Genomic DNA, 144,179 nt, shown 5'->3' with positions numbered 1-144,179 from the left:
CCACTGTGTTCTATTTTCAGCCAGCCTCAATCTTAAGATTGTCTTGCTCATTTTGAAATCCCTTCTTTGCTCAAACCTTTCTGCCTGAGTTTATTCTCTGAACATAAGGACGTATGAATAAACAAACTGACATATTAGGAGCAGGAGTAGGACACTCAGCTCTTGAGCTATATTCATCATTCTGTAAGATCATGGTTGATCTGATTCTAACCTCAACTACACACCCACTTACGCTGATAACATTTATGCCATTCCTTACCAAGAACTACCTGCACCTGCCTTGAAAATATTCAAGCTGTGCTTCCATCACATTTCAGATAAGTGAATTACAAAGTTTCATGGCCATCTGACAAGAACAAAAACTATTTTAAATTGATGACCACTGATTTTTAAAGGAAGATCCTACTTTCAGATTTTCCCACAGAAATCATCATCCTTTCCAGATCCACACCGTCCAGACTGCTCAGGATCTGATATGTTTCAATCAAATTGCCTATTAATCATTTAAACAATAGCAAATGCAAACCTTCTCTTCTAAAAGAGTCTTCCCATTCCTGATATTAGTCTACGAAACTTTCTTTCAACTGCTTCCAATGCATTCACATCCTCTTTGAGTAAAGGCATTGGTAGAAAACACTGTACAGTCTCACCAATGCACTGTCTAACTGGAGCAAAACCTCCCTGTTTTTGTATTTAATTCCTCTCATTAAAATGATAACATCCCAATCTCTCTCCTAATTACTTACTGTTCCAGAATAGTAATCCTTTGCAAGTAATGCACTCGGAATCCCAGATCCCTCTGCATCTCAGATGTCTGTAATCGCTCAATAATTGGATCATATGCTTGTTATATTCTTATTTCACTTGCAAAATGGACAATTTCATGTTTTCTTACATTCCATTCCATTCACCCACCCTTTACTTATACATATATTTACCTACTCACCTATCCCTATCTATTTTGTAACCTCCTTATGTACTCTATACAGCATACTTTCCTACATTGATCTGTGTAAATTTAGTAACATTTTTTTCATTCCTACATTACATAAATTGATGCCCCAGCATAGTTTCCCATGGCATACCATCATCACAGCTTGCTCATCAGAAAATGAACTATGTATGCCTATTTTCTGTTTCCTCTTAATACTTAATTTCCAATCTTCTATTCATGTCAATTTGTTTCTGCATAAATCAGAAGCACTCATTTTTTTCAATAACCTTTAATAATGCCTTCTTGAAGTCTCAGTACAATGACGGTGGCACAGTAGTTAGCACTGCTGCCTCACAGCACCAGGGACCCGGGTTCAATTCCTGCCTCAGACGACTGACTGTGTGGAGTTTGCACATTCTCCCTGTGTCTGTGTGGGTTTCCTCCCACAGTCCAAAAATGTGCAGGTTAGGTGAATTGGCCAGGCTAAATTGCTGCAGTGTTAGGTGTAGGGGAATGGGTCTCAGTGGGTTGCAGGTTGGTGTGGACTTGTTGGGCCAAAGGGCCTGTTTCCACACTGTAAGTAATCTAATCAGTTCCTCTTTTCCACAGCATCAGTTATTTCTTCAAAGAACTCTAAGAAATGAGTTACACTTGATAATCCTTTTACAAAACCATGTTGACTCGGTCTGTTAGCCACAATTTTTTATATTCCCTCCTACAAGATATTTAATAACAGCTTCCAACATATTTATTTGACAGAGGTTACCTGGCCTGTAATTTCTTACTCTGTGTCTCTCTTCCTTTTTGAACAAAGGCATTCAGTTCTTTAATTTCTAATCTAATGGAACCTTCCCCAAATCTAGGGAATTTTGGAAAATGAAACCAATACACCAACCATCTCACTGACCACTTTTTTTTGAAGATCTTAAAATAAAGTCCAAGGCGCACGGGGACATTAAAGTGCACAGCTCCGGTTTGATCAGTTCCACTTTTCTGGCAATTGCAAGTTGCTTGAGTTCCTCGATCATTTCCATTTAATGATTCAAAGCTATTTCTGGGATATTATTTCTGTCTTTTCTAGTGAAGACAGATACAAAATAGCTATTCAATTCATTTGTTAGCCCTTATTTTGCACAAGTAGTTCCTCAGACCCACTATTTCTATGGAATCAATACTCACGATGTTAACTACGTTAACTCTTTTTGAAAAAAAGTACTAGGAGAAAATATTAATATTTCTGTCTTAAATGGACAACTGCTTATTTGAAACAATGACCATTACTTCTAGTAGCTCCCACAAGACAAAAGATTCTGAACTTCCTATGGCGAGTCACTTTCACTAAGATATTGTGTAGAACAATCCAACAGGTCTAGAATTACATATTAACCAGGGTGGATAATAGGTTTCCTCCCGTAAATATTACTGTTAAGCCAAATAGGATTTTATATCAGTTGGGTAGTTTCACCAATACTCATACTGTCGTTTTATTCCAATATATTTAATAAATTGAATTTACCACTGCTGGACTGGGACTTGAACTCATGTCTCCAGAACATTAGAACATGCTTTTGATTATGAATCCAGTGAACAGTCTTCATGTTACTATGGTGAGTGACATTTCAAGGGCTCAATAAATTAAAAATTCTCCAACCACAAGGTAACAATGCCATTGAATTTTTTTAAAATGTGAATTTTTTTTCACACTCTCTTTCACCGTTTAGCAGCTGAAGGTTCTGCCATGGATATTTTTTTCACTCATTACTTCAGAATATGGTGAGAGGACCACTCAGCCTTTCTGACATTTACGTAATACAGGATGTGGCCAGTACACTAACAGATATAACTCGAGAAAACTCAACAAGTGCTTTCAAATTCCAACAATATATTGCAGGTTTAGTTTCGGATTTAATTCAGTGACATTTATTCTATCAAATTGTACAGACTAGAAAATTATTGCAAGTTCAAGTTAAAAGTAAAATATTATTAATTAACTCAGATCCTGATTCAAATAATCACATAGCCTTTTTTACTTTCAGCAAATATGTGTAATTTGAACAATACAACGGACCTTCAATTCGTGAAGACCTTTCAGTATGTGGTTTACATACCAACGTTCATCCTCGGGCTGATTATTAATTTGGCTGCATTCTGGATACTCTGCAACAAGTTAAAGAAGTTGATCGAATCTACAATCTACATGTTAAACTTGATTTTTTCTGACTTACTTCTGCTTTTCTCTCTGCCTTTCAAAATCCATGCAGACCAGATGAATGGAATGTGGGAGCTGGGACCAATATTCTGTAAGTTTATGGAGTCTCTGTATTTTGTGAACACCTATGGGACGATCCTATTAATAACGCTGATCTCACTGGATCGCTACATCGCTATCAAGCATCCCTTTCTGGCCCAAGCCCTCAGATCACCAAAGAAAGCCACCATTATCTGCACTGTGATGTGGGTTTGTATCTGGTCTGCAAGCATTCCAAATTACATCCAACCTGACAGAAATCAAAAAAAGGAAATTTGCTTTGTAAACTTTGATGAATTTTGGGAAAGGGGTATCATTCCTGTGAGCATGGAAGTTATCTTTTTAACTTCTGCAGTCACTGTGTCTTTCTGTAGTATTCAGATCATCAGAACATTACGAAGAGTGGATGAAGAGAGAGATGATATGAACATGAGGACATCTTTGAATATTGTCTCTTCAAATCTGGTAACCTTCCTTTTATGTTTTACTCCTTATCACATAGCCATGCTGTTATACTTGTTAGCAAGGAAGTGCTATATATCTGAATATCTAGCACCCCTGCGAGTCTTTCTCAAGATCACTCAATGTTTGGTGACCATTAATTGCTGCCTGGATGGAATGTACTACTATCTGATCATTAAGAATTTCTGGAAATTAGAGATCAGGAGCATAGTGGATACTAATTCAACTCATACAAATTGAATTCTCAACTTCATTTTCCTCTTTTTACCTTGGTTACATGAATTTACAATCATTTACCTTGTTGATTACAGCCTCTGCATGAAGAAAATGGGTAATAAAATAAACCTCTTGGAATAATTCATTAAACATATATTGTTACCTTAGTGCAGCTTAGAATAAAAAGTGATCTGCAAAAACAAATGGGATTTGTTTTCATTGAATCTTGTTCCAAAAAGATGATAACAGTAAGTCTTAGTTCCAAATTATTAGCAATGTTGGTTCTCTCCCAATGAAAATATCACACACATTGGATGTGTAGCTGTGTGATATGTAAAATTAATTGAAAATCAGTTTCAATGGTCTCTAGCTATGTGATAATCTAAATTGAATTTTAAAGTGAATCACATAAATGAAGGGAATAAATAAAGGTTTGGTTAGTTAATGCAGTTGAAATAGTGAATACTGTTTAGTGTAGAATATATAAGAAATTATTAAAAGACCTCTTAGTTCCTGCAAAGGATAAGTTTAAATAACAGCTCTTCAGATAAAGTAGCTCAGTAGGCTGGAGAGCTGGAGTGTAATGCAGACTAATAGCAATGGTATAGATTCAATTCATGTATGAGCTGAGGTTACCATGAAGGTTCTGCTTTTTCATCTTTGCCCCTCACCTGAGGCAAGATGATTTTCAAGTTAAGTTTCACCAGTCAGCTCTCTTTAGTGAGAGAGCAGCCCTATTGTCTTTACCTTTCCCTGCTCCTGTACTTTAAAACCTGTTACATGCCTAGCATTTTTCTTATCATTTTAAAAAAAATCCACAGAGGATGCCTGACCTAGAGTTTATTTCCAAAATTTTCTGATCATGCCTCAGATTTTGCAATATTCTGCTTTTGTTTTATGCCATTGTACTTGTGCTAACTGAGCCCAGCGAATATTGAAATACAATGCTACTTATAAACAAGATGAATGTTGTAGATCCAGTTTTGTCAAACTTGTCTAAATTTCAGTGCAGTACAATGATACTACTTCTATACAGCTGATATGATCAAACAAAATTATCTTAATCACCCTTTGATGATTCTTAGTCTTTGTTACCCCTTGCATTTGAATGAAGGTACATTTTGGCTAGCGATGTATCTTTGTGATACTGGTGATAGAAATGTTCTAGTGAATGTGTTTTAACTTGCAGTTATAAAGCACCACTAATGCAATAAAATACTTCAATGTTCTTCAAAAGAGCAAATTAAATTTGTATGGCAATTCAGAACCGGTTTATTTTAGCATCATATATTAAAACCCACCATAACAGGATTTCTGATTCTTTTTGATACCTATGGATGCAAGATGAAAGACTCTTTAAGAATGGTGGTGAAGAATCAAAGGACATAAGAAATAGGAGCAGGATTTTTGATGCTGCTCCGCCATTCAATAAGATCATGAAAATCTGCATGAATTCCACTTTATTGCCATATCCTCTTGTTCCTTAATGTCTTTCATGCCCTAAAGACTGTCAATCTCAGTATTAAACTGATCATCCACAGCCTCTGAGGCAGAGAACTCCTCTCAGTGAAGATATTTCCCTTCACATCAATTCTGAATTTCTGCCCTTTTTTCATTAGTCTAGTTCTAGATGTTTGAGTGAAATGAAATAGTTTCTAAGCAACAAAGAGACCTTGGAGTGCAGGTTCATAGCTCCTTGAAAGTGGAGTCACAGGTAGATAGGATAGTGAAGAAGGTGTTTGGTATGTTTTTCTTTTATTGGACAGAGCATTAAGTACAGGAGTTGGGAGGTCACATTGAGGCTGTACTGGACATTGGTTAGGTCACTTTGGAATATTGCATGCAATTCAGGTCTCTCTCCTATCGGAAGGATGTTGTGAAACTTGAAAGGGTTCAGAAAAAATTTACAAAGATGTTGCCAGCGTTAGAGGATACGAGCTATAGGGAGAGGCTGGATATGCTGGGGCTGTTTTCCCTGGAGCACCAGATTCTGAGGGGTAACTTTATAGAGGTTTATAAAATCATGAGGGCCATGGATAGGATAAATAGGCAAGGTGTTTTCTTGGGATTGGGGGAGTACAGAACTAGAGGACATAGGTTTAGAGTGAGGGGGAAAGATTTAAAAGGGACTTAAGGGGCAACGTTTTCATACAGAGGGTGGTGCGTGTATGGAATGAGCTGCCAGAGGAAGTGGAAGAGGCTGGTACAATTACAACTTTTAAAAGGCACCTGGAGGGTATATGAATATGAAGGGTTTAGAGGAACATGGGCTAAGTGCTTGCAAATGGGACTAGATTAGGTTAGGATATCTTGTTGGCATGGATGAGTTAGACCAAAGGGTCTGTTTCCGTTCTGTACAACTCTATGACTCTGTGACTCTATCTACCCTGCCAAGCCTCTTAAGAATAGTTACGTCTTTTGTTCCAATGGTTACATATCTCTTTCTTTTAAGCCCTAGAGAATATTGGCCTATGCTACTCAATCTCTAGGAAAACCTTTTCATTCCAGGAGCCAGAATAGTAAACATTTTTTGCATCTTTATTGCTCTAAGGCAAATCTTTCCACCCTTACCTAAGGTGATCAAAACTGAACACTGTGCTTGCTGTATGGTCTCATCAAAACACTTTATAACTACAATAAGATTTCCTAGTCTTAAACTATAATAAAGGATAATATACCTTTTACCCTACTAAGTGTTTGCTGTATCTGCATATTTACTTCCTGCAACCTATGTTAAAATTCTCAATCCCTTTAAAAGTTCAACATTTATTGGATTTCTACCTTTTAAAAACATTCTGCTTTTCCATTCTTGCTACAAGAGGGTTAATTTCATATTTCCCCAAATTATTTTTTGATGACTATTTCTTACCCAGTCATATCCTAAGTATGGTCCCTCAGTGGTTAGATCTGCTATCTCACAGCACCAGAGACCAGGTTCAATTCTAGCATTGGGTGAATGTCTGTGTGGAGTTTATATGTTCTCCCTGTGTCTGCATGAGTTTCCTCCAGCTGCCATGATTTTCTCCCACAGCCCAACGATGCACAGGTAGGGTTGATCGGTCATGGGAAATGCAGGATTATAGGTGAGTATGAAGCTCTTTGGAAGATTGGTGTCAACTTGATTGCTGAATGGCTGGGGCCTCCACAATGTAGGGATTCAACGAAATCCTCTCACAGTCCCTTTATTGAGGTATACTGCTCCGAAACAGACCCTTCAGTCCAACTTCTCTGTGCAAACCAGGGATCCTAAATTGATTTAGACCCATTTGCTAGCATATGGCCCATATTCCTCTAAATGCTTCTTATTCATATACCCACCTAGTTGCCATTTACATGTTATAATTGTACTAGCCTTCATCAACTCCTGTGACAACTCATTTCATAAACACACCACCATCTTTGTGAAGAAGTTGCCCCTCAGGTCCCTTTTAAATCTTTCCCATCTCACCCTAAGCCTATGCCCTCAAGTTTTTGACTCCCCTATCCTGGGAAAAACATCTTGGCTATTCACCCTATCTATGCCCTTCATGATTCGATAAACCTCTATAAGGTCACCCATCGGTATCAGACATTCTTGGGACAAAATCCCCCAAATTATTAAGCCTCTCTCTACAGCTGTGCTCTTCAAAGCATGATTTCCTATCTAGTTTTGTGTTGTCACCAAATGTGGACTCATTTCTTTCATGCCCTTTACTAAATCCTTGATAAATTTTAAATAGCTGAGACAAGTATATGTACTTACTGTACAAGGAAAGCAAAGTGCTTGGACATCTCCAAGCTCTTGGATCCTGTACAAGCCAACTGGTGGAGGTATTCACCAACATCATAGAATCCCTACAGTGTGGAATATTTGGCCCAACAAATCCACACTGACCCTCCAAAGAGTAACCCATCCAGACCCATTCCCCTACCCTGTTCCTCTATATTTACCTGTGACCAATGCATCTAACCTACACATCCCAGAACACTGTGGGCAATTTTAGCATGGTCAATTCACCTAATCTGCACGTTTGGACTGTGGAAGGAAACAGGAGCACCCAGAGGAAACCCAGGCAGATACAGGAAGAACGTGCAAACTCCACACAGCCCATGGCTGGAATCAAACCCAGGTCCTTGGCGCTGTGAGGCAGCAGTGCTCACCACTGTGCCACCGTGCCACTGTGCCACTATCTTCCTGCTCTCCTCCTACAAGCTGAAGACCTCATCTGCTTCAAGAAGGACACCATCATTCCAGTACATAAGAAAGCACATGCATCGTGCCTTAACGATTACTGCCCAGTGACTCTGACCTCCGCTATCATGAAGGGCTTCAAGAGGCTGGTCATGACCCACATCAACTCCAGTCTCCCAGCCTGCCTCCACCCTCGATAATTTTCCTACTGATGTAATAGGTCCACAACAAAATGCCATTTCCGTAGCCCTGCACTCATCCCTGGAACATCTGGACAACAAGGACACCCACATCAGACTCCTGCTCATTGACTACAGTTCTACCCAGACCCAAATCTCGGCTCTGCCCTCTGCAACTGGGTCCTCCATTTTCTGACTCACAGACTGTATTCAGTGAAGATAGACAACTGCACCTCATCCACAATAACACTCAACACTGGAGGCTCCCCCAGGATGTATCCTCAGCCCTCTACTATCATCTCTGTACACCACACTCTGTAGCGAAATTCTGAATGAATGCCATCTACAATTTTGCTGATGACACCACCTTAGTAGGACAGATATCTAATGACGATGAGGCAGAATACAGAAAGGAGATAGAGGGCTTGGTGACATGGTGCAATGAGAACAACCTCTCAATGTTGGCAAAACTAAAGAACTGATCATTGATTTAAGAAAGCAGGAAGGAGAACACACCCCATATACATCAATGGAGCTGAGGTTGAGAGGATGGAAGGCGTCAAGTTCCTCGGAGTGATGATAACTGACAACCTGGCCTGGACTTCCCACATAGATGCAACAGTCAAGAAGGCAGAACAACGTCTCTTCTTCCTCAGGTGGGTCAGGAAATTTGGCATGTCCACAAGATCCCTCACCAACATTTACATATGTACAATTGCAGCTTACTGTCCAGATCATAATGACTTGGTACGGCAATTATTCTGCCCAGGACAGTAAGAAACTACACAGCTCAGTCCAACACAGGGGCCACTTTCCATCTATGTTCTCCATGTACATGGCTCGCTGCCATGGAAAGGCTGCCCACATCATCAAAGATCCATCATATCCCTGGAATGCTCTCCTACAACCTCCTCCACCAGGCAGAAGATATAGAAGCTTGAACACAGGCACCACAAGGTTCAGAAACAGCTTCTTCTCAGCCGTTATTAGACTGATGACTGGACTCCCCAACTTCAAATATTGCTGATCTTGCTAATGTCAACCTTGCCTAGCACACACCCTGTGTGTTGGAATCTGTACACCTCTGTCCAAGTATTTTTTTTCATCCTATGAGCTGTATGCCTTGCTTACTATAATCTGCTGTACTGCTCATAAAAGAAGTTTTTCACTGTACTTAGATACATGTGACAATAAATCAATCAATCAAAATGGCACCTTTATACCCTGCTCTCCTGAAAAGCATATTACCAACAGTCTAAAGTTGAAACTGAGAAATAATTTACTAGGCATCTGACAGCAAGTGGAGCTCAGTGGAGTTGCTTCCTATCTAACATCAAACAGAAGCTTTATTAGAACTACAAAGGTTTTAGAATTGTTAAGAAAATGTTACAGGAGACATCTATGAATATTTAATTTTATGTAAATATGTCAGCAAGATCTTTCCATACATAGATAGAAGTTTTTTGTTGCACTATCCCCTTCCTGTATCTGTGATTCTCTTAATGGTTGGTGTCTCTGTGTCCTGTGAAATTAATCTGTCCAGAAATCTCTTTCTGATACTTTATAAGCTCATGACTTCCACCATCACGGGATGCAGATATGTAGAAACACTGTCCACAGAATTTCTCTCCCAAGTTGTAAGGAGAAATCTGTTTTTGAAATCAATTGCTGTTCATAGTTATTGGGTCAAAATTCCAGGATATGTTTGGCAACAGCATTATGGATGACATACATTGACTTCAACAGTTCAAGAAGGTATGTCACTAATACATTCTCAAGGACAATTAGGGATCAGTAATAAATGCTATGCTTGCAAGCAGTGCACAAATGAAGCATAAAAATCGAATTCTCATCCTTTGTCACATGTTAGGATGTTATCAACTTAACTCCCACTCAAAGATTCTGAGTTAGGGTTATTCAAGGGTTATTCAACATTTCCCGCAGAGTTGCCAATCTAAGAGAGTTGGTCTCTGTCCACAAAAATACACATCTTACATTCCCACAGAGCCAACATTTTAATTTCTAGTTCTCATTTTAAAATTCATTAACAGCCGATTAATTCTAGAAATAATAAAATGTCTTGAAATATAAATTGCAACTGGTGAAGGGATTTAACTTGATTTCAGGTTAATTTCTAATTGGTGAGTTTTCTTTTGTTCATTGTCTCTTACGAGAATTGACCTGCTCTTTTTCAATATGCAGGTAGAGTGCCATACAGCTCGACAGGGCTTCGGGTGAGGATCTCATTGAAAGATGGGATCTCCAAAATGCAGTGTCAACCTCAATTATGAGTAGAACCTAATTCAACAACATTCTGACTGAGGCGAGAGTGTAACCCATGAAGCCAAGGTTCATACCCAAGAGCGTAAATACATCTAAAATTGAATCAAAATCATTGCTAAAATGGAATTTATCTAAAAGTATCAATCAAGGCTTTAATGCTAACTCAAAAGGTCCTTTGGCATGACTTCATCTTTGGGATTACATTGCAAGAAACCTGGAACAGAAATCAAACTAATCAGGAATTCACCTTCTTTCAGCTTTTAATTTTAATTTTTTTTAAGGTAAACAAAGTATAGACAACAAGTCTGTTTAAGGGGAAGAAGTTGGCCATACAATAATTATAATGAGCTTCTACAGTAAATGGATTAATAATCCATCTTCTTTTCACTGGTTGGTTGCAGTTCTCAGACTCAAGATAATCAGCAGCTTAGGTAGAGCGAGAAAGGATCAGTCCCTGAGTTAAATGATTTTATAGCAAAGCTTGCTTTTTTAAAAATGCATTCACAGTATGTGGGCATTGCTGGCTAGGCAAGCAGTTATTGTCTGTCCCTAATTTCCAGAGGGCAGTGAAGAGTCAACCATGTTGCTGTGGGTCTGGAGTCACATGTAGGCAAGACCAGGTATGGATGGCAGTTTCCTTCCCTAAAGGACATTAGTGATCCAAATGGATGTGGATGAAGAAGAGCAGAAGTTATTCTTCCAGGCTCATTAAACCCCTATTCCTGTAGTCATTCTACTTCCCTTCTAGTTCTGACCATCATTGGACACTGCCAACCATTATTGGGTGCCCCACAGTTAAGATCTCCAGACTGCCATCCAACCCTTGCCCATCAAGCAAGATCCCCAGTGGACCATCATGTAATATGACCTAACTCCCATCCATCCAGTGATATATTCTCCTAGGCTCGACATCAAGATCTCATTTAATCCCTCAACACAGTTATTTGCTCTCTTAGGCATCAACTCTATGAAGTAGGCATTATAATCAGGTGACCCATGACCTCCAGGATTGTTATGGGAATATTGACATTCTTTTTCATGAGCATGGTTAAAAACTCAAAATGTGGAAGCGAAGGCCAAACCTAGTTGGAGTCTGCAACTTACAAACCGCAAAGAACAAAGAAAAGACAAAAAAATAGTGCAGCATAAGAACAGACCCTTTGGCCCACCAGGACTTCACTGATGCTTTTGCCTCTATGCGGTCCATATTCCTCTATTCCCTTTCTATTCATATATCTGTCAAGGTGCCTCTTAAACATTGCTATTGTATCTACCTCTACCACCTCCTCTGGCTGCGCATACCAGGCACTTATCTCTTACACCTCATGTAAAAAAAACTCGCTTCACATCTCCTATAAACTTCTCCCTCACCTTAACCTCCTTCCACCTATCATATTCCCAATGCCCCTCCCCTAAGTCCCTCCTCTCTACCTTTTATTTTAGCCTGCTTGGCACACCCTCCTCATTCCTGAAGAAGGGCTTATGCCCAAAACGTCAATTCTCCTGCTCTTTTGATGCTGCCTGATCTGCTGTGCTTTTCCAGCAACACATTTTAAAACACTGATCTCCAGCATCTGCAGTCCTCACTTTCTCCTACTTTACACCTATGTCCATAGTAATTGACAGTAATTTCTACAGGGGAAAAAACACTCTGAATAGCTATTCTATCCACGCCTCTCATAATTTTGTAAACTTCTATCAGGTCACCCCTCATCCTGCAAAGGTCAAGTGAAAACAAATCAAGTTTGTCCATTCTATCCTCATAGCTAATACCCTCTCTCAAAGCCTCCACATCCATCTGGTACTGCGGCAGCCAGAACTGTATACATTATTCTAAATGTGGCCTAACTAAAGTTCTATATGCCTGCAACATTACTTACGAATTTTTGTACTCTATATCCCTACCAAGAAAGGCAAGCATTCCCAATGTCTTCTTGTCCACCTTATCCACTTGTGCTACCACTTTCAGGGAACAGTGGACTTCCATGCCTAGATTTCTCTGCCTCTTGATGTTAATAAGGGTCCTGTCATTTACTGTATAGATCCCTCCCACATTACTTCTCCCAAAATTTATCTCCTCGCCTTTATCTAGATTAAAGTCCAGTTGCCATTTCTCCACTAAGTCTCCAGGCTATCTATATCCTGTGCAACCTCTAACAATCCTCCTCACTATCCACAGCCCTCCTAACTTCATGTCATTCACAAATATACCAATCAGTTTACCTACATTCAGAAGTCCCAGCACTGATCCCTGTGGAACTCCACTGGTCATAGATCTCCAGTCTGGAAACACCCTTCCACTGCTACCCTGTCTTCTATGACTAAGCCAGTTCTGTATCCATCTTACCAGCTCATTGCGATTCACATATGAATCTTGAATCAGATTGCCACCAAAGACCTTTCAAAGGCCTTGGTAAAGTCCATTTACACAGTATCTACCAGCCTGCCTCAACAATTACCTTTTTCACTTCCTCAAAAAACTCAATCAATTTTGTGAGGCACAAACTTCCTGCACAAAGCCATACTGCCTGTTGCTAATAAGTTCATTTTTTGTTGCCAAACGTGACTAAATCCTATCCCTAATAATCTTCTCCAATAATTTCCCCACCACTGAAGTCAAGCTCACCAGCCTGTGATTTCCTGCATTATCCCCGTTGCCCTTCTTAAACACAGGAACTACATTGCCTGTTCTCCAGTCCTCTGGAGCAGAGCTAGAACAGACAGTATTCAGTATTCATGCAGTCAGACATTGGACAACTTATCTTCCACTGAAACTGCCTGCCAGGTGTCAACAGCTACATTGTTTCAGACTGAACCATTGTTTGCATCTCCAGTGAACTACCTGTGTTAGAATAATGCTGCACAGACTTGGTGAAACACAGCTTGGTCGGAGACCAGAAGCAGATGTAACAAGGACAGCTCTTAACAGTTGAACAGTTCAAAACCCTGTTCTGCAACCTTCAAATATGCAAAAAATGTCACCTCACTGGATCTTCCTGTCCTGCACAATGCTATCATAGACACAGGCCACAGGATCTTCGAAGAGGGAGAATAAAAAGGGGAAACATGGAGGTCCAGCTCTCTGTGTTTTGCAACGTTTTCAAAAGCATCGCCACAGACACAATCTCAGTGAGGTCAGCCGAAGTACAGAACCAGCCCTAGAAGAGAGGAGAAGCCAAAATTGATGACTACAGATCCTAAACCATCAGTTCAAGTTCAGTAGTAGAGACCTCTCAGTAGAGTGTACTGGGAAGCTCATATCAAAACTAGGTAGCCACAGTAGATTTGTGACAGTCTACTTGAGATTTACTGTTTACTGTGAAGAGACTTATAGAGTCTGATGGAATCTAATTAAGCTACAACAGTAGAGTCTAATAAATATTGTGTTTCTTTGGTAAATTGTTCAATAAAGTTATTTTGGACCTTTCCTGAATCTTGTCCCCATTGTCTATCTCACTGTATAACGTGCCAGAGTTAAAAAGGATTACTGCAAACTGGTCAGAGTTAGTGATGGTACATTTCCCCACCTTTCACTTTACAACACTAAAGACCCTGCTGTCTATCAATCAGATCACTAGTGGGCTGGAACCACAGAGAACAAAGCAAATTTCATAAATCCTGCAGTTAACTTTACAAGGACATTTGAGAAATTAATTCTTCAAAATTTCTCAACTCTACAGCATCTCCCCAGGTTTCCCCGCACCCTGGTTAAAATATACTTCTAGACTAAAATCCAGTTCAATGTTTCCACATGCCATTCATTCATAGACAAACCTAACCCCCCTCTCTGCTAAAGTACACATTATCTCCAGCAGGAGTCACTGAACAACAAGAGTCAAGATGTAATTCTGACATTTGTCAAGTGCAGCAAGCAGGACTGAAGTTCGATCAATTAATAGGGCACAGATAGGCTTGAACCCTTTCTGGTTGATATAAGTTTGCACCACGTGGTTGCTTATGTTGTGCCTACTAAGGTACGTGAGAGTAACTGGCAATTGGAGAAAGACACTGATTTAAAAAGCAAGGATTTTGGAATTGATAGCTGCACTTTTTAAAAGCATGAATTGTATGTACGGTTTGAACCTTTATTTGCTCAACTAGTGGGGAAAGGTTAGCTGCTGATGAACTGACACTGGGAGGGATGTACAGTGAAATTCATCCGAAACAAGTAGGTGACTGGTCTGTGGACTGATGAAGACCTGCCAGCAACGCGATTGACTTCCCGTGGTCGAATTTCTTATGGATGTGTATAATATAGTCAGAGGTATCTTTTTCCCTGCAGTAAAAGGTGTCTAAAATCTGAAGCAAACCAGTTTATTTTACCTCACCAGGTGTCGTAATCTATTACTTTTAACCAACAAAATCAGAGATTTCATAATTTGTGAACCAGGTGCCTCCTGAAAGCAAGTGAAAGTACGTGGAAAAGTGAGATCAAGGGGCAGCAAGTCCCTGAAAGCCAAATCGATATCTCAGCAGACCCTGTACACAGGGACATTTGAACAGCTTTCCTGAATTTTCCTCCATCCGTAACATCAATGATTCGTTTGTATTTCTCTGAGTATGTTTGCATGTGTTATAACTAGTGGAGTTCGATATCTACAGTTGTTTGCTTGTCACTAGAGTCTATTGTAACAAGCAGCAATTCTTGTTAAGTTCAGAAACTTGCTCATGCTGTGTGTTAACCTGGGTCGAAAATGACACATCATTTGGGGAATTTTGCATACTTTGGAAAATCTTTCACTTTTGTGATGATTCTGGGAAGAGCAGGGTTTGGTTTTAAGTGTTATATCCACATGAGGTGTGACCTATGTCCTTTAAACTTGTTTCATGCTTTAAAATAATAATTTACAGTAAAATGTCATGCAACTAGTGGAAAATAATGAACAGAAAACACTTGTTGTCTACATTCAGTCATTCATCATAAGAAGCAGCGGTATCTGTTCAAGTAAACTTGACTTTCTATTTATGTCACCACTCTGATTCTGACAGGAAGGTTGAGCAGGATTGTGGTGGGTGCCGTCAACCTAACATTCAGAATTAATGTCGAAAACAGCATGGCTGCAAATCTCCTCAGCGAAGAATCGTCGGTACATATTTTTATATACGGTGCAATGTATTGAAGAAACGTTGGCATTCCTGGATTTGTAAGAGAGAAAGAAAATTTCAGGAAGTTTACATACACACCGATTTTGGTAAACTTATTGACTTACCGTATACCAACACGTCCAACCAGTCATGTTAATTTCAGCAAACATGTGCGTAGTGAGCATTCCACCAGAATTTGCATTCGTGGACGTATTTCAGTATGTGATTTACATACCAACATTCATTCTGGGGCTGGTTATTAATTTGGCTGCACTGTGGATATTCTGCACCAAGATAAAGACGTTGAATGAATCTACGATCTACATGATAAACCTGATTTTTTCCGATATATTTCTGCTTTTCTCTCTACCTTTCAAAATCCATGCCTTTCAAGTGGGTTGGAAGTGGCACCTGGGACCAATATTCTGTAAGTTTGTGGAGTCCCTGTATTTTGTGAACACCTATGGGACGATCCTGTTAATAACACTGATGTCACTGGACCGCTACATCGCTATCAAACACCCCTTTCAGGCACAAACCCTCAGATCACCAAAGAAAGCCATCATTGTCTGCAGTGTGATGTGGGTTTGTATCTGGTCTGCAAGTATTCCAAATTACATCAAATCTGATGGAAATCAGACAAGCAAAATTTGCTTTGTAAACTTTGATGAATTTTGGAAAAGGGGTATCATTCCTGTGAGTATGGAAGTTATCTTTTTAATTTCTGCAGTCACTGTGTCTTTCTGCAGTATCCAGATCATCAGAACATTACGAAGAGTGGATGAAGAGAGAGATGATATGAACATGAGGACATCTTTGAATATTGTCTCTTCAAATCTGGTGACCTTCCTTTTCTGCTTTACACCTTATCACATAGCCATGCTGTTGTACTTCTTAGCAAGGCGGTGCTATATATTTGAATATTTGGTACCTCTGCGAGTCTTTCTCCAAATAACCCAATGCCTTGCGAACATTAATTGCTGCCTGGATGGAATGTACTACTATCTGATCATTAAGAATTACTGGAAATCAGGATTCAAGAGCATAGGGAATACCAGTTGAACTCATACAAGTTGACAAGGATAGCTGATGTGTAATGTAGACCAATAGCAACAGTGTGGGTTCAAATGAATGCACCAAATGAGGTTACCATGAAGGGTCTGCTTTATCATTCTCATCCCTCACCTGAGGCATGATAACCTTCAAGTTAAGCTTGCACTGAACAACTCTCCCTAGTGAGAGGGCAGCCCTATTGTCTTTACCTTTCCCTGCTCCTGTATTTTAAGACCCATTACATGTCTAACCTTTCTCTTCTCATTTTAAAAAAAATTTCCCCATCCACAGAGGCAGTCTGATCTACAGTTTATTTCCAACATTTACTGCTCATCCCTCAGATTTCCAAACTTTGTGATATTTTGCTTTTGTTTTATGCCATTGTACTTATGCTAACTGAGCCCAGCGAATATTGAAATACGATGCTACTTATAAACTAAATGCATGTTGTTGATTCAGTTTTGTCAAACTTTACTGCTAATGATACTATTTCTATAAAGTTGATACGATCAAATAAAATTATCTTAGTCACCCTTTGACAATCCTGAGTCTTTGTTATCCCTTGTATTTGAATTAAAATGTGTTTTGGCCAGTGTTATGGCTTCATGTTGTTGGTGATAGAAATGTTACAATGAATCTGTTTTAATAATAACTTGCATTTATAAAAGACTACTAATGCATTAATATATTTCAAAGCTCTGCAGAAAAACAAATTAAGTTTTCAAGCGCAATTCAGAACATATATTAAGCATCATATATTAAAACCACACCATAATATGATTATGGTTCCTTTTTGATATGAAAGAACTGAAGAAATAAGAGCAGGATCTTCAGCCTGCTCTGTCATTCAATGAGATCGTGGCTGAAAATTTCTATCAATTCCATTTCATATCCCTGTCTTTTGGTTCCTAATGTCTTTCCTTCCCTAAAGACTGTCAATCTCAGTATTATACCGATCACCCATGGCCTTCTTTGGCAGAGAATTCCTCTCAGTGAATACATTTCCCTTTACTTCAATTCTAAACATCTCCCCTCTTTTCCTTAGTCTAATTCTAGAGTCTCTAGCATAAGGAAATGGCTTCTCTGCATCTATCCTGTGGGGCTGCTTTAGAATCCCTACATTGTGGAAGCAGGCCATTTGGGTGCACACAACCCTCTGAAGAGTCTTCCATCTATATTCACCCCCTTACCCTATCTCTGTAAACCATCTAGTCTGCACATCCCTGGACACTAGGGGGCGATGTGGCATTGCCAATTCACCTAATGTGCATATCTTTGGACTGTGGGAGGAAACTGTAGCACCTGGAGGAAACCCAAGCAGACACAAGGAGAACATACAAACTCCACACACTCAGTTGAGGGTGGAATTGAACCTAGCACTGTGAGGCAGCAGTGCTAGCTACTGAGCCACTGTACTGCCCCTTTTTGTCATAAATTATTGTGATTAAGTGAGCATTATTTTCAAATACAGCATACCTGACAATTCCTTTGCTCCCATCACCATTCCAATGGTTACATACCACCTTCTTTTAAGCCCTAGAGAACATTGGTCCATTCTACTCAACCTATTCTCACAGGATAGCCTTCTCATTCCAGACGACAGAGTAGTGAACATTTTTGGTCTAAGGCAAGTACATCATTCCTTAGGTAAGGTGATCGAAACTGCAAATTGTGCTCTGTATGTGGTCTCACTAAAGCTCATTATAATATGGTAAGATTTACTACTCATAAACTGCAAACGTTTTTGCAATGATGGATCATATACCATTTACCTTGCTTACTGTTTGCTGAATCTATATGTGAACTCTCTGTGATCTCTACATAAAATAGCTAAATCCTTTAAAAACCCAACCTTTATTGGATTTCTACCTATTAAAAATTATTCTGCTTTTCCATTCTTCCTATGAGAGGGTTAATTTCATATTTCTGCACATTATATTTTGACAACTTTTTCTTAGCCAGTCATATCCTTGAGCACAATGACTCAGTAATTAGCACTGCTGCCTTATAGTGCCACGGGCTGGGATTCATGGGCACCTGAGAGTTTACACACTCCCTCTGTGCCTGAATAGATTTTCTCCAGGCACTCTAGTTTCCTCCCACAGTCCAAAAATGTACAATTTAGGTGAATTGGCTAAATACCCGTAGTTTACAATGAGAAAGTTAGGAGGATTAGCTATGGGAAATGTAGGGTGTGCATGGAGAGCTCTTTGGAGGGTCCGTCTGGACACAATGGACTGAATAGCCTATTTCTACACTGTAGGGAGTCTATGAAATCCTTCCACGGTCCCTTCAATGAATTATACAGCACAGAAACAAGACCTAGTTCAAATTATCTGCACCAACCAGATATCCTAAATTGATTTAGTCCCATTTGGCCCATATCACTCTAAACCTTTCCTATTCATTTACACATCCAAATGGTCTTTTAAATGTTGCCATTGTACCTGGTTCTACCACTTCCTTGGGCAGTTCATTCGATGTATGCACCAGCATCTGCATGAAGAGGTTACCCCTCAGGTCCCTTTTGAATCTTTCCCCTCTCACCTTAAACATATGCCCTCTAGTTTTGGAATCCCCCGTCCTGGGGAAATGACATTGTCTATTTATCCTATCCATGTCCCTCATGCTTTTATAAACCTCTATAAATTCACTCTTCAGCCTTTGACAATCTAAGGAGAAAAAGCCCCAGTCTATTCAGCCTCTCCCTGTAGCTGTCCACTCCACAGCATTATTTATCTTCCTTTTTGCTGTCACCAAATATGTTCACATTCCTTTCATTCCCTTTACTAAGTCACTGATATATTTTAAATAGCTTTCATAGAAGCATAGATTCTTGTGAACTGTACCTTTACACCCTGCTCTCCTGAAAAGCACTTTATCATCAGCCCTATAGGTGAAATCAAGAAATAATCTAATAGGCCTCTGACAGCAAGTGCAGCTCAATGGAGTTGTCTCCCATATAACTGCAAAAGTTTTAGACTTGTTTTAAAAAAAAACATTACTGGAGAAATCTGAGAAGTTTTGTCATTTTATTTAAAAATGTCAGCAAAATTTGTCCATACATATATAGATGTTGTTGTTGCACTTTCCCCTTCCTGTATCTGTGATTCCCTTACTGGTTTCTCTGTATCCTGGGAAAAAAAGTCTATCCAGAACTATCTTTCTGACATTTTCTAAGCTCATGACTGCCTTCACCAGGGTGCAGATATGTCCATCCAAAGAATTTCTCTCCAAGTTGCAAGGAGCAACCTGGTTTAGAAATGAATTGTTGTTCATAGTTATTGGGTCAGAATCTCAGGACGTGTTTGGTTTCTGAATAATTCAACTATTTTTCACTAGTTGGTTGCAGTTCTCAGACTCAAGATACTCAGCAGCTTAAGTAGGGTGAGTAAGGCTCAGTCATAGAGTCATAGAGTCATGGAGTCATTGAGATATACAGCATGGAAACTGATCCTTTAGTCCAACCCATCCATGCCGACCAGATATCCAAACCCAATCTAGTCCCACCTGCCAGCAGCCAGCCCATATCCCGCCAAACCCTTCCTATTCATATACACATCCAAATGCCTCTTAAATGTTGCAATTGTACCAACCTCCACCACTTCCTCCAGCAGCTCATTCCATACACGTACCACCCTCTGCGTGAAAAAGTTGCCCCGTAGGTCTTTTTTATATCTTTCCCCTCACCCTAAACCTATACCCTCTAGTTCTTGACTCCCCGACCCCAGGGAAAATACTTTGTCTATTTATCTTATCCATGCCCCTCATAATTTTGTAAACCTCTATAAGGTCACCACTCAGCCTCTGACGTTCCAGGAGAAAACAGCCCCAGCCTGTTCAGCCTCTCCCTATAGCTCAAATCCTCCAACCCTGGCAACATCCTTGTAAATCTTTTCTGAACGCTTTCAAGTTTCACACATCTTTCCAATAGGAAGGAGACCAGAATTGCACACTATATTCCAACAGTGGGCTAACTAATGTCCTATACAGCTGCAACATGACCTCCCAACTCCTGTACTCAATAATCTGACCAATAAAGGAAAGCATACCAAACGCCTTCTTCACTATCCTATCTATCTGCAATTCTACTTTCAAGGAGCTATGAACCTGCACTCCAAGGTTTCTTTGTTCAGCAACACTCCCTAGGATCTTACCATTAAGTGTATAAGTCCTGCTAAGATTTGCTTTCCTAAAATGTAGTACCTCGCATTTATCTGAATTAAACTCCGTCTGCCACCTCTCAGCACATTGGTCCATCTGGTCCAGATCATGTTGTAATCTGAGGTAACCCTCTTCTCTGTCCACTACACCATCAATTTTGGTATCATCTGCAAACTTACTAACTGCACCTCTTATGTTCGCATCCAAATCATTTATGTAAATGACAAAAAGTAGAGGACCCAGCACCGATCCTTGTGGCACTCCACTGGTCACAGACCTCCAGTCTGAAAAACAACTCTCCACCACCACCCTCTGTCTTCTACCTTTGAGCCAGTTCTGTATCCAAATGGCTAGTTCTCCCTGTATTCCATGAGATCTAAACTTGCTAATCAGTCTCCCATGGGGAATTTTGTCGAACGTCTTACTGAAGTCCATATGGATCACATCTACTGCTCTGCCCTCATCAATCCTCTTTGTTACTTCTTCAAAAAACTCAATCAAGTTTGTGAGACATGATTTCCCATGCACAAAGCCATGTTGTCTCTCCTTAATCAGTCCTTGCCTTTCCAAATACATGTACATCCTGTCCCTCAGGATTCCCTCCAACAACTTGCCAAACACTGAGGTTAGGCTCACCAGTCTATAGTTCACTGGCTTGTCTTTACCGCCCTTCTTAAACAGTGGCATCACATTTGCCAACCTCCAGTCTTCTGGCACCTCACCTGTGACTATCGATGACTCAAATATCTCAGCAAGAAGCCCAGCAATCACTTCTCTGGCTTCCCACAGAGCTCTCGGGTACACCTGATCAGGTCCTGGGGATTTATCCACCTTTACTCGTTTCAAGACATCTAGCACTTCCTCCTCTATAATCTGGACATTTTGCCAGGTGTCACCATCTATTTCCCTACAGTCTATATCTTCCATATCCTTTTTCATAGTAAATACTGATGCAAAATATTCATTTATTATCTTCCCCATTTTCTGTGGGTCCACACAAAGGCCGCCTTGCTTATCTTTGAGGGGCTCTATTCTCTCCCAAGTTACCCTTTTGTCCTTAATATATTTGTAAAAACCCTTTGGATTCTCCTTAATTCTATTTGCTAATGCTATCTCATGTCCCCTTTTTGCCCTCCTGATTTTCCTCTTAAGGATACTCCTACTGCCTTTATACTCTTTCAAGGATTCACTCGATCTATCCTGTCTATACCTGACATATGCTTCCTTCTTTTTCTTAACCAAACCCTCAATTCCTTTAGTCATCCAACATTCCCTATACCTAGCAGCCTTTCCTTTCACCCTAACAGGAATATATTTTCTCTGGTCTCTTGTTATCTCATTTCTGAAATCTTCCCATTTTCCAGCCGTCACTTTATCTGCGAAAATCTGCCTCCAATCAGCTTTCGAAAGTTCTTGCCTAATACCGTCAAAATTGGCCTTTCTCGAATTTGGAACTTCAACTTTTAAATCTGGTCTATCCTTTTCCATCACTATTTTAAATCTAATAGAATTATGGTCGCTGGCCCCAAAGTGCTCCCCCACTGACACCTCAGTCACCTGCCCTGCCTTATTTCCCAAGAATAGGTCAAGTTTTGCACCTTCTCTAGTAGATACATCCACATACTGAATCAGAAAATTGTCTTGTACACACTTAACAAATTCCTCTCCATCTAAACGTTTACACTATAGCAGTCCCAGTCGATGTTTGGAAAGTTAAAATCCCCTACCATAACTATCCTATTATTCTTACAGATAGCTGGGATCTCCTTACAGGTTCCCTTTGACTATTAGGGAGTCTATATTACAATCCAATTAAGGTGATCATCCCTTTCTTATTTCTCAGTTCCACCCAAATAACTTCTCTGGATGTATTTCTGGGAATATCCTCCCTCAGCACAGCTGTAATGCTATCCCTTATCAAAAATGCCCATCCCCCTCCTCTCTTGCCTCCCTTTCTATCCTTCCTGTAGCATTTGCATCCTGGAACATTAAGCTGCCTGTCCTGCCCATCCCTGAGCCATGTTTCTGTAATTGCTATGATATCCCAGTCCCACGTTCCTAATCATGCCCTGAGTTCATCTGCCTTCCCTGTTAGGCCCCTTGCATTGAAATAAATGCAGTTTAATTTATTAGTCCTACCTTGTCCCTGCCTGCCCTGACTGTTTGACTCACTTCTTCTCAACTGTAACCATCTCAGATTGATCTCTTTCCTCACTATCTCCCTGGGTCCCACCCCCCAACCTTACTAGTTTAAATCCACCTGAGCAGTTATAGCAAATTTCCCCACCAGTATACTAGTCCCCTTCCAGTTTAGGTGCAATCCGTTCTTCTTGTACAGGTCACTTCTACCCCAAAAGAGATTCCAATGATCCAAAAATGTGAATCCTTCTCCCATACACCAGCTCCTCAGCCATGCATTCATCTGCTCTATCCTCCTATTCCTGCTCTCACTAGCTCGTTGCACTGGGAGTAATCCAGATATTACTACCCTTGAGGACCTCCTTTTTAGATTTCTGCCTAACTCTCTGTAATTTCCCTTCAGAGTCTCAACCTTTACCCTTCCAATGTCATTGGTTCCAATGTGGACAATGACCTCTTGCTGGCCCCTCTCCCCCGTGAGAACATTCTGCACCTTCTCTGAGACATCATTGATCCTGGAACCAGGGAAACAGCACACCATTCTGCTTTTTCTCTGCTGGCTACAGAAACATTTTTTTGTTCCTCGGACTAGATTGATCCTAACACAATTGATCTCTTGGAAGCCGACGTAACCCTCGTTGCATTAGAGCCAGTCTCAATACCAGAAACTTGGCTGTTTGTGCTACATTCCCCTGAGAATCCATCATCCCCTACATTTTCCAAAACAGCATACCTGTTTGAAATGGATATCCTTGAGTTAAATGATTTTACAGCAATGCTTGTTTTTTTTAAAAACTCATTCACAGTATGTGGACATTGCTGGCTAGGCAAAAATTTATTGTCTGTCCCTAATTTCCAGAGGGCAGTCAAGAGTCTAACCACATTGCTGTGGGTCTGGAGTCACATGTAGGCAAGACCAGGTAAGGATGACAGTTTCCTTCCCGAAAGAACATTATTGATCCAAATGGGTGTGGACTAAGAAGAACAGAAGTGCTTCCTCCAGGCTCATTAAACCCCCATTCCAGCAATCTGTCTACTGTCCTTTTAGTCCTGACCATGATTAGACACTGCCAAACATCATAACGTTCCCCACAGTTCGGATCTCCAGACTACCATCCAACCCTTTCCCTCATAAGCAAGATTGCAAATGCGTCACCATGTAACATGACCTAACTTCCACCCATCAAGCAGTATATTCTCCCAGCCTCAACATCAAGATCTCACTTAATCACTTGACACATTTATTTGTTGTCGTAATGTCAACTATGTAAAGTAGCCATTTGGTCAGGTGACCCATGAATTCCAGGATTGTTATGGGAATATTGACTTTCTTTTTCATGAACAGAATTAAAAACTCAAAATGTGGAAGCAAAGACTAAACCGAGCTAAACTCTGCAATTTACAAACCATAAAGAACAAAGAAAAGACCAAAGAACAGGCCCTTTGGCCCACCAAGACTCCACTGACACATGATGCCCTTTTAAATCAAGACTCTTCTGCCTCTACCTGGTTCATATCTTTCTATTCCCTGCTTATTTATTTATCTGTCAAGGTGCCTCTTAAACATTGCTATTATATCCACCTTTACCACCTCCTGTGGCAGTGCACACTAGTCACTTATCTCTTACACCTCGTTAAAAAAATGCCTCATATCTCTTATAAACTTTTTCCTTTTTAACTTATACCTATGTACCCTAGTAATTAACATTTTTATGCTGGGAAAAAGATTCTGACTATCAATTCTATCCGTTCCTCTCGTGATTTTGTAAACTTCTATCAGGTCACCCTTCATCCTGCAATGTTAAAATGAAAACATAACAGGTTTGACTAATCTCTCCTCATAGCTAAGTCCCTCCAAACCAGCCAATATCCTCGTAAACCATTTCTGTACCATCTCAAAGCTTCCACATCCTTCTGGTATTTGGCAATCAGAACTACTCAATATTCCAAATGTGGCCTGACTAAACTTCTATACAACTGCAACATTACTTGCGATTTTTTATACTCCATGCCCTACCGATAAAGGCAAGCATGCCATATGCCTTCTTGATTACTTTATCCAATTACGTCGCCACGTTGGGGGGACTGTGGACCTGATAGTCTAGATTCCTCTGCATGTTAATGCTACTAAGGGTTCTGCAATTTACTATATATATTCCTCTTGTATTAGTTCTACTAAAATGTGTCACCTTGCCTTTGTCCAGATTAAAGTCCAGCTGCCATTTCCCCTTCTAAGTCTTCAGCCTACATTTCTCCAGCATATCCTCAGGTAGTCCTCCTCACTATCCACAGCTCTCCCAATCTTTATGTCATTTGCAAACTTACAAATCATATCACCTATGTACAGAAGTCCCAGCATTGATCCCTGTGGAACACCACTGGTCAAAAATCTCCAGTCTGAAAACACCCTTCCACCACGACTCTGTCTTCTATAATTAAGCCAGCTCTGTATCCATCTTACCAGCTCACTGCAAATCACATATGATTTCACATTTTGCATCCACCTGCCTTGAGAGACATATCAAAGGCCTTGCTAACGTCCATGTACACAAAACATACCAGCCTGACCTCATCAAGCATCTTTTTCACTTCATCAAAAAACTCAATCAAGTTTGTGAGACACAACATTGCCCACACAAAGTTCATATTTTTTCCAAATGTGAATAAATCATATCCCTAACAACCTTCACCAATAATTTCCCAAACACTGATGTAAGGCTCATCAGCCTGTGAATTCCTGCATTATTCCTGCATTATCCCTGTGGCCCTTCTTTTTTTGTAAATATATTTATTAGCAAAATTTTTTTAACTTTGCAAACATATAAAATTATTGAAAAATACAGTCAAAATCAAATATCAGTATTATGAAGAGAAAAAAACCCCACAAATTACAATACAACTACTAACTACTAACCTACCCTATAATACAAAACAAACCCTAACACTGTGCAAAGCAACACCAATAAATAAGTAAATACTAATAGATCAAAAAAAAAGAAAGAAAAGCAAAAGAAAACACAAAACAAAAGTCACAAAATACGGAACAGCTATGCTCGGTGCAAAGCTCCCAAACAAAAGAACAGGAGCATTGTTTTTTTTTATATATCCATATTGACTATATATATCCGTATTGACTCAGGAGACCCCCCTTCAGGGCCCAGGGCTTGACAAACCTAACCATCCTGGTTAAACAAGTGCCTTAGTTAAGATAGCCGACAAATCTATATCCAAATAAATCAAGTAGGGCTGCCATGTCTTAGAAAAATGGTCTGTTGTGTGGTGCTAATAAATATATAAATATGTTTGTAAAAAAGTCCAAGGGAATGTGCTCCATAATTAATTTCTGCCATCCCAGCAAGCCCGGTGAGTTCTCAGACACCCAATTCATCAGAATATTCTTCCGTGCACAGTATGCAAGAATATTAAATAGTTTCTTCCCATGCCCATCTAAAGATGGTAAATTTGGTAGACCTAAGAGGAGAGATATTGGGTCAACATTAACTTGTCTTCAATACCCTCCCTATCCCTTCTGCCACAGTGCTCCAATAAACACAGAGCCTGTGGCATGTCCAGAAGCAATGGGTAAGAGTACCTACATTTATCTTACATTTGGGGCACATTGGAGATGCTCTTTTTTTAAACTTCGCCTGACGGTTGGTGCTAGATGAACCCTGTGCAGAACTTTTAACTGCATAGTGCATGTCCTATTACAGATTGAGATCTTTCAAGCATTCTCCCATATGTTCTCCCATGTTTCAGAAGAGATCTCCACTCCTAGCTCTTGCTCACAGACCTCACATAACCGGTTAATATCCTGCCAGGCCCTGCCACCTAGCAGGTGATAGAGGGCACTAACCTAAAGGGCGCTTGTGGAGCATAACAACATCCTCTCTGTATCGGGCTGATAGGGCTTAGTGAGAAGCGTAGTCTTCTTCTGGGTGAAATCCCTAACCTGAAAAAAACGAAAAAGATCTCTGCTGAGTTGGTATTTGCAACTCAGTTGCTCAAACAACATCATAGCCACCCCCTCAGACAAGTCTCCCAAACTAGAAAATCCTCTCACTATCCATAGTTTGAGCCCTGAGTCCATCATCCCTGGTCGGAACCCTGACATGCCAACTATAGGTGTAAGTGGCGAAGGCTTGGATAAACAACCCTCACTCTGATGCATCGCCCTCCATGCCTTGACCGTACCAATAAAAATGGGGTTCTGGCAGTGGTCCATAACTGTCCTCACCTTATCCATGAACAGCAGGTTAATAAGAGGGCACTTTGCCTGGGAGGCCTCGATATCCAGCCACATTGAGTTTGGATCATTACCTACCGAATCACAGAAAAAGGACAGCAGGGAACTCAATTGATACCTTCTGATGTCTGGGAAATGTGATAAGGGACCGCCCACAATGCCAAACAAAGGAACCAAACCATCCCATAAGTTTCCGCAGCGTTTACCTGGGAAACATTAGGGGGAGCATACGCATGGGATAAAACAAACGAGGAAGAACATTCATCTTAATGAGAAATATTTGGCCCAATTATGAAGAGCCTCCCATCTCTGGAGATCCTGCCTAATATTGTTGAGCAAGTGAGCAAAATTAGTCCAAAATAACCGATCAAACTTGGGGGTAATAAAAATGCCTAGGTATCGGAACCCCACTTAAAAGGGAACTTAGGGCCACCTTTAACTTTTGGCACATCCTTGAGGTTCCCCAAAGGCATAGCCTCCGATTTTGCTAAGTTAATCTTATATCCTGAAATAACCCCAAATGAATTGATACATTGTATCAAATGGGGTACGGAGGTCATCGGATTTGATAAAAACAGAAGGACATCATCCTCATACAGTGTAATCTTGTGTACCCTTGATCCCACTTCCACAGCCATTATGTGGACGTTCTGATGAATGTCCTCTGCCAGCGGCTCTATCACCAATGTAAACAACAACGGTGAAAGGGGCAGCCTTGCTGACTACCCCTACCAATCATAAAATTCCCAGACTTCACCCCGTTGGTGATGACCGCAGCCAGAGGGTGGCAATATAAAACCTCCACCCACCTAGCAAAGACTCCACCCAACCCAAACCATTCTAAGACAAAAAAAGATACGGCCATTCCATCCAAATGCTTTCTCTGCATCCAAGGAAATCACCAACCCCTGAATTGATCATTGCTGACAAACTTGGACCATATTCAGCAACCTTCTAATATTATTGGAGGATGTACGACCCGTTATAAAGCCTATCCTCTTTAATAATATACGGCAAAACCTTTTCCAATCTCAGGATCTTAGACAGAATCTTGAAATCTGAATTTAATAGATTGTATGAGGTACAATCCTCAGGAGCCCTCCCCTTCGTAAGAATTAAGGAAATATTAGCTTCTCTCAAAGATGGTGGCAGGCATTCATGCATATAGGAGTGATTGTACATCTCTAACATCGGCCCTGACAGAATCCCTATAAACTCTTTATAAAACTCAGCCGGAAGACCATCAGGGCCAAGCGCTTTCCCACTTTGAAGTTGCCTAGCTGCCTCCTGTATTTCCTGAACTGTCAAGGGGGCATTAAGGACAGAGGCCTGTTCCAAGGTTACCCCTGGGAGGTCCAGGTTCTTAAAAAAGGCCTCCTGTCCTCGCAATCTTCAGACCAATACAATTCAGAGTAAAAACTCCAAAAAGCCTCATTAATCCTTTTGGCATTGTATGTAAGGACCCCGGCGTTGTCTCTGACTGCACTAATGGATTGGGGAGCATGCTTTTTCCTAGTCAGGTATGCTAAATACTTCCCTGGCCTATCCCTATGCTTGAACAGTTTTTGTCTAGCAAAAGCAAGTTCCTTCTTTGCATTTTGTGTCAGTATTGAATTCAAGGCAGCCCAGAGGATTGTAATCCGCTGTAGCTTAGTCACCAAAGGCCGTGCAAAATGTGCCACCTCAGCAGCTTTCAACCGTGTCTCAAGTAAACGCTGCAGTTCCCCCTTCTGTCGTTTTTGGCTAGCCGAATAGGAAATAGCTAATCCCCTAGCAAATGCCTTAGCGGTCTCCTATATCATAGACAGATTACTAGCCATGCCTGAGTTGATAGTCAAGAACTCCTGAAACTCCTTCAAAAGGTATTCCACAAATTTGGAATCCTTAAGAAGAAAAGGGTCCAAACGCCAATGCCACAAACCTAGCCCCTCAGACTTGTCCTTAACCTCCAAATATACTGCCGCGTGATCAGAGATGGCGATATTCCCAATTTTACAATCCATAATTGAATCCAAAACGGCCGAGGAATCCAGAAAGAGATCAATCCTCGTCTGACATTTATGTGGGTTTGGAAAAATGGTGAAATCCCTGCCGGTAGGGATTTGAAGACATCTCCAAATGTACACCAGCCCCAACTCCTCACATAAATCAGTCACCTGCTTGGCCTGACAAGAAATAGTTGGGGGCTCACTAGGCATCCTGTCCATTGTCGGATCCAAAAGACAATTGAAATCCCCCCCTATAATAATGTGCTGTGTTCCAAGGGCACTCAGCTTAGAGAAAGCACTAATAAAAAAATTTGAGGCGATGCGCCAGAGGACAGTAGACATTTAAAATGCCATATTCCTCCCCATATATCAGGGTGTTAAGTATCACAAACCATCCCTGCTCATCTTTCACCTGCTCTAATAATGTGAATGGAAGATTTTTCTGGATAAGTACAGCCACTCCCCTACTTTTAGTAGTAAAGGATGACAAGAATACCCAGTCACAACCCCCCTGTTGTAGCTTCAGGTGTCCCCCATCATCAAGATGGGTTTCCTGCACAAAAGCGATATCAACCCTTTCCCTCTTAAGGCTAGAAAGCACTTTTTTCATTTTAACAGGTAAATGACTTCCCTTGATGTTCCAGGTGCACCATTTAATGAGACACTTAGCCATATCCCTTTTCAGAGACCCTTGAACCCTTGGGAGGGAGAACCCTACTTACAAAGTGCCAAGTACAAGAAAATAAAGACACATAGAGTCGAAGAATTATGTGTACAAAAACTACTCTATTATAACTATAAACAACTATTACTTCCAAAAACTACAAAGAAAACCAACTATAAAACCTTGAATGGAAGACTCTCCCCTCTGCCCATAGGGGGCACTCACCCTGTCCATCCCCTCCTTCACAGCTCCTTCAAGACTATGCCCCAGACTTAGGTGAGAGAAAAAACAAGGAGATGATCCTTAAATCAACAGAAAAAAGACCATGTCAGGATGAGTACTCCACCCATCCCTGGCTTCATGTCACCCCTACCTGTGACTAAAAGAGAAACAGAACAAACAAAAAGGGGGAGACAACAAAGAACATCCACAAAATTTCCCATTATAAAATCCAGTTATAAAAAAAATAATAGGAACAGCATATTCCAAGTTTTGTTTTCCAAAAAAATAAATTATTAGGGAGAAACAAAGGGAAAAAAAAGGAAAGGAAAACATGGGGAAAGAAGGAAAAGAGAACAAACATTAACTGTATTCTTCAGAGCAGTCCATCGCTTTTAAAATGTCAATAAAGTTTTTAGCTTTATCCACTGAGTCAGATGTATAAACTGAGTCCTCGTGGCTGAAATGGAGCATTGCAGGGTATCTCATGGAGTACTGGATGCCCAGGGTCCTCAGCCTCTTTTTAACTTCACCGGAGGACTTCCTCTTTCGAATTAAAGCTGCCGAGAAATCCTGGAAAAACATGATTTTTGACCCCTTGTTCAGCAGTGCCTGTGATCATTTCACAGCAATCGAGATACTTCTATGACTTTTTGCTTGTCCTTATATGAGTGGAAGTGCACGAGGACCGGGCGGAGGTGCTGCACCGGCCCTGACCTGTGCACTGTAACCCAATAAACCCTTTCAATCTGCAGCCTGCTGGACTCAATGTGAAGGCCCCAAAACTTCGGCAGCCAGCTTTCAAAGAAGCTGACTGGCTGCCTATCTTCGTCACCTTCCGGGAGCCTGACAATTCGGAGATTTATCCTCCGACCTCGATTTTTGAGGTTGTCAATATGGTCTCACAAGGCCCGCACCTCTCGCTCCAGCATCTGGATCTGACTGCATGAGGACTCCATCGCAGCTTCCAAAGCCTTAGTTTAACCCTCCACCTCCTCCAGCCACTCCCCAAGGCCCTGGATCTCCTGCTCATGCTTCTGCAGCATGGATGTGATAGATTGGACCTGGGCACGAATCTCCCCATGGAACTTCTCAATCACAGCCCCAACCTTCAAGGTAAGTCTCTCCATAGCTGCAGCCAATTCCTGTGAGTCTGTCAGGTCCTCGGGGGGGGGTTCAGGAGAGGCTGCTGTTGCTGCAGTCTCTGGTGTTGTAGGTGCTGCAGGGGAGTGTCCTCCCTGCTGCTGTTTGCTCACCCCTTTTCCCTTTGGCATCCTTCCCACCCCCAAATACTAACAAATATGTGTTCTGTAAGGTTATAAACTAATAATTCCACCACATAAGTTGGCCAGGGATGGCAAAAAACACCAATATGCTTTGGCTGTTAGGCAGAGCTGTCCACAGCAGTTATACAGAATCGCCGCCATCTTGCCGAGACCCCTGCTGCTCTTCTTAAACAAAGGATCTACATTGGTTGTTTTTGAGTCCTCTAGAGCAAAGCTAGAACACATAGTATTCATGCCATCAGACCTTGGAAAACCAATCTTCCAATGAAACTAGACAGGCCTGGAACTGCCTGGCAGGTGTCAACATTCACATCGTTTACATGTCCAGTGAACCTGCTGCATTAGAATAATGCTATGCCAATTTGGTGAAACCCAGCTTAGTCATAGGCCAGAGGCAGAGGGTAACAAGGGCAGCACTTAACATGTGAACAGTTCAAAACCATGTTCTGCAACTTTCAAATAGGGCAACTAGTCACCTCATTGGATCTCCCTGCCCTGCCCAATGATAATATAGAAACAGGCCACAAAATCTTCGAAAAGGGCACGAAGAGGGGCCTAACAGTGGCAACATGGAGCCCCAGCTCTCTGTTTGTTGCAACGTTTTCAACAGCATCTCCAGAGAGATCATCTCAATGAGACAAACCAAAGACCAGAAGCAGCCCTACGCAAGAGGAGAAGCCAAAGTTAACAACTGCAGATCCTAAAACATCAGGATTCCGTGGTAGAGACCTGTAGGTAAAATGTAGCAAATTCTCATAAGCTCATATCAAATGTAGATAGCTGGTGTAGATTTGAGACTGTTTACTTAGAGATTTAATGTTTACTGAAGAGTCCTGTGAAGAGACTTATAGAGTTTGATGGAGTTTAATTAAAGCATAAGGGTAGAATCTGATAAATATAGTTTTTTCCATGGTAAAGTGTTCAATAAAGTTGTGTTAGACCTTCCCTGATCCCTTTGGCTATAATGTGCCTGAGTTAAAAAGGGTTACTGCAAACCGGTCAGGGTTAGTCATTTTACATTAACATCCCGCACTGAAGAACCTGCTGTCTATCAATCAAGTTGCTAGTGGGCTGGAACAACAGAGAACAAAATACATTTCATAAATCCCACAGTTAACTTCACAAGGGCTTTTGAGAAACTAGCTGTTCAAAATTTCTCAATTCCACAGCAGCATCTCCACAGGTTTCCCCGGATCCTGGAGTCCAGTTTAATGTTTCAACATGCCTTTCATGTATAGATAAACTTAATCCACCTCTCTGCTAAAGTACACAATACTTTCCAGCAAAGGTCACTGAAAGACAAGAGTCAAGATGTAAATCTGACAGTTTGTCAAGTGCAGCACGTGGGTTGAAGTTAGATTTGTGATGAAGGACTTATGCCCGAAACGTCAATTCTCCTGCTCCTCGGATGCTGCCCGACCTGCACTGCTTTTCCAGCACCACACTCTCGACTCTGATCTCCAGGACCTGCAACCCTCACTTTCTCCTTAGATTAGTTAAGTAGGGCACAGATAAGCTTGAAACTTCTCTGGTTGATGTCAGTATGCATCATATGACTGCTTATCCTGCCCACACCAACCTACGTTGGGAGTAGCTAATAATTGGAAAGGTCATATCTTTTTATTGTTATTTTTTCTGTATTTGGGAAAAAAAACACTGATTTGAAAAGCAATGATTTTGGAAGTGATTGCTGCACTTTTTAAAAACATCTAGGAGCATTTATTTTAAGTATGGTTTAAACCGTCATTTGCTCAACCATTGGGGAAAGGTTCATTGCTGATGAACTGACACCAGGAGGGTGTGTACAAAGTGAAATTTGTCTGTGGAGTGATGATCAATTGTCAATGATAAAGGCCTGCCAGCAGTCAGAGGGATTTGAACCTCTGGAAAAGGGTGGCGTCCTTTTCTCTGCAGTAAAAATACCTAAATCCTGAAGCAGACCATTTTATTTTATCTTACTAGGTGTTGTAATCTATTACTTTTAACCAATAAGCCAGAGATCTTATAATTTGTTAACCAGGTACTCCGTACCTCCTGAAAGCAAGAGAAAGTACATGGAAAGGCAGGATCAAGGAGCAGTAAGTCCCAAAAAGCCAGACCCTGTGCACAGGGACATTTGAACAGCCTTCCCAGATTTTCCTCCATCCATAACACCAATTGTTGCTTTTGTATTCATTTGAGTCCGTTTGCATGTGTTATAACTAGTGGAGTTCGATATCTACAGTTGTTAGTTGTTTACTTGTCACTAGAGTCTATTGTAAGATTAGATTAGATTAGATTATTTACAGTGTGGAAACAGGCCCTTCGGCCCAACAAGTCCATACGACAACAAGTCAACAAGCAGCAATTCATGTTAAGTTCAGAAAGATGCTCATGCTTTACGTTAACTTGGGTCTAAAATGACAGATCAGTTGGGGAATATTGCATACTTCAAAAAACCTTCCACTTTCATCATGATTCTGGGAAGAGCAGAGTTTGATTTTAAGCGCTATACACATGATGTGTGACCTAATGTCCTTTTAACTTGTTTCATGCTTCAAAATAATAATTTAGAGTGAAGTGTCATGCAATTAGAGGAAATGAATGAGCAGAGAATAGTTGTTGTCTACATTCACCCATTCATCATGAGAAGCAGCCAGTTTCTGTTCAAATAAGCTTGACTTTCTATTGATGTCCCCTGATTCTGACAGGAAGATTACACAGGATGTGGTGGATTCTGTTCACCTAATATTCAGAACTAATTTCAAAAATAGCATGGCTGCAAGTATTGTCAGTGAAGAATTGTCACTACCTTTTGCATATGGTGCAGTGTTTTGAGGAAATATTGGCATTCCTGGATTTGTAAGAGATAGAAAATCTCAGCAAGTTTACATACACTTGCCAACATATTGGCAAACTTACTGGGTTATCTTTTAACCAATACATACAACCAGTTATGTCAAATTCAGCAAATTTGTGTATTGCGATCAAGACAGAGCTCCTTCCACCCGTGAAGACCTTTCAGCATGTGGTGCACATACCGGCGTTCATCCTCGGGCTGATTATTAATTTGGCTGCATTCTGGATACTCTGCAACAAGTTAAAGAAGTTGATCGAATCTACAATCTACATGTTAAACTTGATTTTTTCTGACTTACTTCTGCTTTTCTCTCTGCCTTTCAAAATCCATGCAGACCAGATGAATGGAATGTGGGAGCTGGGACCAATATTCTGTAAGTTTATGGAGTCTCTGTATTTTGTGAACACCTATGGGACGATTCTATTAATAACACTGATCTCACTAGATCGCTACATCGCTATCAAGCATCCCTTTCTGGCCCAAGCCCTCAGATCACCAAAGAAAGCCACCATTGTCTGCACTGTGATGTGGGTTTGTATTTGGTCTGCAAGTATTCCGAATTACATCCAACTTGACAGAAATCAGACAGTGCAAATGTGCTTTGTAAAATTTGATGAATTTTGGAAAAATGGTGTCATTCCTGTGAGTATGGAAATTATCTTTTTAATTTCTGCAGTTACTGTGTCTTTCTGTAGTATTCAGATCATCAGAACATTACGAAGAGTGGATAAAGAAAGAGATGATGTGAACATGAGGACATCTTTGAATATTGTCTCTTCAAATCTGGTAACCTTCCTTTTATGTTTTACACCTTCTCACATAGCCATGCTGTTGTACTTCTTAGCAAGGCAGTACTGTAAAACTGAATACTGGGTACCTCTGCGAAACTTTCTCCAGGTCACTCAGTGTTTCGCAACCATTAACTGTTGCCTGGATGGAATGTACTACTATCTGGTCATTAAGGAATTCTGGAAATCTAAGATACCAAGAAAAGACAATTTATAGACTTAACAGTTCACTTGCAAAATTCAACTGTGCTTCATTTGCCTGGATTGAATTAATTCAAATGATCTACTGCCTAAAATAATGAAATGGAGAACTACGTATGCTGAAAATGTGACTTCTCTCTTTATAAACTCCACTGCAAGCATAGAATGAAAAATTGTTTCCCATGTTGTGATACAGAGTTTTAAATTGTTGAAAACATTAATTATATTTTGGACAGCTACCCAAAATGTTAACATTTATTTTACCAAGATTTTTATGAGCAGCCCAAAAGTGATGTTAAGATTTGACACCGTCACTTTAATAGGGGCTCAGGTCAATGTGAACATTGAGTCTAGATCAAACAGAAAAACATCTATTCTGACATTTCTATGTTGTTTCAAATTGGTTTGATGTGCAGATAAAGTCAAATAAGGCCATAAAACTCATGACTTCACTTTATATCAGTCTTACTTTAGATAATGTATAATATAAATTTTTGAAATAAGAATCAATTATTCAGTATGCGGGGTAAGTCAGGAGAAGTGTAGGGCAATTAGAAGTTTTAACCTTAACTATATAATGATAGAATGAAACATGGTAAGAGAAGAAATTATAAAGTTCAAAGCGCGTAAGTAAAAGATAAGATTAATGAAAAGAATAGGGAACTGAAAGGTAGCATGGAAGTAACAATTGAAAGTTTCACATTTGAAATCTTCACAAAACTTGTTTTTGACCATCTTAATACATTTAGAAAGGCAAAAGGAAACTTTTGATGCGAAATTCAAAATTGCATTTTATGTTGACATTTTTAAGGCAAAACCTTGTTAATTTCATACTTAAATGGATCTTAAGTACACATGAGATTCACTTTAAAAATGAATATATTATGAAGTTTAACTCTTGTAAAATTACAGTTGGAAGAAATATTTACAACATGTTCTTGGTAGGAAATATTACAACTTGTAACAGATCCAGGAATAAAAGTTATAAATGTCATGTTGGCTTCTCTCTTGAATGACTTATGCAGAATGACCTCTGCAGTGAGTCCACATTCAGTTTGCAGCAACTGAAATGTGAAGGACTTGATAACCATTCTGGTCCTGTTGCTTATGCAAAAAACCGGAAAAGTCGGGTTCTGGGCTATCTTCTTAAAATGTTGTGAGAGAGGTCGGGCCTGGTTCATAACAGATTGGGGCTTTTTGTGGGATTTGTTCTGCAGTTCTGATTTGAGTTTAAGGTTGTTGGACTCAAAGGCAGTGAGTGGCAGGTGTTAGTGTCCTTTGTTCCAGGTGTTGAATTCGGTTGGTTTAAGCAGTGCTTGGTGTAGTAATGGTTCTTTCAGTCACTAAACATTTTGTGGCGGTGGAAGAATTGATGAAAGGTAAATAAGGCCAAGCTGCTGGACTTGGTAGTTGGTGTTATCTTCATCTGTAAGTAAAGGAGAGATAATTACAGCAGTAGTTCAGCATTTAAATTTGCTGGAAATACCATTGGAATCTTTGGAGATGGCTAAAATTCAATTGAAGAGTTAGAGGTAAAAGAAAAAGAAAGAGAAAAAGAAATGAAACTGTTTGAATTATGATTAAAAGCAGAGAGAAGGGAAAAGTAATGAAAGGCCTTATCAGAACAAAAAGAAAAGTACAGAATTGCTTTAGCAGAACAAAAAGAAAAGGAGAGGGAAGAAAGAGAAAAAGACAGAGAGGAAAGGAAAAAAGGGAGAGAGAATTTGAATTTCAGAAATTGGCACTTAGACAGGAAAGTTAGCTTAAAAGGATGGAGATGAAGATAAGCCTAGTGAGGGAGAGAGTGAGAATGAGCAAACCTATGGTAGCCAAAGTCTGGTTGAGAATCTGTTTAAATATATCCAAGCATTGTTTATGTTTGATGAGAACGATGTAGAAGTTTTTTTCATCTCATTTGAAAAGGTGGCTAAACACATAAAGTGGTCAGTGATCATGTGGGTTTCGTTGATCCAAATAAAGCTGATAGGTAAAGCCGGTGAGGTATGTGTATCACTATCAGAGGAGGTATTGGGGAAGTGTAAGGAAGTGAAGAAAACCATTTTAAGTGCATATGAGCTTGTACCAGAAGCCTACAGATAGTGTTTCAGGAATTTAACAAGGGACCCTGGTCAAACTACACTGAGTTTGAAAGTATCAAACAAAGTAATTTTGATCAATGGATAAGGGAATTTAAAATAGAGCAAGCCTATGAAGCTCTTAAAGAAATTATTATTTTGGAGGAACTCTTAAATTTACTTCCTGAAGTACTGAGATCTCTTGTGGAAGAGCGGAGAGATAAAATGGAAAGATTAGCAGCTGAAGACAGAAATTTGGGAAAAGAGAAATCCTCACATGGTAAGGGAAAAGTTAATCTCGGTGAAGGACAACTGACCACAAAGTAAAAAGAAAACCTTGAAGGGAATAAAAAAGAAATTAAAAAGCTCTAGTGTTTTCACTGCAATAAAATAGGCCACATGAAATCACAGTATTGGTAGGTTAGAAAAAGCACAGGGAAGCTAGTTGGAGAAAAACAGGATAAGCTGGTGAATTTTGTTGGAGTGGTAACAAAAAGCACAATGGAGGCTAGAAAGCTGCACCAGAATGTATAAGCTGGTCAGTGGTTTGTAAAGAGGAAATCCCAGATCTTTTTAAACCATATACTTGTGAAGGTAAAGTTTACTCGTGTAGGCCAGGTTCAGCATGGTTACAATACTAAGAGATACAGGATCATGTCAATCTTTGATGTTGAAAGTGAGGAGACATGTACCTCAGAAAGACTATTGCCAGAAAAAGTGCAAGTAATAGGAATTCATGTTGAGACAAGAAGCACTCAGTTATGTAGAGTGAGGCCAGTGAATCCAGTGAAAAGTAGAGAAGTTGTGGTACTGGACAAACTCTGAGCTCTAGGGATACAATTTGTCCTTGCTAACAATAAAGCTGGTTCACAGATAGGAGTGTGGTTGAAAAGCCATTAGAAAATCAGGCAACTGAGCTATTACAGGAATTATGTCCTGGGATTTTTCCTGATTGTGTGGTAATGAGGTCACAAAGTCACCAGTGGAAACAGGAGAGATCAAAGAGCACAGGTAAGAAAGTTGAAGTGGAATTAGCAGAGACCCTGTTTGATCAGATGGTTGAGACAAAACAGGAGCTAATGGTTGACAAAGTAAACATTTTTAGCTCAAAGAAACTAAGTGAATTACAGCAGAAAGATAAAAAATTGAAACATCTGATTCAAAAGGCATACTTGGAAAAAGAATTTGAATGTATCCCTGAGTACAACTATTTTAAAAATGATGATATAATGAAGAAATGGAGACCATCGCATATTCAGGTAGATGGGAAATCGGCAGAAGTTCATCAATTCGTATTGCCAGTCGGTTATAGAAAGGAGGTGTTGCGGGTAGCACATGAACTACCAGTACAAGGTCATTTAGGGATAAGAATAACTAAAGCTAAAATACAAAACTGTTGTTACTGGCTGGGACTGCACAAGGATGTAGTTGAATTTTGCCAGACATTTCATACATGTCTGGTATTTGGAAAACCACAGGCAGTAATAAAACCCACGCCTTTAATACCTATTCCTGCATTTGAGGAACCTTTTACAAGTGTCATAATTGATTATGTAGGACCCCTACCTCAAACAAAAAGTGGGAATCAGTATTTGTTAACAATAATGGATGCGTCCACTAGATTTACAGAGGCCATTCCATTATACAATATCACAGCTAAAAGGATTGTAGAGGAGTTACTCAAAATTTTCACAAGGTATAGACTACCCACAGAGATACAATCAGATCAAGGGTCAAATTTTACATCAAAATTACTCAAGGAAGTTATGGACAGCTTAGGAATAAAACAATTCAAATCTACTCCATTTCATCTAGAATCACAGGGAATGCTAGAAAAGTGGCATCAGACATTAAAGACCATGTTGAGGGCTTATAGTCAAGACTATCCAGACGATTGGATAACAGAATTCCATTTGCACTTTTTGTGAACAGAGATGCACCAAATGAATTGACCAAGTCAATTTGAATTAGTTTTTGGGCATGAAGTGAGAGGACTGTTAAAATTGATTAAGGAGAAATTGGAAAGTCAAAATTCAGAGACCTCTGTGTCAAATTTTAGAGAATGGTTAAATAGAGTGGGGGAGTTTACTTGACACAGCATTTAAAAGTATCACAGCGTACAATGAAACTGGAAGCAGACAACATATCAAATACTCACAATTTTGCTATTGGAGATAAAGTGTAAGTGTTATCTCCAGTGATAGTTGCACCTTTAAAAGTAATGATTTGGAGATGCCAGTGTTGGACTGGGGTGTACAAAGTTAAAAATCACACAACACCAGGTTATAGTCCAATAGGTTTAATTGGAAGCACACTAGCTTTCAGAACGACGCTTTGAAACCTTACTTCATCAGGCCCTCCACTATCACCTGATGAAGGAGCATTGCTCCGAAAGCTAGTGTGCTTCCAATTAAACCTGTTAGACTATAACCTGGTGTTGTGTGATTTTTAATTTTAAAAGTAAGGTTTAGTTGACCTTATTAAGCCGATAGGAAATTAAACGAGGTGAACTATTTGATAAGGACCACAGACTGGAAGAAATCTCACAGAGGGTGTCATGTGAATATGCTCAAAAGGTATTTTGAGTGGGAAGGAGGTTACAACACAGAGGGAAGAACCAAGTTCAGATGATTCGGAATCAGACATTCCTCAAGTTGAATTAGACAATAAGGAAGTTGTCAAACATTGCAATAAGTTATTGAGTTACCTTCCAGAGGAAAATCAAAATGACCTGAAAGAGTTACTGCTATAGCAAGGAGAGATACGTGGAAATAAGCTGGGAAGTACTAACCTAATTATGCATGATGTGGGATCTGTTCAAATAACGACCGAAATCGTTGGCGAAAATGCCTTCCTTTATTCAGCAACTGCAAGTACACAAGTTCAAGTTTGGAATAGAATCCCTAAATTCAGTTCTTACACTGCCCCTTTTATACACAGTTCTTGCAGATATTAAAATTCCATTATTATGGTGTTAAATTGTTTTATCTATAGTACACAAAGGTTTGAGGGGCTTCTGTCGTTGTGCGAAATACTGGCTGCTATGCCTGAAAGGATAAAGAGTCTCTGTCTGGTCTGCTTGCATAATTAAGAGGTGTTAGTCCATTTGTCTGTTAAGTTAGTAAATGTTGGTTAAAATACTAAGCCTAAATGCTCTAAATAAGTTAGAAATTGTATCTATATGTAATAAAAGAATAAAGGCTATTAAACTGTTTACCACAGCTGGGTTGTGAGATTTGTTTACTATTTGCTCATGTGAGTTTCATTCACTCATGTAATTTTACTTAAGCTAGTTAGTTTCTCAAAGGGATAACAGCCCAGTTAAAAGGTACTTAACAAGTACATACTAATTGGGGAAACTGTTTGGTGTTCTGTAATCTATTCAGGTCTGAGAGACAATTGGTATGGGCTAATTAATATCATAATGTTTCGCGGAGACATGATGGCAGGAATGGTACTATTTTCTATATTGACACCTATTCAGAGGTAACATTCGATCTAGAAATAGGCCTGATAAAGGTTTAAGGTGAAAGGGGTGTTTTAATTTTAGTCTGTATTGTAATAGTAAAATATACTACCAGACATGGTTTTGTAAATGAATGAATGAAACTGTGTTTTAGTAAACAATGGGTTAGTAAAGCGTTATGAATGAATGAACGAGAACCCGATAATAACAAATTTAGTGAGCTGGTGAGTTAGTAAAGATAACCTAAAATACAATATCTCACATAGGTATAGCACCAATTCACCAAAGTATGACTTTAACTGAAGCCAGACTGACTGAATTCTGAGCTGGAAGTCAACTGTGCCTCTGAGTTAGGAACTGGCCACTGATGTCACTAATACTTAAAACTCTACAGCATGGGGACAAACCCTAAATGACTTTCTGAAGTCTGTGAAAAATCTTGCCACAGCGTTTAAAACAAAAGCTGTCAGTCTGCTGTATGGTGGTGAAATTTACTGTTTCTAATTTGTACAGAATACTACTACTCAGTGAGATCATTCACATATTGAATCCAATAATTCAAGTTCAGATTTGGGTGACATGAAATGGCTGAAATGCAAAACTCTTATCACTTTTCTGCTCTGTTCCATACTTTGAATAATTCCACTGAAACCAGTAGCAAAATGTAAGAGTCTACTGATAAGACAATATTTGAAGCTAAGATGTGTATCTATATTTTGCAAAGTGACAAGGTTATCATTGCAACTGATCGCTTTAAGTACGAGGTAAAATGCATCCTGTTTGACTCAAATGGTTATTTTTACAATTAGTTTTCATCTATTTCAAAATAGTGCAATCATTCATCGTTAAAGATTGGGTGGGGTTTCAGATCTCTCAGAACTGATTATTTCATCACCATTTTCCTGAGCTATCACATCTCCCTACATGTTTTTATTATGTACAAATCAATTTTAGTCTTGAATATACTCAATGGCTGAACCTCCACAGCCCTCTGGCATAGAGAATTCCAAAGACTTTCGAACCTGTGAGTGAAGAATTCCCTCAGTCTACATGGCTCACTTGTTATTCTCAGACTGTGTTCTCTGATCGTAGACATAGCACCACAATCTAGTCAGGAGCAAGATCCTTCCTGCATCTATCGTGATGGTATTTGTAAGAATCCTGTATGTATGAATGATGTCACTTTTCATTCTCGACACTCCAGAGAATATAAACCCAATGCATGTACTGTAATCAAAGGACAATCTCTCCACTCCCAGAATTAGTTTGGTGAACTTTCGTTACACTCCATCAATGGCAAGCATATATTTCCTTCGGTAAGATGATCAAAACTGTGCACAAAACTCCAGGTTTGGTCTCATCAAGATCTTGCACAAGTGCAGTAAGACACCTGTATTCCTACACACAAATAACATTGTGACAAAGGCCAAAATACTATTTATTCCTAATCACTTGCTCTACTTGCATGTTAATATTCAGAGACTTATGAACAAGGACACCCAAGTCTCTTTGAAGTTCAACATCCCTAAGCCTCTCACCATTTTAGAAATAATTTATATTCAGTTTCTCTCAAAAAAGTAGAAAACCTCACACTCCTCCACATTATATTTCATCTGCTCAATATTAGCCCACCTTAGAGTCATACAGTCATAGAGATGTACAGCATGGAAAACAGACCCTTCGGTCCAACCCATCCATGCCAACCAGATATCCCAACCCAATCTAGTCCCACCTGCCAGCACCCAGCCCACATCCTTCCAAACCCTTCCTATTCATATACTCATCCAAATGCCTCTTAAATGTTGCAATTGTACGAGCCTCCACCACTTCCTCTGGCAGCTCATTCCATACACGTACCACCCTCTATGTGAAAACGTTGCCCCTTAGGTCTCTTTTATATCTTTCTCTTCTCACCCTAAACCTATGCCCTCTAGTTCTGGACTCCCCGACCCCAGGGAAAATACATTGCCTATTTATCCTATCCATGCCCCTCATAATTTTGTAAACCTCTATAAGGTCACCACTCAGCCTCCGACGCTCCAGGGAAAACAGCCCCAGCCTATTCAACCTCTCCCTTTAGCTCAAATCCTCCAACCCTGGCAACATCCTTGTAAATCTTTTCTGAACCCTTTCAAGTTCCACAATATCTTCCCTATAGGAAGGAGACCAGAATTGCACGCAATATTCCAACAGTGGCCGAATCAATGTTCTGTACAGCCGCAACATGACCTCCCAACTCCTATACTCAATACTCTGACCAATAAAGGAAAGCGTACCACACACCTTCTTCACTTGGAGAAAGTGAGGACTGTAGATGCTGGAGATCAGAGTTGAAAAATGTATTGCTGGAAAAGCGCAGCAGGTCAGCCTGAAGAAGGGCTTATGCCCAAAATGTCGATTCTCCTGCTCCGTGGATGCAGCCTGACCTGCTGTGCTTTTCCAGCAATATATTTTTCAGCCTTCTTCACTATCCTATCTACTGCAACTCCACTTTCAAGGAGCTATGAACCTGCATTCCAAGGACTCTTTGTTCAGCAACACTCCCAAGGACCTTACCATTAAGTGCATACGTCCTGCTAAGATTTGCTTTCCCAACATGCAGTACCTCGCATTTATCTAAATTAAACGCCATCTGTCACTTCGCAGCCCATTGGTCCATCTGGTTAAGATCCTGTTTATAATCTGAGGTAACCCCCTTCGCTGCTCACTACACCTCCAATTTTGGTATCATCTGCAAACTTGCTAACTGTACCTCTTATGCTCACATCCAAATCATTTATGTAAATGACAAAAAGTAGAGGACCCAGCACCGATCCTTGTGGCACTCCACTGGTCACAGGCCTCCAGTCTGAAAAACAACCTTCCATCACCACCCTCTGTCTTCCACCTTTGAGCCAGTTCTGTATCCAAATGGCTACTTCTCCCTGTATTCCATGAGATCTAACCTTGCTAATCAGTCTCCCATGGGGAACCTTGTCGAATGCCTTACTGAAGTCCATATAGATCACATCTACCGCTCTGCCGTCATCAATCATCTTTGTTACTTACTGAAAAAACTCAATCAAGTTTGTGAAACATCATTTCCCACGCACAAAGCCATGTTGACTATCCCTAATCAGTCCTTGCCTTTCCAAATACATGTACAACCTGTCCCTCAGGATTCCCTCCAATAACTTGCCCACCACCGATATCAGGTTCACTGGTCTATAATTCCTTGGCTTGTCCTTCTTAAACAGTGGCACCACATTTGCCAACCTTCAGTCTTCCAGCACCTTACCTGTGACTATCAATGATACAAATATCTCAGTAAGAGGCCCAGCAATCACATCTCTAGCTGGTCAGGTCCTGGGGAATTATTCACCTTTACTCATTTCAAGACATCCAGCACTTCCTCCTCTGTAATCTGAACATTTTTCAAGATGTCACCATCTATTTCCCTATAGTCTATATCTTCCATATCCTTTTTCACAATAAATACTGATGCAAAATATTCATTTAGTATCTCCCCCATTTTCTGCGGCTCCACACAAAGGCCACTTTACTGATCTTTGAGCAGCCTAATTCTCTCCCTAGTTTATCCTTTTGTTCTTAATGTATTTGTAAAAACCCTTTGGATTCTCCTTAATTCTATTTGCCAAAGCTATCTCATGTCCCCTTTTTGCACTCCTGATTTCCCTCTTAAGTATACTCCTACTGCCTTTATACTCTTCTAAGGATTCACTCAATCTATTCTGTGTATACTTTACACATGCTTCCTTCTTTTTCTTAACCAAACCCTCAATTTCTTTAGTCATCCAGCATTCCCTATACCTACCAGACTTTCGTTTCACCCTAACAGGAATATACTTTCTCTGGATTCTCGTTATCTCATTTCTGAAATCTTCCCATTTTCCAGCCATCCCTTTACCTGCGAACATCTGTCTCCAATCAGCTTTCAAAAGTTCTTGCCTAATACCATCAAAATTGGCCTTTCTCCAATTTAAAACTTCAACTTTTAGATTTGTTCTATCCTTTTCCATCACTATTTTAAATTTAATAGAATTATGGCTGCTGGCCCCAAAGTGCTCCCCCACTGACACCTCAGTCACCTGCCCTGCCTTATTTCCTAAGAGCAGGTCAAGTTTTGCACCTTCTCTCTCGTAGGTACATCCACATACTGAATCAAAAAATTGTCTTGTACACACTTAACAAATTCCTCTCCATCTAAACCTTCAACACTATGGCAGTCCTAGTCTATGTTTGGAAAGTTAAAATCCCCTACCATAACCACCCTATTATTCTTACAGATAGCTGAGATCTCCTTACAAGTTTGTTTCTCAATTCCCCTCTGACTATTGGGGGGTCTATAATACAATCGCAATAAGGTGATCATCCCTTTCTTAATTTCAGTTCCACCCAAATAACTTGCCTGGATGTATTTCTGGGAATATCTTCCCTCAGCACAGCCGTAATGCTGTCCCTTATCAAAAATGCCACTCCCCCTCCTCTCTTGCCTCCCTTTCTATCCTTCCTGTAGCATTTGTATCCTGGAACATTAAGCTGCCAGTCCTGCCCATCCCTGAGCCATATTTCTATAATTACTATGATACCCCATTCCCATGTTCCTAACCATGCCCTGAGTACATCTACTTTCCCTGTTAGGCCCCTAGCATTGAAATAAATGCAGTTTAGTTTATTATTCCTACCTTGTCCCTGCCTGCCCTCACTGTTTGACTCGCTTCTGTTCTCAACTGTACCCATCTCAGATCGATCTCTTTCCTCACTATCTCCCTGGGTCCCACCCCCCAACCTTACTAGTTGAAGTCCTCCCGAACAGTTATAGCAAATTTCTCTGCCAGTATATTAGTCCCCTTCCAATTTAGGTGCAATCCGTCCTTCTTGTACAGGTCACCTCTATCCCAAAAGAGATTCCAATGATCCAAAAATGTGAATCCTTCTCCCATACACCAGCTCTTCAGCCATGCATTCATCTGCTCTCTCCTCCTAATCCTGCCCTCACTAGCTCCTAGCACCAGGAGTAATCCAGATATTACTACTCTCGAGGACCCCCTTTTTAAATTTCTGCGTAACTCTCTGTAATCTCCCTTCAGAATCTCAAACTTTTCCCTTCCTATGTCTTTGGTTCCAATATGGACAATGACCTCCTGCTGGCCCCTCTCCCCTGTGGGAACATCCTGCACCCTCTCTGAGACATACTTCATCCTGGCACCAGCGAACCACACACCATTCTGCTTTTTCTCTGCTCGCCACAAAAACATCTGTCTGTACCTCTGACTACAGAATCCCCTAACACAATTGATCTCTTGGAACCTAACGTACCCCTCGTTGCATTAGAGCCAGTCTCAATACCAGAAACTTGGCTGTTTGTGCTACGTTCCCCTGATAATCCATCACCCCCTACATTTTCCAAAACAGCATACCTGTTTGAAATGGATATAGCTACAAAAGACTCCTGCACTAGCTACCTACCTCTCCTACCTTTTCTGGAGTTAACCCATTTATGTGACTGTATCTGAGACATATCCCCCCTTTCTATAGCTGCCATCTATCACAAACTGTTGCTGTTGCAAATTCCTCTTTGCTTCCAACTGTCTCTCCAACCAATCCATTCAGTCTGATAAGATTCACATCCAACAGCACTTATGGCAGATATAATTCACAGTAATCCTTAAACTCTCTGTAAACTCCCACATCTGACAAGAAGTACAATGTACTAAAGGCCATTTTTGCTCCTTCACAATCTACAGACCCAGAAAATAACACTGTCTTATTCCTCTACAAAACACTGCCCCAGGTTAAATTAATAGTTTTGGCTTATATTTTAAGTTTAATCAAGAGACATATCTCCAAAAACATATAATCAAGAAAGAACCCACTCTACTCACTACTACAGTCTTTCTGTTAGACACACTTCAAACAACGATTAACTTATCTGATTCTGTGCTGTGAACTTCGCCCAAACAGCTTAGTTCAAGATTAGTTGTGAAATTCACTGTTAGTTAATTTTCCCAGACGCATTCCAATGTCCAGAGATACATGAATTCAAACAGCAAAGGCGGTAACTGTGCAGGTTCTCTCTCTCTCTCCTGCACTGTCCTCACCACGTGCTTCCTTTGTCTGTCTTCTCCCTTTTAAAACTGCTGTTGTTTTGACTTTTTTTTTCCAAAGTTCCAAAACAATGCAACAGCCTATGAAACAGTAATTACTGCTCCTGGAATTCAAGGAAATCACCTCCAGCATCTAAAATACCTCAAAAAAGGAACAGTTGTTACAGCCAGAAATTTTTCCCATCGTCCATCTTGGATTCTTAGTCACTCAAAATCCTCTTGAAATGTATTTGCGTTCTCCTCGCAATTTCTACTACAATAGGTTTGGTGTTATCTGCAAACGTCGAAATGATACAATTAATGCCCATGTAGAAATAATTGATATAGATAATGAATAGCAGGGGCCTAAGAATTGTCCTTTCAGTATGGTACTTAAACCACAGCTGCGCGCCTTCTCAGATACTGTAAATCATGAACTGCCCTTAGTGTGTTCATATACAATTCCAAAAGACATGACTAAGAAAGGCAAAGTGACACTCTGCTTCATGGACTGGAAGTCCTGCTGGACAGTGATATTGCAAAGGGTAGCCATTATAGCAGGATGGATGAAGAAGACCTCAGCACCAGGCTCTGTCACCCTGATCTCAAGTAGTCACCATACTGATGTGGTGTCCACTGATCAGAGGAATATGCAGTGATACCATGAGAATGTTAATGATCTTCTGCACTCTACAAGCCTGCATACCACTATCTTCTCTCTGCAACCTCACACTCTATCTAACTTGGCCACAGCACCCTTGTCTTACTGAGGCTCATGGCCTACCGCTCTCACTGTTGCACATGATAGCTTCCTTCAAGAGCCATCACTAGTCCCAGCTCGACAAACTACTAACCTTTTCTGTCCTCAATGCACCCTATTCACTCACTCAGGAGACCTCATCACATTTCTCCAACTGCAGCAACATTAACTGCTCCAACCACTCTTATCTCCCTCAATCCATCCTTTTGTTTCATTCCAGTTAAAAACGGCTCACTGAAAGGTTGGAAAGGCCAAGACAGGTGGTAGGGTGGCTGACAATCATTTCCTCACCCCATACAAGGAGAGATTCCTTGAGCCCATGCAGTAGGATGATGACTGTTCATGTGGGATGTTGAGATCTTTAAGTCGTGGTGACCAAGTAAGATTCATTGTCAAGTGTTGCATTGTTCTCCATTATCACCATTATTACATGTTCTTAAGATGGTCAAGCTTCCATCCTTCTTGTCAAATGATTCCCCCCTCTTTTCTTCTGTAACACCAGCAGCATTTGTGCAGCCTTCAACTGCAAGAACCCATCTCCTTTGAACATCAACACCTCCTCCATATCATCGGAAGGACTCACAGATCCTATAGAAGGCACACTAGTGAGGCTTTGTGATGATGCAGTCACTTCAAAAAGGTTATTTTGTCCACTGGGTTTTTTTTTCAAGAGTGGTTGTAAATGCAGAGGTGCAGAAATGTCTACTTTAACACTGGCCAGCCAGGAAGTGGCCAGTTCTCCCAGTTCAGGTATTTTGTGGTTTGGCTTACTTGCAACAGTGAGAAGCTGCTTCAGTCCAGAGAAAGGCTTCAAGCTTCAGCAGATGATTCTTGACAGACTTTTCACTCTGAAATCTTTCCTGTCTGTCAGAACCTGTGCTTGAACTTTCCTTCTATTAAGGGGTACGCTCATGGGATGTTACAGGAATTGGATCAGCTCCTTGGTGAAGTTGTTGTGCCGGGTTGGTTAAGTTTTCCAATAGCTAAGTTATTCTAAATTCCATTTTATTTTGTTGGTGTTACAACTATAGTGTTTAAATAAAATTTGTTTGGCTTAAACCGAGTGGTTTGACCAGCTGGTTCATACCTGGAACACTCACTTCACATCTGCCTTTAAAAAAAGAAAAAGTTAGGGTCTAGGCTAACCTACTTAAAATATTTTGAGAGGGTCTGGCCTGGTCCATAACATGATCCACTGCATCCTCCAGCATCTCGGAGACTGATGGGCACTTCAGCTGGATTAGGCTCAGGAGCACAATCTGATGAGCATATCACTGGCACGGCTTCACAAGTGGCCAAGGGAGAAAAGTCCCAGATTGCTGCCACTCAGAGGACTGCCAACAAGCTCCAGCATTTTGTGTACAACAGGAAGTATGGATGCTGGAAATCTAAAACAAAACAGAAATTGCCAGAGAAATTCAACCAGTCTGGCAGCATCTGTAGAGACCAAACACAGAGTTAATACTTCAAATCCAGTGACCAGGGTTCTGTCTGTTCCAAAGAAGGGTCAGTGATTTGAGACGTTAACTCTGCTTTCTCTCCACAGATGCTGCTGGGCCTGCTGAGTTTCTCCAGCAACTTCTGTTTTTGTTCCGGTATTTGGGTGTCTGTTGAAAGGATGGAGTCTGACAATGGAGGGTCAGATCTAACTCAATGCTCAGTGGTTACTGGAGTTGTACACATATCTGAACTCCATCACTTTATCATTGGGGATCAGTAACAACAGGATGGAGCACTCAGGAAACTAGGCTCGGCACTCAGACAGAGAGGAAACCACACACATGACCTCCAGAAGTTTCCTTTCAGAATATGGCGCAGGTGCCCAGCCTTAGCACGTCCACTCTGTCTGTACTCCCCAAAACTGTGGAGGTTGAGGCTAAGGAGGGTGAACCTGCATCTGGCCAGGGCACTCTCAGAGTGTGTGAGCCCTCTCCCCATAAATGCCCCAGGAGCCACCTCCCCAAAGCTCCAAGGTAAACAGGCACTACTGTCGGGCAGAGTCCCTTCATCCGAGCTGTAGACACAGCGACTGCACCCAGATACAATGGGAGGTCAAGAAAAAAAGACCAACTTCTTAGGATACATCAGTGGCATAAGTGACACTTCACTGTGCATGGCATATCACATTTATAAATATATTGGCACTTTAATTCATTGCTTGTCTCTGTGCATGAAGTGGACTGAGAGCAGCATTGTAATGTCAGGGTTCAGGGAACTCCAAAGTGCAGTACCGAAGTGGTGAACTGTATGATAAGTTAGTCCGAGATAAAGCTCTGATGAGGTGGTGAGGCTGGTGCCAACATCTGTGGATGGAGAACGCAGGTGCTTATTACTTATGGATTGTGCCCTGACATTTTGGGGAATACTGGCCAATAGGGAGGCTGGGATGGAAACACCAGAGAGCCACAACTCCCAAGTAAATGCTAAGATTTTCACATTGGGAATTGGTGTTCTCTCGTTTCTCCTCGCTACCTGGAAGAATAACAACCTGCATATAAATGGGACACGATTAGGTAATAATGTGATGTTAACACATGCAAATACATGGCTTACTGGCAAGATCCTCATCTGGCCTCACTTTAAGAGAAAATTCAGAATTATGTTTTTCTTGATTAGATAATCTCACTTATTCAATCTTACTGTACTTTCCCAGTCTGTTTTGTCATTGACTCTTGAGAAAATTCTGCCCAAAGTATTTGTTTAGTTTCATTACCACTTCCTTATTCCCCATTATCAATTCTCCCAAGTCTGCTTTTTATAGTCCCACACATGCAATTTTTGACGGAAGTAACAGGGGTCTTCATTTTATGGACACTCAACTTCAGAACACTTACAAATACGATCCCATACAGGGCTATAATTCTAAAGAGCCAATATACAACCTTTTCCTGCATTTAAGAACAGCTGCTTTACATTGTCCTGCATTGTGTTCCAAATTGCCTCAAATCTTTCTGAATTAACATTGGTTAGCTCTAAAAGTTTGGGGTTAAAGTTTACATTGTGAAGGTAATTCTGAAGTACAAATTCATGGAGCTCTGATGAATGATCTAACTTCATGAGGCAGCCTACTACACTTTGACAGGTATACTGATATGAGTAGGGGATTTTAGAAGTTAGTGCATTTGATGGAAAAGACTCATTGGATATTAATCAAGAATAGAGAGTCTGTCTGAATTTTCAATCCCAAGTCAGTGGGACTGCTGTCAGTCGTAAAACCACAGCATTGTAACTTCCTTGCAGGTGGGAAATGCGAGCAGACTTTGTGGTTGTAATGTGTTGACTTCGAGCATTTGCAGCAACAGAAAATCAGCTCCACGCACTGCAGCTGATCTGCTTGCAGCCAAATTGAAAAACTCAGCTCATTTGTCAGTAATTCTGTCCTTGTGTGTCTATAATAAGATAACATCCAACAACAGAGACTTGGCAGGAATGTGTGAAGAGGTGTTGGTGTTTTCTCACAAGGCCCGACATATCTGATCATTCCCTATAGGTCCATCTAATGGCTGGACAACTTTAAGAGAGAGTATTGGAAGATGCATGTTTATAAAGTCAGCACAGCAATATTCTTCTGATCTTTGCTTCTACTATGGTGTAGGGCACATTTAAGCATGAAGCTTCCCCTCAAGGCAGGAATATTGAAATATTCATATCTGGAAACACTGACCATAAACAGAGCTTGGAGGAACCAGTGCTGGACTGGGGTGTACAAAGTTAAAATTCGCACAACACCAGGTTATAGTCCAACAGGTTTATTTGAAAGCACTAGTTTTTGGAGCACTGCTCCTTTGTCAGGTAGAAGGAGCAGCACTCTGAAAGCTTGCACTTCCAAATAAATGTATTGGACTATAACCTGGTGTTGTGTGATTTTTAATATAAACAGAGTGTCAGCGCCTTGCCGAGAATGTCACTTGTCACCACTGGCTGCGATGCCTTCAACCTTTACTGAGATACAGATGTATGACCCATCAATAGAGACCTGCCTACTTGCCCCACTGGACATGTCAACCACCCATGGCGATGCCCCAGAGGGAACTTTGGCTAAGCCACCTGCAGCATCCTTCACCAGCACTGACAGTGACAGATGAATGGAAATCACACCAGCAATCAGTGTGAGTTCAGTGATTGCTGAACACCGCATTGAGAGCGGGTGAAAGTGAGGACTGCAGATGCTGGAGGTCAGAGTTGAGATTAGAGTGGTGCTGGTAAAGCACAGCAGGTCCAGGCAGCATCTGAGGAGCAGGAAAATCAATGTTTCAGGCAAAAGCTCTTCATCAGCGCATTCTTGATGAAAGGCTTTTGCCGAAACATCGATTTTCCTGTTCCTTGGATGTTGCCTGACCTGCTGTGCTTTTCTAGCACCACTCTAATCTCGACCACATTGAGAGTGACCACAAGTCGAAACACCCTCAGTCACAAGTCATCAGAGGACTGCTCAGCCCCTGACAGGAAATTATACTGTGGTTTTGGTTTTGAGAGATGTCATAGAAACAAATACAGCAGCAGCAGAGAGTGTACTGGCCCTCAGAGCCTAAAAAGCTGGAGCAAAGTAGCTAGTCCTGCAACCGTATGTCTAGCTCCAAGGACAGGTTAGTAGTTGTCATGGGAGAGACAGGGCCAGCATCCTCAGGGGATGCTGGAGAGTCATGCCCACTGACACTCCAATACCCCAACCGTTGGCCCTCAAGATCGAAGACAGGGCAGGAGGGAAATGTGGATTCTTGACTCCAGTCCAGATGCCTCATCCTCACAAGTAGACAGGGCAATACCAGGAGGCACTAAAACAAAAGAATGCTGGAGATCACAACGGGTCAGGTGGCATGCCTGGAGAGAATACCAGGAGGCACCCAGTCAGTGATGGGATCACACACAGGCTTCCTGCCGATTCCATCCAGGCCATTGCAGAGATGGTCAGGCCCTTTATCTCCACCCTGGCCTGACAGGGAGGTATCAGGTGGGTGGGTTCTGGTTGACAGTCTAGTTCATGTCATAGCCTGGCTACTTGTGCCTGTGCTATATCTGAACCAGATGTAACTAAACAGTATTGGTTGCTGGTGTGCCCTGCTAGAGATTATTGGGCTTGCAGGGTGCAGTGCCAGTGCTTTGGAGAGATGCCAGGGTGGTGGCATTGGCTCTCTGAAGGCTCCCTGTTCAAAGTGGATGGGCGCATGAGGCTGGTGCTTGTAGATCTTGTCCTGCTCTGCAGCTTGGCCATGGGAAAGGAGGAGGAGCTTTTCCAAAAGAGGCTGTGAGCTCCTATTTCCACGTCAGGTTTTCCAGATGGTTAGTTTGTTTGGCGAGTTTAGCAAGAACACAAATTGAATATTAATGAGGTGATTTGGCCATCAAAAACTTTAACAAACATTAATTGCCATCACTTGGCAACTCCTCGCAAGAATCTCACAACACTGCATGTGAAAGGTGTAAAAGATGGAGAAAGATGCTCTCGATGTTGAGAATAGGCATTGTTGGACTTCTTTCCTGATTCTGTCAAGCATCTCACCAACATCCCTCAGATCCTTAGAAGATTATGCCTATTGTTTCTACTGGTAACCATATTTTTAAACCCTTTTATTGCTGAGTGTATGAATCTCACCATGTTCTATTTAGTACCAAAGCACTATGGGTTTGGAAGCAATTCTGTGAAATTGCATTGAAAAAATATGGCAGAGACTTTTTATTTCATCATGTCTAGCATATTTATGTCTCTTTGATCTGGATGTTAGCTTTATCATTTCACCTTCGATGCTACTTGTCACATTTTGACCTCCCTTGTATGCCCATTAACCAAGCATGAGGTAATTGATGCTTCTGCCGACTACAGCCATAGATGTGACTTTATATGATTACATCTCACAATAATTGTTCGTTTTACTGACCATATTCTTTAAGTGCAGGATTAAGAGGACCACTCCTGCTCCATATTCAGGGGAACAAATTTGAAAAAACATCACTGCTTCATGGAAGCACCTGGGCCAAAGTCCAGCTTTACTGGACTTTACTAAATTAAACTGCATCTGTCGCTTCTAAGCCCATTGGCTGATCTGATCAAGATCCTGTTGTACTCTGAGGGAACCTTCTTTGCTGTCCACTATGCCTCTAATTTTGCTGTCATCTGCAAACTTACTAACTATACCTCTTATACTCACATCCAAACCATTTAAATCAATGACGAAAAGCAGTGGACCCAGCACCTTCACAGGCCTCCAGTCTGAAAGGCAATCTTCCACCACCACCTTTGTCTTCCACTTTTGAGCCAGTTCTATATCCGAATGGCTAGTTATCCCTGTACTCCGTGAGATCTAACCTTGCTAACCAGTCTCCCATGGAGAATCTTGTCGAGCGCCTTAATGAAGTGCATAGAGATCACATCTACTGCTCTGCCCTCATCAACCCTCTTTCTTGCTTTTTCAAAAAACTCAAATTACAGGGACATGATTTCCCACACACAAAGCCATGTTGACTATTCCTAATCAGCCCTTGCCTTTCCAAGTACATGTAAATCTTGTCCCTCAGGATTCCCTCCAACAACTTGCTTACCACTGAGGTCAGGCTCAGTGGTCGAAAGTTCCCTGACTTTTCCTTACCACCTTTCTTAAATAGTGGCACATTAGTCAACCTCCAGTCTTCTGGCACCTCACCTGTGACTATCGATGATACAAATATCTCAGCAAGGGGCCCAGCAATCACTTCCCTAGCTTCCCACAGAGTTCTAGGGTACACCTGATCAGGTCCTTGGGGATTTATTCACCTTTATGCATTTTAAGAATCCTGCACCACACCTCTGTAATATAAACATTTTTCAAGACGTCACCATCTATTGCCTTACGTTCTATAACTTCCATGTCCTTTTCCACAGTAAATACTGAGGCAAAATACTCTTTAGTCTCTCCCCCATCTCCTGCAGTTCCACATATAGGCTGCCTTACTGATCATTTAGGAGTCCTCTTCGCTCCCTAGTTACCCCTTTGTCCTTAATGTATTTTTTGAATCTCTTTGGATTCTCCTTAACCTGATTTGTCAAAGCTATCTCATGATCCCTTTTAAGCATACTCCTACTGTCTTTATACTCAAAGGATTCACTTGATCTCTGCTGTCTATGTCTGACATATGCTTGCTCCTTTTTCTTAACCAAAGCCTCAATTTCTCAGGTCATCCAGCATTCCCTACACCTGTGAACCTTGCCTTTCACCCTAACAGGAATATACTCTCTCTGGACTCTCATTATCTCATTTTTGAAGGCTTTCCATTTTCCAGCCATCCCTTTCGTGTGAACATTTGCCCCAATCAGATTTTGAAAGTTCTTGTCTGATGCTGTCAAAATTGGCCTTTCTCCAATTTCAAACTTTGTCTACCCTTTTCCATTATAATTTTAAAACCAATAGAATTATGGTAATTGGCTCCGAAGTGCTCCCCCACTGACACCTCAGTCACCTGCCCTGTCTTATTTCCCAAGGTCAAGTTTCGCACCTTCTCTAGTAGGTACATCTACATACAGAATCAGATAATTTTCTTTTACACATTTCACTATTTCCTCTCCATCTAAACCCTTAACACTATGGCAGTCCCAGTCTATATTTGGAAAATTAAAATCCCCTACCATAACCACCCTATTATTCTTACAGATAACTGAGATCTCCCTACAAATCTGTTTCTCAATTTCCCATTGACTTTTGGGAGGTCTATTATACAATCCCAATAAGGTGATCATCCCTTTCTTATTTCACAGTTCCAAACAAATAACTCCCCTGGATGTATTGCCAGGAATATCCTCCCTAAGTACAGCCATAATGTCATCATTTATCAAAAATGACACTCTCACTCTCCTTTCTATCCTTTCTGTAGCGTTTGCATCCTGGAGCATTCAGCTGTCGTCCTGTCCATCCCTGAGGCACGTCTCTGTAATTGCTGTGATATCCCAGTCCTATGTTCCTAACCATGCCCTGAGTTCATTTGCAAGTTAGGCCCCTTGCATTGAAATAAATGCAGTTTAATTTATCAGTCCTACCTTGCTCTCTGCTTTGTTCCTGCCTGCTCTGACAATTTGACTTGTCCTTTTCCCAGCTGTACCAGTCTCAGATTGATCTCTTTCCTCACTGCCTCCCTGGGTCCCACCGCCCTCCCCATCCTTACTAGTTTAAATTCTCTCGAGCATCTCAAGGAAATCTCCCTGCTAGTATATTAGTCCCCTTCCAAATCAGGTGCAATACGTCCTTCTTGTACACATCACTTCTACCCTAGAAGAGATTCCAAGGATCCAAAAATGTGAACCCTTCCCCCTGCACCAGCTCCTCAGCCATGCATTCATCTTCCATTTGTACCCTCACTAGCTCATAGTACTGGGAGTAATCCAAATATTATTACTCTCAAGGACCACCTATTTAAATTTCTGCCTAACTTTCATTATTCTCCCTTCAGAATCTCATCCTTTTCCCTTCCTATGTCATTAATTCTAATGTGTACAATGACCTCCTGCTGGTTCCTTTCCCCTTTGAGAACATTCTGCCCTCTCCGAAATATCCTCGATCCTGGCACTGGGGAGGTAACATACCATTCTGACTTCTTGCTGTCACTGACAGAAGTGTCTGTCTGTGCCTGTGGCTAGAGGGTCCCCCCATCACAATCAATTGCTTGAAAGCCGACGTATGCCTTGTTACATTAAAGCCATTCTTGGTACCAGAAACGTGACTGTTCATGCACCATTCCCCTGAGAGTCCATACCACCTACATTTTCCAAAAGAGAATACTTGATTGAGATGGTGATAGCCACAGGAGATACCTGTACTACCTGCTTACCCCTCCTGGAGTTAACCCATCTACTTGACTCTATCTTGCAGCTTTTCTCCCCTCCTATAACTGCCATCCATCACACCCCCCTAACTCCTGTAAATTCCTCATTGCCTCTAACAGCGGTCCAATCAATGCATGTGATCAGATAGGATTCGCAACAATAGACACTTCCTGCAGACATAATCATAAGTAACATGGAACTTTCCCTAAACTCCCAGGAAGAGCACATCACTCTACTAAAGGCAATCTTTGCTCTTTCACAATCTACAGACCCAGATTGAGTCTTAAAGCTCTAAAAAACACTGCTCCAGGCTAACATTGTACCTATGTTTTATATTTTTAAAGTTTATTCAAGGGACAGACCTCATTAAAGCTTATAATCAAAAAAGGGCCCACTCTACTCACTATTTTAGATTTATAGAAATGCTACCCTTAAAAACTATGCACTTATTTGCTCCTGTGCTTTGAGCTCTCACACGCAGGTTCCTCCAAGTTCACTGTTTGTAAATGTTTCCTAGATGCACACCGATTTCCAGAGATACTTGAACTCAAATGGCAAAGGCAGTAACTGTGCAGGATTCACTGCTGTGTCAGTGTTTCTTTATCTGACCATGTGGTTTCTACCTTTGTCTGTCTTCCTCCTTTACAAAGTGCCGTTGTTTTGATCTTTTGTATTCCCCAAAGTTCTAAAGCAATGCAACAGCATATAGAACAGTAACTGCTGCTCCGAGAATTCAGGAAAACACCTCCAACACCTAAAATACCTCAAACAAAAACAGCTGCTCTTACAGCCACAACTTTTTCCCATCCTCCAACTTAGATTACCCAGAATCCATAGCACAGTTACCAAGGATAGAATCCTCTTTGGTTTCACTGAGATTGTGATGGCTCTCTCTTCAGTTTCACATGGATCAGAATGGCTCCCTGTTCAACCCTATCTCACCCCCTTTCCTTTTTCACAAGCCAACTCAAAATGAAGAGTTTTCCATTGTATTTCAGAGGTAAGATCAATGGGGTTTGGAAGTGCATGTCATTGTTGACAGAGTGTGCACTAGGAGGCACTCAAAAGTTCACTTTTGCCAACTTCTGGTCACATATTATTTGCTGTTGGTCATTTGCTTATAAGTTGGGAAGATCATTTGTATTTCATTTCAGAAGGTGCTTGGATCCCTCATTACTTTGCTGCAGAAATCTTTCAGCTATGTGAGTCCATTCCCAATATGTTAACAGTCCAGCCAACCATAACCTTCATTGATTAGCTGCAAATTCCTCTTCAAGCCACACTCCCTTAAATGTGGCAACAAATTATAAGGAGGTTGCAGGATGCAGAACAACAAAAGTAAATTCAAGTGTTCTCCAATCAAATAAGACATTGCCCATAAAGACAATATTAAGAAACCAAATGGTGGCTCAGTTTGGTAGTGCTACTGCCTCACAGCAGCCGGGACCTGGGGTCATATTCCAGCTTCAGGCAACTGTCTGTGTGGAGTTTGCACATTCTCCCTGTGTCTGTGTGGGTTTCCTCCCACAATCCAAAAGTGTGCAGGTCAGGTGAATTGGCTATGCTAAATTGCCCATAGTATTCAGAAATGTATAGGTGAGGTACATTAATCAGGGGTAAATGTAGAGTAATAGGGTAGGGAAATGAGTCTGGGTGGGTAACTCTTCAGAGGGTCAGTGTGGACTTGTTGGGCCAAATGGCCTGTTTCCCCACTGTGGGGATTCTATGATCACAAAGCTTAAGCGACCTAAACGCTTCTTGCCACAAACATCACACTTGAAATAGAACTAAAGCATGGGGGGGATTCCACTTTAGATTTATTACTGGGTAAAGAGCCTGGCCAGGTGTTAGATTTGGAAGTAGGTGAGCACTTTGAAGACAGCGATCACAATTCTGTCAGGTTTACTTTAGTGATGGAAAGGGACAGGTGTACGCCACCGAGCAAGAGTTACAGCTGGGGGAAGGGAAATTATGATGCAATTAGGAAAGGTTTAGGAAGCATAGAATGGGGAAGGAAACTGCAGTGGATGAGCACATTAAAAATGTGGAGCTTATTCAAGGAAAAGCTCCTGTGTCTCCTAGATAGGTATGTACTTGTCAGGCAGGCAGGAAGATATAGCAAGCATGAGCCATGGTTTACTAAGGAAGTGGAATCCCTGATCAAGAAGAAGAAGAAGGCTTATGTTAGGACAAAATGTGAAAACTCGGTTAGGGCGCTTGAGGGTTACAAGGAAGTGAAGACAGACTTAAAAAGAGAGCTCAGAAGATCTAGGAGACATGAGAAGTTGTTGGCGGATAGGATCAGGGTTAACCCTAAGGCTTTCCATAGGTATGTCAGGAATAAAAGAATGACGAGAGGTAAATTAGGGCCAATCAAGGATAATAGTAGGAAGTTGTGTATGGAGTCAGAGGAGATAGGGGAAGCACTAAATATTTTTTGACAGTGTTCACTATAGAAAATGAAAATGTTGTTGAGGAAGATACAGAGATACTTGTATCTAGACTAGAAGAGATTGAGGTTCACAAGGAAGAGGTATTAGAAATACTGCAGAGTGTGAAAATAGACAAGTCCCTTGGGCCAGATGGGATCTATCCTAGGATTCTCTGGGAAGCAAGGGAAGAGATTGCCGAGCCTTTGGCATTGATCTTCAAATCATCATTGTCTACAGGAATAGTGCCTGAGGACTGGAGGATAGCAAATGTGGTTCCCTTGTTTAAAAAGGGTAGTAGAGACAACCCTGGTAATTACAGACCAGTGAGTCTCACTTCAATTGTTGGGAAAGTGTTGGAAAAGGTTATAAGAGATAGGATTTATAACCATCTAGAAAAGAATAATCTGACCAGGGACAGTCAGCACGGTTTTGTGAAGGGTAGGTCGTGCCTAACGAATCTTACTGACTTTTTTGACAAAGTGACCAAACAGGTAGATGAGAGTAAACCGGTTGATGTGGTGTATATGGATTTCAGCAAGGTGTTTGATAAGGTTCCCCACGGTAGGCGATTATACAAAATGCGGAGGAATGGGGTTGTGGGAGACATAGCAGTTTGGATCAGTAATTGGCTTGCTGAAAGAAAACAGAGGGTTGTAGTTGATGGAACATGTTCATCTTGGTGTCCAGTTACTAGCGGTGTACCGCAAGGGTCGGTGTTGGGTCCACTGCTGTTCGTCATTTTTATAAATGACCTGGATGAGGGCTTAGAAGGGTGGGTTAGTAAATTTGCGGACAACACTAAGGTCGGTGGAGTTGTGGATAGTGACAAAGGATGTTGTAGGTTGCAGAGAGACATAGATAGGATGCAGAGCTGGGCTGAGAGGTGGCAAATGGAGTTTAATGTGGACAAGTGTGAGGTGATACACTTTGGACAGAGTAATCGGAATGCAAAGTACTGGGCTAATGGTAAGATTCTTGGGAGTGCAGATGAGCAGAGAGCCCTCGGTGTCCATGTACACAGATCCCTGCAAGTTGCCACCCAGATTGACAGGGTTGTTAAGATGGCATACAGTGTTTTGGCCTTTATTAATAGAGGGATTGAGTTCCGGAACCAAAAGGTTATGCTGCAGCTGTACAAAGCTCTGGTATGGCCACACTTGGAGTATTGTGTACAGTTCTGATCAGCGCATTATAAGAAGGATATGGAAGCTTTGGAAAGGGTGCAGAGGAGATTTACTAGGATGTTGCCTGGTATGGAAGGAATGTCTTACGAGGAAAGGCTGGGGGCCTTGAAGTTGTTCCTGTTAGAGAGAAGAAGGTTGAGAGGTGACTTAATAGAGACATACAAGATAATCAGAGGGTTAGATAGGATGGACAGGACCAAGTATGGTGACAGCAAACACGAGGGGACACAACTTTAAAGTGAGGGGAGATAGGTATAAGACAGATGTCAGAGGTAGTTTCTTTACTCAGAGAGTAGTAAGGGTATGGAATGCTTTGCCTGCAACAGTAGTAGATTCGCCAAGTTTAAGTGCACTTAAGTCATCATTGGACAGGCATATGGACGTACATGGAATAGTGTAGGTGGGATGGGCTTCAGATTAGTATGACAGGTCAGCGCAACATCGCGGGCCAAAGGGCCTGTACTGCGCTGAAATGTTCTATGTTCTATGAAGCAACACTAAACTACTTTTAGGCAGATATTCTCAGCAAGCACACCATTTTCTGTGTGAGGTTAAGATTATAAGTAGATCCTTGGTCAACAGCATAAAATTAACAGTAGACATTATTTAGTACTCTGACCCATTGAAAATGACTGATAGGAATTTTCATAAATGGTAGAACCCTTAAAAAGTCATGGGGCCTTATGCTACTTTGATATATTTTTAGCACTGTTGCTATATTGTTGTATTCTTATATTTTTCATGAAGAACTAAAAACTAATTTTCATGTTCAAATGTCTCACAGTGCCACATTCACTGCTGCACTGCAGTCATGTTCTGAATAACAATCAATCAGTTTACCAGCCCTATCAGCCACATGGAGAGATGAAAGAAATGCAGTGAATAAAGCTTCAGAATTTTGAGGGCAGCGTGATTATTTTTAACTTATGAGAACTTGTAGACAGGGCAACTAGATTCTGTTATTATTTGCTTCTTCCTCTTTCTCTAAAACATGAAAATTGCTTACTACTAGCATTCAACATGATATGGGAAGTTCCTTCTATCATTTTGTTCTTACGGACCAAGATTCTATCACAAATTCAGAGAAGTGGGTTAACAACATGCAGAAAGCAAAATGGAATGAAACTCTACAATTCCAAAGGAGGATGTCATAGTTTGAGTAGAATCAGTTATCATTTGAATCCCCTTATGAGGCCCAATTGTAGTAAAGAATTATACAGATGTCAACTCCCATTGTCTTGGATTGATTCCTGGAAGAGTGACGAGCCTCCTTACTGATCTATTAAGACAGGATACTAAAGTGCCAGCAGGGAGGAGGGGATGTAGGAGCAGGAGGGAGGACATTCCTACCCTTTAGAATTAACCATATCTTCATCCAAAAGGGAAGAAATTGAGTGAAGATGAGTCATTCATCAACTTATGACCTCTCTCTTGCTCTAGTTCAACCTCCAATGCATACTTGGAATGTAAACTTGTCAACTATTTTGTATTTCATTGGAAATGTGACTGCCAATGAGACAGTTCCAAGTTTTTTTTTATCAGAATCAAGAAAAGATAAAAGCAAAGTTGGGGAAGGCAAGGAACAGCATGAAATCTAAGCCAACAGATAGCAGCAATCAAATTTTTTAAAATGATGGGAATTAGTTGAAAAGCTCCTGCAATACAGATTAGATTACTTAGAGTGTGAAACAGGCCTTTCGGCCCAACAAATCCACACCAACCCTCTGAAGAGCAACCCACCCAGACCCATTCCTCCAAATTTATTCCCTTCACTAACACTATGGGCAATGTAACATGGCAAATTCACCGAGCCTGCACATTTTTGAAATGTGGGAGGAAACCGGAGCACCCAGAGTAAACCCATGCAGGCACAGGGAGAACATGCAAACTCCAGACATTTGCCTGAGGCAGGAATTGAACCCGGGTCTCTGGCGCTGTGAGGCAGCAGTGCTAACCAGTGTGTCACCGTGCCGCCCACCATAAGATACATTCTATGAGCCTTTATTCTCTGCATCTCTCCACGGTTATTAGACATGGATATTTGGTAATGAACACTGGGACTCTCTACACAGGATCCTAAACACAACGGTTTGAGTCATGGAAGAACAACGACCATCAAACTATACTAAAAGATCACCTCCTCCAGCAAAACTTATGTCTCCATCTCCCTGCAGGCAAATATCGAAGCTGCAAGCCAATTCAGTCGTTATGCCATCTATACATAGCATATCTGTGACTAATGTACCTTTCTCCTGCACAGAGTAGCAGCAGCAGCAGAATGCAACTATTATCATCTTACTGTTGTATATTCCCAAAATAGAGAGATAATTTTTGAAAGCTTTGTGACCATTTTGGAACCCAGCATTTACTTTAGGATGTCACAACGAATCATGCAAATGAGCTACAGTACAAAGATGTCTGTAATCTTTTAGAGTGAAGGTTTTTCAATTGTATGTCAAACTTAGAATGTGTCGTCCGTTGGTCTATGAAGGAACAAAGAATAATTGGCCTGCTCTCTGAAATGTCAACATGTTGTGTGCTCAGCCTGGTTCTCAAACATTTTGTCTGTGCATAGGGCTGATCAGACCAACTCATGCAAGGACGTGGACTATGACCATTACTTACACAACACATCTGATAAACAGTTCCAAATTGCACGAAGGAAACAGTGAAGATAGAGATGGAGACAAGGAGAAAAACTGAGTCAAATTTTGATTCCGATTTATTCTTTCAGGCATGTCATTACTTCTATGCTACATTTACAATGTAAGAACACACAATGCTCATTTTTGGCTCAGATATACATCCCTCTTCTCTTGTTTTGGCTGAAATAGTCATTTTGTTACTTTGTCTTTTCAATTGAAACTTATTAATTACGCTGTTAAATTATGCTGTTACGCTCCTAACTGAAATGTTCAACAAATACAGCCATGCAGTTTAAGAGGTGGGGGAGAGACTATCCATTGTGCTGATTTGTTCATCAGCATAAAGGCTGTTGGACTGTAGAAAGCAACTAATACAGTGTTAAAAATGCAACTGTGACCACTTAAACAGCAGGATTGCAGAATCATCACAGAAACATGAACAAGAGTGCAGGAAACTAATATATCATTGATCTTGAATGCAAGAATATGTGCAAGCAGCAGTGCCTTGAATAACATAGAAACTGCAAGCAATTGGCTTTGTGACTTCAGTTTCTTTCACAGATGGATGTTTCAACCACAAATACATTTACAAAGTGTCTGAAACGCTGGCAGCTCTTGACAGCACGCTTTTCAATGGCTGAAATAGGAAGGGAAAACATAATTGATACATACTACAAATGCACAGAGATGACCACTGCTCAATTTAATTTTTGAACATTAATTTTGCATAATCGTCATCCATTTTCATACCTACTGGCAGCACTAAGGTGAAGCAGGGTTACTTGGCAGGCATTAATTAGATCAGGGAATATAGATACAATTCACTCCCTACTCTAAAATTCTACATTCTCTCCACATACTTATATTTCCATAGTAAATTCAAATGACATTTGTAATAGGAACTGCCTGTGTAAATTTTTACACTGTAATTATATCTTCAATTTAACAAGGTTACATGGCTATTTTTCATTATAAGTATGGATGTAAACATTTATGAAGGATAGTTACCAAAAAGTGCATTATGCTGAAATATTTTTGATATATAGAAATTATATTTATTCCAGGATTTTGTTTTCAAAAAGCAATCATATTTTACCACAGTAAGAAATGATGCCCTGTTTAAAGCTACAAATTTGTTATTCTGCATTAAAGTGTGTCCATGTTCATTTTATTTTTATCATGACTATGCTGAATTATAATTATTGCTCCACAAGCAGTTTAATGAACACTGTCAACATATTGAATTTTATTGTATGATGGCTTATCCCAGCTCTTTTAATAAGATAATTAATTAAAAACAATACAATGTGTTCATCTCACTGTCCTTATAAAAATATGTGTTGAAGCTGTAAAAGGTTTCATCTGTTTGTGTGTGCTCAGAGCAGCATGAAGACCCTTTAGGGCAAGCAAGACCTTAAACTGTTCTTATTCATGGCAATGATACAAAAATAGGTCGGAGGGCATGTGATGATGAGGATATAAGGAATCTGCAAGGGGATATAGATAGACTGAGTGAGTGGGCAAAAATTTGGCAGATGATGCTTTGTGTGCAAAGTGTGAAGTCATGCACTTTAGTTGGTTAGAATCAAAAGGCAGCCCAATATTGTATTAGAAACAGACTCCAAAAATGAACGACAAAGGGATCTTGGTGTTCTTGTGCATTAAACACAAAAGTTAGCATGCAGATATAGCAAGTAATTCCAAAGACAAGTGGAATATTGGCACGTAAAGCTAGGCAGTTGTAGTTTAAAAATAGAGGAGTCGTGTTACAATTGTACAGGGTGTTAGGGAGGTTCCGCGTAGAATAATGTAACAGTTTTTGCCCTTATATTTAAGAAATGATATACTGGCATTGAGGGCGGTTCAAAAGTAATTCACTAAGCTGATTCAGGGGATGAAGGAGTTGACTTATCAATAGCAGCTAAACACGTTAGACTTTTATTCATCAGAAGTTTAGAAGGATGGAGGGTGATCTTATTGAAACATACAAGATTCTGAGGGCATTTGGCAGGGTAGATATTTAAATGAGTGGTGGAATCTTTTGACTGAGGACCTAGATACAGAATAACAGGATGGTAATGTAAAACTGAGATGTGAAGGACTATTTTCTTCTCCGGGAGGATTATGAATGTCTGGAATTCTCTACCACAGTGGGTTAAGGATGCAAGATCACTGAAAGGATTTAAAAAGGAACTACACAGGCACTTGAAATATTGAGGAGTTGAGGACAATGAAGGGCTGGCATGAAAGAGGAGTTGAGGCTTGGGGCAGATCAGCCAGGAGCATACAGAATAACAGGGCAGTCTTAAGATGCTGAACAGCCAATTTCTTATGCTAAGCAGTTTGAAATGTATCAGCTTTCCTTTCAGTACACTATTCTGGATATAGTCTGAATTGGGGTGTCAAACTAGCCTGACTGATTAATATTGTCAGAATATGTTTAGGTTAGGAGAAAGTGAGAATTGCAGATGCTGGAGGGTCAAAGTCGAAAAGTGTGGCGCTGGAAAAGCACAGCAGGTCAGGCAGCATCCAAGGGGCAGGAGGTTCTGATTCACACATCCCTGATGAAGGGCTTATGCCCGAAACATTGACTGGCCAGCTCCTTGTGCTGCCTGACCTGCTGTGCTTTTCCAGTGTCACACTTTTCGACGATGTTTAGGTTACTGTGGGACACAATCTGTCACAGCTTCCAAGTATAGAATAGTATCTGTTAGGCCCTACCAACCCCAAATGAGGTTCTATTGAACAATATTCCCAATTCTGGCCTTCAAAGTAAAGTTCAACTCGAAAGTTTTAGTCAAAGTCCACCTCTTTTCAATATCTGCCTTCTAGTCAGATATGGAGTGATTGTGGCAGACCCAAATCAGTTGACCATATTATAATAAGCTTTAGCGGTTCTTGAATTTACCATCTCTTGTAATAAAGTTACTAGTAAGATAGAGGAAATGACTAAAATTAAATTGACAATAGTTCCTTAAGATAAACTTATCTGTTGTCAGATGCGATCGGGTTAGTAATCATATACATATGGGTACCATTCACATGGGATAAAATGGAAAACCCACACTGGGAGCAACAGAATAAAAGAAACAGCCTTTACCTCTCTTAGCATTCCTGCGTTTCAGCTTGTAGGTTTCTTTTCCACTGCACAGTCGGTGGATAAAGGCACCCAATTGCTGCATGTTGCTGACTTGTTCTATGACTTCCATCTCCTCATGAATAACATAAGTCTGGGGGAGGTAGGTTCCCTTCTGTGAAGATGAATAATTTAGTTGTTCACTAAAACAAAGTCTACAGCAAACATTGACACGTTAGGACAGTATGTCATGGCAGATCGGTTGCCCATTATCAGAAGTATCAGTTTTCATTCCCATTTGTCACATTGAAAACCCAATCCATTATTACTAAACCGAATATTCCTCATTTTTACAAATTTCAACGGAATTGCTTAAAGGACAATAAGTAAAAAAGATCACTTGCCTTCACATTGGTAAGCAGTTCCCAGAGGTTGCGAGGTGGCATTACAATGGTGGTGTTCAGTTCAATGACATAGCATTTATCCAGAGAAATGTCATGATAAGCAGTCAACCTCTACAAAAAAGGAAACGTAAGTTCAGTTGTGGAAAATATTTTCTTTCTTTTCCCCCCACATGGGACTCTCTGGACTCCACCGTGTATTTAACAAATTCATACTCCCAACGCAGAACTTAACTATTGGATGGAAAATCTTTTCTGTGTCAATGTACATCCTAAACCCATAACCTGTGCTCCTGAGACTCAAAGCTCAGACACAGGGGTGCAATTTCTAAAGATGTTACCATAAACAAAGATGAGAACTACTACCATTAGCAGCTGTTTTGTATTTTGAAGGAGGAAGAAATGATCCTTCACAGTGTTACTTTAATGAACTCTCTGTTACATTCTGTATTCGTTTAAGTACAGGAAAATACAGCACGCCAATTCGCGGAATGTTACAGGGAAACATCTCTGGGACACATACTCGAAACAACCCCACCGCCCTATGGCCAACCACTTCAACTCCCCCTCCCATTCCACCAAGGACATGCAAGTCCTGGGCCTCCACCACCGTCAAATCCAATCCACCCGAAGCCTGGAGAAAGAATGCCTCATCTTCCGCCTTGGGACCATCCAACCACACGGCATCAATGTCAATTTCTCCAGTTTCCTCATCTCCCCTCCCCCCCACCTCATCCCAGATCCAACCTTGCAAATTGGCACCACCCTCTTGAACCCTACCTGTCCATCTTCCTTCCCCCCTATCCACTCCACATGGACCTATCACCATCACCTCCCACCTGTATCTACCTGTCACCTTCCCAGCTACCTTCCACCCAGCCCCACCCCCATCCACCTGTTTATCTCTCAGCCCCCTTCACCCCCATTTCTGATGAAGGGCTTATGCCCGAAACGTCAACTCTTCGGATACTGCCTGACCTGCTGTGCCTTCCCAGCACCACACTTTTTGACAAGTAGTATTGACAGGAAAACTCACTGAGATGCTCATTGGCTAACAGGGCTGCGGAATGCTAATTAACTAACAGGCCAGGCTAATGAATGTTGCTCGGAAACCAGCTCTGAGAAAGTAACTGGGAGCAAGCAACTCTTCATTTCCTTCACACCTCTCCCCTACCTATCCCACACTGACCACTACCTCTCTCACTGCCTAGCCACTAACTATAAGACAAAGCATCTACCATTTATTTAACATTTCCCAGGTTGGACTGAATTTGAGAATTTGAGGGGCGAAGGGATCTAAAATGGTGTAAATGCAACTGTGCCCTAATACTAAGTTACTGAATACTTGTACAACTGCTAATAACTCAAGGACCTGAATTTGTTTTAATCCTGGATATAAAGTATTGCACTGGCAAAGCACAGCAAATCAGGCAGCATCCGAGGAGCAGAAGAGTCGACATTTCGGGCATAATCCCTTCATCAGAAATGTGAAGGGCTTATGCCTGTAACTTCGACTCTCCTGCTCTTCGGATGCTGCCTGACCTGCTGTGCTTTTCCAGCACCACGCTTTTGGTCTCTGATCTCCAGCATCTGCAGCCCTCAATTTCTCCTAGTCCTCTGTTTTAATCCTGGCAAGTAACAGCATAAAACTGCAACAGTGATATTAGAAGCTTTGTTTTCTTGTTACATTTTTTAAAAAAAACTAATGCCTCAATCACTCAAAAGCTTATTACTTCATGCTTAGTACTCACTCGCTGAAAGTCATGGATGATATCAGCAGCGTCACCACCTCTGAACTGGGGCACAGGGACATTGATCAACTCCACTTTATCTTCCAGGTAAATCTTTACATCCTCTTCCAGTTCCATCCCAGTTCTGAACGGTGCATAGGCTGTGTCGTCATCATATAGTACCCTGCAGTGAAACATATTCTCCTGCGGGTGCTCGTTAAAGAGAGGAAAAAATTGAAATTTTACATCTTCAATACAGTCAACAAGCATAAATATTACAGATATTCACATTGTAGTGTCTGCCATTTGCTTTCTAAATTAAAATGTTGAAGGCATTAATTCCATATAACCTTTCCCTAATTTTCTTGACACTGCATAAACAACCATTTTGTATCCCATCCAGTCTATCAATGTATATTTTTATGTATTATGCAACTCTCTGGTTTTTAAAAGGACATATTGCTTAGTCAAGAAAGGCCAATGCTCTAATAGATCAAGACCTCATTCCAATTTGCACATGCACACTTCTGAGAACAAGGTTTTTTTACACGTGGAAGAAATTCAGTCTCCTGGCATCCTGAATTTTAAAAGGCAATTTCAGCTACTGTAAGGATATGACTGCCAAAAACATTCCTTTTATTAGTAAATAGCAACACGAGCAAACATTGATATTAAAAGATCAGGTGGAGTGTAAAACATGGGGCCAATCAGACCCCTGGTTTACATCAGATAGTTTGGGGTCAAACTGTCTCCAGTCTGTTAGCAAGTCAACAAATACAAAATGTACAGAATGCCTGAGTCAGGCAGTATTTCCACACACAGATGGCAAGGAACCTGCGGATCTCACAGATGCTCGATAGTCTGCTCATGAATTCTGTAAGATCGACAAACACCATTTGACACACCATTTTCCTGAGAGTGGGAGATTTCAAGGTAAGGGGCATAATTAGGGTGAGAGGAGAAAGATTTTAAAAAGACATGAGGGACCCAATTTTTTTTTATACAGAGAGTGGTTCGTGTGTGGATAAACTTCCAGAGGAAGTGGTGGATGCGAATACAGTTACAACATTTAAGAGACATTTGGATAAGTACACAAATAGCAAAGATTTGGATGGATATGACCAAGCGCTGGTAGATGGGACTAGTTTAATTTGGGATTATTGTCAGCACTTTGGGTCCAGTGACCCGTCCTTTGAACTGTTCTGAGGAAGGGTCACCCAGACCTGAAATGTTACCTCTGATTTCTCTGCACAGATGCTGCTAGACCTGCTGAGCTTTTCCAGCAACTTCTGTTTTTGCTTCTAAATCTCATACCTGGCTGGGATTTTCACTTGCCTTTACCCATCAGCAAGGTTCCAAAAGAAAGGTTTTAAAACCCCCTCATGAATGGCAAAAAACTCCTCACTATTCTGCCACAGTGATAGCTATATCAGTATTTTGCAGTTTATGCGTGCAAATTGGTTGTTTGAATGTAGGAATTGCAGCAGTGACTACACTTTAAAAATACTTTATTGATGAATTCATTTTTGAATGGGAGATCATATCTAACGTCCTCCAGAGACTTCTGGTTTACTTGCTGAAGGAGAGATATAATCGTATTAGAAGCAGTTCACAGAAGGTTCACCGATTTGACTCCCAAGAAGGTGGCCTTGACTTCTGAGGACATATTGACCCTGTTGGGTTTATTAGATTAGATTAGATTACTTACAGTGTGGAAACAGGCCCTTCAGCCCAACAAGTCCACACCGCCCCGCCGAAGCGTAACCCACCCATACCCCTACATCTACCCCTTACCTAACACTACGGGCAATTTAGCATGGCAAATTCACCTGACCTGCACATCTTTGGACTGTGGGAGGAAACCGGAGCACCCGGAGGAAACCCACGCAGACACGGGGAGAATGTGCAAACTCCACACAGAGAGTCGCCTGAGGCGGGAATTGAACCCAGGTCTCTGGCGCTGTGAGGCAGCAGTGCTAACCACTGTGCCACCGTGGTATTTAGAATGATGAGAGGTGATTTTATTAATACTTTTATGAGGAGGGGCTGGACACTGAGAGGATGTTGCCCCATCTGGGAGGAATCTATTCCTGGTGGGCGCTGTGAGGCAGCAGTGCTAACCACTGTGCCACCGTGGTATTTAGAATGATGAGAGGTGATTTTATTAATACTTTTATGAGGAGGGGGTGGACACTGAGAGGATGTTACCCCATCTGGGAGGAATCTATTCCTGGTGGGCAGGGACAAAGGTGGCATCATTTCTCAAGAAAGAGCATCTTATTTCAGACTGCGATGAGGAGAAATTTCTTCTCTCTGAGGGCTCGGTTGTAAGACTATAATGCCTCCGATTGCAGTGAGTCTGCATCCTTATTTTTGTTCAAAAGTTGAGTTAGACAGATTTTTGGTCCACAATTCAGTCAAGGCTTATGAGGGAAGGCAGGAAAATGGACAGGAGTTATCAGACGGCAAGGATTTTATTGCCAGGCTTCAATGGCCAATTAATCTCCCGCTTCTCTTCCTTCTTCCTCCCAAAAAAATTTCAAGGTCAAATTTCTGCTTTTGCATTTCAGAAAAATGGAGTCTCAATGGTAAATATACAAGTTGAGATTTTCAGGAAATTCAGTCAAAGAACAATAAAGCTATCTGTGCTAATTCGGATATATGGACAATACTCTATTTATCTGACCCAAGAACTCAAATGTAACTATAACAAGGTATAACGCCCTTTAGAATATTTTACATAATACCAGTTCCCTTACCTCCTTAAGCTTTGTGCATTAAAACAGACACTAATCCAAGAAAATACTGCTTAATAACTGCAGCCAGGCAACAAAATGATTAAACTGCTGATCTACAAATCTGTCTTGCAAACATATGACGTATCATTTGTGCTGTCAGCTAGATAAAGCGTTTATAAATAACTCATCTCAGTACCACTTACTTGCATGGGAAAGCTAGAATCAAAGCTCTAACCAGTGAAGCTGCGTGCAATAACAAAAGGCAATACTACATGATAACCACAGTTTGGTGTTTCAAAGACTGGAGTGGTTACTTTTAAACCAGTCTGAAGTTGAATCACTCTAGCTAGGACACAATGATTTTACAGACCTTCTATTTGCTTGCGAGTTCAAGCATCTAAAAGTAGCCATGATCGGACTTGATTTGTTGTAAAACTGGTCTGACCCAATTCACTTTCAGCCCCACAACCCTTCCAGATATCTGTATGTGATGATGATAATTGACTGTGTATGAACTTGAGTATTAGATACAATATGACACTGCGATAAGATACAGTAAGATACACTCTGTATTACATGAGGTCACTTGACTTGGCACTGGAAGGTCAGATTGTATATTTTGAAAGGCAGTCAATCTGGATAGAGATTAAATGATGTTAAATAATATTAAGTCTGAGACTTCAAGTGTTGCACTTTCAGCTAAGATGTGACACTGGCAATGAATATAATTAGAAAAGTTTAGGATTGTTTCATGGCATTTAGTGTGAATTTGCCTCCCAATGGTGTTTTACCTGCTGCAGCATTGCTCATGTTATCCCTCGTAACATAACAAAGTTACTGTAGACATTGTCATTGTGATGAACTAGTGTGTGAAACGTTACATTACACAGGCATACAAGTGCCTGGGCGAACAAAGCACTAGTACAGATAGTCCCCAGGTTGTTTGGGCGGCACAGTGGCTCAGCAGTCTGCACAGCTGCCTCACAGCACCAGAGACACTGTTTCGGTTCCAGCCTTGGGTGACTGCGTGGTGTTTTTACATTCTCCATGTGGGTTTCCTCCCAGAGTCCAAAGATGTGCAGATTAGGTGAATTAGCCATGCTAAATTGCCCATAGTGTTCAGGAATGTGTAGGTTGGGTGCATTAGTCAGGGGAAATGTAAAATAATAGGGTGTGGGAATGGGTCTGGGTGGGATACTCTTCAGAACGTTGGTGTAGACTTGTTGGGCCAATTGGCCAGTTTCCAAACTCTAGGGATTCTATGAATGGGCTCCATTGTTCAGTCTGTTAGCATGTTAATATGTACGCAAGTCGTAACACAATGCAGGGAAATGTAAAGTAGCTGTTTGTAAGTACAGAAAATGTTCATAAGTCAGATCTTTAAAATCACACCTTTACATGGAATTGTAATCATAAGAGCTGGTATTCATGAGTCAAATGTTAGGGAAACCTCATTCTACAAGACAGGAGCATGCTTCCACTGGAGTGTTGTGCTCCAAGTGATCCAAGGTAAGATAGAGCCTGAGATCTTTACTCCTTCAGTTCACATACTATGATGTAGTGAGGGCATTATAAGCAAGTTTTTTAATGGCTAACATACTGACTCTGAGGAATCACACAACAGCATTTGCTGGCATTGATAGGTTGACATCAAGGAATCGAGCTGTTTGATTTGACAGCAGCAACAGCATGAAATGGAGAGAGTGGCTGGAAATGTTTGAAAAGCTTGCTGACAGTTGCAGTCTGTTTTTGGGTGGGGTGAGGGTGATGCAGCAAACACAGTGAGGGAGATTACTGCTCTTCAATGCAAGTGTTATGTCTGACAAGAGTAAAAAAAAACAGATTATGAATGTGCAATGAATGATGTGAGGGACCATTATGTGGTGACATTAAATGCCACATTTCCAAGGAATGTTTTCCATCAGATGAGACAGAAAAAGAATTTAAAATAGCTATAGTTGTGACTCAGGAAAGCCTTGGATGGATGCAATTATATTGGGATGGATCTGAGCAACTAGGTAGTGTATCGCATGTCCAACATCATATGTCAGGTAAGTTGAAGTGTTAGCTGCAGGAAAGAGGAGGCGGCTGCTCATTGGATGATACTCCAGTAGTCCAAATAGCTGGAGAGGTAAACATCACTGACTAACTCTCATCAAGACTGAAGAAGCAACATGCACATAGATCCTCACTAGAGAAGTAAACAGAATTGTTCTTGCAGTTTATGACAGTTCATGTTACATCCAGAGAAACACAGAGTCAGGCAAACATCCAGAAGTGGATGACATCCGACACAGAATCCAAGCTGGAAACTGGAAGAATGAAGTATTGAAGGTGTACTCTGCCATTTGAAACCGTGTGCTTGGAGCACACTTCTCCTGTCATTCTTCAGACGCTTTGACCCACTCTAGGGATACTAGCTCACAGGTTTACTTTGGGATTGGCTGATGTTAAACAAATCTCAAGAGCAAAGTGTGATGGCAATGGATAGAGAAACATGTGGAACATTTTGTCAAAACATATCTTGGATGTCAACTTGTCGGCAGAGCCAGTTCACCAGAGCCAGTATGCAGCAAGTCACAACCAGCAGGTCCACGTGAAGAATATAACAGTTTATTTCATAGGCCTATTTTCATCAGGAAATTCCAATCTATTGGTGATCAACTGCCACACCTCTATTACTATGAGCATATTGTGATGAAATCCACAACATCAGAGAAAGAAGTGTTTGCACTGACTAAAATATTTGCAGACCAAAATCTACCACTCCCTCTGCATTCGAGCCACAATTCATTTCACAGATTGTCCATGACCTGGACATAATCTGCAAAAACATTCCTCATCACAGAGCAGTCCCTAAATGGCCATGGACAAATGCTGCAACAACAAAACCAATTCGTAGAGAAATGGATGAGGAACACTCAAGCTGGAGGGCAAAGGTTGGAGTCATTGCAATTGTAAATGGCCATGTCTGGAGTACCTTTACACTATGGTGGAAAAGGAGGCAGCTGAGCTGCTATTTGAATGCCAGTGGAACACAAAGATGCCTTGGCTGAAGGGCATTGGTGTTTATCAGGCAGTCTAAACTCATGATGCTGAGAAAAGGGCGGCGCAATGATTTTAGGCAAAAGACAGAAGAGAAGCTGGACATTCTGGTGTGAAGTAAGATGGGAGAATCCAAGTATACAGATACCCAAGACCCAATACCCAAGTCCTACACTGCCATAACCAAGAAGGGAAATAGTGTGACTATGCAGCTGCCAGAGCAGTACTGTGTGTACAGAAATTCTGCATGTCTCCAAGGTGACACAGGCACAGCAACAGATGAACCAGGTACAGGCACTGAGACAAAGCTGCTGTTCACTTACTTGGTCCGAGTCAGCAATGCTGGCGTCAAGCAGCCAGCTCACTTGTCCACAGGAAAAAAGCATTAGTTTCAAAGGGAATGAGGACAATGCCTAACTTGGTGTGATAACCATAGTTCTTGAGACAAGGGGCAGTCAAAGGCACAAGGGGAAAGCACTAAAGTGATTTGAAGATTTTATCCAACTTAGCAACAGAACATGAAATTGCAAATTAATTTGGACCAACTATATGCAGTTTAAAGCAGTGATTTTAAATTGATAAACAGTAAGGCATGACACTAAACATGCGCCTAATTGTAAGTTTTGTGTTATGTCAAAACAAAAGTGGCATGCAATGAATGCTGCCCTTGAGATTTTGACATTCCCATTTGTAATATTTGCAAAGTACATGAGAAAGCAGTTGGATTGAATTATTGATGACAGTCGAATTCCACTCAAATATTTATAACAAAGGATGCCACAGTTAAGTCATGAAAGGGAAACCCAATTCACAGGAAAGGAAGTCATAAGAGGTACAGCAGTTTCAGAAAGTGAAATACTGAATGGAAATATTAAAACTATATTGGACTGTGAAGCACTAAAGTTACCTGACTTGTAGTTGAAGGAATTCAATTACTCAGTAAGTTGGGAGAATAATGTTTGGTCAGTTCACTTGCAAAATTTCACATAGTATGTTTACAGAGGTCTCCCAATCAAAAATGAAGAAGGAAAATTTGACTGAAATGTATATGTCATGGTCAAATTTGTAACGTTGTGAAAAAAACTTTAATGTTACTTAAGTTATTTAAATATATTGTTAGATTTTGAAAATGTACATAATTGTTGGAGAGTTGTGATGCAGGATGATGCAAGTTCATTCAAAACATAAGAAAAACACTTTTTCTGAATTTTAATGACATTTTTTCAATTTGGTAAAAAAATGATGTCATGATGACAGTTAATCATGCTTGGGCTTGAGCGTTACATACAAGATAGGATAGTGTAAGATACTACAAATGTAGCCACTTTACTGGGGGCGGAAGGTCAGATAGCCTTCTTTGCAAGTTAGTCAACATGGTAAATTAAACAATGGTTTAAATGAAAACGAAACACTGCAGATGTTGGAGATCTGAAATAATGATAGAAAATATTGGAGAAACTCAGCAAATCTGATAGAATCTGTGGTGACAGAAACAGCTAACAATGAGTCCAAATAATCTTCAGAACCAAGGGGGTCTGAATGGGGGCAGATACAACCAAAATGGAGGACAACATTTGTGCCCTGAAGTTATTGAATTCAAATGTAAAGTCCTAAAGGATGTAAAGTGCCCTCAACATTGAACTCAATAACTTTAGAGTATTAACACTATCCCCCATTTTGATTTTGCTGTCTTTCAAACATCTGGCCACCCACTTGTTTGCATGGTTTTGCTCTCAGAAGAAATGTTCTACTTTCTACCTTTCACACCTAGTTTATATCGCAAACTCTCTCTTACAACCACGGTCTCTAGCTCTGAGCACCCTCACCACCAATTCCACTTGCTCCACCTCCCCTTTATCAACTGGATAAAAACCATCATTTTCTAGTCCCTTTAGTTCTGAAAAACGTGAATTCTGTTTCACTCTCCAAAGATAGTGTCAGACCCATTTATCTCTCCAGCACTTTGTTTTTATTTTAGTTATGTTAATGCAGTTACATTGTTCTTCCAGCCTGTGATGTGATGCTGTGATCCTTCTCTATTCCCAAATATCAACACGGGGATGCATCTTAAATTGCCTAAAGCACCAAGCTCTTAAATCCTCCTTGAAGCAAGTCCTTAAAACCTACCTCTTTCACAGAGCTTTTAAACAATTGTTGTTTGGTTACACAAATTTCAGTAACTCAGCACACATTTGAGACAAATAGATGGCATCACCACATATGACACTCTAGTATAAGACGCCCCCAACTTACTTTCTGTGTAGTCAATGCCTGTATGACATGCAATCGACTCTGTATGTAATATTACAATAATCTAAGTAAGCATATACTCCAGACTTTATACTGAAGTCTGAGATGTCATGTTAGTGCACACAGTATCATCTCTGGTTATTTCCAGTGTTTTACATCATTACTTCATGGTCTGAAATATTTTATTACTTCAGAATGTCTTTATTACCCCAGTTGATATCAAGTGCGTTCTATAAATCAGTCCTGGGTTATATTTCATTTTGTCATGCAACTAAAAGACAAATCAAATCACATTTGCTTTTCCAAATAAAATTAGGAATGTGATTTTTGACTCATTTTTCTGTAAAGGATATTGATACATTTACATGAATTAACTATTCATATATCTCTGTGAATTTGACTGTGTATTTAACTCTCCTGACAGTTCCAACAACTCAAAGGCATTTCTTACTGAGGCAACATACTATTTACCTTTATCTGTGGTATCAGGAGGGTCCAATAACTGAACGGACTCCAATCTAACTTCAGCAGGAGACCTTACTTTCCCCACTGTGCCTTGGCGGCAGCTGCCCCAAGCTTTAGTATGTCCCCCAGCAAGTAGTCTTGCATCTGGGAATCTGCCAAGCTGCAACACTTGGGGTTGAGGTCAACTCCTCATACTGGAAGACCAACGCAAGTGTCCTTCATCAAGTTGATGGCCCTACAGGTGCAATCGATGTTTGTCTTGTTGTGTGTCCCAGGGAACAGACCAGAGAGCACAGAGTCACGCGTCATGGAGCTGCTCGGCACAAACCTCGACACAAACCTCACTTCATCTCTCTCCAGACTTCCTTTGGAAAGGTACATTCCAGCAGGAGATGTGTAATAGTATCTATCCCCTCACAAAGTTCTGGTGATGAGAAATTCTGTCAATGACTTTGACAGTCTGTTCAGGGAACCACGAAATAGGATCCACTCTCTCCTTTTCCCACAGGGTCTCAAGGACACTACATGCTGACCATTTTCTGATGGACTCATGGTCAAAGGAGTTTCTCTTTGTAAATTTCCGCAGGAATGACAGGTGATATGGAATGGTCCAACTATTTAGAGTGTTCCTCGGCAACAAGGCCAGTCCCAGTCTTCACAGCACGGGGGACCTCAATACATAGTGACACTTGGTGTGTGCGTACTGAGAATCTCTGCACAGAAAGGCAGCCATCAGGATGAGGGCAGTATTAGGTGCATTAATCCCCCCCATCATCGAGAGCTTTGTGCATGGTGTCCCTGCAGTCTATGTCTGACCTCCAAATTAAGTAGAAGACAGCTTGGGTGACTGCAACGGTGCAGGTTCAGGGAATGGGCCGGACCTGTATCACATAAAACAACAGAAAGAATACCTCACAGCTGATGACCAGGTTTTTACCTGCAATGGAGGGGGAGCGGTGCTTCCCAAAGCCCAGTTTGACTCCCTTTGACAATACACTCCACCCTAGTTTTTGTGTATTTACCAGCCCCTCTGAACCATATTCCCAGCACCTTCAGGTAATCTGTCCTGACGGTGAAGGGATAAAGGAACGGTTGGCCCAGTTCCCAATGAACATGGCCTCACTCTTGCCTCGATTTCCCTTGGCACCTGAGGCCAGTTCAAACTGGTCAAACTGTGTGCTGACAGTGGATCTGAGCAGAAAATGGCGACATCATCCATGTACAGAGAGGCTTTGACCTGCAGGCCCCCGCTGCCTGGAACAGTCACTCCTCTCAGGCTCACATCCTTCCTGATAGACTCAGTAAAAGGCTGAGTCCAAAAAGCAGAACACACAAACAAGGCAGGAGAGAGCAGGCAACCTGCCTGACCCCGGATCTAATCAAGAAGCTGATTCCCTCCCGTTGATTGAGACTGCAGTAACCATTGTAGAGAGAGGAGGAAAACTTCTTCAAAGCAGGCATCCTTTATTCCTGATGAAGGGCTTTTGCCCGAAACATCGATTTTACTGCTCCTCGGATGCTGCCTGAACTGCTGTGCTCTTCCAGCACCACTAATCCAGAATCTGGTTTCCAGCATCTGCAGTCATTGTTTTTACCTTACTGCAGTAACCATGTTGGTGTAGAGGGATCAGGTCCAATCCCTCCCCAAAGCCCATTTTGGAGGGTACATCCCATGTGGAGGTGTGCGGTATCCTGTCAAAGGTCTTCTCCTGGTCCAGGCTGATGAGGCAGGCATTCACCCCTCTGTCCTGCACAAAGTTTATCTAGTTTCAGAAGATCTGACAAATTATTGAGTTCTAGTTAGACAGCCTGGAGTCCAGACTGGTTTGAAGCAAGCACTTTAATCTCAGAGATGTTCTACAATATTGCCTTAAAGTAATTCACTAGGCAATGACAGGAAAGAGGATGTGACTTAGTTATGTAATACATTTAAGAAGAATGTAATTTTATGAAAGTTCAAAATTAATTCACTTGTAACGTGCATACCCATGTTCAATTCTGTAACGACTGACCTTTTCATCAAATAAATCCAGTAGACTAAGAGCCTCCAAGGAGGACTGGTCCAGCTCCCCGCCCCCTCCCCCCACTCATTATCTGGAAATACAATAATGTTTCTTACTTTACTCAGTCGCAATGTTTCGCATTGCAGAATTCACATTCAGTTCAGGAGTGAGAATGTGTGTGGTTGGGCTGTATTTCCAGAGATAGTGCTTACTGTTAGGATATTGCTATTAAGAGAACTGTCCAAAGATAAATCTGATGAATAAAGAATTCTATCTGCTGGTACATTGTGTATCTTGTACTTTAAGAAAAATCATTAGAGGCGTTAGAAATTTTTATAAGTGTCCCAAGTGGTTTAAAATAGAAGCAAATTATCATTATAGAAGCTGTTGCTGAAAATTTTAATGTTTTGGTATACTATACAATATGGGAAAAATATCAACTATATTTTATTTAAACATTTCAATTCTTAAAACAGAGGACTTCAAATGAAAATATATCGAAATTATTTCAAAGCTTTCCACATGCAGTACTGTTAAATTGCCCAGAGACCTCATTAGCAATTATAGAACCCCAGATATACATCCTTTTCTAATGGTTTAATAATTTATAGAATTATTTCAATTCTGAAAGACTAATCACAGCTGCTGATGCCTCACTGCTTGCAAAGTTGCAATAGGATCAGGTCTTCAAATTATTTTTTGTTTCTAAATGTTGTTTTTAATTGATCAATCTATACTTCCATAAACTGGTAGAAATCTAGCAGAATGCAAAAAGAGCCATCATCTTCTCTGTTGCAATTACTGATCAAATTGGTAAATCATTTTAAAAAAATCAAAGAAACAGAGAAATAGGAAGCATGCATCGCACATCAATTAACACAAACTAACCAATCTTTCGACTTTGCTTAAAATGTAAACACCATTAAAAACTGAGGTGTTATAAGGCATTGACTTGGTTTTCCAACAATTTGTCTCTAAATTAATCAACCCTGCATCAAATGGTGGATATTGAAAACTTTAAATGAACAGGTGCCAATTAAATATTCAAACAACCACAACATCCATATATAAAGAATTGAAAACAAATGAATCAAGATAGACAGTCAAATTAAAACCAGTGTTTTTAAAATGAAAGTTACAAATATAACTGTGTTTTTTCCAAATAATTAAGGATATACTAATAGAATTTAGGTATGCCTTTCTTAGCCTTAAGAGAAATTTCACGTCTAACGTAACCCAGCTATGTTTTGCAAAGTGGAATCCTGTTACAGATGTAGACACAAATTAGAACATAAACACTTTGACAGAAGACTTACTTTTAAATATATTCCTTTAGAAGAAAATAGTATGGGTACATACCACACCGGCCTCTCTGGATCATTATTAAATAGATCGCTAATTAACTTGCACTTAAATAGAAGCGAGCAATTTTCAATTGTGCTGTGCAGGAAATAGATATATCATCATTCTACCACTTCTCAGCATAAATGAGACAGTAGGAAAATGAAAATTGCCTTACTTCTCAATGTCAAAGTGGTGTTGTGAAAATCTATTTGAAGTTGTTCTGTTTTTTTATTATATCCGAAATTTGTTTTTCTACTTTAAGGAACATTATATTTTCAGTCAATAAAATATATACTATACCCGAGTAACAAAGTAATGCTTGTAGACGTATACTGTCCCCAATATCAGTCCAGAAAGAAGAATAACCAGTCCAAGTGTCAGACACCAGAAGCCACTGACAGTAGACTTCCGAGTTCTTGCTCGTACTGTATCCACATCCTGAAAGGAAAGAAATGCATTATTAGTAAGTATAGGTCATCTCGGTTTCATTTTTTTTAGTTAATGGTGGTTCAGGTTGTGCCAAGGAGCTTCAGTAGTCACATACAAAGTTTGACTGTACACTTCTAGGAAATCGATCCTATCTCATGATGCCAAAAGTATCAGGTCTTATAGAGTCATAGAGTCATACAGTATGGAAACAGACCCTTTGGTCCAACTAATCCATGCCGACCATGTTCCCCAGCTAAACTAGTCTTACTTGCCTGCATTTGGCCCATATTCCTCAAACCGTTCTTATTCATATACTTATCCAAATATCTTTTAAATGTTGTAACTGTACCTGCATCCATCACTTCCTCTGGCAGTTCATTCCACATACGAACGACTCTCTAAGAAAGTTGCCTTGCATGTCCTTTTTAAATTTTTCTCCTCTCACCTTAAAAATATGCCCCCTTATTTTGAACTCCCTCACCATAGGGAAAAGATTTTTGCTTATCTATGCCCCTCAAGATTTTACAAACCTCTATAAAGTCACCCCTAACCCTTTGCACTTGTCCTCCATAATTCTCGACATCCTTAGCTATGAATATTTCCAATCACCCAGCCTTCAGAAGTGAGTGCGAAAGACTAACAATCTTCAGTGAAAGAATTTCTCATTTCTGCCTTAAATGGGAAACCTCTGATTTTTAAAATTTGTCCTTGGTTTTTGGCTGTCAAGGCTCTTCAGAATCCTAAATTTTCCAATGAGATACATTTATCTAAACCCCAATGAATAGAAACACAATGGGCTCAACCTTTTGTGAAAAAAGGCAAACACCTCACCCCAAGAATCAACCTAGTGAACTTCTCTCTACTCTCTCCAGTTCAAATACATCCCTCCTTATATAAAGTGGCCAAAACTATGGACAGTTATTACTCCAAATGCAGTTTCATTAGTGCCCTATACAGTACTGTTGTAGAAAGCTTTCCCGACACTTATACCTCAGCATCCCTGCAAAAATGGCCAATGTTCCATGTTGCATTCCTAATTACTTGCTGAACCTGCACCATATCATTTTGTAATTCATGTGCAAGACCCCTATAATCCTCTATTCTACAACATCCTGCTGTTTAAATCATGTGGTTTTTTTGCTAATCTTCCTGCCAAAACATGGACATCATCACACTTTCCTGCATTATACCCCAACTGCCAAATTCTTCTTCACTCACACGGCCTATTTATATCCCTTTGTAAACTCTTTGTATCCTCCTCACAACTTGTTTTTCTGTCTTTGCATCATCAGAAAATTTGGCCACAATACATCTGCCCCTTCACCCAGCTAAAGGCAGATTGGAAATAATTGTTCCCTACAGCACTCCATTAATTCCAGTTCGCCCACCAAAACAAAATGCACTTTATCCCAATTGTCTGTTTCTGTTGTTAGCCAATTTTCTAACCTTGCTAATATGTCACCTCAACACTTGAGTTCTCATCTTGTTCAGTAACCTTTTAGGTAACAGCCCATCAACTGCCATTTGAAAATCTGAATACTGTTGTTTCTCCTTTATCCATCGAAAAGAATTAGTTCCCAGAATGGTTGGTTCTAGAAAACTGACCAAAGTACACTCTATGATTTCATCCATAAGGCAATGTTTGCCAGTTTCATTTATCAAATCTATATGAAGGTTTAAATCTCACAGATTATTGCAGTACCTTCCTTACAAACTGCCAGTTTTCCTTGTTTATACTTTTGGTCCTACAGAGTAGCTACTGCCAGCAGCCTATAAATCAATCCAACCATTGCTGTTGTTATTGTCCACCTGAATTGAATCCATATTTTAATAATCAGAATCCAGATCATTTCTCACTATTGTATAGATCTCATCATTGCTTAACAAATCACTTCACCTCATTTGCTTTTCTTCCTATTCTTGCTAAATGTCAAATACACATGACTATTCAGATTCAACTGTGTCACTTTGCAAACATGTCTCTGCAAAGCCTATCATATCATTCCCACTTCTGTGTCTTATGATCCTGCGTCACAGCTACCTGATGAAGGAGCAGTGCTCTGAAAGCTAGTACTTCCAAATCAACCTGTTGGATTATAACCTGGTGTTATGTGATTTTTAAGTTATTTCAAACTGTACTATCAATTCAACCACCTTGATGTGAATGCTACACAAATTCAAATAGAAAGCTCTGATTTTATCTTTTTACCACTCTTCCATAAGCAGACATTATTTATGAGTTCTCTCTAAAGCTTGCAAACTTTCTGTCTTCCTGTCACACTCTGGTTACCATACTGACATAACTATCTTGCTTTATCGCCTTGTCTTTTCTCTTAAACTTTCCAAGCCTTGTCTCATGTAACCCCACCCACAAACCCACAATTTTTGAGCTCTCTCCACAGTTTTGGTTGTCCAATTCACCAAGGAGGAGAAAGTGAGGAATGCAGATGCTGGAGATCAGAATCGAGAGTGTGGTGCTGTAAAAGCACAGGAGGTCAGGCAGCATCCAAGGAGCAAGAGAATTGACATTTTGCACATAAGCCCTTCATCAGGAATTCACTAAGAATTGGAATTATCCAGTTCACCAAGATGATGTTCCCATCAATGTTCATGTGAAGACCAGTAGAGTAGCTTAGTGTGGTTTGAATTGAAAGTCCTTTCCCCCACACTAATCTCTGAGCCACACATTTAGATCTCTGATCTTATTTAGAGTCCTAAAGTCATAGAGATGTACAGTATGGAAACAGACCCCCCACCCCAGGGAAAAGAATTTGTTTATTTATCCTATCTATGCCCCTCATCATTTTGTAAACCTCTAAAAGGTCACCCCTCAACCTCCGATGCTCCAGGGAAAACAGCCCCAGCCTGTTCAGCCTCTCCCCATAGCTCAAATCCTCCAACCCTGACAACATCCTATGAACCTGCATTCCAAGGTCTCTTTGTTCAGCAACACTCCCTAGGACCTTACCATTAAGTGTATAAGTCCTGCTAAGATTTGCTTTCCCAAAATGCAGCACTGCGCACTGATCTGAATTAAACTCCATCTGCCACTTCTCAGCCCATTGGCCCATCTGATCAAGATCCTGTGTAATCTGAGGTAACCTTGCTCACTGTCCATTACACCTCCAATTTTGGTGTCATCTGAAAACTTACTAACTGTACCTCTTATGCTCACATCCAAATCATTTATGTAAATGACAAAAAGTAGAGGACCCAGCACCGATCCTGTGGCACTCCACTGGTCACAGGCCTCCTGTCTGTAAAACAACCCTCCAACACTACCCTCTGTCTTCTACCTTTGAGCCAGTTCGATATCCAAATGGCTAGTTCTCCCTGTATTCCATGAGAACTAACCTTGCTAATGAGTCTTCCATGGGGAACCTTGTCATACGCCTTACTGAAGTCAATACAAATCACGTCCACCGCTCGGCTCTCACCAATCCTCTTTGTTACTTCTTCAAAAAACTCAATCAAGTTTGTGAGATATGATTTCCCATGCACAAAACCATGTTTACTATCCCTAATCAGTACTTGCCTTTCCAAGTAAATATACTTCCAGTCTCTCAGGATTCCCTCCAACAACTTGCCCACCACCGATGTCAGGCTCACTGGTCTATATTCCCTGGCTTGTCTTTACCGCCCTTCTTAAAGAGTGGCACCACATTAGCCAACCTCTAATCTTCCGCCATCTCACCTGTGACTATCAATGATACAAATATCTCAGCAAGAGGCCCAGCAAACACTTCTCTAGCTTCCCACAGAGTTCTTGAGTACACCTGATCAGGTCATGGGGATTTATCCACCTTTATGCATTTCAAGACATCCAGCACTTCCTCCTCTGTAATATTAACATTTTGCAAGGTGCACCATCTATTTCCCTACAGTCTATATCCTCCATATCCTTTTCCACAGTAAATACTGATGCAAAATACTCGTTTAGTATCTCCCCCATCTCCTGCAGCTCCACACAAAGGCCGCCCTGCTGATCTTCGAGGGGCCCTATTCTCTCCCTAGTTACCCTTTTGTCCTTAATGTATTTGTAAAAACCCTTTGGATTCCCCTTAATTCTATTTGCCAAAGCTATCTCATGTCCCCTTTTTGCCCTCCTGATTTCCCTCTTAAGTATACTCCTATTGCCTTTATACTCTTCTAAGGATTCACTCGATCTATCCTGTCTATACCTTACATATGCTTCCTTCTTTTTCTTAACAAAACCCTCAATTTCTTTAGTCATCCAGCATTCCCTATACCTACCAGCCATTCCTTTCACCCTAAAAGGAATATACTTTCTCTGGACTCTCGTTATCTCAGTTCTGAAAGCTTGCCATTTTCCAGCCGTCCCTTTACCTGTGAACATCTGCCCCAATCAGATTTTGAAAGTTCTTGCCTAGTACTTTCAAAATTGGCCTTTCTCCAATTTAGAACTTCAACTATTAGATCCAGTGTATCCTTTTCCATCACTATTTTAAATCTAATAGAATTATGGTCATTGGCCCCAAAGAGCCCCCCACTGACACCTTAGTCATCTGCCCTGCCTTATTTCCCAACAATAGGTCAAGTTTTGCACCTTCTCTAGTAGGTACATCCACATACTGCATTAGAAAATTTTCTTGTACACACTTAACAAATTCCTCTCCATCTAAACCCTTAACACTATGGCAGTCCCAGTCTATGTTTGGAAAGTTACCCTGGTTAAAAACCATACAACACCAAGTTATAGACCAACAGGTTTATTTGAAAGCTCTAGCTTTTGGAGTACTGCTCCTTCATCAGGTAGCTGTGGGACGGGATCATAACACATAGAATTTATAGTAAAAGATTACAGTGTCATGCAACTGAAATGATATATTGAACAAACATAGATTGCTGTTCAGTCTTTCATTATTTAGAATGGATTGCAGGTTTCGATTCATTAATATGTAAATCCCAGAACTTCTTTTAAGGCACATTCTCCAGGTAACTTAAGGTTTTGTGAAAAAAAAGCGAGATCTCAGCTCAGACAATGCATTAACCTTATTTGCCCGACACCAATTTGCTCCTAGATCTATCGCAGACATAAGGGAAACATGTTGTTTCTCCTCATTTACATGATTGCAACATCTCACAAGCCTGAACCTGCTCAGCTTGCTGTTTGAGCACTCAGCAGGGGACTGAATAACATCAACTGATGTGATCTGGTGCAACGAGCCTGCTCTTCTTAAAGGGGAACTGCATGGAATGGAAAGGGCCTGCTGTAAACTGTCTGCTTGCAACTGTCTTACAAATAGGTCCTGGCAAAGAGAGGGTTCCTAAGTCAGCGTGTGACACTGGAGCTATGGAGATTGGCACCACAAGAAAGACCATGTTCCTGCCTGAGGCTCAGGAGAGCTCAAAAGTCTTTCAACTTTTAGAATGTGCCACAGGTTTCAGTTCATTAATATGTAAATCCCAGAACGTCTTTTAAGTCGCAATCTCGAGATAACTTAAGGTTTTATTTAAAAAAAGGTGACATCTCAGGTCAGACAATGTATTAAATATATGAGGTTAGAGTCTGTCTGTAACCACCAAAGCAGACCAGCACCAGCAGAACACAAGGATAACTGCACCGCTTGAGACTTACAGCAAAGTTGCATTTGGGAGCATGGCATCCAGCATCTCTGGCTGCAATAAAAATGACAGTATTTGCTGCTTTATACCTTCTCCCAAATCCTGCCTCACCATGATCCTACTGACTAGAGGCCACAATGGGATTTGAAAACAAATGTGAGGATTTTGGAATGGAGACATAAATCAAGAGCAAGCATGGGGGCTGGTGGGTGAACAGAACTTGATGGCTGGAAGGACACAGGCAGGAGAGACTTGGACAGCTTCCAGCTGACAGAGTGGGTAGAATATTGGTGGCTGGCCAGAACTATTGAAATGGTCAATTCAAGAGCTAAACAAATTGTAAAATCAGCATAAATTCTGCAGCAGATCAGCTGAGACAGGCCAGAATCAGGCAATATTACAAAGGTGGAAGTAGATGGTTTTAACAATGAAAAATGTACGTATTACAGAGGAGGTGGTACTGGATGTCTTGAAACACATAAAAGTGGATTGGTCCCTAGGACCTGCTCAGGGGTACCCTAGAACTCTGTGGGCAGGTAGGGAAGTGATTGCTGGGCCCCTTGCATATTTGGATCACAGATGAGGTGCCAGAAGACTGGAGGTTGGCTAATGTGGTGCCACTAATTAAGAAAGGTGGTAAGGAAAAGCCAGGGAACTATAGACCAGTGAGCCTGACATTGGTGGTGGGCAATTTGTTGGAGGGAATCCTGAGGGAAATGATTTATATGTGTTTAGAAAGGCAAGGACTGATTCGGGAGAGTCAGCATGGCTTTGTGCGTGGGAAATCATGTCTCATGAACTTGACTGAGTTTTTTTGAAGAAGTAACTAAGAGGATTCATGAGGGTGGATTGGTGGACATGATCTATATGGACTTCAGTAAGGCGTTCAACAAGGTTCTTCATGGAAGATTGGTTAACAAGGCTAGATCTCATGGAATACAGGGAGAAGTAGCCATTTGGATACAGAACTGGCTTGAAGGTAGAAGAGAGAGGGTGATGGTAGAGGGCTGCTTTTCAGACTGGAGAGCTGTGACCAGTGGTGTGCCACAAGCATCGGTGCTGGGTCCACGACATTTTGTCATTTATATAAATGATTTGGGTGTGAACATAGTTAAAAATCACACAACACCAGGTTATAGTCATAGGAGGTATAGTTAGTAAGTTTGCAAATTACACCAAAATTGGAAGTGCAGTGGACAGCGAATGTTACCTCAGAGTACAATGGGACCTTGATCAGATGGGCCAATCAGCAGAGGAGTGGCAGATGGAGTTTTATTTAGATAAATGCGAGGTGCTGCATTTTAGAAAAGCAAATCAGAGCAGGACTTAATGACAAGGTCCTGGGGAGTGTTGCTGAACAAACAGACCTTGGAATGCAGATTCATTATTCCTTGAAAGTAGAGTCACAGGTAGATAGGCTAGAAAAGAAGACTATTGGTATGCTTTCCTTTATTGGTCAGAGCATACAACCGCTGCCATTCCTGAGCGTCGCAGGTTGCACATCAGTGCGTTAACTGTTACTGCATTTAAGCTCAATGCAACAAGCTGACCTTGCTTCTTTTATTTGGGGTGGCACGGTGGCTCAGTGGTTAGCACTGCTGCCTCACAGCGCCAGGGTCCCAGGTTCAATTCCCACCTCGGGCAACTGTCTGTGTGGAGTTTGCACATTCTCTCAGTGTCTGTGTGGGTTTCCTCCGGGTGCTCCGGTTTCCTCCCACAGTCCAAAGATGTGCAGGTTAGGTGAATTGGCCATGCTAAATTGTCCCTAGTGTTAGGTGCAGGGTAAATGTAGGGGAATGGGCCTGGGTGGGTTGTTCTTCGGAGGGTCAGTGTGGACTTGTTGGGCCAAAGGGCCTGTTTCCACACTGTAGGGAATCTAATACAATCAATGTTGCCACTGTACAGGCCATTGGTTAGGCCACTTTGGAATATTGTGTGCAGTTCTGGTCTTCTTCCTATTGCAAGGATGTTGTGAAACTTGAAAGGGCTCATAAGAGATTTAAAAGGATGTTGCCAGGGTTGGAACATTTGAGCTATTGGGAGAGGTTGAATAGGCTGGGACTTCTTTCCTTGGAGCACTGGAGACTCAGGGGTGACCTTATAGAGGCTTATAAAATCATGAGGGGCATGGATCGGATAAATAGACAAGGTGTTTTCCCTGGGGTGGGGGGAGTCCAGATCTACAGGCCATAGGTTTCGAGTGAGAGGGGAAAGATATAAAAGGGACTTAAGGGGCAACGTTTTCACTCAAAAGGTGGTGTGTGTATGGAATGAGCTGTCAGGTGAAGCAGTGGAGGCTTCAACTACAATATTTAAAAGGTATCTGGATGAGTATATGAAAAGGAAGTATTTGGAGGGATATGGGACAAGTACTGGCACATGGGTTAGGATATCTGGTTGGCATGGACAAGTTGGACTAAAGTTTCTGTTTCTGTGCTGTACATCTCTGTGACTCTATGACTCTATTCAGATGCTCATCTCGGGGTTAATTAAAAGACCAAAGTTGCAATCAACACAGTTCAGGCAGAAAGATGCCAACATGAGAGACCATGTAAATTGCTAGGGAACGGAGGTCACAGAGGGGATTGAAGACCACAACTTGGATTTTCTCAATTTTTTAATAGATGGAATGTCTGTACCTCAAGTACTGGACTGTCAGACAAGCAGTCTGACCATTTTGACACAACGGAGGAGTTGAGAGGTTGCGGTAGGGATTGACATCATTATGACCAATTGGAAAGCTGTTGGTGCATTTATGATATGAGTGTTTTTCCTGGCATCGGATGTTACATGGGCCATGCTAATGACACAGCACACCCACTTAAGGCCCTCTGGCTTCCAGTAAAACTACTCCAGACACAGTGTACAGCCCAATTTCTCAGACTAATAGACCTGAATTAATACTCGAAAATACAGTAATCTCCATCTCTCCTCTCCCTCCTCATAAACACAATTGCAATTAAGTTAGTTAACAATCTTTTTAAGAATGATGTATATTGTCTGTTCTTTTGTAACAAAACTTTGAATGATAGGAAATGGTTCTTTGGTTGCTTAGGCAACAGATGAAATGGAATTCAAAGTTTTTAAATATTGGATGCGAGCATAAGAGGTACAGTTAGTAAGTTTGCAGATGATACTAAAATTGGAGCTGTAGTAGACAACAAAGAGGGTTACCTCAGATTACAACAGGATCTGGACCAGATGGGCCAATGGGCTGAGAAGTGGCAGATGGAGTTTAATTCAGATAAATGCGAAGTACTGCATTTTGGGAAAGTAAATCTTAGCAGAACTTATACACTTAATGGTAAGGTCCTAGGGAGTGTTGTTGAACAAAGAGACCTTGGAGTGCAGGTTCATAGCTCCTTGAAAGTGGAATCGCAGGTAGATAGGATAGTGAAGAAGACGTTTGGTATGCTTTCTTTTATTGGTCAGAGTGTTGAGTACAGGGGTTGGGAGGTCATGTTGCGGCTGTACAGAACATTGGTTAGGCCACTGTTGGGACTATTGCATGCAATTCTGGTCTCCTTCCTATCGGAAAGATGTTGTGAAACTTGAAAGGATTCAGAAAAGATTTACAAGGATATTGCCAGGGTTGGAGGATCTGAGCTACAGGGAGATGCTGAACAGGCTGGGGCTGTTTTCCCTGGAGCATTGGAGCCTGAGGGGTGACCTTATAGAGGTTTACAAAATTATGAGGGGCATGGATAGGATAAATAGACAAAGTCTTTTCCCTGGGGTCAGGGAGTCCAGAACTAGAGGGCATAGGTTTAGGGTGAGAGGAGAAAGATATAAGAGAGACCTGAGGGGCACCTTTTTCACGCAGAGGGTGGTATGTGTATGGAATGAGCTGCCAGAGGATGTGGTGGAAGCTGGTACCATTGCAACATTTAAGAGGCATTTGGATGGGTATATGAGTAGGAAGGGTTTGGAGGGATATGGGCCGGGTGCTGGCAGATGGGACTAGATTGGGTTGGGATATCTGGTCAGCATGGAAGGGTCTGTTTCCATGCTGTACATCTCTATGACTCTATATTCTGCATGTTAACATCGGCTTCGGTGCCTCTCTTAGAAGAGAGAACTCATACTAATGTTTTAAGAATGAAGGACAGAGTTCCACAGAATGTTTTATTCACATATGGGAGTATAGTTAAATTTGTACGCCTAAAATATCACCATACACATACACCAAAACATTGGAAAAATGAGAAAATTGCAACTCAGCACATAGTAAGCTAGAAATTGGTAAAGAAGCTTACTGGTTGACAAAGAATGTATGAATTCAGCAAACAGCCAGATATGCACAAATGATTTGCTTGAAACTCACAGATATAAAGACAACAAGACGGTCAGACTTCCCTGTCATCATTATTAGGTAAAGCTGACAGGAACTTGTGCCAGCACACAAGTGTGGGTAAAGATATGGAAATCTGGAAGGTGCTCCCATTAATTCCCATGTTCTACTGGCATGCTGGGATAGACTTTGCAGCTCCATGTAATCCAGAATGAGTGATTTGATCTTCAAATCATTCTTACGAAGAACTACTGAAAATGTTACGCCTTGTTAAGATTTCATTTTTTTCTAAGGAGCATAAAGTCATAATTATTGTTGGACAACTCTCTAACCATGAAAGCTTACTGTAACATATGTGGAGTCTCATTTATTCCCAATAACATTTATAAAGCTATGGTTTTTAAGAAGATAAAAATGTACATTTGTCATTTGATATGAGATTTCGATATTTCAGTTTTTACCTAAATCCCATGTGTATGTTCCCATCTTTATTTTGTTTTAAAGGGATTCATAATCTGTGGCATTTACTTCATAGCTTGCTCTCTGTGAGAATTCTTAAAGATGATTGGCTTATTAACCAGCTTAGTCACTTCACCAATGTTGGACACTAGAGATCACCAGAGATGGTTCAAGATTCAAAGCCACATTAGAATTGGTGAACTTGACATTTTAGTCCAATAAAATGTTGTGGTGAGCTTTTGTTGAAATCAGCAGTGAGCACAATTTCTTCACCACTGCCTACAAATTTCAGACCAATGAGTACACCAGTATTGAACCCAAAAGTTGATCATTTTGGGGATTTCATGCCAAACCGTACCTGATAAGTAACACTGCCGCATTCTGAATCCAGCTCACTAAATATTAAATAAATACTCTTCAGGAATGTTATCAAACTTCCCCCACATTGCCATGGTAACCAGGGGACTTACATGAACAGGGTGTCAGCCAAAGTTATAGTGATGGGGAGAAAAGAACCTTCGAGAAAATGCATTCGTTGTGTGTTAATAAGATGCCTAAACGCATGGTTATACAACCAAGTGCTTCTGAAGGAAAATAAATAAATTGGACAGGAGCCTGGAGTAGCTTCACAAGAAAAGTGTGTCATTGTTATTGAAGCTAATGTGTTTCAGCATCTGATCTGACTGTCATCTGTTCAAGCATCCGACCAGCTTGTAAGCAATGGGAATCTAACAGCACGGGGTGAGGGCTGCAGCCAATTTCCAACACCCTTCAGAGGTAGGTTGTAGTATATATCTTTTATTTTAATTTGATAGAATAAATGCAGGATATTTCCCAAGTCCACATTAGCCCACAGAAACTAGAATTATTGTTACATTCTAACATAGTGCCATGGAGTTATTATAGTGCAGGAGACTGCCATTCAGCCCATTGAGCTCTCTCAGTCCCAACACTATGCTCAATCTCCACTGACCTGCACGTTTATTTCTCTGAAGTACCAATTCAAATTCCTTTTGAAATCATTGATCATTTCCAATTCCACAACAGTCATAAGTAGCAAGTTCCAAGTCATTATCACCTACTGTGTAAAAATGTTCCTCACATTATACCTGCACCTCTTGCCCAAAACCTAACACCTGAGTCTCTGCACCATCAGCTAATGGAATAACTCTTCTTTGTCTATCTTATCTAAACCAGTTATAATCTTATATATCTCTTTCAAATCTCCTATCAAGTTCCTATACCTCCAAGAAGAACAGTCATCAACTTGACCAAGCTTCTCTGACCCAATTTTAGCACTAAAAGCCTCAGTAAATCATCTCTGCATCCTCTCAAAGACTATCTGAAACTGTGGTGACCAGAGTTACTCTAATAAAGATTTAACATAACTTTTTATTTATGAAGCCTAAGGTTTAAATGCTTTGTTAACTACTGTCTCAATATGGCCTGCCAGCTTCAAAAAACAATATAAGTAAAGCTCCAAATTCATTGGTCCTTGCACACGTACCATTAAGTATATATTGCCTTTTCCTGTCCCTTCTGCTGAAATACACTACAGTAGCTCATACTTCTCGGCATTAAATTTCATCTGCCACTGTGTGGTCATTATGCAAATGCACATCCTGTTTGCTGCTGATTGTTGTCATGCTCACAGTTTGCTACACCTCTAAGTTTGGTATCATTGAAAATGTATAAATTTTACCTCTTTCCAAAATCTAACTCATTTACATATACCCAGAAATGGGTGTAGTCTAATCAGTAACACTTGGAAACACTGCCATCCACATGTTCAAGTCTGAAAAACAACTTATCATAAGTCGAGCATCTCAACTCAGAGGTAAGTACTTCCATAGACAATTTTTTAAAAATTAACTATTCCATCACAGAATCCTCATGACATTAAGCCACACATGAACAAAATTCCAAACAACTGGACACTAGCTGCAGATTTTAATTTAGAATTTTTAAACTACATATTACTTTTTTTGTCACATAGTTTGAATTTAAAATATGTTGTGATTTGCACAGTCTCCACACTGTCCTGAGCAGAATTGAACAGCGTGTCAACCTTAATTCCTTGCATTCACTCTTCCTAGCAAACAGTTAATGAGCAACACTGATTAAAAACTTGAAAGGAAAACAATTGCAGTACTAGAAGAGAAATGAAACAGTAACCTAGATTTACCATCAAAGAGTCAGTACAAGCAATGATGGGCAGAATGGTTCCTTCTGTGCTATGTGATCCTATGTCAGAGGTTCCATATCTATTGATTCTTTCCCGAGCCAGACAGTGCATAACAACTGTGAAAAAGGACTGAATAATTTTCAGATTGGAACCATCATGCCCATGACAGATGAAGGGAGAACCTATTTTTACAAAATACGTACTGTTCATTTTTTGAAGCAGACTTAAAGCGACCATGACTGAAGAGAGAATGGGCCAGTTGGCCACTTCAAGAAATTTCCAGCAATTGTTGGGACAGAAAAATTAATTCCTCATCTCTCTGGAATGTTACAGCTCCCAATTTTATAAACTCCCGCACATAAAAAAAAGGTAAAAACAGGACTTTTGCCCGAAACATTGATTTCGCTGCTCGTTGGATGCTGCCTGAACTGCTGTGCTCTTCCAGCACCACTAATCCCATATAAAAAAAAAGTCCAACATGTGACCGCCTCGGTCATTTCCAAACAAAGAAAACCACTGAAAACTATTACGGCTGTAGTGCTCTACAGTTATCTCTTACAGGTTGCAATAGGTTTTGATGAGAGACATCAAAATTACCTTGTTAAGTTAAATTGCTGTCACATGACTGAAACTTCTAGTTTACGAACATATTTGTTGATAAAACTGAACTATTCTCTTAGACTGCTTTTTAAGACCAAACAACAAGTAGTTCAGCCAGAGCTTGCCTCAATCACCTACCTCCCTTGAAACATTAATTTTGCCCAAAACGTGAACTAATTTCCTGTCTGCAAGAATCATATTTTTACCGTTTCAACTGCTGCCACCTATATCCAAGTTCCAATAAAAATAGGTTCTGCCAGACCCAGCACTGGATACTGACTGACTAATTCATATCAATTAATGTCCACCTCTTCTCTTTTGTAATAAAAAGAGATTTGTAATTGTAAGTTATTTTCTCATCGTTCTTCTGTATATGCTTGGGTGTGTATGTAATGCAAAAACATTTCCCTTGTGTTTGAATGTTTTAATAAATCATTTCTTGTTTAACTCTTTAAAAAATTTAATGCAGTCAATTCAAAATTGGACGTCAGAGACAGAGGGTGATTTTTTAGGGGAGAGGGGAAGAGAAAAAGCAACAATAATTATAGGTCATTTCTGTTATGGTCGAACATTCTGTGTGGCATTGGGAAAGCATAGCAGGTCAGGCAGCATCTGAAGAGCAGGAGAGTCAGAATATCAGGCATAAGCCCTTCGACGTCGATTCTCCTGCTCCTCGGATGCTGCCTGACCTGCTGAGCTTTTCCAGCGCCACACTTTTCGACTCTGACTCTCCAGCATCTGCAGTCCTCACTTTCTCCTACCTTCTGTTATAGACCGATCAGGACCATGACAAAATAATGCAAATTACCTCTCACTTTTGTCTGTGACAAGGACAAAAGCATAAGACAAATATATATATATGTAAGTATTAATACAAAAACCAACGAATTGTGGATGCTGGAAACCCAAAACAAGGACAAAAATAGCAGGACAATCTCTGTAGGTCTGCCAACACCTGTGGAGAGACAAAGGCAGTGGATATAAGGGAACACCACCATCCTCAAGTTCCCCTCCAAGCCACTCACCATCCTGCCTTGGAAATATATCTACCTTCTCTGTCTTTGGGCTGTATCTCCCCCCATTGTTTACTCCTTAACCCTCACCCCACCATATCTTCTGCATTAAAAACTAATTTTTTCATAGCTGCCATTGATTCTGAGGAACTGTCGGAATGTTAACTCAAATTCCTCTCCACAGATGTCGACAGACCTGCTGAGATTTTCCAAAAAATTCAGATTTTGTTTTAAACACAAATATCAAGATTGCTGGTTGATACACATTTATGTTTATAACTCCTTTACAATACTCATAGCTTCAGACCATTATAACATAGCCTTAAGGTAAAGGTTATATTGAATGCCTCAATTGATTTTCAAAATTACTGCCACATTATAACCACACAGTTTTGCCGTTAAAATTTACATTACCATGAAATGAAATGAGTGAACCCAGATAAAGTACTATCAAAAGGAATGGAGAAAATAATGATTCCTCCAGATAATAAGCAACTAATTAACAAATTATCTATCTCAAAACAATGGTAGAGCAAAGCTGAGAGTCACAGACATTGGTCTGTACTTTTGAGAATCAACTACAATTCAGCAATCTATTGCTACACCTCACTGGAGTGGTGCTCTGGAAATCAAGATCCATTATTCCCAGACACATTATATGTGCTCAAAACCTAACGGCTGTCCTTCTTGAAGGCAACACATATTAATGCAAAGATATTCAGTTCCAAAGAGGCACTAAGAATAGATGAGAGAACCCTGGGGCAAGAATTGTGTGACTTTCAATGGCCGTGATTGATGCTGAACTCAGCTTCTGGTATTCCAAAAAGGACAGTCACAACTGCTGACTGGATTTACTTTGCATGGTGCAAATAATTTTGTACATTGTTGCACCACAAGTCATCAATTATTCTTCCATTTGGATTCATTTCAATCTGGATAACACAAGCCCTTTTTCTCACACCAATATAACAATTATTTTGCCTGCGGGCACACATTGAAACTCACGGTGAGTGCAGTCAATTATATATCGTTATAAAGGGGGCTATGGGTGCAAGCAGGAGATTGGGAGTTAAGGCCACAGTCAGATCAAAGGTTGACTGGCCTAAATATCACTCCCATTTCTTACATTATGGTCTTTTGTGTCACAAACCTAGTATTTTTCCCCCCCTAAAAATTGTTCCTTGGCTCAAGGAGACTCTGTCCATGGTTATTTTCAGAGGGGTAATAAACCAGGCCAGGCTCTGATTAGACTGATTTGGTACAGAGATGGAAAGGATTTTGAGCGGCCTTTTGTTTAAATGTAAACAGATGAGACTTCAGGCCTAGGTGGTTATGGTTAGAAGTGACCTGCAGAATAAGACCATAAGACATAGGAGTGGAAGCAAGGCCATTTGGCCCATTGAGTCCATTCTACCATTTAATCATGGTTGATGAGTGTTTCAATTCCACTTACCTACATTCTCCCCGTAGCCCTTAATTCCTTGCGAGATCAAGAATTTATCAATCTCTGCTTTGAAGACACCCAATGTCCCGGCTTCCACTGTGCTCTGTGGCAATGAATTCAGCTCTCTGGCTGAAAATATGTCTCCTCATTTCCGTTCTAAATTGACTGTCTCTAATTTTAAGGCTGTGTACATGGGAACTAGTCTCCCTGCCTAATGGAAACAACTTCCCAATATCCACCCTTTCTAAGCTATGCACTATCTTGTAAATTTCTATTAGATCTCCCCTCAACGTTCTAAACTCGAATGAATACAATCCCAGGACCCTCAGTCATTCATCGTATGTTAGGCCTACTGTTCCAGGGATCATCCGTGTGAATCTCTGCTGGACACACTCCAGTGCCAGTATGTCCTTCCTGAGGTGTGGGACCCAAAATTAGACACAGTATTCTAAATGGGGCCTACCTAGAGCTTTATAAAGTCTCAGTAGCACATCACTGCTTTTATATCCCAACTCTCTTGAGATAAATGACAAGATTGCATTTGCTTTCTTAATCAACCTTTAGGGAATCCTGGACTAGCACTCCCAGATCCCTTTATACTTTGGCTTTATGAATTTTCTCATGGTTTAAAAAATAGTCCATGCCTGTGTTCTTTTTTCCAAAGTGCAAGACCTCGCATTTGCTCACATTGAATTCCATTAGCCATTTCTTGGACCACTCTCCTAAACTGTCTAAATCTTTCTGCAGCCTCCCCAACTCCTCAGTACTTTCTGCCTGTTCACCTAACTTTGTATCATCGGCAGACTTCGCCAGAATGAAAGGGGAGTGGTCAGCTCTCTAGCTGAGCAGTTTAGTACAGTCCAGAACTGGTTGGGAGTTCAAGAGTTAGCTCAGTGGAAACTCTCTCTCCTCCTAACTTCAACCTGTAAGCATGTGTTCCATTTATACAGGTTTTTAAAGGGGGTTTAATTATTGCGCCTGTTGTGTATATTCAGAACAGCATACTGGAGTCTTATTTGGATAGACTGAGTTTTGTAGGGGTGCTTTATTCTGTTCTTCATGTTTCATTGTGCAATTTTGTGAATAAATATTTGGCTGTTTTTAGCCTGGTAGTCCACCTCGCTAACTTACTCCATGTAATTTTCACTGTACCCTTACTGAAACAAATTGCAAAGTTATGGTCTGGGCTGCCTGCTTAAGAATGTTTTGAGTGGTGTGGTGTAGTCCAACCTTGTGCGAGATTTTAAACAGCGAGTGGTAGGTGCTAGTGTCTTTATTTCGGATGTTGGTTTGGCTGGGTAGACAAAGCTTGGGATAATAATGGCACTTTCAGTCCGCTCAAGTTTTCTGGAAGTGAATGCGGTGACTTTGGAAGGTTTGCAAAAGGTGAATAAGACCAAGCTGCAGCAAATAGCAGACAAGCTGGGGCTGGAACTGCCTGCTTCTGTGAGGAAAGGAGAGATAATTACAGCAGTAGCTTAGAATTTAAACTTGCTGGAGAAACCATCAGAATCTATAGAGATGGCAAGAATTCAATTGTAAATGAAGCAGCTAAAGTTAGAGGCGAGAGATAAGGAAATGGCAGCAGAAATGAAACAGTTAGAGTTACAATTAAAATCAGAAGAGAGAGAAAAAGAGAGAGCATTTGAACTTCAAAAGCTGACTCTTCAAAAGGAAAGTCAACTTAAAAGGCTGGAGATAAAAGACTGAAGGTAACCTTAGCGAGGAAGTAGTGTGAACTCATGTGGAAGAGCAGAGAGTTAAAACAGCAAGGTCAGTGCCTGAAGTGGCTGATGATTATGAGCTGGTCCATAAAACAGGGTTTGGCTTCCAGAATCAATTTCAGTCCATGAGGGAGAGAAACTGGGGCAAAGAGAAATCCTCACATGGAAAGGGAAAGGTAGATCTCAGTGAAGATCATATGGATAACTTACCACAGGGTAAAAAAGAAACCCTTGAGGGGGACAAAGAAGTTAAAATGCTCCAGTGTTTTCATTGTAATAAAGTGGGCCACATGAAATCACAATGGTGCTGGATTAGGGGAAAGCCACATGTAGGAAAGCCAGACAAGCTGGAAGTTTTGCTGGATTGGTAACAAAAAGCACAAGGGAAGTTAGACAATTGCCTCAGATTATACAAGACGTTCTGAGGTTGATTAAGGAGGAACGTGCTAGATCTGCTTAAAAAATATACATGCAAGGGTGAAGTTTATTCACATAAGCCAGGAGCAGTGGGTAAGAAGGTTACAATATTAAGGGACACAGGATCCTCTCAGTTTGAAATGCTGAAGGATGAGGAGATATGCACTCGTGAGGGACTATTGCCGGAAAAGGTACTTGTAACAGGAATCCATGGTGAGAGAAAAAGCGCTCAATTATGTAAAGTGAGGCTAGAGAGTCCACAGAAGAGTGGAGAGTTTGTGGTAGGAGTACTGGACAAACTCTCAACTCCAGGAATACAATTTGTCCTTGCAAATGATAGAGCTGATTCACCAGCAGGTGTGCTGCCTACTCTAGTTGAAAAGCCAATGGAGATGCAGGCAACTAAAGACATGGACAATGTTTATCCAGGAATTTCCCTGATTGTGTGATCACAAGATCACAGAGGAACAAGCTGAAGCAGGAGAGATCAAAAGGCAAAGATAAGGAAGCTGACACAGTGTTATCTGAAACTTCCTTTGATCAGATAAGTGGCACAGAGAAGGAGCAAATAGGTAAACATGCCAGTATCTTTAGCTCTGCTAAGCTGATTGAATTACAGCAGACAGACGAGAATTTAAAACAGTTAAATCAGATGGCATTTACATAGAAGGAAAGTGAATGCATCCCTCTGTGTTATTACTTAACAAATATGTCTTAATGAGAAAATGGAGATGATCACACATTCAAGCAGATGAGAAATAGACAGCGATTCATCAAATTGTTCTGCCAGTAGGGTATAGAAAAGAGGTGCTGCGAGTGGCGCATGAGCTACCAGTTGGAGGTCATTTGGGGTGAGGGAAACACAGGCTAAAGTACACAGATATTTTTACTGGCCCGGACTACACAAAGATGTAGTTGAATTTTGCCAGACATGTCATAAATGTCAGCTAATTGGAAAACCACAGACAGTAATAAAACCTGCACCTTTAAACCCTATTCCAGCATTTGCAGAGCCTTTCACAAGAGTCTTGATTGATTTTGTAGGTCCCCTACCTCAAACAAAAAGTGGGAATAAGTATTTATTAACAATAATGGATGTGTCAACTAGATTTCCAGAGGCAATCCCATTACGCAAGATCACAGCAAAAAGGGTTGTAGAAGAATTACTTAAATTATTTACTAGATACTGACAATAGAGATCCAGTCTGATCAAGGATCAAACTTCACATCCAAACTATTCAAGGGGGTTACGGATAACTTGGGAATAAAGCAATTCAAATCTACTGTGTACCATCCGGAATTACAGGGAGTGCTGGAGAGATGGCATCAAACACTAAAGACCATGTTGCGGGCTTATGGTCAGGATTATCCAGATGATTGGGATAGGGAAATTCCGTTGGTACTTCTTGAGATCAGACATGCACTGAATGAATTGACCAAATTCAGTCCAGTTGAATTAATTTTTGGGCATGAAGTAAGAGGACCATTAAAATTGTTTAAGGAGGAACAGTAGCGTTTACTTGAGACACGGTTGAAAGCTGCGGCACGGCACATTTTACGTGGCCTTTGGTGACTAAGCTACAGCGGATCATGGCCCTTCAGGTTGCCTTGAATTCAATACTGACACAAAACGCAAAGAAAGAACTTGCTTTTGTTAGATAAAGGCTGTTCGAATATGGGGATAGGCCAGGGAAGTATTTAGCGTACCTGACTAGGATAAAGCGTGTTCCCCAATCCAATACTGCAATCAGAGACAGCACTGGGGTCCTTACATACGATGGTGAAAAGATTCATGAGGCTTTTCGGAGCTTTTACTCTGAATTTTATTGGTCTGAAGGTTGCGAGGACAGGAGGGCTAAAATGGAGACCTTTTTTAAGAACCTGGACCTCCCAGGGGTAACCTTGGAACAGGCCTCTGTCCTTAATGCCCCCTTGACAGTTCAGGAAATACAGCAGGCAGCTAGGCAACTTCAGAGTGGGAAAGCGCCTGGCCCTGATGGTCTTCCGGGTGAGTTTTATAAGGAGTTTATAGGGATTCTATCAGGGCCGATGTTGGAGATGTACAGTCACTCCTATATGCATTAATGCCGACCACCATCTTTGAGAGAAGCTAACATTTCCTTAATTCTTAAGAAGGGGAACGGTCCTGAGGATTGTGCCTCATACAGGCCCATCTGTCTATTAAATTCAGATTTCAAGATTCTGAGCAAGATCCTGGCGCTGAGATTGGAAAGGGTGTCGCCCCATATTGTTAAAGAGGACCAGACAGACTTTATAAGGGGCCATAGGTCCTCAAATAATATCAGAAGGTTGCTGAATGTGGTCCAAGTTGTTAGCAACAATCGATTCAGGGGTTGGTGATTTCCTTAGCTGCAGAGAAAGCATTTGACCGGGTGGAATGGCCACATCTTTTTTATGTCTTCGAACAGTTTGGGTTGGGTGGGGTCTTTGCTAGGTGGGTAGAGGTTTTATATTGCCATTCTCTGGCCGTGGTCATCACCAATGAGGTGAAGTCTGGGAATTTTAGGATTGTTAGGGGTAGTCAGCAAGGCTGCCCCTTTCACCGTTGTTGTTTACGTTGGTGATAGAGCCGCTGGCAGAGGTCATTCATCAGAACGTCCACATAACTGCTCCGGAAGTGGGATCGAGGGCACTCAAGATTACACTGTATGAGGATGATGTCCTTCTGTTTTTATTGAATCCGATGACCTCTGTACCCTATTTGATACAATGTATCAATTCATTTGGGGCTATTTCAGGATATAAGATTAACTTTAAGAGGCTATGCCTTTGGGGAACCCTAAGGGTGTGCCAGAAGTTGAAGGTGGCCCTAAGTTCCCTTTTAAGTGGTCACGGGCAGGGTTCCGATACCGAGGCATTTTTATTACCCCCAAGTTTGATCTGTTATTTCGGACTAACTTTGCTCACTTGCTCGACAATATTAGGCGAGATCTCCAGAGATGGGAGGCTCTTCCAATTTCATATCTCTCATTAAGATGAATGTTCTTCCTCGTTTGCTTTATCCCATGCATATGCTCCCTATAACGTTTCCCAGGTCAACGCTGCGGAAGCTTATGGGGTGGTTCGGTTCTTTTGTCTGGCATCGTGGGTGGCCCCTCATCAAACTTACTAAAGTGCAGTTGCCTCAAGGAGGGGGAGGAGTTGATTTCCCAGACATCAGGAGGTATCAATTGAGTTCCCTGCAGTCTTTTGTCTGTGATTCGTTAGGTAACGACCAGAACTCAATATGGCTGGACATTGAGGCCTCCCAGGCAAAGTGCCCTCTTATTAACCTGTTGTTCATGGATAAGATGAGGACAGTTATAGACCACTGCCGGAACCCCATTGTCATTAGTACAGTCAAGGCATGGAGGGCGATGCATCAGAGTGGGGGTTGTTTATCTAAGACTTCGCCACTTACACCTATAGTTGGCATGCCAGGGCTCTGACCAGGGATGGTGGACTCAGGGTTCCAACTATGGGCAGCGAGAGGAGTTTCTAGTTTGGGAGACTTGTTTGAGGGGGAGGTTATGATGTCTTTTGAGCAACTGAGCTGCAAATACGGGTTACCTAGCAGAGATCTTTTCTGTTTTTTTCAGGTTAGGGATTTCATCCAGAAGAAGACTACGCTTCTCACTAAGCCCTATAAGCCCGATACAGAGTGGTTGTTGCTACATTCTACAAGCACCCTTTCGGTTAGCGCCCTCTATTGCCTACTGGGTGGCAGGACCTGGCAGGATATTAATCAGTTATGTCAGGTCTGGGAGCAAGAGCTAAGAGTGGAGATCTCTTCTGAAACATGGGAGTATATATGGGAGAATCCTCAAAAGATCTCGATCTGTAATAGGACATGCACTACGCAGTTAAAAGTTCTGCTCATCTGGCGAAGTTTAAAAAACGGGCATCTTCAGTGTGTCTCAAATGTAAGATAAGTGTAGGTACTCTTACCCATTGCTTCTGGACATGCCACAGGCTCTGTGTTTATTGGAGCACTGTGGCAGGAGAGATAGGGAGGGTATTGAGGAATGAAGTCAAAGTAGATCCGATATCTCTCCTCTTAGGTCTACCGAATTTACCGTCTTTAGATGGGCATGGGAAGAAACTATTTAATATTCTTGCATACTGTGCACAGAAGAATATTCTGATGAACTGGGTGTCTGAGAAGCCGCCGGGCTTGCTGGGATGGCAGAAATTAATTATGGAGCACATTCCCTTGGACTTTTTTTACAAATATGGTACACCACACAACTGACAATTTTTATAAGACATGGCAGCCCTACTAGAGTTATTTGGAAATAGATTTGTCAATTGTCTTAACTAGGGCGTTTATTTAACCAGGATGGTTAGATTTGTCAAGCCCTGGGCCCTGGAGGGGCTCTCCTGAGTTAATATGGTATATATACAATGCTCCCGTTCCTTTGTTTGGGAGGTTTGCACCGAGCATAGCTGTTCGGTATTTTGTGGGGTTTTTTTTGTTTTTTTTTGCTTTTCTTTCTTTTTTTGATGTTGCTTTGCACAGTGTTAGGGTTTGTTTTGTATTAGAGGGTAGGTTAATAGTTAGGAGACAGTAGTTGTATTGTAATTTGTGTTTTTTTTTAATTATACTGATATTTGTTATTTGTATTTTTCAATAATTTTATATGTTTGTAAAGTTAAAAAAAATTGCTAATAAATATATTTACAAAAAAAATTGATTAAGGAGAAATTAATAAGTAAGAATTCAGAGACCACCCATTTAGACTATGGGTCAAGTTTTGGAGAAACATTAAATAGAGCTGAAGCGTTGGCTAGACTGCATTTAAAAGTATCACAGCATACAATGAAAGAGAAAGTGGATAAGAAATCACAACTTCATAATTTTGCAATGGAAGTTAAGGTATTGGTGTTACTTCCAGTAACAGGTGAGCCTTTAAAAGCCAGGTTTAGTGGACCTTATCAAAACAAGAGGAAATTATGTGAGGTGAACGACTTGATAAGGACTCCAGACAGGAAGAAATCTCACAGAGTGTGTCATGTGAATATGCTCAAAAGGTATTTTGAGTGGGAAGGAAAGCAAGAGGAGAAGGTGTTAATGATTACAGCACAGAAGGAAGTACCAAGTTCAGAGGATTCTGAATTGGACATTCCTCAAATCAAATTGGACAATGAGGAAGTTGTCAAAAATTGGGATTAATTATCAAGTTACCTTCCACAAGAAAATCAAAATGACCTGGAAGACTTATTGCTATCACATGGGGAGATATGCGGAAATAAACTGGGAAGTACTAACCTAATTGTGCATGATGTAGAGGTAGGAGATGCTGTTCCGATTAAGCAACATCCACATAAGCATAACCCTCTAAAGTTGGCACAGGTTCAGAAGATAGAGCGCATGCTCCAAGATGGCATAATCAAAGTGAGTTACAGTGACTGGAGCTCACCCATAGTCATGGTGCCAAAGCCAGATGATATGTGTGGACTATTGCAAAGTCAACACCGTTACAAAGATTGATGCACATCCAATTACACAATTGAAGGACTGTGTCAAAAAAGTGGGATAAGTCACTTACATTTCTAAGTTGGACTTGCTCAGAGGCTGCTGGCAAGTACCTCTGTCAGAGACAGCATGGGCCATTTCGGCTTTCAGAATGCCAAAGTACTATATCAGTTCAAAGTCATGCCATTTGGTATGAAAGCACTTAGGTCACTTTTCAGAAACTGACCAATAATGACGTTGCCGGGTTAGCCAATTGTGTTGTTTACATCGATGACCTGGTGATTTTTAGTCACTCATGGAAGGAGCATTTACAGCCTTTATCTGACTTGTCCAATAGACTTCGGAAGGCAGGCTTGGTAGTAAACCTAATTAAAAGTGAATTTGCCAATGTCACCTTCCTGAGCCATGTTATTGGATATGGACAAATGGCCTCACGGAATGCAAACATGAAAGTAATTGGGGAATTTCCCACACTGAAAACGAAATACTATGGTTCCTGGGATTGAGTGGATTTAACTGAAAGTTTGTGTCAAACTTTAGCAGTGTGGCTGCTCCACTCATCAAACTGTTAAAAAAGGGCAAGAAGTTTCAGTGTACAGCTGACTGTCAAAAGGCATTTGACAGCCTACAAGCTGTGTTAACCACTGCCCCAGTATTAGTCACCCCAGATTACACGAAGCCTCTCAAGGCAGCTATTGATGCCAGTGATGTGAGTGTAGGTGCGGTGTTCCTGCAGGAGGGTGATGAGGGAATAGAAAGACCCATCCGGTATTTTTCCAGGAAATTGAACGTCCATCAACAGAAATATTCAATGGTGGAGAAAGAGACTTTGAGCTTGGTGTTGGCATTACAACATTTCAGTGTTTACATTACCAGCAATGCATTTGAGACAATCGTATACACTGATCATAACCTATTAACATTTGTGGAAAAATTTAAGGACAAAAATGCCAGACTGTTTAGATGGAGCTTGTTGTTGCAGCCATTCAATTTGACAACTGTGCAGGTGGCAGGTCGCGAAAACGTGATTGCCGATGCATTATTGAGACTCAAATGCGATACAGAGGCATTCGGTGGTGGGTGTACCGCCACCTGAATTTGCACATGGTTGTGCATGTTTATAGTTAGTTTTGTGTATATGTGTGTTTAGACCACTAACCAGGTTTTGAAGGGTTAAAAATGAAGCCATCTTTTGATATTGATGGTTCATTTTTTTTTAAGAGGGGACGTGTCACAAAGCTAGTTCCTTTTTTGCTAACGGTTGTACCTTGGCTCAAGGAGAGTCTGTCCTTGACTTTTTTCAGAGGGGTAATAAACCAGGTGGGCTCCAATCAGACTGGTTTGGTACAGAGATGAAAAGGATTTTGAGAGGCCTTTTGTTTATATGCAAATGGATGAGACTTCAGGCCTAAGTGGTCATGTTTTAGAAGTGACCTGTAGAATGAAAGGGGAGTGGTCAGCTCTCTGGCTGAGCAGTTTAGTTCAGTCCAGAACTGGTTGGGAGTTCAACAGTGAGCTGTGTGGAAACTCTCACTCTCCTTCTAACTTCAACCTGTAAGCATTTATACTGGTTTTTAAAGGTTTGGATAGATTGAGTTCTGTAGGCGTTCTTTATTCAGTTCTTCGTGTTTCATTGTGTAATTTTGTGAATAAATTTTTGTCTGTTTTTAACCTGGTAGTCCACCTCGCTAACTTACTTTGGGTAATTTTCACTGTACCCTTACTGAAACAAATTGCATAGTTATGATCTGCGCTGCCTGCTTAAGAATGTTTTAAGTGGTCTGGCCTAGTCCATAACATTTGACAATCACAAGCAGGATTTCTCAACACTAATCTTAATAAGTTACAATCTGTTAATTGGCATGCTTCATTGCAATGATAGTGGATAATCACCATCAACCATGATTATGACATTCCCCTTTGTACCATCCCCACATGCAACATTTGAATATAACTTACTCCATGCAGATAACCATACGCACTGGCTGTTTTCCAAATATACTTTAAAAATTGTTTAAGGGCATCATGATACAATAGCAAATAGCCTCATGAGACAAGCTGTATTGGCCTTCAACATTACCATAATTTTAAAACTGAAAACAGACAGTTACTCAGGCATTGACTGATATTAACTTATGCATTTCCCATAAATATATCTGAAAAGAAAGAAGATATTGCGATATGGCAGTACTTGTATACATACTTTAAATAGGGGATTGAGAATAGGCTAATTGAGTGAGTGATATTGCCATTATTTCAGTCCTGCATCATTGGTTCCATATTATAGTATTATGCATGGGCGCAGTGCTGAATAATTGGCTTGCCTTTCATGCCATTGAGGACTTCACAGCAAACAAACTGTTTTATAAGAACTGTTCAATGATACAATAATTCAAGTACCTGACTGGATCTATATGATAGTGTTACTTGCAATAACTTAATCATCTCACATTTGGTTGAAAATAAATACAGACTGAAAAAGATCACTGTGATGACCTGTGAAATGGAGGCAAGTTCATTAAACCACTGACAAACAAGTACCAGTTTGAGCCAAAATTAACATCATTTTAAAAGTCTTTCTATTTTTGCTTGCAAGTCTGTTAAAAAAGGCACTGAAATTCAGATTTGTATCTTCTCATTGACTGACACCTTTCTGGAAGTAACACTTTGGGTTAAAAGTCATCTGCATTTTGTCTAGTTCGAAATAAGATAATGGAACAGACTCTGGAATACACGCTCATCTGCATTTCAGCAGCAGTTCTTGAACAGTAAGGCAGAGACAAGAGAAAATAAGTTTAAGTGCAAAAACTAAAGGACTCTTTCTCTCAACCTCAAACCCAGTGAAATAACAACTTGGGAAACAACTATCCACCAAGAACTTGTGAATATCTGTAAAGTTCACTGCTGAAGAAACAAGACAAATGCGAGACAGCCGTGAATCAGGCTGCCTGCTTGCCACTTCAACACACAGCCCTGTTCCTTGGCCAACATTTCTGACTCAGGCTTGCTGCAGTGTTCCAACGCAGCTCAGCACAAGCTGGAAGAACAGCATCTCATTTTCCACTTGGGGACCTTGCAGGACTCAATATCATGACTACTAATTTTAGAGTCAAAAAGTGTGGTGCTGGAAAAGCACAGCAGGTCAGGCAGCGTCCGAGGAACAGGAGAGTCGAAGTTTCAGGCATAAACTCTTCATCAGGAATGGGCATCACACTTTGCGATTCTGATTTCCAGCATCTGCAATCTTCACTTTTTACTTAATAATTTTAGAGCTTGAACACCACTTTCCATGTATATTACCCACATTCCAGTCCTGTGCTTCCACCACATCCAACACGTTTTCACACACTCATAGTCCTTATTATCACCTACCTAGCTTTTTGTCCCTGGTTTCCTATCTCTTGTTCCTCTCTCTTTCTGGGATCCATCTCCATCTATTAGCTCACTATTTTCCCCCTCAACCCAACCTCTTGTCATCAAAATAAATTCTACTTTCTCCCTGATGCTATCAGTCCTGACGAAGACAGTCACTGAACTAAAACATTAACACTGTTTCTCACATTTTCACAGCACAAATGCTGCCAGACCAGAGTTACTCCAGTAACTTCTGATTGTGAGTCAGGAGTCAGGTCATTTTCACAACTCAAGGACTCCAAGAACTTTCTCCCCAAGTTTTTGTGTGTGTGTGTGTGTGTGTGTGTTTTTTGATGTCTCGTTTTCATAATCTTCCCAGGGTTAGTAGAAACTAAAACTAAACTTTCTTTTAAGCAAAACTTAGAATTCTGCTCCTTCATTCTGATCTAGTTAATCACATCTTAATTGAAGTGTGATAGCTGTGTGCTAAAATGACATAAAATATTTAATATGACTGACCAAGAGGAGATTCAAATGATGGGAGCCAATCTCCCTTCAACCTGGTTGTGACAATTCTCCTTACACTGAATATCTCTTCTCCATCATAGCATCGAGTCTTTGAAGTTGAAGAGGAATGCCAGCACAGGGCAGCAGGAACACAGACAGTCCATGCAGTGGTGATGTGTAAAAGGTGAGTGAGAGAGGGGAAGTACAAAAACTGAAGAAAATTGTAGAGGTCAGCTACAATGAGATGTATACACAACTGGATACTGAGAGAATCCACCATCCAGAAACATGGCAGAAATCAATGTGAAGCAATTGAGGGATAAATATTGGCCCAGAAACCAGGGATAACCCTCTCTTCCTCATTGAAATACTTGTGTAAGTCCACCTGAGAGGGCAGATGGGACTTGAATATGTCAGAAAGATGGCCCTTTCAGCAATGCTGAATTGTACTGGTGTATTAGCCTTAATCTTTGCACTGGTGTGGGATTGGAATCTACCACTTTCTGATTCTGAGACTGCTACTGTGGACAGATAGGAGAGAAAATAATAAGTTCAAAGTCTTAGAGCCAGATGGAAGAAATGCAATCAATACAGACAGCAGGGAATGTAACAATGTCAAGAGTTGTCTTGGAGCACAGCATTGATCAAGGTGCAGGTGGTGATTGATCCAAAAAGGTAAGTGCATTCAAGGATGAAGGAATGAACAAAGGTTCAATCAGAATTCAATGGAGATGGGTCCAGAGAAATACTGAAGGAAGAGATATTGATACCAATGATTTGAGAAAAATCAATATAGGAGCAGAAGTCAGGGCCAGAAGCCAGGAACCCTAGGATAAGAACAAAGAAGAGCACAGCAGAAGAACAGGTCCATCAGCCCACCAGGCTTGTGCTAGCACACTATGCCTTTCTAAACTGAAAACATTTATCCTCTCTATTCCTTTATTCCCTGCCTACTCATGCAACTGTCAAGATGTCTCTTGAATGATGCTATTGTTTCTGCTTCTACCATCTCTTCTGACAGCACATTCCAGGCATTAAGGCACTGTCGGTGTCAAAAGAAAACTTGCTTCTTACATTTGCATTTCTGCCTGAGATAAAGACTCCAACTATCCATTCTATCCATGCCTCTCAGGTCACTCCACAGTCTGACATTCAACTGAAATAAAGTTTGTCCATCTCTCCTCAGCTCATGCCTTCTAAACCACACAACATCCTGGTAAACCTTTTCTGTACCCTCTCCAAAGCCTCCACATCCTTCTAGTAGTGTTAATGTGGTCTAACTAAATTTCTATACAGCTATGACTTACACTCTATGCCCTGACCAATGAAGGCAAGCATGCCACACACCTTTTTGACCACCTTAATCACTTGTTTTGCCACTTATAGGGAACTGTGCACCTAGATCCCTCTGTATGTTATTGTTTCTAAGAGTTTTGCCATTTACTACATACTTCACTTTTACATTAGAGCTTCCAAAATGTATCACTTTACATTTGTCCAGATTAAACTCCATCTGCCATTTCTCCACCCAAGTCTCCAGCCTATCTATATCCTGCTGTATCCTCTGGCAATTCTCCTCACTATCCACAGCTCCCCTAGACTTTGTATGTGACCTGATTATAAGTTTGTAGATGACATATTCTCCTTCAATCATTTATATATATATATTACAAACAACAAACAACAGAGGTGCCAGCACTGATCCCTGCGTAACACCACTGGTCACCGATCTCCAGTTGGGAAAACACTGCTACTCTCTGTTTTCTATGACCAAGCCAATTCTGTATACAACTTATCAGCTCACTGCATACCTGCACCCTCTCTAGACTCACAATCCACCATGTCCTTCTCCTTTGTCAATACCGATGCAAAGTGTTCAGAAAGACTTCACCCACTTCCTCTGGCTTCACACATAAATTTCCTCCTTCATCCTTGAGTGGACCTACCCTCTCCCTAGCTACCCTCTTGCTCCTTATATATGGATAGAACACCTTAGGATTTTCCTTAATCCTGTTTGCTAAGGATATTTCATGGCCCTTTTTAACTCCTTGTTCAAGTGCTTTTCTTCTCTCTTTCAATTCTTTGAAGGCTCTGTCTGTATTCAATTTCCTAAATCTTAACTATGCCTTCTTTTTCTTTTTGACTAAGATCACAAGTTCTCTTGACATCTTCGTTTCCTGAATCTTGCTATCCTTATCCTCCATTTTCACAGGAATATGCTGGTCCTGAGCACTAATCAATTGGCCTTTAAAAGATTCCCACATGACAGCCACTCCCAATGTGCATTCACCAGTTCTTGCCTAATATTGTAATAGATAGTTTTCCCCAGTTTAGTAGTTACACCCTAGGACTACTCTTATCCATAAGTAACTTAAAACTTATAGAATTATGGTCACGGTTTCTATAATGCTCCCCCACTGAAACTCCGATCACCTGGGCGGGCTTATTCCCAATGCCAGGTCTAGTACATCTACTTCCCTAGTTGGAATACTTACCATCTTGGATACATCTAACAAATTCCATCAAACAACTCCAAGTAGACAAATAGAAAATAGAATGGAGTCTTGGGTGGAAGAAAGGAGTTTAGAGATTGGAGCAAATTTGGGTGATGGTAATAATTTTGACAAAGTTTTTTCCTCATTTGTTCAGCCCTTAACACTGCTTTTTCTTGAGAAAAATCTCTCTCTCTCTCTCATATATATGGACAGACTCAGGTCTCGTGCTAAGCAGAAAGAATACATCTTGAGAGTGAACTGGTGAGGAAATAAAAATTGCCTTTTCGAGTAAGGGAAGACTGCATCATCAATAGACCATTATACTGAGAAACAGGAAAAAATAAAGTTTGGCTGCTGATACAATATTGATCATGAGGAAATCTTTAAATCACTTCCTCTTTAAAATTAAGTTTTTGATTGGTGAACTGACTGTGCCAAGATATATGGATATGAACAGCAGATCGGGGGGAGTGAGAAACAAACTGGGCCAGATTCAAGAGTGCTTAAGCAACCTCCCCCCCTCTGCACCACCCCCCCAGCCCCATCCCCGCAGTAATGATCCTCAGTGACAGCAACAATATACTGTCAAGTACAGCATTTAAAAAAAGCAATTCAACAGATCAACAAAGATAGTTGTGACTGAGATCCTCATTTGGAGCCTCCTTGTTTCTGAGATGACATCTTGGCAAGTCAATTAGCATTGTAAAGAACACATGACTTCTTAACGGGTGTTTTAATAAATCCTATTACTGCTGCAGTGACTGGCAATAACTTCTGTACCATGGATTACATCAGTTTAATGAAAGTCTCTTAACTAAGAAAGAAAATGTCTTTCGTATAGGGTGAAGGTAACTGAAGAGGATTGGAAGCCAGCTGATTATTTATAGTAAAGTTGGTACAAATGAATTTTGCAAAGGTACATTCACACTTAATTGAAAATGTCAAGCAGAAAGAAATTGCAAAGTATCCCAGCCACTCATCGTGGGTGCAGTGACTAAGAATTCCAGTGTCCCAGACAGAAGAACTATGAATAGCTAGCTATTTGTCTTCTAGTCTCTTAAAAATCAATTCCCACATCAGACAACATGACCTAGTTCTCTCAAACAATTTGCTTCTGGCTTCACCTTGGAAATAACAGAGTGAAACACTTCTGATATTTTTAATATTGAGATTGGCAATAATAAAATATGCTTTCCTGAAATATGGCATGATCGACAAAGTATACCACAGAATCTATGGCCTTTCAAAGATTATAGTTCTGAGTGATAACAGAAAATGCAGTGCAAGATTCTCAGTTTTGAGAAGACTATAATTACTGAAAAAATTTGCTTCCATTCTACATTCATTCTGTTAAGTGGGTAGAAAAAACTGCAGCAGGGAGCTCTCCTAATTCGAATTGAAAAGTAGATTATCTTGTAATCATCAGAGCGAAGTCATTGCCAAGAAATTGATGCCGAGGAATCAATGTTATCCAAAATGGATCGCCCTTTTTAGTTTTTGGTTTACTAAACCTAATGCACCCTCACTCTATTTGACAAAATAAAGTTCTAACAACAATATCAGTCATTCAACCTAACCTTTCTGATTGCCTCTAACACCTCTATATCTGGAGGAGGCTGTGGAAAATGTGACGGCTAGCTATTTGAACATCACTGCATAGCACACCTTAAAATTGGATAAAGCAGTGGCAGCAGAAAACGTGCACTCAGAGAGATCTCAATTCAGTCGAATTACTGACCCTGTCATGGCAGCTAGTGGTAGAATTAAAGCAACAGCAAACATATCACTGCCAATGTCAAGTGAAAACACATTCAAGCCTCCACGTATTTTTATAATATTCATTCATGGGGTGTGAGTGGCTCTGGCTAGGGCAGTATATATTGCTCATCCCTAATTATTCAGAGGGCAGTTAAGAGCCAATCACATTGCTGTCAGTCTGAAGTGACATATAGGCCAGACCAGATAACAACAGTAGTTTCCTTCCCCAAAGGACAGTAGTGAAGCAGATGGGTTTCAGTAATGAACTCTTGGTCATCATTAGATTCTTAATTCCAGATTCTTTACTGAACTCAAGTTCTACCATCTCCTAAGGCAGGATTTGAACCCGGATCCACAGAACATTAGATGAGTTTCTGGATTAATTGTCGAGCGATAATATCACTAGACTGATGCCTCCCTTAAATATTTAATGATAAGTACATACTCCAATATATGAATTTATTTTCCTTGTCATTGCTGTAGACTCATATCTATCTACCTCGTAACAGAAAGGAGATTCAGAGGATGGTGCAATGTCAAAATGAGGTCTTTGTTCACAATAACAGATTTGCTGCTCAGGAGGATGGCATTTAGCTTTTCATGTCTGTGCCAGTCAAGTAAGACCCTACCAGCCTAGTTCCATTTTCCACCTTGGTCCTATAGCCCTGCGAGTTGCAGCACTTTGAGTGCATACCCCAACTTTTTATATCTATCAGAGGGTTTCTGCCTCTACCAACATTTCATACAGAGAGTTCCAGATTCTCACTACCAGCAAAAGAAAAATCACCTTGGCTATTAATTCTCTAATCCTTCTTCCAAAACCTTAACTCTATGCTCTTGGCCATTACCTCTCTGGATCATTTCTCTTTACGCCCCACAATTTTGCATTGTATTCTTTGAGTAAACACAAACCATTTTGTTCATGTTTTTATTCTCATGTTGAAATCTTCTTTCTATATTCAAGTGGTTGCAACACAACAGTGCAGTCACATGTGAATTGCACCGTCACCAAGGGCTTTACTGTATAGCCTATGTTGCGCATCTATTTATAGAGAGATCTGGTAATATTGTATGTATGATTACGTACTGGACAACAAAGTCAAATAAACTTAATGAAGGTTGAGGACAACATTTTTAAAACAATCTATTTTGCTTCAATTTTCCATAATGGTTCAAATGCAAACTGCATTTCAATGCTTGGAACAGCAATGCTTCAGAGAGTTTATTTTCTAATCTGTCTGTGTCAGGTTTTGACTCTTAAATATAACATATTAAAATTCAGAAAAGAAGATCTTAAGAGGAAATAAAACCAGCAATTTCATACACAAGGGGCAAGTCTTTGTGATGATGAAATATTGCAACAAATAAATGAATCATCAGATGCAGCAAGAAAATATTAAGGAAGAAAAAGGAGGTAGAGTACCTAATTTCAACTGTTGTGTAAAGTAAAATTCTAATCAGCTTGTACAGAAATGATATCGCACACTTCGGGAGCAGGTGGGACTTGAACCCCAGCCTCCTGGTTCAGAGGTAGATATATTACCACTGTGCCAAAAGGACATATTGAGAATATATATTTTCAAGCATAAGCTTCTCGCCCACCAACCTAATATGAACGCAACATGACTGGTGGGAATGTGAATTACCTGCACTTGCAAGTTGACCAGCTATTGTAGCACTTGCTTAAGAGCGGGCATCCAGATGATATTACAATTAGACCAAATAGGGGAACGCAGAAAATAAAGGAATCCTCTGTGTATCCTTCTGAACATGAGGAGACAGAAGCAGATTGGCCCCTCAATCAGATGCAAGTGAATTACTCTTACAGAAGTGATGAGAGCACGAAACAGAATTTTGCGTTCCCAGGATTATAAAGTTGGAAAAAAGTAGTGTCTTCTTCTGTTTGCTTTGCATGCTCACAAGTCATGTGTGAACATTGAATAAGAATAGGACTGTGTTGCATGCTGTGCTCTGCATAGTCCTTCATGTTCAAATTATCTGCCTTCGTGCACTCGGATAGTTACACTTAAGTGAAGTGTACCAAAGTGAACCAAAATCTAATTCCTTAAAATAGAAAGAAAGAAAACGTGGAAAAGAACTGGGACACTGCAACTGGTAATAAATGATGAAGAGAGATATTGCTTTACTCATGAGAATACACTGAATGATACATCAAAAGGTGGAATCATAGAATGTTTACAGTATGGAAGGTGTTATTGTTCTGCCCTACAGTGCCTATGCTAACTCTGCAAGAGTAAGTTACTGAGTTGGCCTCCACCACATTCTCACATCGTGTATTCCTGGCCCAAGCCAATCATCTGCAATGGGTTTTAGGTTGAACTATTTCAGCTCAGAGTTCATCAGCTGGAGGCTGAATTGTAGACACTGTGATGCAACAAGGAGGGAGAAAGGTACCTGGATTCTTTGTACCAGGAGGCAGCGAAAGTATTTTAGGATAGGATCTTCTGATTTTGTCAGTCATCAAAGAAAAAGAGAGTGTGACTTACAGTGAGACAGATAGAACATAGAACAATAGTGCAGAACAGGCACTTTGGCCTTCAGTGTTGCGCCGACCTGTGAACTAATCTAAGCCCATCCCCCTACACTATCCCATCATCATCCATGAGTTTATCCAACGATTTTTTAAAATCTCCCTAATGTGGCTGAGTTGACTACATTGGCGTGCAGGGCATTCCACACCCTTACCACCCTTAAATCTGTATTTGTAGCTATGCCCCCTCAATTTGTAGCTATGCCCCCTTGTACAAGCTGACATCATCATCTTAGGAAAAAGACTTACTGTCTACCCTATCTAATCCTCTGATCATCTTGTATGTCTCTATTAACTCCCCTCTTAGTCTTCTTCTTTCCAATGAGAACAGACCCACATCTCTCAGCCTTTCCTCATAAGACCTTCCCTCCAGACCAGGCAACATCCTGGTAAATCTCCTCTGCACATTTTCCAAAGCTTCCATATCCTTCATGTAATGGGGTGACCAGAACTGTACACAATATTCCAACTGCGACCACACTAGTGTTTTGTATACTTACAGCATGACTTTACAGCTCCGGAACTCAATCCCTCTACCAATAAAACCTAACACACTGTATGCCTTCTTAACAGCACTATCCACCTGGGTGGCAACTTTCACGGATCTATTTACATGGACTCCAAGATCCCTCTGTACATCCACACTACCAAGAATCTTTCCATTGACCCAGTATTCTGCCTTCCTGTTATTCTTCCCAAAGTGAGTCACCTTACATTTATCTGCATTGAATTCCATTTGCCACCTCTTAGCCCAGTTCTGCAGGTTATTCAAGTCCTGCAACCTGCAACAATCTTCGACACTGTCCACTGCTCCACCAACTTTAGTGTCATCTGCAAACTTACTAACCCATCCACCTATGCCTGCATCTAAATCATTTACAAAAATGACAAACAGCAGTGGCCCCAGTTTCTAATCCAAACTGCTAAATCACTCACAATCCCATGCCTCTGCATTTTCTCCAACAGCCTACCATGTGGAACCTTATCAAAGGCTTTACTGAAGTCCATGTATACCACGTCAACTGCGCTACTCTCATCCACATGCTTGGTCACCTTCTCAAAAAAACTCAATAAGGTTTGTGTGACATGACCTGCCCTTGATGAAACCATGTTGACTATCTGCAATCATCTGCTAGATGATTATAAATCCTATCTCTTATAATCCTTTCCAAAACAATTTCCTACAACAGACATAAGGCTCATTGGTCTATAATTACCTGGGTCATCTCTACTGCCCTTCTTGAACAAGGACACAATATTTGCAATCCTCTTGTCCTGTATACTAAACCTATAGACAATGATAACACAAAGATCAAAGCCAAAGGCTCCAATACGCCCTCCCTAGTTTCTCAGAGAATCCTCAGATGAATCCAATCCAGCCGAGGGGACTTGTCCTTCTCTCACTCCTTCTAGAATTGATAACACCTCTTCTTTACCAACCTCGATCCTTTCTAGTCTAATATCTTATATCTCATTCTTCTCCTCTACAACATTCTCCTTTTCCTGAGTGAATATCGATGAGAAATATTCATTTAGTACCTCTCTGATCTCCACAGGGTCCAAACACAACTTCCCACTTCTGGCCCTATTCCTACCCTAGTAATCCTTTTATTCCTCACATACCTACAGAAAGCATTAGGGTTCTCTTTTATTCTACCTGCTAAACACTGCTCACGTCCTCTCCTTGCTCTTCTTAACTGTCTCTTTAAATCCTTCCTAGCTAATCAGTAACTCTCCATCACCTCATCTGAACCATCTCGTCTCATCAGGATGAGGGTACCCTGAGGGCATGAGTGCAGAACTTAATTTGATTTATCACAGTCACGTGTACCGAGATGGAGTGAAACCTGCTGTCTTACTTACGTTCCAGGCAGATCATATGATACAAGTGCATCATGGTAGCAAAATAGAGTCCAGGCTGCAGTGTGACAGCTGCCGAGAAGTTGCAGAGAGAGAGCTATCAACATTAACATCAAAGAGGTCCATTCAAAAGGATGATAACAGCAGGGTTGAAGCTCTTCTTGAATCAGTCAGCCTCTGCGATTGTTCAATAAGCTTATGGTTCTCTCAGCCTGCTTGGATGAGAGCAGAGACTGCAGAGTGGATGAGTAAACTAACCATGGCACCACGATGTAGGAAACCATTCAAGTGCTGGGACAAACAGAACCAGGAAAGAGGTTCTCCATAGAGACTATGAAAAGCTAAACACTAAATTAAAATCCAGAATCTCAAATATTATAATATCTGGGTGATTACCTGAGGCACATGTAATTTAGCATAGGGTACATAGTATTTGAGAGATGACTCAAAGATTGATGTGTCAGAAGGGCGCTCTGGTTCACAAGCCATTGTTACCAATACTGGGGAAAGTGAGCACTGTAAAACTGGGATAGTCTATATTTGAACTGTGCTGAGACTCACAAAGCAGACAGAAGTAGAGAGGGTTTTAAGCTAAATACTGCAGTCAAAGGATCAAATGTGGTAAGATATGGAATATTAACGAGTTAAAAACAAGGTAAGATAGGAGAATAGTGACACAGGAAATGAGGGTCAGAGAAGAGAAGCAAGAGACCCAGTAATAAGTTAACCCTATGAATACACCAACAGTCAAGACTAGATGGTACAAAAATAACAAAACAAAATGCCAGAGGCTCTGTATCTGAATCAAAGCAAACAAATTGTTTTTATTGACTTCATTATACACAATCAATCTGATTGCTGTTACAGAGATATGTCCTCAGGATGACAAAGATTGGGTTCTGAATATTGAGGGGATACAACATTCAAGAAGATTAGGAAGCTAGGTAAAGGTAGAGAGGTAGCACTGTTTGTCATGGATGGCATTTGTGCAATAGTTAGAGATGACTATGGTTGAGGAGTTTGGGATATAGAGTTGGTTTGGGTGGCAATAAAGAATATTAAGGGAAATAAGTCCCTAGTGGGAATGATCTACATGCGTCCAAATAATAATCATAGGTGTTAGCAAGTTTTGAGAAGATTTTTGTAGCTCAGGTTGAGGTTCTGGATGTAGGTTTGCTCTGAGCTGGAAGGTTCATTTTCAAATGAAATGAAAACGAACCTTCCAGCTACAGCCATTATAACCATAATGTGGGACAAAGTATAAAAATAGCATTGGGTGCTTATGATAAAAGGACAACAGTAATCATAGCTGACTTTAATTTACATATAGACAGGAGAACCCGGACTGATAGTCAAAGCTTAGGGGAGAAGCTCATCGAATCCCAAAGTACAAAGGGATCTGGGAGTGCTAGTTGAGGATTCTCTAAAGGTAAACATGCAGGTTGAGTCCGTGATTAAGAAAGCGAATGCAATGTTGTCACTTATCTCAAGAGGGTTGGAATATAAAAGCACCGTTGTTCTACTGAGACTTTATAAAGCTCTGGTTAGGCCCCATTTGGAGTACTGTGTCCAGTTTTGGTCCCCACACCTCAGGAAGGACATACTGGCACTGGAACGTGTCCAGCGGAGATTCACACGGATGATCCCTGGAATGGTTGGTCTAACATATGAGGAACGGCTGAGCATCCTGGGATTGTATTCATTGGAGTTTAGAAGATTAAGGGGAGACTTAATAGAGACGTACAAGATAATACATGGCTTGGAAAGGGTGGACGCTAGGAAATTGTTTCCGTTAGATGAGGAGACTAGGACCCATGGACACAGCCTTAAAATCAGAACAGAAATGCGGAGACATTTCTTCAGCCAGAGAGTGGTGGGCCTGTGGAATTCATTGCCGCAGAGTGCAGTGGAGGCCGGGACGCTAAATGTCTTCAAGGCAGAGATTGATAGATTCTTGTTGTCTCGAGGAATTAAGGGCTACGGGGAGAATGCAGGTAAGTGGAGTTGAAATGCCCATCAGCCATGATTGAATGGCGGAGTGGACTCGATGGGCCGAATAGCCTTACTTCCACTCCTATGTCTTATGGTCTTATGGTCTTAAATAATTCCAGAGAACAGCACAATTTGGGACCCACCAGACAGCAAGTTATATTAAACTTTGTATTGTGTAATGCAATGGGATTAATTAATGGCATTACAGTAAAGTCACCTCCTGGGAGCTGCAAACCTAATAAGCTTGCGGCACGGTGGCACAGTGGTTAGCACTGCTGCCTCACAGCGCCTGAGACCCGGGTTCAATTCCCGCCTCAGGCGACTGACTGTGTGGAGTTTGCACGTTCTCCCCGTGTCTGCGTGGGTTTCCTCCGGGTGCTCCGGTTTCCTCCCACAGTCCAAAGATGTGCAGGCCAGGTGAATTGGCCATGCTAAATTGCCCATAGTGTTAGGTAAGGGGTAAATGTAGATGTAGGGGTATGGGTGGGTTACGCTTCGGCGGGGCGGTGTGGACTTGTTGGGCCGAAGGGCCTGTTTCCACACTGTAAGTAATCTAATCTAATCTAATATCCAGTTTGAAAGAGAGAGTATTGGGGGCTTAGGCCAGTACTTTAAACCTAAATAAATTCAACTATGTAGGCATGAAAGCTGAGTGAGTCGAAGTGAAGGGTGTACTAGACTAAAGAATGGATCAACAGAGATACAGTGGCAGACATTTGAGGGGATGTTTCTGTATACTTTGTATATATTCCTACAAAAAAATTCTAACTAGGACCCACCAGCCACACTTAACTTAAGTTAGGGAAGCTTCAAAGATAGGGAAAAAGCATATAGAGTAAATCCCTTGTACCTGCAAGCTCCCAACTCGCAAATTCACCTATCCATGCCAAAAAGTAAGTAGCAGCAAAATTAAATATCTGTGGACAAACTTGCATATCCACGATTTTGAACCTGTTTTTATTCTATATTTTTAAACAAGCTCCAAAATGGTACCCTCATGCAAATGGAGGAATGATTGTCATTGCGAAGATGAAAGTCAGATATTTAGTCAGAATATGTACAGAGAACAGAACTCTTGCACCTGAATTTGCTGGTGTTGTTTCAAATCGCAGCTGCAAGCCAACAACAAAAACAAATTGCTATTTCAACATAATACTACAATGTCTACCCTAGACGTGCAGTTACATCATGCACATGACTAATATTCTTGCTCATATTTCGTAAGCTAATTTATTTTGATTCTTTTTAAATTGGAAATGAGTCAGAAGATGATTCATTATTGCTTTGAAGAATAAGTGAGATTCTATGAAGGTATAGCACAAGCCATGTATCTAAATGTAATTTCTAATGTAAATGTCTAATGTAAATGGAGAAGGCTAGACACACTTAATATTTAGGACTTGCCAATGAAATCCAGTCTATAAGAATCTAAATAATTTAGGTTATGGTTAGAAAATACGTAGAAAAATGGCATGTACCTGCACAGCAAGAGCTTGCGATGGCTGTAATCAATAGTACTAAACTGAAAAGGAAACAGTGATACATTAAGTAGCAGCTCTGTAACACTACATCTAAAATACAGTACATGTTAATTCTCTTGGAAGGTTTAAACTGTCCAGTAAAATGATTTAACACTGTCCTGTTGCAATTTTTCTAGTAGCCTTCTGCTTATTTATCAGCACAAACCCCCATCTGTGAATGACAAGCAAATGGCAATGTTCTTGCTGCTGTCACTGCTCAGATTCATGTTCTTTGTGCAGAATCTTCTGCTCTTCAAAAAAGATTCTCACATATTTTGTCAATTACTAGTGTATACCTCAGATAGCATCTGCATTCAGGATATCTGGGTGGTCTTCTAGAGGTGGCTAACTAAGAAGCCACCTCGACAATCCCTATTCAACTAAAGAAAGTCGGCAGGTTCATTGAGGTGAAGGCCAAGAAGACTCAAAGCTGTGGAAAGCTGGCAGCCATACTAAATGGCTAGGAAAGCAGTTATAGCTTAATGTCAAGGTTCACAGCCCAATTAATGACTTCAGCTGATGCACTGTGAATGATTGTGATACCAACAGTAATAGATCTATCAAGGCAGGAGTGGAGTTTCTGAACAATGGCTTCAATCGCAAGGTCACAATTTTAATTGTGAATTTAAATTTTAATTTAAATTTTAATTGCAATTCTACTATTGGCAATTGGCTACATCTTCCCTGAGTTGTCTTCTAGTGGTTCAGGGCGTCTGGATTTTCTGTGACTAGTGGGGCAGTGGAGGTGGGGAGTGGGGGGGGGGGGGTCAAAGCTGAAGCATGGAGAGAAAACAAGAACACTTACAACAGAGTATTGCAATTCTGAATTAAAACTTGGAAGTGAAAATGTGCCTCAGAAAATTGGTTTTAACCAAAGATTTATTGGTTTATTTATTAGTTACATTATTAATAAGTACATGGATAGTGAATGGACATGTATTTTAAAATAACACTGCTAATGACATCAAGTTGTATTTATACTTATTCAAAACAAATTGGCAATCAATATAATAAGAACAACTTAGAGTTGGGCCAATAAAATAGGCCCATACAAGTATTCAACAACCATAAAGTTAACCTATGGGAAGCAAAGTTAAGATATAGCTAGTAACTTGGTCGAGGGTAGAGTGTAATGTGTAGAGTGTAAGATGAGCATAAAATCATGGACCGTTTTGGTATCCTAGATAACACAAGAACAGGAAGTGCTGCCCAGCTGCAGAAACTTGGTCTGGAGGTGGAAAGGAAATAGGAAACCACCATGCAGTCCAACAGAATCAGGCAGATATTGCAGGAAACCTCCAATATCCTGCTCACAAATCATTTGTCATTTGAAATTTGACAAGGGTGCTGGTTCCTTGAAGGAATGCATTCTGAGCCATGTTTGTGGCACCAGAGAGGGCAGGAAGAAGAACGAAAGAGCAAAGGTGGTGGAGGATTCATTCATTTGGGGAACAGACAAGCATTTCTGTAGTCGTACATGTGATTCCATGATGGCATTCTGCTTCACCCTGATGCTGAGACCAAGGATGTCACACAACAGCTGCTTTGTGCTGCTGAACACTATGTCCAGCTTTGTATGTAACAAGACAGTGAGGAGGTTAAAAAAATCGCAGCACTTGGTATTAACTCAGTGTTACACACTGATAAATGTCACTGTCTTCCTACTCCACATACCTTTAATGCCTGCTTCTAATATTCTCAACAAAATAGACGAGCATGGACCACATCAAATGTGTGCACAATACCAAAATGACACCAATAGTGCTGAAACTACAAATACAAGGGAACTGAATTTTATTGTCCTATTTGTTTGGGCACTAATAACATTGAAAGAATTGTGGATTATAATTCAAAAAGTAAAAAGTAGGTCAGAATCAGAAAACATTTTCAGCATTAATGCACAAGGCATCCATTTATTGATTCAGAAGATTAGAATACAGGTGAGTGATTAGAAATTAATTTAAGTGAAGCAACATGATCTATTGTTGTAAAGATACAGAAGCTACTCATTACTTTATACACAAAGACATGTTGTACTGTTTGGATTGAGTGAAGTTAATTTTAACCGTAAATCAATATGTTTCCCTGTTGTGAGATAAGCAGCTTAACAATTCCATCAAGGCTTCATCTGACTAAGTATCTTCTCCACCAGGCTTGCAAAATGATTGTGGCAATGCACATGGGGATACATGTGAAATACACTAACAACCAGTTATCAGCCTCAAATGTACATTACTATAACAAATCCAGTCTATGTTCTTTCAAAGTTTGATACTGGGTGATATGGGCACACTCAAACACAAAATGCTCAGATCATTCAGGAGTAATTAACAGTCCCTGTATCCAAGGTCAAACTAGTAACCTTTAATATACTTTTCACCCAAACTGCAAACCAGATGCTGTCTGACTGAATGCACATTCTCTACATTTTGTCTCAGTTCTGAGACCTCAGTTTTAACAGGGTATGATATGTTCTATACCTCGTTTTTTTTCCTGTTTCTTTTACAACTCTCCATTAACCCCATTCTATATTTACAGTCTCATATTCTCAAGTGGTTCTGTGTGACGTTTTGCTTGATTACTTTACTTTGAAATATTTTGGGATTTTTAAAATTTGTTCCTGGTATGTGAACTTCACTGTAAAGCCAGTAAGTTTTGCCCATTTCGAACTATCCTTGAGCAAGCCATGGTTAGCTGCTGACAACAGAGTTGTTCAGAGAGTTATTAAGAGTCACACTTAATATGTAGTTCTGCAATCACCAGTTAATGACAGCAGATATCCTGAAGGACATTAGTGAACCAGATGGGATTATACAACAATTCAATACTTTCACAATTTCTACACAGACTAGCATTTTTATCCAGGTTAACAAACCAAACCCAAGTTCTTTCAACTGCTGTGATGAAATTTGAACTCATTTCTCCACTAGTCCATGTCACTAAATTATAGGCCAATAAAATTACCACTATGCTACTGTTCCCAATACACTGTGCAATATTGAAAATGCTACATGTAGTTGATATGGCAGATTATGGATTTATGCATATTAAACAGCCTGTGAGAGTTAAATTTAAGTACAACAGTTCTTAACAAAGAGATTGTCCAGCTATCAGTTTGTTAGACAACATTTTTAATCAAACTACACTTCAGCTTTAGAAAGGACAGCAAGTAAGTGGAATTGTAGTTAACAAATGAGCATCAGACAACATGGCAAGTACAGCTGAGGCAATATGTGGATAAAGAAAAATGGTACAACAAATCTATTTACAGATCAGTACAGAGTCACGATGATGAACACGGCTGAATTCTGGGATTGCTACACAGGAACACGACACTGAATAAAGCTGCTCCTGATGGAGGCTATCAATAATATAGTCTGACCTTAAGTGGAACACAACCAATTTTAATAATGAGGGCCCTTTTTATAAACATACCAGTGATTAAAAACAGATAAATTAAAACCTGGCTTTTCAATCGATAATAAACACGCAACGCAGATGTAGCAAATGTGAATAAAACGTTTCATTCTGGCTAATTGCATTTCTGATGAAACAAATCTCTTGGCCTTTCTACAAATCTGCCTTCCTGATATCGCATTAACCTCATACTCCAAATAGGGACTGGTTGTAAAACAGAGGGATGTTGTCTCCATATGTAAATATATATTTAAACTCTCCTTGAAGGTTTACTGTACAACACAAAGCCAATCTACCTATAATCTCACATCTATCAGTTTAAACCACAAAAAAAGAACAGAAGTGAGTATAAAGTAAGGATAGTATAAAGTCCTGAGGAAGGGTTATAACTGAAATGTTAACTTCTTCACCTCCTGATGCTGCCTGGCTTTCTGTGTTCTTCCAGTCACCCGCTTGGGTACCTTGGATTCCAGTATCTACAGTTTTTTTGTCTCTAATAAAGTAAGGATAGGCCATGCACATAGCAATGGGATTCCTGCAATTATCTTTTACCATCAATCCAGCAATGTTACATTAATTACTTTTTTTTATTGTTTATGGGATGTCGGCATTGACAGATAGTCCAGGATCTATTGTCCATCCCGAATTACCCAGGGGCACTGGTTCTGGAGTCACATGTAGGCTAAACCTCACCAATTGATAGTAGTTACATGATCACTATTAGGACAGCTTTTTATTGAATTCTGATTTCACCATCTACTATGGCAGGATTAAAACACATGTCCTCAAAACATTAACCCCAGGTCCTGTATTACTAATCTATTGATATTATCAATACACTGCTGCCTATTCACTTATAATTCCTCATCTTTTATTAAAACTGAATTGTCAGTCTCAATCAGAATTCTGCGATGATAATGTCAGTTTCTTTGACATATACAGGGGCCTTCAAATTTTTTTATCCCATTTAATTAGATATGTTCCCTTTCAGCCAGTATAATGCATTAGTTGACTAACCGGTAAAGTCACTGTACCAAAGAAGCCATGGTTAATGATTTGGGACAGACCTTTAAATCTGATCATGGCAATTGGCCGAATCTGAATTCATTTATTAAATCTAGCCTAACGGTGCCCATAAAGATGTTGTCACAACAATCCATCTGTTTCACTAATGTCCTTTAGGGAAGGAAATCTGCAGTCCCTACATCAGACCCATAGCAATGTGATTGACTCTTACATGCTCTCTAAAATGGCCCAGAAGGTCATTTGGTTGTATCAAACAATTGCTAAGCCTTAAAAAAAGGAACAAAAAACTGTATAGATCATCCTGCGCCGACCTATGCACAAAACTGAGATTGGCAAATCCAGTCCTGTCAACCCTGCAAAATCTTCCTGGCTAATAGCTAGTGGTACGTGCCAAACTTTGGAGTATTACCTTAGAGACTAGACACAAGCAACATTTGACAGAGTCTTACTCACAGGACTATGCCTCATAATGTCCCAGATACCACCATCAGCAACCCTGGGTATGTCCTGCCCCAGCAGAGGTGCCTGCACAGTGATATACAATTCAGTGGGAGATACTCTGAGGCTCCTTAACAAAAACTGCAGGCCACATTAACTCTCATGGTATCTGATCAAACATGGGCAAGGAAATCTTTTGCTGATTACCACTTACAGCTGCCACTCTCCCTACCAACAGCTGTTGAAATCAGTACTCCTCTATGCTGGACGCCAACTGAAAGAAACCCAGAAACAAGGGCACGGAATATACTCTAGGTGGGAGATTTCAATGTCCCTCACTCAGGATGGCCCGAGTCAAGAGTCTAGAGTCAAGAGTGTGGTGCTGGAAAAGCACAGCAGGTCAGGCAGCATCTGAGGAGCAGGAGAATCGACATTTTGGGCATAAGCACTTCATCAGGAAGGACTCGGCTCTCTCATCTCCGATCTCCAGTATCTGCAGTCCTCACTTCTCCTATTCACTGAGCTAGCCAACCTCAAATACTGCTGGCCTGCAGGAGGTCATGATAGCCAAAAAGAGGAACAAACTTACTTGACCTCATTCTCACTAATCGACCTGTCATTGATGCATCTGTCCATGACAGTACTGTAGAACTGACCAGAAAACAGTCCTTGTGGAGATGTAGTCTTGCCTTCACATTGTGGATACTGTTGCAAAGACATTTTATATTTAAATGTTGCTTGCTGGAATTAAGAGCTAGTTTTTATCTGGCTCAGTTGGAGGGAAGCCCAAAAATGAGCTGAATTGGAGGAAGGCTGCTCAGAACAAGCTGAGTTGCTGGAAAACCAAGTGAGAACAAGCTGTCTACCTGGCCCCTCAGTATGTGAAAAGAAAATCCTTGAACTCAATCTGTTTGTTTTTTTGAAATTTGTTCCTGCAAGAGTTTCGAAATAACTGTGTGTTTAGACTTGATCACACATGCCAGAACATTGAAGATAGTCTATACTTTATCCTTTTACCTTCAAAAATAACCTATTGGTCAAAGTGCATTTTAGTTTTGAGAAAGTCAATTTCTCAAAAGACTTTTTTCTCCTAACAGCATGCACTTGTGTTTTCATGTGAGATACTTAGAGAGATAGCAATTATACTTCTATGTTAGAGACTGCATATGTTGACCATTTATTGCATATTTATTGGATAAGCTTTGCTATAATCTGATGATTGTGTTTATTAAGAAACTGGGTTGCAAGATCTTGTTACTGATAATCATAGATAGGATATTGGCTTTCCTGGTAACAGGAAGCAGTACTTTTATTCTACATCATGACCTGTGGAGCATTACAGTAGAGACAGTGCACTTTTTCAGCTTCAGTTATACCCTCCATCATGCTCTGTGGCAGAATCACCAAGCTAAATGGTATTGATTTCAAACAGATTTAGGAATGCAAACATGGGCATGCACAAGGCACTTTGGGCCATCAAAAGCAGCAGAATTGTAAGTGCATGGACCAGCATGTCCCACTCTACTGTTACCATCAAGACAGGGGACCAATGCTGGTTCACTGAAGAGGGGATGCCAGAAGCAGAACCAGGCATATATAAAAATGGAGTGTCAGTCTGGTGAAGCTACAAAACAGGACTATTTGTATGCCAGACTGTGGAAGCAATTTATAATAAACAGAGTGAAAGGATTCTTCAATCAATGGATCAGATATAAGCTCTGCAGTCCAGCTGCCTCCAGTCATTAATGGTGGTGGACAATGAAACAACAGGAGAATGCAACTTCGTTAACATCAAAGGATGGTGGAGGCAAACACATTAGTGCAAAAGATGAGGTTGAAGCATTTGCAAACATCTTTGGCCTCTGGAGTTGAATGGATCACTTATCTCAGGTTTGTCTTGAAGACCCCAGCGATGCCAGTCCTCAGACAATTTGACTCACTGTACATGATTCAATAAATCTGAGTGTATTGGATACACCAAGGCTCTGGGCCTGACAACACTGGCAATAGTACTGAAGATTTATGCTCCTGAACTAGTTGCCACCCTAGCCAAGATGTAACTCCAGTGTAACTCCAGTCCTGGCATCTTCCCACCAATGTGCAATATTGCCCAGCTTAGTCCTTAAAATAAAGGACAAATCAAATCCATTCAATTACTGACTCATCAGGCTACTCACATTCATCAGTGATTGAAGGGATTGTCAATATTCCTATCAAGCAGAAGTTGCTTAGCAAGAAACTGTCACCAATGCTCAGTTTGGGTTTAGCTTGAGCCACTCAGCCCTTGACCTCATTTCAGTTTTAGTCCAAACATGGACAGAAGAGCTGAACTCCAAAGGTGAGGCGAGAGTGACTCCCTCTGACATCAAGGCCTAATTTGACCTAGAGTGACATCAAGGAGCTCTAAGGAAACTGGAATGAACGGGAATCAGTGAAAACTCTCTGTTGGTTGAAAACCTGTTAAGGACAAGGGAAGGTGGTCGTAGTTTTTGGAGATCAATCATCTTAAACACAAGACATGACTGCAGGGATTCCTCAGGATAATGTCCTAGGCGCAATCATTTCCAGCTATTTCATCAATTCCCCTCATTCCATTAGGAGGTCTGTAGTGGAGATGTTCACTGATGATTGCACAACATTTAGCACTAATTGCAACTTCTGAGATACCAAAGTCATCCCTATCAAAGTCTGGACAACATCCAAGCTTGGGCCAACAAGTGACAACTAAAATTCTCACAACATAAAAGTAGCAGACAATGAGCCCCAGTACCTTCAGCATTCAGTCCCTCCAAACTAAGGCACAGTGTGTATCATCTACCAAATGTACTGCAATAACTCACTAAGGTTCCTTTAGCAAAACCTTACAAATCCACAATCACTTCCACCTTGGAGAATAAGGGCAGCAGAAGTAGTGCTGCTGAACCAGGTGAACCTCCTGCAAGTTCCCTTCTGAGGCAAACACTATCCTGACTTGGAACTAGATCCTTCACTGTCACTGGCCAAAATCCTGGCACTTCCACCCCTAACAACACTATGAGTGTACCTACTCATGGACTGCAGCAGTTCAGGAATGCAGCTCACCACCAATATGTTAAGGATAATTTTAAATGAGTGATAAATGCCAGTCTAGCCAACAATACCCATGTTGCATAAAAAAAATTAGAAACCGCTAGATCAGAAACATACAAAAATCAAATTATGGCAGATTTCAGTGTACGTCAAAGCATTTTCTCCTTCTTCATCCCAAATCTTTACCTTTCTCATTGGATATGATTGCTGGGATGGTGACCATACTTTAGTATGTCAGCCAAGTGATATCATTCAAACATGTTATCTTGCATCTTAACTGTAGCACAGTATCAATTATAAAGGACTTCACAGCCACGTCTGAAATTGTTCTTTTTGGCTTTAGATATCTATGTCCAAAAGAGCCCACTGATTGGTGATCAGTACCATGCATCCTAGGCAACTTTTCCTATCCTGACATAAGGATGAGGTAGCCAAATTTAACCCTATTCCTGCAAAGTTGCAATCATCAATCTCAATAAAAATCAGGCATCAATATGGAAATCTTACTATTTTCCACGGTACTAGTATGTGCTCAATAATCTGAGTTATCAGAAGCCAATATGATTCTTGCATTTACACAACATGAACATTATCGGCATTGATCCATTGGGTGTGTTCAAAACTGGTCCATACATCAAAAAGCTTGGAAGACCACTGTTTCTGGATACTGATTAAGTGTAAGAATTCTTTATGATTAAATTGGCTGAAACGGAAGCTGTTCATCAAGAGTTGCATTTCTTATTTTGCAACCTGGCTACACATCGTTAAAAGTATCACATTAACTCACATTTATTAATTACAAACAGGCCTCATCAGATTTGCAGAACCATTACTAAAAAAACATTCTCGAGAAACAACAGTTTTATTTGAATGCCCTAATCATGAGGAAACTAATATGCATTGCAGTAGTGTCCTGATCGATTGGGTTATTTCAGATTAACAGCATATAACATAGTGCAGCTGTCTCTTATAGATAATCCAGTCAGCTATAAAAGTCTTGTTCTGAATCTTCTTCAAAGAATTACAATGTACCAAACTTTTTAGTCTAGTTAAGTCATTACTTTTCTTTCACTATTCTCTCCCCCAGAAGCTTGCAAACCAACTGAAGACTGCAGTTACATTTGACACATGGTGATTGTACACCTTCGAGGCATATATTATGGTTGATATAAAGCAGTGTATTCACAGTTTTTAAAACAGTTCTTTTCAAAGTCCCAATGGCTCGCAGGTGACTTTGACAGTTTTAAGTGTTCCACTATTATCCTTCTTAGAATTAAAGCAGACTTTGACAAAATTATAACACAGACATAGAATCCCTACAGTTCAGGCCATTTGGCCCAACAAGTCCGCACCAACTCTTGGAACAGTAACCCATCCAGACCCATTCCCCTACCCTATTACTCTACATTTCCCCTGATTAACCCATCTCACCTACATATCCGTGAACACTATGGGCAATTTAGCATGGCCAATTCACCTAACCTGCTCATCTTTGGATTGTGGGAGGAAACCGGAGCACCCGGAGCAAACCCACACAGATATAGGGAGAATGTGCAAACCCCACACAATCGTCAGAGACTGGAATTGAACCTGGATCCCAGGCATTGTGATAACTACTGGATTACTGTGTCACCCGAACAAAATTGACCACACCATCCCTGCCAGCACGTCTCTCTGTGGCATCCACCCAGCTGAGTGGGATGGCTTTCATGTGGTTATATTCTCACTTCCATCGTAGTGACTGAATTAACTTCAAAGACCTCTCTTTCCACTTCAGCATCATTACTCCTGATGTCGTCCAAGGGATCATTCTTAGTTCCCAGCCATTTTTCACCTACATGCTACACCTCCAAAACATCATCCAGAATTGCAGCTTCAATTTCCACACATAAGCAGATGACTCCAATCTTCAACTCACCACCATTTTTCTCAAACCCTCTCTCGCTAAATCGTCAGGGTGTTGTCTGCCATCAAGTACTGAAATAGCAGAAATTTCCTCCATATTAAATTGAGAAGAACAAACTCCAGTCCTGAGCCACCAAATTCTTCCCTCTCCCTGATAACTAAGGTTGAACAAAATCGTTCACAACTTTGGTACTTTACATGACCCAAAGATGCGTAACTAGCCAAGCAACCACATTCAAGCCACAAACTAGACTACTTCTACCTCAGTAATATCATCAATCCACCACAATTTAACTGCTGCTCATCGATGCCTTTGCTACCTCTGGACTTGAGTATTTCAACTCAACCCTGGCCACTGTTCATAATCTGATGTTTATGCAAGACTCTGCATACTATATATTAATCAACATTAAATTCAATGCATCTATTATCCTTATGTCTACTGATGTACATAAACTCCTTAATTAAGGGAGTCAGTTAGCTCAGTTGGCTGGACAGCTGGTTTGTGTGACAGCAGAGTGTCGCCAACAGCATGGGGTCAATTCCTGCACTGGCTGAGGTTATCATCCAGGTCCCACCTCCTCAACCTTGCCCATTGCCCTCTGGGATTATGGCAACTTTATTTTTTAGTTAAGCAACACTTCAATTTGAATATTTTTGTCCTTGTTTCACATTCACCCTTGTAACTTCTCCCAGCTCTACAAATCTCTCCATATCTGCACTCCACCAACTCTGGCCTTTCCACACTGCCAGCTTAAACCATTCCACAACTGCAAGCCATGCTTTATGCTGCCAAGGGCTTAAGCATTGGAAATTCCCTTCCTAAAAACTCTCCATTGCTATCACTCTACTCCTTCCCCTTTTTAAAAACAGATCAAACCATTGCCTATAATCTCCCTTCCACGGATTGGGGGGGTGGGGAGGGTTTGCGGGGGGTGCAGAGGTGGATGTTAGGCATTTGACATGTCATTAACAGGGAAACAAAAAAAAGACTAAATCAAGTTTCAAAGAAAAAATGCTCAGTGTTTCAAATGATAATGGAAATTGAGGATTTTTTTTGATTTAACAAGATATTCAATCCCATCACAGCAAAGTATATTGTATAAAAATCCATCAGTGTCCAGCACAAGGTTCATATCCTTTAGGAACAAAGAGAAAATCAAAGTACATTACAGCTGGTTCACTACTTTCTCAAGGCAACCAGGAATGGATCATAGATGATGTCTTTGCTGATAATATAAAATTCTTTGGATGTTGGTAAAGCACAACATCTATTGGTAAAGTTACACACAATAATTAAGAGGCCAGGATTTCGATACAAAGGCCTTTAGATAACTGCCTTAAAGAAGAACCGTGCATATTTGGGACAATGAATTCTTCCTTTTTATTTTCAGTTTTCTTTGTCCATCATAGAGCTCCTCAGCTATTGTTAAGGGGAAAAAGTCAGACTCAATATTAGTACTCACCTCTAGGTCAGAAAGTTGGGAGCTGAAGCCTCACTCCAAAGACAAAATCTAAGCACATCCTCTAGCACTCCATGGAGGGACTATTGCACTGTCAGGAGTCCTGTCTTTCAGTTACTGAACTGAAAGCTCCTTGATTTTTTAAATGATCACAAAAGATCCCCTGTCTTCAGTTGACAAGAAGCTGGGAAATTTTCCCACATAGTTGACTCAATTGTTATCCCAACTAACACCATTAAAAGAACTTCTAATCAAAGATCATTAACCTGAAACATAATCACTGTTTCCTCTCTGCAAACGCTGCATGATGTTCTGACTGATTATCAGCAGTTTCTGATTTTAGACCATAAGCCTGTAAGATATGGGAGTAGAATTAGGCCATTCGACCCATCAAATCTGCTCCACCATTCGATCATGGCTGCTATGTTTCTCAACATCATTCGCATGCCTTCTTTCTTGCCTTGATCTCCTTACTAATCAAGAACTGATCCTTCTCTACCTTAAAGAATTCAATGACCTGACCTCCACAGCATTCTGCAGCAATGAGTTTCACAGATACACCACTCTCTGGCTGAACAATTACTCCTCATCTCAGTTCTAAATGGTTGTCCCTTTACTCGGAGGCTGTGCCCTCAGGTCCTAGTCTCTCCTAATCATGGAGACATCTTCGCCACATCTGCTCTATTCGGGGCTCTCAGTATTCTGTCAGTCTCAGTGAGATCACTCCAATCCTTCAAAGCTCCATTGAGTACAGGCCCAGAGTCCTCCACTACTCCTCATACGATAGGCCCTTCACCCCTGGGATCATTCTCGTAAACCAAGGCTAGCACATCTGCCCTTAGATTCGATGCCCAAAACCTCTCACAATATTCCAAATGCAGTCTGACCAAAGCCTTATACAGCCTCAGCAGTACATCCTTGCTCTTGTATTCCAGCCTGCATAACTGCCACTGAATCCGCACATTAACCTTAAGGGAATCCTGAACTAGAACTCCTAAGTCCCTTTGTGATTCAGATTTTCAAAGCCTTTCCCTATTTAAAAAATAGTCTATACCTCTATTCTTCTTGCTAAAGCACATAACATCATACTATCCCACATTGTATTCCATCTGCTACTTCTTCGCCCACTCCCCTAGACTGGAAAAATACTTCTGCAGCCTCCCCCCTTCTTCAACACTATCTGTCCCTCCACCCATCTTTGTGTCATCTGCAAACTTAGCAATAATGCCCTCAGTGCCTTCATCCAGATGTTTAAATGTATAACATGAATAGTTGTGGTTGCAGCACTGAACTCTGTAAAACTCCACTAACCACCAGCTGCCGTCCTGAAAAAGACCCCTTTATCCCCACTCTCTGCCTTCTGCCAGTCAGCCAATCCTCTAGCCATGTTAGTATCTTTCTCCTAACACTATGGGTTCTTATATTATTAGCACCTGTGTGGCACCTTGTCAAAGGCCTTCCAGAAATCCAAACAGATGCTGGCTCTCCTTTGTCTAACTTACACGTTATTTCTTCAAAGAATTCTAACAGATATGACCTCCCCTTGACAAAACCGTGCTGACTCAGCCCTGTTCTACCATGTACTTCCAAGTACTCCGTAATCTCATCCTTAATGATGGAGTCTAAAATCTTACCAATAACTGACATGGGACTAAAATAAAGGATAAAAGCAAATTATTGCAGATGCTGGAATCTGAAACCAAAAGAGAAAATGCTGGAAAATGTCAGCAGGCCTGGCAACATCTGTAAGGAGAGAAAAGAGCTGATGTTTCAAATCTAACTGACGCTTTGTCAAAGCTGGACAAAGCTTTTGTCCCTTTGACAAAGGGTCAGTTACTCAAAACGTCAGCTCTCTTCTCTCCTTACAGATACTGCCAGACCTACTGACATGGGACTGACTGGCCTATAGCCTCCTTTCTTCAGTCTCCTTCCCTTCTTAAATGGGGGTGTTACATTAATTTTCTTCCAATACTCTGTGACCCTCCATGACTCCAATGATTCCTGAAAAATCACCACTAATGCTCTAAAATTTCCTCAGCTATCTTCTTCTGGAACTCTGGGGTGGAGCCCATCTAGTCTGGGTGATTTATAAACCTTCAGACTTTTCAGCCTGCCCCAGCACTTTCTCCTTAGTGATGACTACTACATTCACTCTGCCCCCTGACTCTCGAAGTTCTGGTAATCTACTGGTGTTTCCACCATGAAGACTGATGCAAACTACCTATTCCGTTCCTCCATCATTTCTTTGTTCCCCATTACTACTTCTCCAGCCTCATTTTCCAGCGATCCAATATCCACTCTCTCATCTTTCATAGCTCTAAAAATACTCTTGCAATCTTCTTTTATATTACTAGCTAGCTTACCTTCATATTTCATCTCTGCCCTTACTGTTTTGTCAGTTATCCTCTGCTGGTTTTTAAAGGTTTCCCAATACTTTGTCCTCCCTTTGACCTTAACCACATTGTATGCTTTTTCTTTTGTTTTCATGTAGTCCCTGACTTTCCTTGTCAGCCATAGTTGTCCTCCCCTTAATATGTTTCCTCTTGGGATGAATTTCTGTTGTACCTCCCTAACGATCTCCAGAAACCCCAACTGTCTTCCCTGCTAGGCTTCCCATCCAATGACCCTCTGGCCAGCTCCTCTCTTATATCTTTATCATTGCCCTTACTCAACTGTAATACCATTGCACTTGATCCCAACTTCTCCCTATCAAACTGCAGGGTGAATCCTATCATATCATAATCACTGCCCCCTGAGATGTTCGTCACCTTAAGCTCACTAATCAAGTATGCCTCATTACACATCACCAAATCCAAAACTGCCTGTTCCCTAATGGGTTCTACCACAAGTTGCGTCAAAAAAAACAGCTTGTACACATTCAAATAATTCCTTTCATTTGGATCTGCTACCAATCTGCTTACGCCAATCCACCTGCATATTGAATTCCCACAAGATTATTGTGGGACTGTTCTATCTCCTGATTTATTTTCTGCCCTACATCCTGATTACTGCAACAAGGCCTGCACTAATTACCATCAAGATCTTTTTCCCTTTGTGATTCCTTAACTCTACCCACCCAAATTCAATGCCTTCTGACTCTATATCACTTCTTGCTACTGATCTAATTTCATTTCTTATGCACAAGGGAACCCCACCACCTCTGCCCATCTGCCTGTCCTTTCAATAGGGTGCGCATCTTGGATATTCAGTTCCTAGCCTGATCTCCTTGCAGCCATGTCTCTATGATAATAGAATAAATTATCTAATCATTGTTGTTTGTGTGTTGTTGTGGGCAAATTGAATAAAATGCTTGCAACATTATAATAGTAACTACCCTTTAAAATTACTTGATCGGTTGTTAATAACTATGGGATACCCTACAAGGTAATAATTCTTATGAATTTCTCTTTATTTATAAGTTGGATTTCTAGTCTAAAGAAAACTCATATTGGCAAATTAAAATTACTGTCACAGCCACCATCACAGACTTTATCAGGAAGTATGTGGAGGGCTGCATACCGAGGAAGTCAATCTGGGTGTTCCCCAGCAGGAAACCCTGGATGAATCAGGACATACAGAAACTGCTAAATACCAGTGTGAGGCCTTCAGTATAGGAGACCCACTCAAATATAAGGAATCCAAGTATGACCTTCGCAGAGCCGTTAAGACAGCCAAGGACCAATACCGATCCAAACTAGAGACTCAGACAGACACACGGTGACTATGGCAAAGACTGAATGACATCACAGGTTCTAAAAAGATGCACTGCAAGATAGCAGATGATGACACACCCCTCCCAGATTGTCTCAATGCCTTCTATGCTCGCTTTGAGCAGAATTTCGGCAAGAGGTAACACCTATTCCAACAAGTCCTGATGAACCGATCCCAACAATCACTGCATCAGAGGTCAGATCAGTTTTCCTTCGTGTGAATCCAAGGAAGGCGATGGGACCAGACTGAGTACCAGGCCGTGCACTCAGAGCATACGCAGATCAATTGGCAGAGGTGTTCTCAGACATCTTCAACCTCTCCCTGCAGCAGGCCACTGTCCCTGTCTGTTTCAAGAGGGCCAATATCATCCCTGTACCTAAGAAGGCTCACGCAGCATGTCCCAATGACTACCACCCAGTGACCCTAACTTCCGTGCTTTGAAAGGTTGATCATGGCATTAATCAACTCCAGCCTCACTACTCTTGACCCACTCCAGTTTGCCTATCAGACAATCAGATCCATGTCAGATGCTATATCACTTGCCCTTCACTCCTCCCTAGAACATCTTGACACCAAGAACAGCTATGTAAGAATCCTACTCATTGACTACAGTTCAACCTTCAACACTATTATCTTCTTGAGACTGATTACTAAACTTAGTGATCTTGGACTAAGCCCCACTCTCTGCAACTGGATCCTCAGTTTCCTGACCCACAGGCCACAATCAGTGAAGATTGGGGACAATATTTCATCCTCACTAACACTCAACACTGGAGCCCCCCAGGAGTGTCTTCTCTGCCCACTACTGTACTCACTGTATACCCATGATCATGTTGCCAAATACCAGACTAATGCTATTTACAAGTTTGCTGATGACACCACCATAGTCAGTCGAATCTCAGATGGGGACAAAGCAGACTACAGACGGGAGGTAGAAGACCTGGAAAAATGGTGCACTGAGAACAACCTATCTCTCAATGCCAGCAAAACCAAGGAACTCATTATTGACTTTCAGCAGGATGTTACTCATGACCCCTACACATTAAAGCACAGAGGTGGAACAAGTGGAGAGTGTCAAGCTCCTGGAAGTGGTCATCAACAACAAGCTTTCTTGGACTCTTCATGTGGATGCACTGGTTACAAAGGCCCAACAATGTCTCTTCTTCCTCAGGCAGCTGAGAAAATTTGGCATGACAGTGAATACCCTTGCCAACTTTTATACGTGCGCCATCGATAGCATTCTGTCTGGATGCATCACTACCTGATAATGGCAACTGTACCATTAAAGATCAGAGACGGCAACACAGAGTGGTGAACTCGGCCTGGACAACTCCAAGGGCAACCTCCCATCTATAGAATCCATCTACCGGGCCCACTGTCAAGGAAAGGCCACCAGCATTCTCAAAGATCCATCCCACCCTGGCAATGCTTTTCTACAACCTCTACCATCGGGGAGAAGGTACAGAAGCCTGAACACATGCACCAGCTGGTTTCAAAACTGTTTCTACCCTAATGTTGTTAGAATACTAATAGATTCACAAACCCTTAGCATTCGCCTGTACTTTTGTTTTGGTTTTTGCCACGTTTAACTATTATTTACTTATCTACGCTATTTAACTATGTGATCTGCCTGTATTGCTCACAAGACAAAGCTTTTCACTGTGCCTCGGTACTCATGACAATTCAATTCAATTCAATATATTGATTTGAACCAATACAAATTTCCTATCTCATCACAATGAAATAATTTTTTTTTCAACACATTACTAATGTTGCAGATAAGCAAAGCAAAACTAATAACTTTCAGAGGTCACCGGGAGAAACCATTTAGTATGGGTTATGGCCACTTTGACAACACCTTATCTACTGGAATCATAACTGAATAAGATTGGATTTTCCTTTACAGGAATGTATTCCTTCACTATCTAATTATCTAACGTGTCATCTAAAACAGTAAGACAATAAGGACTACTCCAGTGCTGAGAAAAATGGGTTCATTACAGTCAATGAGGAAGTGTTACAACTTGTCTCCTCATATAGAAAATTGAATCATAGGATTATCACACCATCAAAGTGGCCATTCAGCCAATTGAGTCTGTGTCTGCTCTCTCATAGAGCAATACTCTAGTAGTTGGCACTACTCTCATGCCCTTTGTGGTCCCATGATCCTTTTCGAGGTACTATTTAAAAATTGATTATTTTTTTAACAGCTAGATATGAAGCTGTCCCCACCAGACTCTCAGGCCAGGCATTCTAAATCCTAACCATTCACTGCATAAAAACACATCTTATCACTTTTCATTCTTTTCCTGATCAGCTTAAGTCAATATTTTCTGGTTTTCCTCTCAAACTTCTGTTCTGAGAACAGTCCTAACTTCTCCAATTTATTCAACTAACTGAAATCCCTCATTCATCGAATCATTTCCATAATCTTTTTCTGCATCCTCTCAAAAGTCTTCACATCCTTCTTAAAGAATGGAGCCCAAAGTTGGCAAAATATTCCCATTAAGGCCAAATCAATGTTTTGTGAAGATTTGTCATAACCTGAGAAATGCTGAAAATTACTGCCTTTGGGCTTTATTAATTCCATTGATAAATCAACAAAATAACTGAGCAGTGCAGTGAGAATATATTCAGTTCGGATATTTGCATCTGAATTACTCAATTTGGATACGTGGTTTTGGATTTCAATATCATGAAGAAAAGCATTGGCAAAGTACAAGTCTCTATCCTAATTGACAATCACCAATTCTGCAATTCAGACCAAAAGTTTTTCTTTTAAACATCAAACATTTCTGCTGTGCAGTTATTTTAAATGGAAAACAACTATAAAACATTGCAGGTTTTGAAAACAAAATGATGAAGCAATTGTTTGTGTTTTGGTAAGCTTTTGAATCAAAATGCTTTCCAACTGCTGTAGAATTTGCTTTTGCTGGAGAAACTCAGGAGGTCTGGCACCATCTATGGAGAAAAAGCAGAGCTAACTTTTCGGGTCCAGTGACTTGTTCAGAACTGATTTTGTTATTCAGTGTGGACTTGTTGGGCCGAAAGGCCTGATTCCACACTGTAAATAATCTAATCTAATCTGTTTTTGTTTTAGTTTCAGATTTGTTCCAGCATTAGCAGTTCTTTATCTTCTGCAAGTTGAATAGTTGGTCATGTTGTTGGCTTTCTGCATAATCATCACGAAAGGCATTTATTTTTAAACAACTGAATAAGTTTGTACTTGGCCATTAATTTAACAAGTAGGATTTTTTTAAAAAAAAGGTTGAACAGGAATGAACGTTCTCCAATATTGCCGAGCGGAGAAGCGAATGGGGTATCAAAACTATTATGATCTCTGTCGTGCTAAAACCCAAGCTACTTCAAATAAAAGCAAAATGTTGCGGATGCTGGAGATCTGAAATAAAATCAGGAAGTGCCATTTCTGAAGAAGAGTCATCGCACTCGAAACCTTAACTATTAGTTCTCTCTCCGCAGATGCTGGCAGGACTGCTGAGATCTCCAGCACATCCTGATTCTATTTCCGACACACTGAGGGGAAAGAAAAGGGTTTGTTTTATATAAAAATGCAGCAGCAATTTCCTACAGGAAAAAAAAAGCATTCGCGTAGGGATATTTTTATATTGATATTCCAGCCATCGAAATTCACCCTGTTGTGCATTAACTAAAATGTTTCCAAGTAAACAAAACTAACAAAGGCTTTTGGTGCGGGGGGAGGGGGAGGGGGAGGGGGTGGGGGTGGGGGGTTTGAGTGTGTGCAGGCAGCACAACCAAAATCAATGTTGAATTGCTCCAGCACAACCCCATTGCCAATAATGCAGAAGGCAAAGCGAGATACACTGTCACTGCGATTCATGCCCCTTCTCTTTGGTTGTTTGTCGGCTGATTTTTTTTTGTAGTCTAATGCAAATTAAAGGCTCAGCTCGGAGCTGTCACTCCACGGACACATTTGGAGCTACAACCCGGAGAGAGCGATGTTTACAGCAGTGACGCGATTGATATGTCATTGCACAACATTAAAAGCGACTCACATCTTGGGGGATGAGGATCTCGGTTTTATCCGCTTCACTTTCTGCCTTTTCCGGCTTCTGCCCCAGAGCTGCAGGGAGAGAGATTTTCACCATTTTTTTTCTGGTTTGCGGGATGGGAATCTATTAACCACCCAGTCTTTCCTCGTCAAACCTCAAAATAAAGAAAGGGCATGAAATATGTCGGTAGCTGTCTGCGCTTCCTGCTTCTGATCTGTACTGTCGGATTTCCCAACATCGGTTTCCGGAAATTTCAGGGATTGTGCGCGTGTGTGTAAAGGGAACGCCTTTTATGTTCATTTTCTTAAGTAGGCGTGAGAATGAACGGAAGGATTAGGGTGATCCTTAAAAGGATGTTGATGTATTAACTTGCTTTCCTCCAGTTAGTTGATTACACAGCAAGACATTTCAATGCTGTAAATTAATTGATTGCAAATTTCATCTTTGCTACAATCCACTTAATTTTCGACACCATAACACATCATCAAACAAAGTGCATCCTGTAGAGAAAGTGAGGTCTGCAGACGCTGGAGATCAGAGTCGAGAGTGTGGTGCTGGAAAAGCACAGCAGGTCAGGCAGCATCCGAGGAGCAGGAAAATCGACGTCTCGGGCATAGCTCTTTCATGAGGATTTGCGCAAGGGAAATCATGTCTCATACATTGGATTAAGTACTTTTGAGGAAGTAAGCAAGAAGATTGAAGGAAGTAAAACAGGAGACATTGTTTACGTGGACTTTGGTAATGCCTTTGATCAGGTTCCGCACAGTATATGGATCAGAATCATAGAAGCCCCGCTGTGTGGAAATAAGCTATTTGACCCACCGAGTCCACACCGACGCCCCAAAGACCATCCCACCCAGACCTACACCCCTACCCTATCCCTATAACCCTGCATTGCCCATGGCTAATCCACCTAACCTGCACATCCCTACACTTTAGAGGCAATTTATTGTAGCCAACCCATTTGTAAAATTAGATTACATGGGGTTCAGGATGAGTTTGTCAATGGGATACAATATTGGCTTGACAGTAGGAGACAGGTGATGGCAGTGGAGGGCTGTTTCTCAAACTGGAGGCCTCTGACCAGCAGAGATCGGTACTATGTCCAATTTTACTTTACATTTATATAAACAATTTGGATGAGAATAAAGGTTAGTAAGTTTGCAGAAGACAAAAAAAATTACTGGTAGATAGTGAAGGTTATCTAAGCATACAAAGAGATCATGATCAATTGGGTCAATGGACTGAGAAGTGGCAGATGTGAGCTATTGCATTTTGGTAAAACAAACAAGGACAGGACCTACACAACTAATGATAGAGCCCTGGGTAGTATGGTAGAACAGAGAGACCTAAGGGTTCAGTTACATAATTCTTAGAAATTTGCATAACAGGTAGGGTGATTAAGGAAGTGTTTAACACATTCACCTTCGTTGCTCAGACCTTTGAGTATATGAGATGGGAACATCATGTTTAGGTTGTACAAGATGTTGGTGAGGCCTCTTCTGGAGTATTGTGTGCAGTTCTGTACACTCTGTTATGGGAAGAATAGTATTACATTTGTAAATCTTTTCTGAATCCTCTTCAGAATGTTGCTGGGAATGGAGGGTTTGAGTTATAAAAATAGGCTGGAACTTTTTACACTGGGATGGAGGAGATCGAGGTCAGAGTCAAAAAAGTGTGGCGCTGGAAAAACACAGCCAGTCAGGCAGCATCTGAGGAGCAGGAAATGTTTTGAGCATAAGCGCTTCTTCAGGAATGTGAGGGAGGTCCAAGGGGGCTGAGAGATAAGTGGGAGCAGGGTGGGTCTGGGGGACATGCAGGGAAGGTAGTTCAGAATGCGATAGGTAGATGAAGGTGGGGGCAATGTGGGTGATAGGTCAGAGGGGAGGGTGGAGCAGATAAGTGGGAAAGAAGATGGAGAGGTAGGATAGTTCAAGAGGGTGGTGCCAAGTTGGAGGGTTGGATCTGGGATGAGGTGGGGGGGGGGGGGGGGAAAGATGAGAAAACCAGTGAAATCTATATTGATCCCATGCAGTTTGAGGGTCCCAAGGCAGAAGATGAGGCGTTCCTCCTCCAGACATCAGGTAACTAGAATCTGACAGTGGAACGGCCCAGGACTTGCAGGTCTTTGATAGAGTGGGAGGCGGAGTTGAAGCTGTCGGTCACAGGGCGATGGGTTGTTTAGTGCATGCATCCCAGAGATGTTCTCTGAAACGTTCCACAAGTTGGTGTCCTGTCTTCCCAGTGTAAGGAGACCACATTGAGAGCAACAGACACAACAGATGACGTGAATGGAAGTACACAAAAATCTCTGCTGGATGTGGAAGGATCCTTTAGGGTCTTAGATGGAGGTGAGGGGCAGTTATGGGCGCAGGTTTTACACCTCTTGCGATGGCAAGGGAAGATAATGCGTGTGGAGGGTGGGTTGGTGGGGTGCATGGACTTAACAAAAGAGTCACGTAGGGAACGGTCTCTGCAGAATACAGATAGGAGTGGGAGGGAAAAAATCTCTGGTGGCGGTAACGGCAGAGGATAATGTATCCAGATGTTGGTGGGGTGGAAGGTGAAGACTCTGGGGGTTCTGTCCTTGTTGCAATTGGAGGGGTGGGGTTAAAGGGCGGAGGTGCAAAAGTGGAGGAGATAAACTGGAGGACATTATTGACCACATGGGAGGGGAAATCGCAGTCCTTGTGAGAGATGTTGTGGAGTGGAATTGCTCCTCCTGAGAGCAGATACGATGGAGGCGGAGAAATTCGGTGTAAGGGATAATGTTTTTACAGGAGGTAGGGTGGGAGCCTGTGGGTTTGAACTAGATGTCCGTGTTGAGTCTGTTGCTGGAAATGGAGATGGAGAGGTCCAGGTGAACTTGAGGTCAGGCTGGAAGGTGTTCATGAAATTGATTAACTGTTCCACATCCTCGTGGGAGCACAATTTTGAGCAAGAGGTAGAACACCCAGTGTGGGGTTCCCGGACTATGAGATTGGAGGCTGTTGGTGGGAGAACCCCTCAATTATAAATATATCTGTTGTAGCAGACAATGGCATAACTGGACTATGCAAACATCAAAAAGGAAGCCACTGGATAGGAGAGAGCTGTTGACAAAAGTTTACTTTCCCTGTTACTAAGGACTGTGAGATTTCCTTGTGGGTTGCGGAGTTAAGTGAACTGATCAAAGATATATTAGAATAATATTTTTCTATTTGTTCACATCATACTTGTTGGCTTGAAAATGTTGATCAGTTCCCTTTTCAAAAGGCTGGAGAATTCTCATGCAAGATCATGTGCCTAAAACACTGGGTAACAATGCTAGACTGACCATAATGGATCAGAGATTGTTCACCAGAGATTGTTAGAGATGCTGAATCTGAAATCCAGAGCAAATGCAAGTTTAAAATAAGACATTACAGAGTTTTAGGAGAAGGGGAGGACTGCAGATGCTGGAGATCAGAGTCGAAAGTATGTTGCTGGGAAAGCACAGGTCCGAGGAGCAGGAGAATCAACGTTTCGGGCATAAGTCCTTCATCAGGAATGAAGCTTGTGGGCTGGGGCTGAAAGATAAATGGGAGGAGGTAGGATGCGTAGCTGAGAAAGCGATAGGTGGACGAAGGTGAGGGAGGTGATAGGTCAGAGGGGGAGTGGTGATGGACAGGTCTGGAGATGGTGCCGTGGGGGTTGGGGGGTGGAAAATGAGGAAGCTGTTGAAATCCACATTTATCCTATGTGGTTGCAGGGTGGAACGAGGCGTTCTTCCTCCAGGCATCAGGTGGTAACAGTTTGGTGATCCAGGACCTGCACGTCCTTGAAGGAGTTGGGGGGGGGAGGGGGGGGGGGTAGTTAAAGTGTTCAGCCACGGGGCCGTGGGTGTGGGTGTCCCAGAGATGTTCTCTGAAACCAACAACGAGAAGGCATCCTGTCTTCCCGATGTAGAGGAGACCACAGAGTGCAACGGATGCAGCAGATGACATTAGTAGAGATACAGGTAAATTTCTGACAGATGTAGAAGGATCCCTTGGGGCCTTGGATGGAGGTGAGGGGATTGGTGTGGGTGCAGGGTTTGCACTTCCTGCAGTGGCAGGGAAAGGTGCCAAGAATGGGGTGTGGGTTGGTGGGGGTGGGGGAGGTGTGGACCTCACAAGGGAGTCGCAGAGGGAATGGTCTCTCCAGAATACTGATAGGGGTAGGGATGGAAATATATCTTTGGTGGTGGGTCCTTTGGAGGTGGCAGAGGATGATGCGTTGTATGCAGAGATTGGTGGGGTGGAAGGTGAGGACCAGACAGTTCTGTCCTTGTGTTGAAAGAGGTGGGGTTCAAGGACAGTGGGGTGTGTAGTGGAGGAGATGTGCTGGAGGGCATCGTTGACCACATGGGAAGGGAAATTGCAATCATGGAAGTAGGAGGCCATCTGGGACTTTGAGGTGGAATTGGTCATCCTGGGAACAGATGCAGTGGCGGCAGAGGAATTGGGAATAAGGGATGGCGTTTTTACAGGAGGTAGGATGGGAGGTAGCTGTGGGAGTTGGTGGCTTGTAGTAAATGCCTGTGGTTAGCCGGTCACCAGAGATAGTGATGGAGAGGTCCACGGAGGGGAGGGAAGTGTCCAAGATAGTCCAGCTGAATTTGAGGTTGGGTGAAAAGTGTTGGTAAAGTTGATGGACTATTCAACCTCCACGTGGGAGCATGAGGCAGCGCCGATACAGTCATCGATATAGCAGAGGAACAGGTGAGGGGTGGTGCCAGTGTAACTGCAGAAGATTATCTGCTCCACGTATTCGACAAACAGGCAGGCATAGCTGGGTCCCATGCAGGTGCTCAAGGCTACCCCATTGGTTTGGATGAAGTGGGAGGATTGGAAGGAGTTGTTGTTGAGGGTGAGGACCAGTTCATCCTAGCGGATGAGGGTGTCAGTGGAAGGGTCTTGGTTGGGATGGCGTGACAGGAAGAAACAAAGGACTTGGAAACCTTTGTTGTGGCAGATTGATGTGTACAGTAACTGGATGTTCATGGTGAAGATGAGATGTTGGGGGCCAGGGAAATGAAAATTTTGGAGGCAGTGAAGGGCTTGGGCAATGTCACATCTCTGGGACACCTGCACCCACCAACCATAGCACCCCATGGCTGAACACTTCAACTCCCCCTCCCACTCCATCAAGGACATGCAGGTCCTGGGCCACCTCCACTGCCAAACTGTTACCATCTGACACCTGGAGGAGGAATGCCTCATATTCCACCTTGGGACCCTGCAACCACACAGGATAAATGCGGATTTCAACAGCTTTCTCATTTCCCCTCCCCTCACATTATCCCAGTCTCAAGCCTCCAACTTGGAACTGCCCTCTGGACCTGTCCATCAGGCCCCCCACCGATCTATCACCTTCTCCCTCACCTTCATCCACCTATCGCTTTCTCAGTGACCCATTCTACACCCTCCCATTTATCTCTCAGCCCCAGCCCACAAGCCTCATTCCTGATGAAGGGCCTATGCCCGAAACGTTGATTCTCCTGCTTCTTGGATGCTGCCTGACCTGCTGTGCTTTCCTAGCAACACACTCTAGTATAGAGTTTTAGTTCAAATGTGACACAAATTGCCAATCTAGCCGAGGTTACAGTGTTTATCTCTAGGCGGTATCTGGGCATCAAAAGCTACATTAAAGATATGTTGGAATACTTTGAATCAGTGCTTTGGTGTGGAATAATCCGATCAGTGTTCAAGATAGCTAGCTGATGTGGATCAAAGCATTATGAACAAAAAGTCAGAAAACACCATCTGAAGGTAATCTATATGTACTCAAATGTAAATGAAACAA

At 41.0% G+C, this 144,179-nt stretch overlaps 4 protein-coding genes across 5 annotated transcripts; 3 read left to right on the top strand and 1 right to left on the bottom strand.

Moving 5' to 3' along the window:
• Positions 1-2,496: 2,496 nt before the first annotated feature.
• Positions 2,497-3,911, top strand: LOC140478429 (lysophosphatidic acid receptor 6-like). Its single transcript, XM_072571695.1, has 2 exons — positions 2,497-2,541; positions 2,955-3,911. Exons 1-2 carry the CDS (start codon positions 2,497-2,499, stop codon positions 3,882-3,884), a joined length of 975 nt encoding a protein of 324 aa, XP_072427796.1. The 3' UTR covers positions 3,885-3,911.
• An 11,817-nt stretch (positions 3,912-15,728) lies between these two features.
• LOC140478508 (lysophosphatidic acid receptor 6-like) lies at positions 15,729-16,640 on the top strand. Its single transcript, XM_072571762.1, has one exon. The coding sequence runs from the start codon at positions 15,729-15,731 to the stop codon at positions 16,638-16,640; it is 912 nt and encodes a 303-aa protein (XP_072427863.1).
• A 17,632-nt stretch (positions 16,641-34,272) lies between these two features.
• LOC140478428 (G-protein coupled receptor 55-like) lies at positions 34,273-35,181 on the top strand. Its single transcript, XM_072571693.1, has one exon. It carries the CDS (start codon positions 34,273-34,275, stop codon positions 35,179-35,181), a length of 909 nt encoding a protein of 302 aa, XP_072427794.1.
• A 27,479-nt stretch (positions 35,182-62,660) lies between these two features.
• LOC140479040 (integral membrane protein 2C-like) lies at positions 62,661-138,641 on the bottom strand. Of its 2 annotated transcripts, none has more exons than XM_072572830.1 (6): positions 138,378-138,641; positions 79,954-80,091; positions 67,830-68,012; positions 66,082-66,192; positions 65,702-65,852; positions 62,661-63,238 (listed from the first exon to the last, which is right to left on the bottom strand). In XM_072572830.1, the coding sequence occupies exons 1-6, from the start codon at positions 138,468-138,470 to the stop codon at positions 63,147-63,149; spliced, it is 768 nt and encodes a 255-aa protein (XP_072428931.1). In that variant the 5' UTR covers positions 138,471-138,641; the 3' UTR covers positions 62,661-63,146. The 2 variants fall into 2 exon arrangements, with proteins under 2 accessions (XP_072428931.1, XP_072428930.1); XM_072572829.1 differs by having other exon boundaries at positions 67,830-68,021; positions 138,378-138,640.
• Between the last annotated feature and the right edge of the window lie 5,538 nt (positions 138,642-144,179).

Source organism: Chiloscyllium punctatum, chromosome 6 (assembly GCF_047496795.1).
Source record: "Chiloscyllium punctatum isolate Juve2018m chromosome 6, sChiPun1.3, whole genome shotgun sequence".
In the NCBI taxonomy this organism is placed as follows: domain Eukaryota; kingdom Metazoa; phylum Chordata; class Chondrichthyes; order Orectolobiformes; family Hemiscylliidae; genus Chiloscyllium; species Chiloscyllium punctatum.
Note: the sequence above shows the minus strand (reverse complement) of the source record. Positions and strands in the feature narration are given on the sequence as shown.

What these genes read in the sequence shown, in the direction of transcription:
- LOC140478508 (XM_072571762.1), top strand. Translation starts at nt 15,729, where the DNA reads ATGTTAATTTCAGCAAACATGTGCGTAGTGAGCATTCCACCAGAATTT.
- LOC140478429 (XM_072571695.1), top strand. Translation starts at nt 2,497, where the DNA reads ATGCTTTTGATTATGAATCCAGTGAACAGTCTTCATGTTACTATG. An exon ending in ACAGTCTTCATGTTACTATG is followed by an intron (nt 2,542 to 2,954) that starts GTGAGTGACATT and finishes ATAATCACATAG; the next exon opens with CCTTTTTTACTTTCAGCAAA.
- LOC140478428 (XM_072571693.1), top strand. Translation starts at nt 34,273, where the DNA reads ATGTCAAATTCAGCAAATTTGTGTATTGCGATCAAGACAGAGCTCCTT.
- LOC140479040 (XM_072572829.1), bottom strand. Translation starts at nt 138,470, where the DNA reads ATGGTGAAAATCTCTCTCCCTGCAGCTCTGGGGCAGAAGCCGGAAAAG. An exon ending in TCATCCATGACTTTCAGCGA is followed by an intron (nt 66,193 to 67,829) that starts GTGAGTACTAAG and finishes CCTTTTTTGTAG; the next exon opens with AGGTTGACTGCTTATCATGA. An exon ending in AACTGCTTACCAATGTGAAG is followed by an intron (nt 65,853 to 66,081) that starts GCAAGTGATCTT and finishes TCATCTTCACAG; the next exon opens with AAGGGAACCTACCTCCCCCA.